We start from the raw sequence: 112,144 nt of genomic DNA, 5'->3' as shown, positions 1-112,144 counted from the left end.
GCCATGCACACGGCAGTGAGATCCCATTTCCCAAGACCCCAGCGCCTCCAGGGTCCCTGTGCAGGATGGGGGCTCACCCTGCGGTCCCCGCGCAGGGACAGCCCTGGGCAGTCAGTGGCCAAGTTTTTGGAGAAGCCCCATTCTGGGACATCCTTTCTCTCAGCTCCTAAACATGAACCAAACTCTTGAGACACTACAGCCTCCGGCACAGGCTGAACACGGAGCGGCTCCATGCCAACATGCACCTGCAGCCGCCCACGCGCCCCGCTGGCACGGGCACACAGCGTCCCTCACCTCTGCAGCCGGCGACGGCCGAGTCTGTGAGCCCTGGGACGTGTAGATGGACTGAACGTGCCCTGTGCCACCTTCTGCTGGGCAGCTCTGCCAGGGGCTTATGGGCAAGGCAGCCCCCACCGTCGGCAGGGAGGAGCAAGGAAGATTAGCACGGGCGATGCCAGCAGACATCTGCGGCGCGCTGACACATTTACGCACCCTCAGTGGGCAAAGGAGGAGCCAGAGCTCAGGGCAGAGGTCTTGCAACCACCCACCCTCCATGCTGGGGCTCCCAAAATCTCCAAATAGCTGCTTTTTAGCAGAGGGAATACACTTGCACCCAGAAAAGCAGCTGCCTGGGCATGAGCTGATACAGCCCGAGTGTCTGCCCAGGAATGTTCTCCCAGACCCACCTCGGCAGGGATCCCCCAGCTCCCTCCTAGCAGTGGCACCCATTTGTGTCCTGCGGGCATTTTATGGGGCCTGGACACAACAGACCCAACACACAGAACCTCCACCCAAGTCAAACCACCTTTGCTGCAGAGCTCAGGTGGCACCAAAACTCGTGATCGGAAGGTCTGTGCCACGCAGCAACACAGAGTCAGGGAAACTACCACCTTCACCGAGAGCTTGGACAAACTTGCTAAGAGAGCAAGAAATCTTAAAAAAAAAAAATCTGAGTTGGGTTCACGCAATTCCATAACGCTGAATCCACTTTCCTTACCTCTGGTTGAGTGTGCTGGGAGTAGAAGGATTAGTAGGAAAGTCGCCACCAACAGCTGTCTCAAAACTCACTGAAACTCCCCAAGCAACGATCCCATTTGCAGCAGCTCTGTTTGCATCACACCCAGGAAAGCCAGAAACCACCACAAACCCCCACCAGGCACGACTGAAACCCCTGCACCTCACTGCTGGCTCAGGTTGCCTTTTTCTACCAAAATTTGTCATTAGAGCTGATAGCCCGAACCTGGGGAAATTGGCTCGAATGTGCAAATCAGCCCCCCGTCACGGCCCCCTCGCAGGTGTAAACCTCAGCAGAAGGGCAGCTTGGGTCCCAGAGCAGCTCCGTGACCCTGTCGCTGCCGTGCACAGAGGGCAGGTGAGGGTTTGCACTGGGGACCCCCGGCCATGGCCACCCAGGGAGCCCCAGATCCCAGCTGGGGCGAGGCAGCCGTGCCACCCTGCCTTCGTATGGACCCCTCACCGCTGGCACAGGCAATTTCCCACTGACCCATCCGGCACAAAGCGGCACCGAAGGGGCAGCGGCTGGTGCCCCCAGCCCAGCGCTGGGACACTCTTACCTGGTCGCCGGCAAAGGGAGCACCGAGCGCTGCCCTCTCGCAGCTGCCAATCCGGCTCCCGCCCGCGTGCCACGGCCGTCTGGGCACCGCGGAGGCCCCTACACCCGCAGAGTTTCCAACACTTGTCTCATATTTCAGCACTTCAAAGGTGGGTCGGTCGCCACCACAGCAGCCCTCCGCAGCAGCCAGCGGGCGAGCGCCGGGGTGAGCCCGAGGCGGGTGCCCGCGGCTCAGCCAGCTCCCAAAAAGCTCTGAGCGTCACGCGGGGGAGCGGGCGCCAGCTGGCAGGAGGCTGCGCTGGACGAGCTACCTTGAGCCAAGAGCAGGCGAACGCACCTGCCATCCGCGCCGGCGGGGGACGGGGGGACGGGGGACCCTCCCGGGCTGCCTCTAAGGTCGGACACAGAAAATTCCCCGGGCGGCTTCATAAAGAGGCACCAGCTGCTGGTAGAGGGATGCAAAGGCAACTGGCCTCGGCTGCAGCGGGCGCGCGGGGGCTCTGCCCCTGGCATGGGGGCCCAGGAGACCTGCTACGGCATTGAGGGATGATCTGACAGCCCCGACTGGGAAGGCCACAGCTTTCAGAGGGCCCCGGCCACCCCGACATCACTTTCAGCATTTCATAACGTGGCCTCAAACCAGCCCCCTCTGCCCCCCCAGCCCCAACATATGCTCTGCTAATGCCAGGGTGAGGCATGTTATAGGATCAGCACATAAACCATCCGCTGTCAGAGCGAGGATTAGTGTGAGCCAGCCCTCCCAAAGCACTCAGGGCTGTGTGGCGGCTCCTGGCACGGGGACCAGGGCACGCCGGGGGCTCAGACCATCCTCAGACCTCTGGTCTGAGCGCCGCAAACACCCAGGCTGGCTCTTACCCTCAGATACCCCCGGAGACCCACTCAGCCCTGCTCCCACGCGCCGAAGGGCAGTGGGATGTCCTGCAGCACCCTGGGCATGCAGAGGGCATTGCACGGGCACGCCGGTGCTGCTGTGCCTGTCCTCTCGTTTGCACAGAGATCATTAACACCGCAGGGCTGCGTGTCCCCTGATTCAGCAGATGTGAGCCCTGCTCCGAGCAGCGAGGACAGCTAAAACCCCGACGGAAGGGAATGACGGGGAGCGAACAGGGCCGCTTGTCTACAGTGGTGCCAAGAACGTGCCCGTCTGCCCACAGCCCCAAACCTGGGAAGTGCCTTTCAGCTCCCAGCCCGGGGTCCCGCAGTCCCCCCGCTTCTAACACCGCGGTGGGAACAAGTCGATTCCTCGGCTTCAGCAGGGACCCAACGGGCAGAGCTGGGGGTAACGAGAGAGGGCGCAGCGGTGGCAGGGGCTGCCAGGGCATGCGGCTGTGGCGCTTCAGGGTGGTGAACGAGGTGGTGCTGGGTATGGGCATGAGCCCCGGCCAGGTCCTGTTCCTCCACTGGGGAGGGTGAGGGGGGCTGTGGGGGGCTCCTGGCAGCACGACACCAAAATTCGAGGGCACTAAGCCCTGGGGCATCGCCCAGTGCAGGGGGCAGCCAGCAAGGTGGGCACCTGAAGTGTCACGGCAGGAGAAGAACAAAACCGGCAGCTCAGCCGCGCTTCAGGGACAAAGTGGGGATGTGGCCCTGGCACACTGGCACCGCAGGCGGCTGCCGGAGCAGCGTGGCACAGCCGAAGGGATCTGGCAGATGATGGCTCCAGCTGCACCCCCCCTCCGTGCCGCTCGCCTCTTAAAATAGAGCCGGGGAGCGCGGCCCGAAGCAGCCGCGGGGCCGGGCTCGGCCAGGCTGCTCCTCCCCGGCGCTTCCCAGTTGCTACAAACACGGTTTTGTTGTTTTTATCAAATCCCCCTGAAATCAAATCCAGACACCACGTGTGGGATGGCAGCGTCTCCTGCGGGCACAGGGCTGGCCCCCATCCCCTTGGCGGAGCCGCCACCCTCGTGGCAACTCGCGCAGCCCCATGAGCAACGCGGAGATGCTGCGCGTGTTGCCCGAACACACCGTCCCTCCGGGTACCCCGGCCCGGAGCCCGACCCTCACCCGGCCCCTCGCCCAACTCGCTGCAACTATTTCCCAAGGGAAAATAAAACACAGAGAAACGTGCTCGTGCCACAGGGAGGGTCCGAGCCCTGGCGGCGCCTCGTGCCCCTCTCGCTGCTCGCTGAAGGTGCCAGCTCCTGGAGAAGATGATTTGCCACGTGTGCAGGACTCGCAGTGAGGTCATGGCACTAGAAGTCCCAGTTCGGAGGGCACCGGCCAGTGCCACTCCCTCCTCGGAGCCAAACGAAATTTCCTTACAGCCCAGTTTGTGCTCGAGCCACGTAAGGGGAGCAGGCAAAGCTCAGGGCTGTGCCAGGCGAGCTCTGCTCAAAGCTTTTATTCCCAGGTGAGAAAAGACCCTTCCCTGGGGCTGGCATTCCAGCCCACCCACCCAGGCAGGATGCAGCCGCAGCCCAGTGCCCACCAGGCTCTGGCTCTGCCAGCCCAGCCCACGCACGGGCGCCGTGCCAAACTGCCATTGCCACGCGGTGCGGTCCTGACCTCGGCACCCGATACCAGGCAAGGGGCTGCCAGGTCCTGGCGAGCCACCCTCCCTGCCACAGGCATTGCCAGCGGTGGCCACCGCCACAGGCACGAAGCCACGGGCACTGCGGCGGCAGCAGCGGCTGTCGCCTTCCCCCACCCACGCGCACCCGGGAGGGCAGAGGCGGGGGGTGCCCACCACAACGACTCACAGCGACGAGCCGGGGTCCCAGCGCTGACCCCCCGCGGACGTGGGCAAGGTCTTCCCTCTCGGCTCCCCTCACTCCCGCACCTGGGTCAGGAGATTTTCGGGGCAGAAACCGGCTTTTCAGCGTGTTTGTGGGTAGCTGCTGACTACGCAGACCTCCAGCTGAAGTCGGAGCTCTTGCAGGCTACTGTATTACAACCTAAATTAAATATTTCATAGCGCTAAGCAAGTGACATTTGAAATCCAGGCATTGCAGGGGTATCAAATAAAGATATTTGCAACAGGATCTGTTTAAATCCCCGCAGTGCTTTGGATCAGTCCATCAAAACAAGCCCATTGCTTTATTAAAATAAAAGTTATCAAACACCCGATCTGCTGGAGGAGCCCACGCCGTGGAGCCGGTGGCGCGGGGGGACAGTGAATCAACTGAGCCCGCGGGGCCACGAGCCACCGGCTACAGCGCGCCTGGGAAGCCATTGCCATGAAAAAGTGAAGCCTGGCGAGAGACGCCGCGTGGCCCCTGCCTCCTGATTCCCGAACCGTCCATGACCGTGCGGTACGTGGACTTTAACCACCAGGACAGCAGTACCCGTGTCTCGGCAGACGCTCTCCCCTTCCTATACCCCTCCCAAACCCAGCCCGGCTGGGGCTGCCCCTGAGCCCCTGGGACCCACCGCCAGCAGCCAGGGGGGACCCACCATGGTGGGAGAAGGAAAATCGCCTCTGCCAGAAATGGAACCTGTTTTCGGCCCCGCTCTCAGACGTGTGTGTCGTGGGAATTACCGTGGGGTTGGTCGGTTCTGACAAACGCAATGTACTCGCTGTATAAAAACACACTTTAAAGATGAAACTTTGTCAAAACGCAACAAAAGCACTTTCATTAACTTCCCTAAAAAAGTGCTTGGAAAGGTAAAGGCGGGAGCAGGATTTTCTGCACCAGTCCCAACAGATGTGGCACAGTCTGGGCAGCAGGATCAGGCATGACAATGATGAACACGTATTCAAGGTCAAATTTGGGAAAAATTCGCTTACCGGCACATGGTTCAGTCCCATCAGCTCCAGGGGGAACGAACAGCTCCCCCAGTGCTTCGGCACTGGGACAGCCCCATGTCTGCCCTCGATTGCTGGGCCCCGAATCCCGGTGAGGAGGGACCCAGGGAGAAAAACCCAACGGCACCGCAGCCGCGGCACGGGCCCCCCCCTGGCATGTCTGCCCCACATCGCAGCCCCTGCCACGGCCCTGAGGTCCCCAAACCTCCCGCCTGTGGGGAAGAGCTTGAAAAAGTGTCTCTAGCTGAAAGGCAGATGACAAGTGCAAAGAACCCCGAATTTATTGTTTTCTTAGAATTTAGAGTGGGAGGAAAGAAAATGGGACGACCCATGATTTTTTAATGTCTGCAGTTGGCAGTTCCATATTTAATGTGACAGCATCCCTTTAAGAAAAATATGTTCATACACAGGAAAGAAAATAAATTGGCAAAGCAATTTGCTTTCAAGCCCGGCTGACAGTTCTGCACACAAACACTTTGCTGCGGCCTCGGCCGAGCCGCGGCGGCCGGCGCTCTGTGCCGGGCACATGCCATCTCGGAGTTTAGGGATGCTTTGGGGGCTGAGGAGCCCATCTGCCGATACTGGAAGCAGTAATTTATCCCGGAGACGGTGCAAAGAAAGAGTGGAAGAAATAATTCCTTGTGCGTGAGACGAGGAGGAGACGCGTTGTGGCGCTGACAGCCCCGCAGTGCAAACCGAGATGCTCGTTACAGAGCGCGGACCTGGCACCATCAAAAGGGCTTCGGCATTCGGGGTAGGAAGCGGGAGAAAAAAAAGGAAGAAAGGAAAAGGAGAGGTAAATCAAAGCCTGTGCTCATGGTTCTTACGAAAGGAACGCGGGAGGAGTGCTTTCCGCAGAGCAACCAGGATTGGAGGCGATGCCGCGCGGGCAGGACCCTGCCGGACCCACAGCTGCCGTCCCGCTCGACAGCACCAGAACCCCATGGCACAGTGCGGCACTGCCCGGCGCTGCACCGCGGGCACCCCGGGCTCCCTGCTCGCAGCGGCCGCTCTCGGGAGGTCCCACCCCAGCAGGGATCAGGGTGACGGGGGGACTCGGGAGCGCTGGCCTTCGGCCTCAGCTCACGTCCGGAGACGCCGACTTGTCTGTGAACCGCTGGGAGCCACCACGGACAGGCAGGGAAATGAAACTGGACAGATGATAATTAACTGTCCGTGTCTTTCGGCGGCTCCTGGACACGGACTAATGAAGTTGCGCATCACTCGCTGGCTAGAGGACAGAAGGAAGAGGAAGAGAGTTTTACAGCTCGGGTTTAATCGGTTCAGCGATAAGCGTGGCCTGAATTAGTCACCTCCTCTCCGCACGCCGGGGCTCCCGCGTGCCGCCTGGGCTTTGGCAGCGCCGGGACGAGCCGCAGGACCCCGGTCGCTGCAGCGCGAGCAGCAGTGTCAGGTCGCCGGTGCCAGGAGAGAAGCACGTATGTCCAAATAAACCGAGAAACCTTTGCTCCGAGAAGGCCAGAAGGTGGCAAGTGTCGGCAGCCGCGCAGGTGGCAGCGCTGGTATTTATCTGGGCAGCACCATTAACGTTATTTAATGAGCTCTGGTGGGTCAGCTTTCCTGTTTGAAAGGAATTCGTAAATGGACTCATGAAAAGCGACTTGTCTCCCTGCCATGGAAAACACGTGGAGATGGGCTGCAAGCTGCCGGCCCCGGGCACGCGGAGCCGCTCGCGCTACGTGCTGCAGGCGGCTCGACGGGGAGGGGAGGCTCTGGGCAGGTTTGTAAGAGCACAGCGCTCAGGTCCCATCTCAGGCCCGGCTGGCACAGGAGGAGCTGCTGGTGGGACTGGGACCCCCAGCACTTAGTGGAATTTCTCACCTGTTTCCTTTCCCCCTCCAGCCGCGGGGTCCCTGCGGCCACAGCTCCGCACCCCCCTGCACCCTGCGCCAAAGGGGGCAGAAGCCCATCAGCACCCGTGGCCAGGACAGAGCTCAAGCGGTTACAGGGTCCCGCAGGGTGCTGGGTGCCCACAGGAGCCTTGCTCAGCCCCATGCAGTACATGGCACCTGATGCCCGCTGCCCTCCCGTGCATCGACACCGAGCGGGAGTGATCTCACCTGCCTCCCATGCTGCCCAGCACGCGTGATGCTGTGACCGCGGCAGCGCCGGCACCGCAGGGGTGCCCGACGTGGGGAGATGGCAGGGCTGGGCACGGCGGGCAGCTCACGTCAACCCCCAAGCATGGCCAATGGGCAGCACCGGAGCCACAGCCGGAGGAGAGGCCGGGTCTTCCACAGGGACATTCCCAGGCGAAGCTCAGGAGCTGCCATCCCTCCAGCTGGGTGCCAGATGCAGCCCCGCGCTCGGTGCTGCCCGCCAGTGGATTCCAGGCGACGGGAAGCACGGTGGTGAGGTGGCCTGGGCAGAGGTGCTGGCAAGTCCACTGCTTGGGACGCGTGGCCGCCAGACAGTGCAGCCTGTCCCTGCCAAGGGTCCGGGTGTGTCCGTGAGCGGGCGCAGTGCCACCCTCGCAGATGGGATCGGGGGAGGCAGCCAAGGCACGGCCATGCAGGCTGCCTCAGGGTGGGTGCTGGAGCTGGCATCCCGACGGGAACCCCAGCAGCCAGCCAGCCTATCCAGCCCATTGCCGGAGCTCAGCGCTCCGGGCAGATAGGAGGGCCGGCGGGGTGGCACGTGCTCCAAACAGGGATGCGCAGGAGGGTGGCAGAGAGGCCCCTTGTTTTGGCCCGGGCACACGTGCCCCCACGCTGGCAGCCGCTCTGCGCTCACCGGACGCTCTCTAACCAGGGAGGGCAGCCGGAGCATCACCGAGCGGCGGGTGTGCAGCATGCCAGCCCTGTGCCAGGCAGCGAGCGCCCGTGCCCCACAGAGCCCGGCGCTGCCCCGGCACCGAGCACAGTCACCCAGAGCCCCGGGCACGCGGGGACGCGAGCGGGGCCAGCGGCGAAGCGCCCGTCGCTGCTGGCAGCCGGGGAGCGGCGGAGGCGTGGTGTTATGAAAACACAGGAGGGCTGCGGCTGCCCGCGCCGCGCGGAGCCGGCTCCATAAATAGGCCCTTTATGGCTCCTTCCTGCTCGGAGACGGGCCCTTTCCGGCACGCTTGGCTCCGGCTCGGCACCGACACTCCCTAAAACAGCTCTTCGTGCTGGGCGCGGGGGCACACCGGGAGGCACCGGTGGCCGGAGAGGCTGAAAGCCACGGCCCAGCCCAGTGCCGCCACGCCAGCACCCACCGGGGTGGGGGGAAAGCTGGTTTGGGGTGGGTGGGAGGACAGCAGCAACGGGGATGGCCAGGTCCAGAGCCGAGTGAGCCAGATGGGCATCAGGAATGGCCTGTCCAGGAGCATCCTGTGCCTGCCCCGGGGCATCCCTTGCAGTGAGGCCGGGTGCCAGGACAGGACACCCCCTGTGCCAGCTGGTCCCCATCCCGCAGCACCCGTTCCCGAGCAGGGGGTGCTCCCACCAGCCCAGCATCCCACAGGAAAGCAGCTCATGTCCCCAGGTGGGAGCTGCGATGCCCACAGAGAGGGGCAGGGACCAGGATGCAGTGACCCGCACTGGCATGGGGCACAGGCAGCAGCTGCTCTGCTGCCACCACCTCCGCAGGGAACGCGCCTCGGCGCCGCAGCACGTGGGCGCTATTAATCAACGGGTTCATTAGGGAGTCGTCATTAATTGAGCACCTCCGGTGGCCGTGGAGCCCGAGGATCCATCCGGTGTCGGAAGCCACGTGCCCAGCAGCGGCACTTGGTTTCTTTCGGCCACATCTCTCCGATGCAATCACCGTTCGGTTTGTGCCCCCTCAGCTGCCAACATCCCCCTGGCGCGGGGAAGCTGGTGACTAAAGCCGCGGGTGAATGATTAGTGACTCAGCGGATCATTTTGCTCATCTCGTGGCTTTTTTTAGCACGGGGCGGTCAGAGCTCGCACGGCAAACCCTCGCCCACCACCGCCACCGCTCCCACTCCCCTGGGCATCCCAGCACTGCGCTGCCCACCTGGGGCCAGGGACTTTGTGCAGACAAGAGCCCGCTTGGCATGGCTCTGCTGTGGCAAACAGGGTTTGCCAGAAGGAACCAGACAGCGCTGCCCTTTTCCTTTTATGACCTGGGAACAGAAAGGGCAGCGCTCAGTGCCAGGCAGCCGGGAGGTGCGGGCAGCGCGGGCAGCGCGGTTCACGCCGCGCTGGAGCTGACCCAGCAGCGGCTTCTGTCAAGAGCAAAGCACTAAGCCCTCGTCTTCGTGGTAACCGATGTCCGAACACGCCAGGTGCCAGCTCGAATTAACAAGCTCTTTGAGCTGCGAAACAAGGCAGTGCCAGGCCAGCGCTGCCGGAGGTAACCTCTGCCCGTGCCATCTGCAACTGGCACGGCGGCACTGGCCCTGACCAAACTGCACTGACAGCCCAAAGACCACGCGAACGGCCGCGTCCTGGCAGGCTGGGGATGGTGACAGGGACGTGTCATGAATTTCTTCTCATCCTTGCAGACAGGGCAGCTGCAGCTCATCAACTGCCCGAGCGCTGATGCCCGACGCAGTGAGAGCTGGGTACAGCCCTGGGTGGCTCCGTGCCCAGCGGCACTGACCCAGCTGCTGGCATTTCCAGACCTCTGGGTGACCAGTGCAGGAGCAGAGGTCGAGGTCCACGTCCTTGGCACCACCACCACGCCTGCTCCGATCCCGCTCCATCCCGGCTCAGCCACCCCCAGGTCCCCCGTGCCACCTCCCCGGCACAGGGCCGTTGGCGGGTGGTCCCGGGGAGCTGCTGGTGTTGGTGGCGGACAGTCGCCCAGCGTGGCCGGCGAGGGCCAGGGAATTGCTGCCTTCCAAAGCGGCTCCATTCTCGCTCTCTCTTTAATGATTTCCCCATTTGAGCTGATAACGGGACGTCGCTGGGCTGGGCTGGAGAGCTGCTTGCCTGGTTCAAGCCGAAGAAAATCAATTCCCCTCTCGCTCAAGTCTCTCCAAACAGATGAACTGGAGATCGCGCCTGCCTGAGCAAAATATTTATTCAGACTGGGAACAGATTTACTTTTGAACCTTCTATAAATACAGCTGAGGGCACCGATTTAATCCCTTACCAGAAGTCCTAATTTTGTTTGGTTTATGTTTAAAAAAATCCTCCCTTTTCCAACGCTGTGTCAGCAGGTGAAGAAAGGCAGAAATTTTGGTGCCCACCTCAGCAGCGGGCAGCAGGCTCCAGACCGTGGCCGTGGGTGCCGGGGTGCCCGTGCAGGGTCCCACAGCGGGACGGGGCTCAGTGGTGCTGGAGAAAGGGTGAGACCCCTGTGCTGCCGAGGTCTGGGCTCTCTGGGGAATTCCTGCTCTCAGTCCCTGATTTACACCCCAGCCCTTGGCACAGGCATCCTGCCCTGACATCACTCTGTCACCTCCCGGACGGGGCTGCATAGGCAGTGGGCTCCGCGCAATGGACACGAGAAGAAAAAGCCCTTTGGCCAGCCGGGTGTGGGTGGGTGGTGGGCAACTGCACCTCACCAGCGCGTGCTCCCGCCTTCCTCGCCAAGGGGAGGATTTGCCCAATGTTCCCGAGGGCAGACTGAAAGGCTTTCCCAGTGCTGGAGCCTGATCTCCTGCTGCTGGAGCCCATCCTGGCATTGCCTGGAGCCCACTGCCCGCCTGGAGCAACGTAGGCACCGCGGCAGCGCTGGTGCCACGCAAGCACCCAGAGGTGCAGGTGGCTGCCGGGTTCCCATAACTCCCTTTGACTCACCCACTGCCCAAACGGGCACCCATCCTGCCCCGCGAGCACCCAGTGCCGCAGCGCTACAAGTCTGCCGGCGGTAACGGAGCAGCACAGACAATCTCCCCTCCGCGTCTGCCCGGGAGGTGAGATACCAGCCGGGATTAAAGGCCGGAGTGCCCATCCCCGGTCCCTCCCCGAGCTCCTCCACGGCTCCAGGCCAGGAGTGAGCTCAACGCAGCCACGGGACCAACAGCCCGACCCCAGCCCGGGCACGGGGGGTGCTGCGTCCCCATCCGAAAGGCCACCTGCCACATCCCACCCCGCGGGAGGCTCCTCTGAAGGCACCGCGTGCCCCACGCCGTGACTGCCTCACTCATCTGGCACTTGCTAAATCGCTGTTATGCCCATGTGCTAATTACCTCCTCTGGCAACCGGAGAGGACAGAAATTCGACATTGAGCTCTGAAAACCTGGAACCCCACAGATGCCACCGGGTGTGGGGTGCCAGTGGGGCTGGAGGGCGAGTGGGGCACTGGAAATGCGGTGGCTGCAGGAGCCTCCCTCCCTGTCTGCCCACCACTGCTGCCGCTCAGCGCCCCGGTGGGACGGGGAGCAGTGACCCCAGGAGCCCTGGCAAACCCCCGTGCCACATCCCCAGGGTGCCAGAGCTGCTCTGCCCGCACCCGCCGCCTCCTGGAGCACCGATTAATCCGGGTGCGCTTTAATCCGCTAAAGCCCTTTCGTAACAGCGCTCAAAAATAAGCCTGGAGAGTTCCTAATACTTCTTGAAAATTTGGAGTCGGGATATTTATAGGCTCTGCCCTTGCGTGCGACGGAGCGCACCCGGCGATGGGCGGGAGGGCACCGCTGCCAAGGAGGACCCGCTGCCGGGCCCCCAGCATCACCCCCCAGCCCTGCCAGCAGCTGCTCTGTGCCGCGCCCCCGGCTCCCGCCGGCTCGGTAACAGGCTGCCCTTGTTTGGGATTTTTATTTTTTTTCCCTAAAAACACTTCAGGGCTCCTGAGCAGGAGCTCCAGCCCCCGGCGCACAGTCGGGCTCTGTGCCGCGGTGCCTCCGGCACTTCCAACGAACGCAAAGCCGCGGCGCCTCGACCGAAGGAGACACGGCGGGTGCACCGCCTGTGGCACGTGTCCCTGGGGAGGGCAAGGGCAGGGGGAGGGGGGTAGGTGGCAAACAGCAGCGGGAAAAGGATGCTTTGAAGAGCCAGAATAGTCCTGGAGAAGCGATTCCTGAAGCAGCCCCGTTGTGCCACAACGTCCTCGTGCCCCAGGGATGCGCCGCGCAGGGCAGAGCCGCGTTGCTCGTGCTCTGCGCCAGCGGAGCTGCCGCCGCCTCCCCTTGGGAAGCAGAGGCCACGCAATGCCAGTCGGCGGGATGGCGATGGGGCAGCTCCCCCACGCGCATCCCTCCTGTGCGGGTCGGACCCAGCTACGCACGGAGCCTCCGGCTCCGCTCGCCAGCGGGACTTTCCGTCCACGCTGCGGGCAGTGAGCAAGACGGGGCACGGGCTGGCAGCGGAGCCATGAAGGACATTGGCAAAGGACCGTCTGCCCCTCAGGGCTGCACATGGTGGAGCTCAGCAGCCCCCATCCCACGGAAGCCTCCCCTCCGTGGGGCAAACGCATCTCTGCAGGGCAGCCCAGAGCCCGCGGAGGGGGAAACGACAGCCCGGCCTCAGTGCCAAACCCCGCAAATCCCAGACTGGCTCAATTCCTCCAGGATCAAACCCATGGGCCAAAAGAGCCCAGAGCCTGCCCTGGGAGGCGGCACGGATGCTCTGCCTCCTCGGCACCCCAGCACCGTGGCACCCTGGCACCCCGGCTGCTGCAGCCCTCACGAGGGTTCGCGCAGCCGGAGCAGCTCCCGTGCTCGGGCGGATACAGGCACGAATTAGGACGTAACCTCAAAATGTTTCCCTTGCAATTTCCAAGTGATCTTTCTTATCAACTAATTAAAAAATTTCCATAATTAGGCCAGGGAAAATCACGACTCGGGAACGTTCCCATTTCAAAGCAGCATGGAGCCGTTCCGCACCGAGGGCTCGGAGCCCCCGCCGGAGCCGGAGCCGGAGCTGGGCTGCCCCCCCCGCCCCCCCACCCCCTGCACCGGGGCTCAGCCCGGGCTCGCCACGTTCGGCCCCGCAGCCTCCAGCACTCCAGACCCGCAGGGAGGGGCCCGGCCACTCGCTCGGCCCCGCAGAGCCGGGGGTCCCCACGCCGCTCCGCTGCCTTCTCCCCTGCCCTCGTGCCGCTGTGGCCCATGCGTGCAGCTGGCACCTGCCTGGGGCTCACAGCCACCACCAGCCCCTCTCCCTGGCACACGCCGGGCGTTCATTCTGGGGAAAAGGCTGTTTACATTGCAGGGGGGAAAAGTGGGGGGGGTTAAAACAGCCCAACCACCCCTGGCCCTCTGGCAGCACGGGGTAGGAGCACCCACACTGATGCCCCGGCCAGGCTGGGCACGCCAGTGGTTTGGCCACAGGAGAACACGGTAATGCCTCCTAAAGACCTGCACCCACGGCATCCCCGGGCAGCACCGGGTGAGATTCCCACGAGAAGCCAGGACCCTCCCCAGGTACGTCCCGTGCCGGCCGCTCGCCTGCGGAGCCGCTCCAGGCTCCGTGAGTACCCAGGTTCCCTTTTACACCCCGCAAGTAAATTGTGGGTCTAATAAAAACGCGCACTCGCTACATGCAGCCTGGATTTCCTGGAGAGCACAGACATAATTCTTGACAGGGGCTTCCTGACATGTAAATTATGACACTATTTTGGAGGCAATCTCAGAACATCAGACGAAGAAACAGCCTTTGTACATCACAATATTGTTTCTAAATTGACAAATAGACCCTCACGGGCTTCATTACTCTGCTCTGCGAGCACAATTCTGCATTTTTATCTTCCCTAGGAATGATTAAGGGGCTGCAGAACTGTAGGCTCTGGGTTCACAAAATCCAAACACCAGCCCCGATCGAGCTGAGAAATGCAAAAAGCAGTCTGATGGGCTGCGGAGCTCGGAGAGGGGCTCTCTGTTCCCGTCACGGCCGAGTCCAGCGGATGTTGGAGGCGGCCTTGTGCTTCCAGGACAGGTTTGCTTCCACTCCTGGAAACTCAACAGTGTCAACCAACTCGGTTGACACGGTCAGTACCCGACTGAGAGCATCTGTGCAAAGCTCCCTGTTTATTCAGTAGCAAACCTGCCCTATGGAGATCTCCCCAGAAGTGCCAGATAAAAGCCAAAACAAGGGGACATCTCCAGACATCTACCAAGCAACAGTGCCAGCACCAGGGTGCCTTTACTGGCCACCAGCTGCCGTTCAGGGACACTGGGGCAATGCTCGAGGAGTATTTTTGGGTCGGAATGGCTGTGGGTGGCTACAGCTGGGCGAGCTCCCGGTGCCTCTCTGCTGGGGCTGTGGCATCGCTCCAGGCTCTGTGCGGGAACACCGGCCCCGCTGGGATAAACAGCAGGAGAGTGCAGGTGGGAAGGGCTGGGGCAGCTCTGCCCCGTCCCTGTCCCCAGCAGCGCATGGACAGGAGCCTCATCCCGTGCCACAGCAGCCAAGTATGCCGGGCAGCCAACACCAACCACAAACAAACGGCACAGAGAGCGAACCAGCCTGGAAACGCGGCCCGGGGGGGGCACTGCCAGCAGGAGGGGAAATCCTGTGGGTTTGGGTGCGACGTTGCTGTGCAGCCGGTTCGGTTCTGCGCCCCAGGTTCAGCGGTGTTCGCGCTCCCGCCCGCCAGCGAAAATAGACTCGGCACGTCTGAGGTGGGTGTCTCGCCTCTCTGTGCTGGAAGAGACGGGAGCAGCCAGGCAGAGGGAGGGGTGGAACGGCAGCCCCCATCCAGCCGGCAGCGCCTGCCGGAGCGGAACGGCATCTCCTTGCACGGGTCCACCGCTGGGCTTCACCGAGCGCCTGGGCCCTGGCGCTCACCTGCTGTGGCTGGGACACGCGTCCTGCACGGTCCAGCGACGGGGACGAGGCCCCAAGGTCAGTGAGCCACCGGCCCCCACAAATATTTCTTATTCTTGGGATTATTAAACCAACCTCCGGATGTTCCGTCAGGGCAGAACATCAGCCGAGCAGGCAGCAGCGAGAGCCGCCCGCTCCGAGACCGAGCCACGCGGAGCGCCATGCGAGGGCTCAGGGATGCTCGTGCACAAGACGCACCGCGGGAAGTCACAGCGCGGTGTGACGTCACCAGTCACCACCGGATAACACCCTGTACGTTCACATGCAGAGCTCTGCGCTCAGCATTACATCAGCCTTTTTTTAACGCACGTGGCAGATTACGGACCAAGCAAGAAACCCCCAGCACCCGCTCCCGCCAGCCCGGCTCTGAGCTTGGCATACGGCGGGAGAGCTCCACAGCAGCAAAGTCACACCAGCAGCTACCAAGGGACTGGAGTGGTTCCTCCCATCCCCACGGAGCCCTTCCAGCCAAGTGACACCTGTCACTGCAAGGAGCCGACGCTGGGCTGGATGCTCCATTGGAAAACACCTGCAGCCACTTAAAAAAAAAAAAAGTCAATGATTTGAGTTGATGCTGTTTTCAGGCACTGTGCCCCACGTGCAGAGACAGCAGCTGACACAAAACCCCTCGGCCCCCCGCTCAGACCCCCCGGCTCATCGCAGAGATGAAGACAGTTTTTGCGCAGCGCGGAGCAGCGACAGCTCCTGCCTCACGTTTTCACTGAAAACCACTGCTGTGCTCCGCACCGGGCAGAGCGTGCTGCCAGCTGCCACGGGACCCACGGGCACGTCCAGCCCTTGCGGGAGCAGGCGGACCAAGCAGCAAAGTGGTGCTGATCCCCTTCACACCACTGAATTAACCTGGAGGCCCCTTAAACCTCCAGGAGAGCAAAGCTGGGCCCCCTCACCTTCAGGCAGGGTCATCTCCTCTGTTTAAAATACACTTTCAAGTTTTGCTCTGAAAATAGGAAGCAGCCACACGTGCCGAGGAGAGCTGGGAGTTCAGATTCCCTGCAAGAGGCTGTTCTCCCGCACGCACATCCAGCGTGATGGGCACTAACAGCTCCGCCGCTGCGCGGACAAGGGCAGCCACGGCCACGTCCCTGTGCTCTCCGGGATCTGCAGCGTTTGCTCTCGGGCAGAGCAGAGCTCCAGCCCTACCCCACCCGCTGCACAACTCATCAACGGCTTCAGCGATAACTCGCTGCTGCTTCACGTGAACAGCAAAGTGTATCGATAAAAGCTACGAGACAGCGGGTGATCTTCCAGAGGATGCTCCTGTATCCCAGTTCACCCCAGCTCGGCGGTTACTCTGCAGACGCGTGCCTGGTCAGCAGGACCATGTCCTGCCCCGGGCTGCAGCCACCCCAAGACACAGCGCTCTGCGCCCGACCCGCTCACAGAAAGCGCTTTTGTAAGGCTTCAGTAAAAGTCCTTTCCTTCAAAGCCAAGTACCCTGTGGAGACAGCCAGACCGCGGCTCCGTTTCCAACACAAACCTCTCCGTGCCTCAGTCACAGCAGGGCTGCGAGCAGCCCGGGCGTCCTGCGGCCGAGCTGTGGGGCACGAGGCCGTGGGGCACGTGGGGTGTACTGCACACCCCACCCCGACCAGCACAGTGGGACCCAGGTGGTGCCCACAGACACGGCCCCACCGCCCAGGTCATGCCGCACACGCCGCTGCGGGTGGACACCTTGGTGAATATCGCCTGGGCCCAGGTGCCACCGGCAGACCCAAGCCCACCCGAGATCCGTGGGGATCGCACACCACACGCCCCAACGACGCGGACACCTCGGCAGAGAGGAGCCCGGGGGCACCAGCACCCACCGCGCACCCACGCGGGTCCCGCTCGGCATGGGAAAGGCAGCCCTGCGCAGGGAGAAGGGGCTGCAAGCGGGGCTTCGGCAAAGTTCTCCGAAGAAGTTTCCCTCCTGACCTGACACCTCTCGAGGGGGAGGTCAGCGGGACGGGGGGCTCTGCCGCCCCCCGCCGCCCTCGCCCCGGTGCACGGCGCTGCGCAGCCGGGCTTCCCGTTTCCAGGCGCCGCAGGCGAGAGCCGGGACGCAGCGGGGGGCCCGGGGCACCCCCCCGGGCGGACATCCATCCCTTCTCCCGGCTCCGCGGTGCCTCCCCGGCGCATCCCCCCCACCTCCGACAACTTCGCGACGGCCGCAACTCTCCCGGGCCCGCAGCGCAGCCGCCGCGGGCCGAGCGGCCGCCGAGGAGCGGCGGTGCCGAGGGAGCCCGGGCCGCCCCGGGCCGCCCGCCCGCCCTACCTGCCCAGCCGCCCGGCTCCGCCGCCGTTTGCAGCATCCTCCCGCCGGCTGCTCGCTCCCGGCTGGGCGAGCGCGCTCCCGGAGGAGGAGGAGGAAAAGGAGGAGGAAGGGGGGGATGAAGGCAGCGCGCGCGCCGCCGCGGTTCCCCCCCCTCCCCCCCCCCGGCGCCGTGCGCCCGTACGGGGTGGGAGGGGGGAACGGCGGCGGCGCATCCCGGTGCTGCATCCCGCAGCGGGGCCCGGGGGGGCCGCCGCGAACCCTGCGGTCCGGGGCGCCCCGGGCTGGGACGGGGCTGCAGAGAGCCGGGGCGGGCGGCTGAGCGGGGAGACCCCCCCGGGACCCCCTGCCCGGCTCTGCTGTCACAGGGAGCGCGGGGGCTCCCCCGGCCCTTTCCGGGGGCTTGGGGGGTCGGTAAGGTGCTGTGGCCGGGCAGGTGGGGGAGGGCACCCCGTGTCACCGATGGCCGGTGCCCCCCGCACCACGGAGGGTCCGGTCCCAGTGCCCCTTCATCTCCGCGTCCTGGGACAAGGGTCCCCGGTCCCACCGCCCCGAGCGGCAGCGCACAGCCCGGCTCTCCGGGGCCTCTCGGGGGGGACAGGGGACGCGGCCCCGCAGGGCTGTGCTGGCGGCAGAGCCCCCTCTCTGACCTAGCCCGGCCCCCCAAAAGCGCTGGAGGGGCCCAACTGCTCCAGGAGGATGAAAAGGGAGGGGATGAGGAGAAGGGACCCGCAGGGAGATGCTGTTTGCTCTGAAGCCATCACAGCTGGAGCTCAGGGCACCTGCCCAAAGGCTCCTCTGCGTCCGTACAGCCGCGTGTGCCACGGTCAGCGTTTTTTGGAGGGCAAAGCCATGTGTTGTCATCGTCGTCGTCGTCATTAATATTTTAGTGGCTCCCAGAACCTTTCAGCAGGGCCACGCAGTGTTAACATAGAAGAGCAGATATAAAAAAGACCCGCTCCCCGCCCCACGGAATATACTGTCTAGACACGTTATATAATCACGTTTTGCCCTCCGCCAGGACACTTCACAGAGGATCTCAAAGCACTTTGCTAAACTGCTAATTAAGCCTTGCAGCCCGGCCGTGGGGGAATCGCTCTGCCCTGCCGGGCTCTCTGGCCAAGAGCACTCCGCTCCGCAGCAGAGGCGCTCAGGCACTCTCGTCTCCGGGAGCTCTCGCCCGCTCGCTGCTTCGCCTCCACTAAAAAGTGGAACTGATGCCAAGATGAAGTCGTCCAATCGGCCCCGTGAAGTCGCTGGCAGAGGGGGGAGGCTGCTGGAAGTGAGGATAGGCCACGCGCCGCTCCGAGCCCATGAAGGACCACGGCTGCAGGAGGGCTTGAGGGTCCCCACCACCGGGGAGGTGGAACCCAGGAGCAGAGAGCGCCCGCTCCGAGCCGCTCTCCAGGTCTGTTCCAGGTCTGCAGATCTTGGGCCAAAGCGGACAGCCCCACAGCGCTGGGTCACACCTGCCCACACCAAGAGCCGCCCTCCTCGCTGCCCCAGAGCCGCGGTCCGTCCCAAGGGTCAGGGGTGCAGCACCACTGAGCCTCAGCGTGGTGATCGTTGTGAATGACTTTGGGTTTTAAGAATCCTTCCTCCAAAGCTTGGTGCATTTATTTGCTGTGCCATCTGATTTTCACGTTGTAGGGTGGTTTTTTTCCTCCCTATAAATAATTACAGGCGCTCTAATGGATCTCAAACCTTGCATTACCTTAGCTGTCAGGAGCTTGACGATTACGGTGTAGCCTTCCTCTCCAAGGAGCAGAGACAGGGCCACAGCTCCTCCACGGGCTTTTTTCATTCCCATTACCCCTCACAGCCTCCTCCTGCCTCCACCACACCGTGAGGGCAGGCGCCGTGCTCCCCCGTCCAGCCCAGGGAACTGGGAAGCACAGGGATGAAGCCTCTCACGCAGCCCACATCTCCCAGTGTTCCAGCACTGGGAGCACGGATGAGTCGCTTCCCCCTCCCGAGGCAGCCGTTCGCATCGCTCGCAGTGTAACGCGATATTCCTCTTGTCGTCTTCCCCATCTCCTGAAGTTTTCGGGGTATATTTATCAAACCTGCACACAGAGATTTTTTTAAATCAAACTAAACTTTCCTGACCATCGTGGCCTCCGAAGGGACGGAGCTGGTGACGCTTTGCTGTGCCAAAAAGATGAGTGCGAACGCCGGCGGCAGGGAGGGGGCGGCTGTTCCCAGCCGGAGAGTCAGGTCGGATCTGATCGGCTCCTGCAAAGCGGGACCCCCCGGGTCCGCACCCGCCGAGAGGAGCGCAGCTCCGCCAGGTGCTGGCCCCACCACACCAATGGGCTTTGCCGATTAAATTCCTCATGAAAACGTTCCCACTAACGCTAATTCACGACCTGTTCTTTATTTCCCACAGCACCAGCTCTGCCTCGCTCCCGTCTCCTGCCCGCACGGACCCACCCTGCGCTGGCTCCAGACCAGCCCGTCACGGGCTGCACGAGAACTTGTTCCACATCCAGAAACATGGCACAACGCACTGGTGTGCCACGCACCTCGGCAGTGCCCGCTGATCCTCCAGACACCTCTTTTCTTGTGTTCAGTTCAGCTTCTCCCCAGGATACGGTTTGTGCCTCTTCGCTTGCCACAGATATTTCTGAAAACAACAACAAACCTCGAAACCAAGAGAAGGTCATCTCCAGCTGCACCGCGCCGAAACGCTGTGGGACAGATGAGCAGAAGGAACAGAACATCCAGACCCTCCAGCTCTCGGTGCAGTCGCTCACAAAGTTTCTCCCAGCCCGGGCTCCTTTCTTTACACCAGCTTTTTGCATGGCAGAGAGAAGAAACGAGCCCGGGAGGGAGCAGGCACTGCCAGGGCTGGCACTGCCCCTTTCCTCCTGTTTTTGGGGTTCAGCAGCTCCACGTCTGGTAAATGAGGATTTTTACAAGGAGCAGCAGCCTGGGAAGGTCGGTGAGGGGCAGCTCAGTCCCACCATCACTTTCCAGGAAGCCTCGCTGGCTCCTCGGCACCATGCTGAGCCATGCCAAGCTGCTCCGGCAGCTGCTGCGGCCATTCAGCAGCTGTTAAGCCTATAATTGCTCATTGAGTCATAATTTTTTTTTTTTTTTATGAAAGCAGCACTGTCAGGGAATTAAAATCTTTTCAAAAGCCCATAAAGATTTCATAAATGTTTCAGATCCAGATCGATGGGGATTAGCGTCTTCGCAGCCAGGAGAAGGGGGCAGCGATGGGGAGACCGACAGCAGAACATCCTCAACAGCCGTAACCGGTTGGTGAAATAACGCCCGTGGGTGGCCCCAGCCCACAAGAAGTTGTCCTCACCTTTGTGCCAAGGCTGTGCTGACCCTGTCCGTGGCCCCGGCACGGGGCAGGATGGGTCCCCAGTCGATAGCCCGGGTGCAAGGGCTTGTCTTTGGTGGGGATGGCAGCAGGAGCAAGGCTGCAGGCACCACCAGCCTCTGGGAAAGTGGGAAGCCAACATGGGGTGAGCACAGCCACGCCAGCCCCAAGCAATAGCAGCATCTCGGCTCTCACGCCCGTGCTGTGCCCGTCAGCTGAATGAGCAGCTGAGCTGGCTCTGGCCAGGTGTGGTGACCAGACCCCGTGGGCAGCATGGGCAGTGCCAGCATGGACCAGCAAACACCCGCATGATGTGGATTCAGAGGAGCCCACAGTCCTCAGGGGCAAAGGTTTGCACTGTAAGAGTAGTTGTAAAAATGGGATAAGCTTTTCCATCTATATGGCCCTTTCCACAGGAGCACTTTGCAAAGTGCTCGTTAATCAAGCCTCGGGCTCTCCTGCAGGTCCGGCCGTCGCCAGCAGCACCCGGGGTGCGCGGTGTGAAGATCCACGTCTGGTCCCACAGCACCTGCCTGTTGCTTTTAAGGATGAGGCAACGCCGGGAGTCGGAGTCGGTCCCTCGGTCCTGGGGAGCTGGTTTATGCGTTTGGAATGGTCGCAGCAGCTGATGCTCCACAGCTCTGCTGATCCTGCACCGGGCACGCGGGGTCAGATCCGGTGGGAGCCCGGCCAACCCAGCGCTGCAGCTGCGCTCGACACCGGGGCCCCAGTCCCACAGAGTGGTTTGGGGGCTGCCCCACGGCAGGGATGCTCCAGCCCCATGGCAGGACGGAGCCAGCAGCCATGCACGGGGCGCCCGTGGCAGCTGGGAGGAGCAGGGGCTGTTGCATTACTGCAGGAACAAGCAACAGGGATGACTGAGCCCCGACGGGGCGGCTGTGGGCGACGCTCGGTGTTTGCAGGTTACCGAGGCACCGCACACTCCTGCGGCAGCCCCCGCTCCACCCCGGGCACCCGTTATTTTTAGCACGAGCACGGAGCCGCCTTTGATCGTCCCTCCGTCAGCTCTGAAATATCCAGGCCAGGGGAGCGCGTCGTGCAGCCGCCGCGGCGCAGCCCCACGGAACGCGCTTTGCAGGGAAGCACTTGGGAACGCCGGGTGCTGCCGACGGGGGAACCTGGCGTCTGGGGGGGTCAGGGACCCAGCTGCCTCCAGAGGCTGAACACACGTGGGGTATTGGTGTCCCCATGGCCTGGCACGGCCGGACTGTTGGACAGCCTGGTTTGCACCCCAGGATCCACACAGCCACCCTCAGCCTGACGCTGCACCCATGGGTGCTGCAGGCACAACGGGCCCTGTTTTTAACTGGGGCGCAGAAGTGAGAGCACAAAGGGGTCCGAGCCGGTGCTGCCGGGAGTTCGGCACGAGACGGGCTTTCTGCCAAGCTGAGCACCCATTCAGGCACCCATGGGTGCAGGACACCTCTCACCGAGTGCAGGGGTAACAGAGGGACCCCAGCACCAGCCCCGCTCCCTGCCAGCCACCCCCGTTACCACTCACCCTTGTGGCCCCGTGCCAGCGTCGGGCATCGCTTCCTCGGCCGCGGCCCCGGGAGCGCCGCCTGAGTGCGAGAGGCACCGATAACTCATAGTTAGTGGAGAGATTCCTATTATTTTATGGCAGTTGTTCTTTCCTTCCCGTTGTAACTTTTAATTAAAATCTACAAAAGGGAGATAACTGGTCCCTCTGCATAATTGCGGGAGTAAATTTTATTGTATAGAAAAGTGGTTTTAATTTTTAATGGACTTATTTTTAAGGAAGAGCAACACTTTGAAGGGAGCTGTGAGCCCTGGTAACATTATCAAAGGCGAGAAGAGGAACAAAGATGGGTTTATTACACATTCCCTATAACACTTATTTTGGGGGAGTTTTGTGCTTCCTCCTAACGAGAGATGAATTGCACCGGCTTCGTTTGCTGTAGGAGGAAAATTAAAATGAAACTGATAAGAGGCCCAGCCTCTAGCTGCTGACTTACCTCCCAATTATAACTGAAAGCTCACAGGCATTCCAGAGATGGGACTTGATGTCTACATTAATTATAAATAAATTATCTACACTTAATGTTTAAATGAAATTCCAGATAAAGCTTTATATTTAGAAGAGCACCACATCAGTGCATAAATATTTATGCCAGGAGTCTGGATCAGCTGCGGCTGCTTCAGCACGACGTGGGAGCGAAGCTGGAGCAGGGAGCCCTGGCCGGGGTCTCAGGGGGAGCCGAGCCCACCGGGGCCAGGATGGCCAAAGCCCAAGGCACAGCCAGCCTTTGGAAAGGGGCAGCGGCAGGACACGTTGTGGCTGTGCCAGCCCGACAACAGCCACGTGCAGAGCAGCAGCAGCATCCACTGCATGCAGCCGGGGCAGCGACAACAGCGGTTTCCCCCACCTTGCGTGTGTCTCCAGCCCATGCCAGAGCCAGGGAAGCCTCATCCCCATGCCATGGAGCCAGGGAACGTGCTGTAGCCCCAGAGGAGCAGCACCAGCCCCAGGCAGTACCTCAGGTCATCGCAACAGGAACCAGCACCGTAAGCCCCGTGGTCCCCACACAGGCAGGGGCTCCATGCCAGCAGCATGGGCAGCCCCCGTGGGTCTCCAGCTGGTGGGTCATGGCCACTTTCACTGGGGACAGTGGGACAGGTTGGGCAGGAGCAGGCTCATGGCAAGAAGCCTGGGTCCGTGCCAGGGGGATGGCTGCTCCCTGAGCCCCACAGCCCCCCAGGCCCCTCGCTGCCACACGCACCTGCTGCTTCCTGAAGGCTTCTGCTTCCAGAGCTCAGGAATGTCACCAAGGCCAACTCCATCCCAGTGCAGAAACAGCCACTTACCCACAGAATAAACCCAGTTCCACCCCCAGGGACCACCACCCTCCCCTCCATCACCCTGCTCGCCTTTAAAGCCTCAGCCCCAGGGCGGGGAGAGGCTGAATGGCCACACCTGGGTGCGAGGGCTCACCTGCCCTGCCCACCCCCTGCCCACCCCCTGCCCGCCCCCCTGCCCACCCCCCTGCACAGAGCATCCTTCCCAGGGCAGAGCATCCCTCCCAGGGCACAGCATCCAGCCAGTGTACAACATCCCTCCCAGGGCAGGGCATCCCTCCTTTCCAGGGAAGAGCATCCACGTGTGACCCCTCGGCGAGCGCCGGGCAGCCGAGCCTGGCACAGTCGGCCCGGGAGTTGCAGCAGGGTCACCTTTGGTATCACAGCGCTGCACAGTCCCTGCTCTGCAATGGGAGCTGTATCTCATTTCTTCCTCAATTAGCTCCTGATTATCAGCGTCCCAGGGCCCCTTCCCAGTCTCCGTTTAATGCACCATTAATAATTCATTTCTCAGATAGCAAGAACGCCGCGCGGGGTTAGGGCTTCGTGACGAACAAGTGCCAGAGCGACCCTCATCTCCAAGGGACAAATGAAGGGAAGAAGAATAAAGCGAGAGGATCAAAGATAACATGTTCTGTGGCCTTTAATCAAACACTGGAGAAAAGGTTTGATTACTCAGGTGAGGAGCACACGGGCACACTCCTCCTTGGTGGCTCAGGCTGCCAGGCTCCCACGCCTCGCCGACACCGCCGCAGCCTCCCCAGCATCAGCACTGGCACCATCGCACTGCCCTCCCCAGTGGCAGAGAGGGAAACTGAGGCACCTCGAGGCAAAACTCAGCAGTCACCAAGCCGAAGCAGGGGCTGGCCCGCACTGTCCCGCTCCCAGGTGCCGTCTGGATCTTTCCTGAAGCTGGAAAATCCCAGGCAGCCACATTTCCCCAGTGCCCGTCCCCAGCGGCTGGTCCCAGGATCAGAGAGAGAAACCAGAAATCCCAATCTTTTCCTGAAAAATCCTGGACATGTCCTCAGAAGCCCTGAACACCCCAGCCCCTCAGTGGGGGCTCCAGGGACGGGTGGGAGGCACAGGTGACCAAGGGGCCACGATGTCCCATTGCCCAGCCCTGTGCCAGGGAGGGTAAATGACACGGAAGAACTTCCAGGAACACACACGTGGTCCTGCATGGGACGGGAAGGAAAAGTGGCTTCTTGCTCTCTCCCACCACCACCGCCCCGCCGAGCCCCGTTCTGAGCAACGGCAGAGAAACCATGGGAGGGAAGCGAAGTACCGACCAAAAGCCACCTGCCAAAATGACCACGGCCGCAGGAGGAGGAGCAGCCGGGCGGCGTGTGACGGGCCGGGAGCGACCACCGCGCCGATGGCAACAGCGCGGCACGTGGGCACAAAAGCTCCTGCCTCTCTGTACAGGAACCCGCAACCGCGGCATCACTGGTGTGGGACAGGAGACTGGGTATTCCCAGTCCGCCTCTCTGGATGGGAGGGGAGAGCTCTTGGCACACTGAGTGTCGAGGGGTCAGTGTCTGGAATGGGTGCGATGAGCAGCATTCCCATGGTGGCAATGCCCAACGCCAGGCCTGGCAGCAGCGGTTGGGATGTTTCTGCAGCGGGTTGGGCGATGGGCACGTCGGAAGAAGGCTTTCCCAGCCGGGCAGCACAGCGGGGCTAGGGAGCCCGCTCTGCCAGTGGGGCCCTGCCCGCCGAGGGCAGGGAGAGTGGCAGAGCCAGCGCTGGCCGCCGAGCGTGGCGAGGAGCCGCATGGCGCGTTGGCAGCTGCATGTTGAGTGCGACGGTTTCTGACAGATCCAATTACAAAGCCGCGTCTCAGCAGAATCGCAGCCCTGAGATTTAGTGCATGAAATTTTGTTTGGGAATTTTCCGATATCGCAGCTCGTGCCGCGGGTCCCTGCGGGCCCCAGGCTGTGCCAGCACCCGCCGAGCCGTGCCCAGGTGTCACCCACACATGCTGCATCCCTTCTCCGCATCCTGCCGATGCACGGCCCAAGTGCAGAGTCACCTAAAAAACTGGCAAGAATAAGATGGGCAACCCCTGGCAGCACTGAAGGATGGTACCCGTGGCATCCCGCCGGAGACGTGCCCTGGCCTCGGCCCCGCGGGCCACGTGCTGGGATCATCCCTGCTCCTGCGCAGCCCCAGGGACAGCGGGGCCGGGATCACGCCCGGGCTACGGGCTGTAAATCACTCGGCCTTCCAGGAGCTGAGCATCCGCCCGTTCTTTCGCCGCCCAGCCCCAGGGCGGTATTTTTAGCCCGGTTTCCTAGAAAAGCGCGGTGCGCGCGCACGGGGCAGCGTCTGCCGGGGCACTGCCGCCTGCCCGGGACCTTGCAGGCAGTTTCAGCTGATTGACCGCTCTTAGGGCGAGGAGGTTCCCATGAGTTTCCCTAAATGCTCCCCCTCCTCGCAGCCCCCCACCAGCCCACCTGCTGCTGCTGGGCCACCCCAGGCACCCACCCCCCTGCCACCCACGTCCAGCCACTGCCTCATCTCCGGCCCCATCCTCCTCGGCTGAGCAGGGACTTGGCTGCCCTGGAAATGCTCCTCGGATGAAAGCGGCCAAGTGACCTCCAGGGATCAAGGAGATTTGGGCCAAAGAGGACAGGGGAACGTGCAGCTGCTCCCCCGCGGTGCTTTGGTCCAAAGAGACGTCGGGTCTCTGCGCGGAGCGCGGGGCTGAGTGCCCTGCCCCTGCCCGCGCCCGGGGCTGCGCGAGTTCTGCTCATCAAACACACCCCCGGATTAGAGGGTTTGCTTTACTTTTTATATAGTGGCTGAGGGCAGCGCTGTGCCCCGGCGCTGACAGCGGATCCTCTGATCGCAGGTGGGCAGGAAGCTTGGGATGAAAGCTGGCAAGTCTGCAACACTGCAGCCGCCGGATCAGAGCTGCGTCACCGTCCCCTGGCTCTGGAACCTGGGAGTTGTCGGGAAGACAGATTTGCTTTCACACCTGCGAGGCTGTTCCATCCTCTGCCGCCCGCAGCTGAGCCCAGGCTGGCAGCAGCAGCGGGGAGGAAGGTGCTGGGGCTGCTCCGTTGCTGCCTGGGGGCTGGGAACCCCCCGCAGCCCCAGCTGGGGTGCCCTCCTCAGGGGAGGAACACGTCCCCGAGCCCCCCGGGATGAGCAGCCCTTGGTCTCAGCATCCCTGTCATGGTGCCGGTGGGGACCCGTCGTGGCAGTGGCAGTGCTGCCCCTCCAGCACCATTGGCACGTGCCTCCCTGTGCTCCAGGCACGGCTGGCATCGCCCGGACACATGCCAGGGAGCTTTTTCAGCCTAAGCAGAATAAAACCACAGTGATTATATTTCCTGCCTCCCCGCTTGGGGCGGGAGGGAAATTGTTTGATGCTAATCCCCTTGTTTAATCCACCAGCAACCTGACATGCCAACAGCCCAGATTAACTCCTGGCGGGGCAGCGTCAGACGTGCAGCCATCGGTCGTGGCGACAGCGGAGCGGAGCAAGACCGGGACATCCCCGCGTGCTTCGTGGGCTCCCGCGCGCTCCTGGCAGCGGAGGAGGGGAGGTACGAGCTGCATGGAGAGAGGGCTTTTGGCTTTCAGGATCGAGTTCCTCCACGATGGGCAGTTTTCACCAGGTGGAATTTCCCCTGGTACAGAAAGGGCGGCTCCAGCTGTCCCGGGAAAGGTCACTTCAGGGGCCGACACGCTCCTGGGCTCTGGCAGAGGTACTGTGTGACAGCAAGATTTTCAGATGTGCCTGGGAAGCAAAATTCAGTCCTCCTTCGCACACGGTGCCACTGGACTCATCCTGCTGCTGCCCACACCCGCGTCCATGCGGGACCAGAGCTGCAGGGGCAGGACAGAGGCATCCCCCTGGGGCAGGACCCCCAGCCTCGAGCACCCGTGGCCCAGCCAGGGTGTTGCTTTGGGAAAGGTGCCCAGGGATCCTGCTCCAGCTGCTCTCACCCTCCTCGCTGCAGACCTGCGCCTGACTCGGAGTTTCAATTTGTCCGACTTTATCTCCAAGCCCCCAGTTCTCACCGTTCCTCTCTCAGCTTGGTGGAAGAGCCCTGTAATACCTGGCAGTTTCCTCCCGGGGAAGGTACTCGCACACTGTAATCAAGCCACATCTCGGGCTACTTTTTGATAAGCTGAACAGATTGAGCTCTAAGTCTCTGCTAACACCAGCCTCAGGAAAGGGCCAATCCGAGGCGCTGCCAAGCAGAGCGGAGCCGGAGCTTTTTCAGCGGGTGCATTGAAAGGTGAATTGTTGCTCTCTGATGCGCTGATGATAAATGAAATGGGCTCTATAAAAATGAGTTGTTGCGTCGCCCTCGCTCTGGTCTGTGACCCCACACGGCTGCCGGAGGCCGGAGGGGTGCTGGGGCAGGAGGATGCAGGTGCCTCGGGGCTGTGCCCATTCCCACGCCCGCCCTGGCCTGGCAGCCTGCAGAAAGCTCACCCGCAGAAGAGCAGGTGGGAAACCCCTTTGCCTGAGTCCCTGTGGCTCCGAAGCTGATTTCTCAGAGCGCTCCAGACCCGACTGATGCAGGAGTGACCTGAATGGCTGATCAGAGGGAGCAGCCGCTGTTCCTGCCCCGGGCTGGGGGACGCAGGGGCAGCACAGTCGGAGGAGGCTGCCCGTGACAGCCAGGGCGGATTAACAGGGTCACAGGGATGTGCGTCCCCGCAGCCGCAGGCAGCCTGGGTCTCAGTCATGCAAGGCCAGCTCTGAAGGACACCAGATCCAAAGAATGCTGGCTCTGAAGGATGCCGGCTCGGAAGGACACTGGCCAAGGTCGCAGCACCGATCACTGCAGCTCAGCTGCTCCCTGCCGCCAGGCCCAAGGTGACCGAGCCCCCGGAGAAGAAGCCAGATGGGGCTGGCGTTAAAGCAGGGATGCACAGGGAGGAACGAGCAGAGGCTGGATGCAGACCCACTTGCAAAAGCCACAGAGTCCCACAGAGCAATGCTGTCCTGGCCCTATATCCCGCGGGGCCAGATACACCCCCTTAAAAATGGACGTTTGTATCAATGTTGCAGAAATTCTGGTTTTGGGCACCAAAATAGACAACAGATCCATCTGGGCTGGTGAGAGGTCCTGCCACCCGGTGCTGCAGGCACCCATCAGGTTAACTCACAGCCTGGATTCTCCGAGCACAAATCAGGGCAATTTGAGCTTAGCAAAACGATGTGGGGTCCCTGCAGGAGGGATTCTGCCTGGGGAGACGTAGGAGAGGCCATTCCAGCCCACGGAGAGCTACAAATAACTCAAACGGCCTCATTACCCAGTTTCTGATGAACAGGAGTTCGGTTTCATGTTTCCCCCGGGGCTAACTCCACCTGAAACTGGGCTATGCCTCATTACGGCAGAAGCCGAGGCCTTCAAAGTCAGGCGGGACCCCCCGCTCGCCCCGAGCACCCCGTCCTTGCTGGAGGTAACCGCCGGCGAGGAGCCCCGACGGCTGCAGCGCGGGGTCCCGCGTTCCCGGGGGTGGCCGCCCGGAGAGGGGCCGGGTTTCGGGCCGAGATCCCCCTCGGGCATCCAGGTGCCCCCGCCTGCGCCCACAGCCATCGGTGCCCGGTGGAAAAGCCTCGTGCCCAGCAGGACCGGGCTGGGAGCACGGACGGACCGCGGCCCCCCCGCCGCCCCCCGCATCCCTCGGGGCGTCCGGAGCGACCCGTCACCCGCCGAGCGACCGCGCTGCTTACCGGAGCGGGACGTCCCCGGGCCGGCACGGCCACGCGTGGCCGGATTCCGCGGGCAAGGGGCACGCACGGAGCGGCGGGTGCGAGCGCCGCAGCCCCCCCGCCGCCCGCCGGGCACCGGCCCGGGGCCCCGGGCCTCCCCGCGCATCGCCCTCATCCCGCGGCCGGGCCGGGCCGGCGCTTCCCTCTAGCGACCGTCGTCGGGAGAGCAGCCGGGAGGGACCCGGGATGCTGCAGCATCCCGGCCCGGCCGCGGGGACCCCGAGCGCCCGGCACCGAACCCCCCCCGCCCAGGATTTGTCCTGCTGCAAGCCCCTGCGGCTCCCTCAGCCTCCCCGGCCCGGCCAGGCCGGCTGCCCGGGGAGACCCCCGCTGGGACCGCAGAGCCCCGCGGGGACAGCCGGAGCTGGCGGGGCCGGGGCCGGGACACAGGACCCCCATCCCGAGGCAGCGCCGCTCCCGCCGCACCGTGCGGGACGCCCCGGTTCAGCCTCCGCAGCTCTTTCCTTTCTGCCAGGAGGTTAAATCCACCCGCAGCCCCGGCTGCGTTCCCGGGGGGCTGAGCTGCCCTGGAGGGGCTGAAGCTCCTTCTGGTCTCGGGCGAGTGGATGAGGTGGGTCGCTCAGGCCCCTGTCCGCGGGGAGGGGTACGACTGGGGCAGCCCCACACAAACAACTCGCTCTGGCCATTCGGGGGTTCCTCCGTAGGGGTCCCTGCGCAGCCAGCGTGGCCCGTGCTGGGGTCTGACTCTCCAGCAGGTCACAGAGTGGTCCGGCTCCAGTGCGAGGGCTGCCCGGCATCGATCCTGCCCGCGCGCAGCGAGCCCTCGTGATGAATGAAACTGCCAACACTTCCCTCGTTCCCGGCGCACACGCACGTTTTTATGGAGGACAATCACCTTCACAAAGCAGAACGGAGGCTGCCAGAGGAACACTGGGCCATGTCCTGGGCCCATGTGAAACAGCTGGTTCAGCTGGCAGGGCGGTGGACTGGCCATGGAAATGGCAGTGCTGGGGGACAGGAGGTGCAGCTGTGGACAGGGAAGCGCTTTCCCATCCCAGTGTCTTGTCCCTTCTGCGCGGGCACAGCAAAGCCTCCTCCTGCAGTCATGGGCTCTGGCAAGGGATGTGCTGCAGCAGCTCCGTCCAGCGAGGAGAAAAGGAGCAAGCTGTGGCTCTCTGTCCACGTGGGCCTACAGGGAGGGTCCCATGCCAAGTTTGATGGGAAGGCTCCCATTGCCCCAGCAGAGGGCCTGGGAATAGTCTGTTCCGAGCAGAGCCGACGCTAGAAGGACTGGCTGTGGGTGCTGGAGCAGTACTCCAGGTAGTCAAACTCCTTGACTGGGAACGTCACGGCGCTCCACTTCTTGTACCTCCTCTTCTCAGCCGGCGTCTGCACTATGAAGTTTTTGATGCAGAGGATAGGCAGCTTCACCTGCCGGTAGATCATCTCCATTCCCCAGTCCTGATGTGGGCAGGGAGGCGACAGTCACGCACCCCATAGCGCAGCATCCCCGGCTGCAGGGCTGCGCACACCTGGCATGGAGGCAGCTCCTTGCTCCCAGGGTATGTCCCCCTTTGGAGAGAGCTGCCCACGTCCATGTCGCGCATGTGCAGCACACACGTCCCACGGGCATGTGCTGAAGGGAGGTATGGCTCCGTCCCTCAGCCAGGAGCTGGGGCACGAGGCCCGGGCCGTCCCGCGCTCACCTGGCTGCACTCGCTGCACGCTATGCGGCAGCCGGGCTCCCAGTCCTTGAACATCCGCTGGAACTGTATTTTCCCGGAGGAAACTCTGTAGTACAACCTGCAAGGAAGGGGCCGAAGGACGCTGTAAGGACGATGGTCCAGCGACAGGAACTGGGGTGTGTGACCATCGTCGCCCAGTCCCACAGAGCCCCCACCACCTCCCTGAACCTGTGTGCGCAAGAAAGGGCCGGCAGCTGCCACCCCCTGCCCGTCCTGGGCAGAGAGCGTGGCAGCTCGTGCAAGCAAAGCCTGGTAGCCGGGCTCTGCCCGCGCACCCCTGCCAGCGCCCAGCTCCTACCCGAAGTTGGGGTTGATGTTGACGTGGTGCATGCCCTCCACGGTGCGGATGTCGCTGCCGCGGCACACTGCCGTGTTGCAGTTGACGCAGTAGAGATAAACAGCATCCGGGTCGTGCAGCTGCCGCCTCTCGCTGATCCTGGCCTCCTTCATGAGCCAGCTGGCAACGGCCACGCGCTGCAGCTCCGCGATCTGCGGAGGGCAGGGGGAGGCAGGGCAGCAGGGACGATGGGGGTCAGCACAGGGCAACGGGCACAGACAGACAGCACACGTGGCGAGACACACGGCCTTGGAGAGGTGCACTGTGCCAGAGAGCAGGATGCGCACAGCAGGGTGGGCAGGGCAGGATGGGCATGCACTGCCCCGTGCACCTGATGCTGCCCCCTCCCAGGAGCCGGTGCTGCCCACGGGGAGAGCAGGCAGCCAAAGCCAGGACACAGAGGGCTGTGCCCAAGCAGCAGACACAGGCAGGAGCTGCCTGGCCCTCCTGGTGCTCAGGGCAGCGCCCAGCGCTCACCTTGAGGCGGTACTCCCGCTCTGGCATGGCTTGCACCGCTCTGATCGCCCTCTCCATGAGCTCCACCAGGTCCTCGTTGAGCAGCTCACGGGAGACCTCTCTGCTGTTGGCTTTGGCGAGGACGGAGTAGACACTGTTCTTGGCACGGGCACGGCCCCGAGCCTGCAGCAGGAGGGCCAAACACTGCGGTCAGCAGAGGAGGGACATGGCTGACCCCCCCCTGCCTCCCCGTGCCACCCCACCAGGATGGATCCACTGTCTGCACTCCTCTGTGCCTCACCAAGGAGATGCTCTGCCAGGGGCTGGGCTCATCCCCAGGGAGCTGCCAGTGGGCATGGGATGCGAGAGTCCCGTGTCCCACCCCCGTGGCTTTGGGGTGTCCTGGCAGGTGGCCTCCCCCAGGCAGAGCAGCCAGAGGGAGCCTGGGCATCTACCTGCATCATGGCGATCTCGTTGGTCATCAGCCCGTAGCGGACCACGATGTTGCACTCGGGGATATCCAGGCCCTCCTCGGCCACGCTGGTGGAGAAGAGCAGGTTGAGGGCTCCCTCGCGGAACAGCTTGATCACATCCTGCTGCTCGTTCTGGAGGGAGAGGGGGGTGACGCTTCCGCAGCTGCGTAGGGCTCCGAGCCCCGGGCAGCACCCTCAGCACCCGCCAAGTGTGCGGAGAGGGATAGTCCAGCTCCTTCCCACCCTCCATCACCTGCGTCATGTGCCTGGTCTGGTTGCTGTAGCCGGCGCCGGTGAGGACGGCAGCCCTGACGTGCTGCCCGCAGAGCGTGGCCGTGCCCTGCAGCCAGCCGAGCAGGCTGTGGGCGCTCTGCCGGGTCTTGGTGAAGACGATGCCGCGAGAAGCACCCAGGGGCTGGAAGTGCTCCCGCAGGATCTCCTCCAGCTTTTCCAGCCTGGGGTTCTCGTAGCGTTGGTCCCCAGCCAGCGCCTGCAAGCTCGTCCTGTTCTCTGCGCAGGTGAGCGGGGTGTCACGGGGGGTCCCCACCTGCCAAATGCAGCCAGCACCACCCCCCCTCCAGGCCCCTCCATTACCCTCAAACGTGGCGGTGAGGAACTGCTCGGTGGGGTCCCTCGTGTCCCTCTCAGTGGTGTAGAACTGCTGGAGGCACTGGAAGGCGTCGATCATCCGCACCGTGTCGTTGATCAGCAAAGCATCGTTGTACTTGCGCAGATGCAGCGCGCACACCCGCGTCTTGCGACAAAAGGTCTCTGCCGCTGGCGAGAGCCGGGGCACGCCACGGTCACAGCCTGGCCCCACGGCTGCCAGCTGTGCCCGCCGCACCTGCCCCGCTGCCTCCTCACCTCTCTTCTCCAGCTCCATGATGCGCTGCTCGTAAATCTGGGTGCCGAAGTTCTGCGGCAGGCTGGGCATCTCCATGTACTGCTGGATCCGCTCCATCACCTTCTTCAGCCGCTCACCAAAGGGGTCCTGGGAGCAGAGAGGGGCTCAGGACCCGAGGAGTTGGGGTCACCGTTCCGGACAGCCTCGGTGGCAGAGCCCGCAGTGCCTGGCCCAGAACTAGGGGCTGTTTGTAGGGCAGGACCGGGACGGTTGTGGGATCCCCCTGCACCAAAGCTCTGAGCCAACCGATTCCTCGCTCTGGACTGCGCCAAGCGGATGGAGGGACACGGACCCCCCCTCAGCCGGGCCCGGGGGTCTCACCTTCCACCCAGCCCACAGCCGTGTGGCTCCGACCGGCTGCCCCTCACCTGCGCTCTCTCCTGGCACAGGTCGTACTGCTTCCGGGGCTGGGGGACGTGGCTCTGCAGGTGCTGCAGCTCCTCCTGCGCCGACGTGATCTTCTCGGTGTCCAGGTTGGCACAGATCTGAGAAGGCAAGACCGTGCTTCCAGCCCTGAGCCCGGCAGACCAGGGTGACGTGGTGCGTGGTGCTCGCTGGCACCCTGGTGACTTTGGGGATGTCTCCCCCAAGCCGCCCAGCTGCCCAGCACCTGCACAGAGGGGTAGCAATGCCCACCCCAAGGGACACCCTGCCACGGCCCAAAGGAAGCTGCTCTGGGGCCAGTCTCAGTGCAGGACGGGTGGCACAGGACCCACCTGCAGGATGTGCTCCACAGCCCCTTCAAAGGATGTTGCCCCCCCAGTGCCAGGGGACGCCGTCAGGCCCAGGACCTGTGGCAGGTGCTGCTGCCCGCTGAGCTTGCGCTGGAGGTAACTCAGCATGATTTTGTTGTAGACGGCTTCCTTGTGCGTGTGGTGGCACTCGTCTATCACCAGCAGCGAGAAATCTGCGCCGGGCAAGGGAGGGGAGCGGAGTGAGCCGCGCTGGCGGGGGCTTGGCCGAGGCCATCCCACCCCAGCCCAGCCGTGGGGAGAGCGGTGCTGGGGGTCCCGCACCCACCCGTCAGCTCCACGTGCATGTTGTCCTCCTCGCTGACCAGCGCGTTCTGCAGGATCTGGGCCGTGCAGATGACGACGTCGCTCCGCTTCACCAGGTCGGCGAAGAAGGACTTGAGGCTGCTGTCGCCGCTGATGGCCGTCACTCTGAAGTCCTGCTGCAGCACGTGGAACTCCTTCTTGGCATGCTGCTCCACCAAGTGCACCTGTGCCCGCGAGACCCTGCTCAGCCCCTGCCCAGGACCACCACCCCGCAGCCCGCGCGTGCCCCGTTACACCGGGCAGGACACGGGGGGCACCTTGTTGACCAGCACGGCCACCCTGCCGCCCCGCCGGCTCTCCAGGTGCTGCCGGCAGACGTGCACGGCGGCGCGGGTCTTGCCGGCACCCGTGGGCAGCCAGACGATGCTGTTGTAGCCGCGCAGGGCCGGGGCCACCGCCTCGCGCTGGTACCCCCGCAGCTCCATCCCGCTCCGCCGCCGCCGCCGGTCTCAGCCGGGAAACGAAACAAAACTCGGGGCGGCGCGTCCTGCTGGAGCCCCAGCAAGGGGGGGCCCCGCCGGCCGTGCTGCCGGGACCGGGTGGGCAGCGGGGCCGGGCTGAGCCAGGCTGGGGGTGAACCGAGTGGGGCTGAGCCGGGCTGAGCCGTGCTGCCCGCACCCCCGCCGCCGTCCTTCGCCTGTGGCACGTGCCCGGCCCGCAGTGCCCTGGGACCCCCCCCAGGGAGCCCCAGCCAGGGACAGAAACCGAAACTGAGCGAGCTCCTGCAGCCGCCCCAGCACAGGTCCCCCATACCCCAACCGGCCCCCACTCCTCGGCCCTGGGCTGCTCCTGTCCCTCCTGCCCCCAAATACCCGCCCCGAGCACCCCAGGCTGCCAAACCCCCTGGTCGCGCTGCAGGGCCAGACTGAAGGATGCAGCTGAGTCTGCACAAGGACATTTATTTTAAAAAAAAAAAAACAACAACAAACAAACTAACGTTCAGGTGGAATGGGTGGCAAGAAAGGGCTGGTCCCATCCCAGCAAGGCCAGTGAGCCACGGAGCATCACCAGCACGGAGGGGAAGGCTGCAGGCAACCAAGCAAGGCAGGGCACAAGCCAATGCTGGGTCAGACCCAGGGCCAAGGAGGTGGCGGGGGAACAGGGCCGGCGAGGAGCAAGGAGGGGGCTGCAAGGGGGAATGCAGGCAGGAGCCAACCCCCAGACCCAGGGGCAGAGGCTCCCAGGTGGCACAAAGCAGTGGGAGCAGACACCAGTACAGTACCAGGCATTCCCCCCTTGCCCTGGGAGCTGGTGGGGCAGCCAGGGCAGCCCAGTGCCCACTGCTCCCGGCCAAGCGAGGGGCAGCCGGGGCAGGCAGGAACACAGGGGGGGACGGTGGCTGTGCCCCTGCCCAGGCAGAGGTAGGGCTGGGGGCAGACCTGTCCACCCCAGGAGGGAAGAGCTGGCAGAGGCAGGCGGAGCTGGGGGGTGCAGGGGCAGAGCACCCCTCGCAGCAGGACCCTGTGCCAGGAGCAGCACCCCTGCGCGCAGCCCGGGCAGCAGGGCTGAGCCCGGCCGTACATTCAAGTAGACGGGCAGGGGCTGCCCGAGCGTGGACGGAAGCAGAAAACCAAAGCACTTGTGTGTCCCTGCCCTGTGGCGGCACCGGGGCACAAGGCACGACCCTGGGGAGGAGGGAAGAGGTGGTGCCGGGGTGGGGGGGGGCTCCCAGCCCCCAGGGAGGGGCAGGAACTCAGCACTGCCCCTGCCCCTGGCACATCCCAAGGCAGCGGCTCCAGCCTCCCTGCTCCCCTCGCCCCCCCAGGGGAAGACCCAGCTCCCCCAGACTGCTCAGCACAACAAACCCTCCCGCAGCCCCTGCCCACGGAGCGGGGCCAAGTCCCACGGGCAGCCCTGTCCCTCCCGGGGGGGCCGGTGGCCAAGGTGGGCCCAGGCCGGCTCCCCTACTTGTCGATGAGCCCCCCCTCCTTGAGCTTGAAGTAGAAGAACTTCTCCAGGGTGTTGGCGCACTTGCAGTAGTCGCTGTCGGGCGGGTTGTACTCGCGGCAGTTGGTGATGATGCGCTGCAGGTCGGCGATGAACAGCTTCTTGGTGACGTAGTAGCGGTTCTTCAGGCGCTCGGTCATGGTCTTCAGGTCTGAGGATGGGGAAGGGTCAGGTCCCCCCAGACCTCTGCGCCCCCCAGCCATGGAGCCGGACACCAACCAAGGGTCCCAACTCGTCCCTCTCTTCTGGACTGTCGCAGGGCTCCCAGCACCCCATCACCCCCATCCATGACACCCACTCCCCAGCACAGAGCCTCTGGACAGGGGTCTGCGGCCCACCGTCCACCATCCTGCCCCAAGCGCAGACACCTACCGATGGGGAAGCGGATGATTTCGTAGTAGTCTGGCGCCTCCGACTTCTTCACGGGCTCCATGAAGGGCCACGCACTGGGGTGGGTCTGGGGGAGGATGGGGGGCAGGTTACAGCAGTGAGTAAGGGCAGCAGGACACCCCACCTGCCCCCGCGGGCAGAGCCCAGGCCAGCCTGCCCCAGGAGAGGCAGCTGCGAGGGCTGTCAGGGGGACGGGCACCCCGGAGCGGAGGGTCCCCTCCTGCCCACACCTTGATCTGGGCCAGGAGGTTCTTCAGGGTGTTGTAGAGCTGGTCCGGATCCTTCAGCTCTTTTCTGCAGGACAAAACCAGTGCCCGTCAGCCCAGGGCGGGCAGCCCCTCCCCAGCCCAGCACTCCCCCCGGCCCCAGCCCAGCCCAGCACTCACCCCTTCTCCTTCCCCAGTGGTTTCCACCCCGTTTCTCCTGGAAATTAAGGGTCAACGTCACCACACCTGCCCCACACCCATGGGTGAAGGAGGATAGAACCCTCCTGCCACACAGCCCCTCTCTGCCCGGCAGACGCTGGCGGGACTCACGGATGCCGGGGACGCTCTCGATGGGGATCTGCCGCACGCCCTCCTTGAAGCAGGTCAGGCCAGGGTAGACCTTGCGGATCTGCGCCTGCTTCCGCTCGATCAGCTTCTTGATGATCTGCAATGGGAAGTGGGGTGGAAGGGAGGAGGTGAACTGGGACCACAGGATGCTCCAGGGACCCAAACAGTGACACAGGACCCCACCGGCCCAGAGCACCGGCTGCACCCACCACCTAGAGCTGGAGCTGACCCCAACCACCATAAACACTGTGGCAGAGTCTGATCTCCATCCCACGAGTCTGCTCCCAGGGGAGGGCCAGGGGACACTTCCCAAGGGCTGACACCTCCCCACATCCCTCCCCTGCCTTCCAGAGCAGCTGGCAAGGGCCTGAGCAGGCAGCGCCTGGCAGTGCCCGCGGACACACCTCCTTCTGCTTCTTGATGATGTGGGAGAGCTCAGTGTAGGGGATGCGGGGGTTCAGCTCACACTCCATCAGGGTCGCCCCCTCGTAGTCCTTGATGTAGCCCAGGTAGCGGCTCTTGGGCACCTTGATGTCCTTGGAAAAGCCCTAGGAGGGAGGGGGCAGGTGGCAGGGGGTGGGGGCAGGAGGGCCGAGGGGAGCCACCCCGGGGGAAGGAGCCCACCTGCTTCTTGAAGTAGCCGATGGCGTACTCGTCCGCGTAGGTGAGGAAGTAGAGGATGTTGTGCTTGATGTGGTACTCCTTCAGGTGGTTCATCAGGTGCGTCCCATAGCCCTGGGGAGCTGCCATGAGAGCGGGACCCCCCCGTGCCCCCCTGGCAGCCCGAGTCGCACAGGACGCGCGGCTGCCTCCCACCCACGGACACAGACGTCCCAGAGCAACCATTGCCACCCAGGGCAGGCCAGTGCCCAGCGGGTCTGGAGACCCCAGGGGCTGGGACACTCCCACGCTGTGCCAGCTACAGCAAGACCATCCTGCCCCTGCGGCCCTCACCCACCACCCCGCTCCTCCCCACCCTGTAGCCACCATGCTGGGCTGCTGGGGACCCCCGTGCTGTGCCGTGCCCACCACCCGCCTCCCCGCTCTCACCTTCACTTGCTCGTTGGACGTGACGGCGCAGAAAACGATCTCCGTGAAGCCCTGGGTGGGGAACATGCGGAAGCAGATCCCCCCGATCACACGGCCGTCCTTGATCAGCGCCAAGGTCTTGTGCTTCCTGTGGGCAGCACGGCCGAGGATGAGATGGGACCCCCCCCATGCCAACCCCCCCTGCGCCCCCCAGCCACGCACGGGTCGAAGACGAGGCGAGTGATGTACTCCTTGGGCATGCGGGGCAGCTGGTGCGAGAAGACGTTCTGCAACCCCACCAGCCACATCAGGATCTTCTTGTTGGACTTCTGCGAGAGCGAGTTGCCGATGACGTGGAACTCGATGATGCCGCGGCGCTCCTCCAGCCGCGCCGTCTCATCCCGCGCCGCGTTTGCCGACAGCAGGCTGGTCTGGGGGGCACGGGGGTGTCACTGGCCCCAGCACACCCTCTGTGGGGGGCACTCCCGCACACCAGGAAAGCAGCTCTGCGGGCCCTGGAGAGCACCAGTGCCACCTCAGTGCCCCCCGCCCCGTACCTCGGGGCCCAGCATGGCAGCGGGGTCCGTGATGGTCAGCATGACCTCATTCACCAGCTCCATGGGGATGTCTCCCATGACGCGGATCCGCTTGGCATCTTCCAGCGTCAGGCTCTCGGGCAGCTTCCGCTTCTCCCCTGGGGAGCGGCGCGGAGCAGAGCAGCTCACCCAGAGCCGGGAGGGACCAAGGAAGGTCCCAGCTCCCCCGGCGCTGGGCTCACGCCGGCCCTACCTGGCAGAGGCTCTGGGGTGCCGGCGTCCATGCTCGTGGCAGAGCTGCTGTTGCTGAGCTTCTTGCTGAAGAGCGGAGTGGTGGGCACAGCGACAGTGCTGACCGCGGCTGGAAAAGACCAATGATGCCCGTGACTGCCAGAAAGCAGCCCACCACGCTGCGGCAGCCCAGCCACCACCACGGGCCAAGGATCACCCGCATCTCGGTCCTTTATCCTACAGCCCCTGAGATACCTGGGCGAGACACCAGCTGGGCACCCTCTGCAGCTGGCACGGTGAAATCAGCCTCCCAGATCGGAGAGTTCTCACCATAGATCTCCTCCTCCAGCATGGACAGGAACCTGGCAGGGAGCGGCACGTCGGATGGCGGGCACACACAGCCCCACACACCATGGGGAGCACAAGCAGCCACGCTGGTGTGCTGGTGCCCTGCGGGACGAGAGCCTCTGTGGCAGCACAGCAGCCATCCCCGCATCGGGCACCTACTTGGGGAAGTGGGTGAGGATCAGCGTCCGCTTCTCCGGCACCAGCTTGTCCTTCTCCACCCGGAACTTCTCCAGCAGCTGCCGGCGGGTGACTGTGAAGATGGACTTGAGGAGGCTGCGCCCGAAGACATGGGTGGTCTCGTAGCGGGGAAGGCTGTCGCAGCTCTGCGGCACGTGGCAGTAGCACAGCCACCTGGGAGACAACAACATGCTGTGGTGACCCCAGAGCATCGCACCCCCCTGGGACAAGGGTGCTGGAAGCAGGGACGAGGAGAGCAGGTGGCTCTCCTTGCACGGAGGCTGCGATTTGGAAGCAGTGTCCCCACTGGATGCCAGCTCTCCCAACGGACCAACAACGCGGGCTCAGAGGCCAGGAGCCGGGGTCAGCCCCACGCAGGGGCGGCAGCAGCGGGCAGACCCCCGGGCTGGCCGGCTCGGACCCCTCCCGCCCTCACCTGGTGTAGTTGACCTTGTACGTGGCCACGTCGTCGTTCTGCGAGCGCTGCCGGAACTGGGACGGCGTCTCCAGCTTCCAGTAGTTGAGGCAGAGCAGGAACATCTTGGAGAGCTCGTACATGGTCTGCCGCTCCTTGGGCGGCAAGTGGCTGAACTTGTACTGGACGAAGTTCAGGACTCCCTGGGGAATGGACGGGGCGGTGGAGGGGCACCGGGTGCTGCACCAGACCCTGAGTGCTGCCCCGAAGAGGGGGGTGACCGCACAAGAGCAGCAAACACAGGGCAAGTCACCAGTGCAACGCGTGAGCCTGGCAGCAGCCTCACCTGCTCAATGTTTGGCTTCTCAAAGGGGGGGCTGCCCAGGGACCCCTCGACCACAGGCTGGCTCATCTGCAGGATGCACTTCCGCAGGAGCTGCGAAGACACCGTCGGACGCGGTCACTGAGGCCCCGAGAGCCAGGCACGCCACGAGCGGGGCTGCACCGATTCACATGGGCACAAAGGTGCCAGGGTCCACCGCAGAGCACACCTGCCTCTTCCCTGGAAAACGCCCTCCCAGGGGAGTTCAAGGCCAGGGTCGGCGTTTCAGGTCCCCGGCTGGGCTGGTGGGACGGCTCCCAGCCCGGCAGACCGCGGCTCCCAGCGGAGCGGGCAGAGGAGCAGCAGCAGGACAGCAGCCCCGGGTCCCCGTGGTGCCGACGGACCCCTGCGCGACCCCCGCCGTGTGCAAGGCAATGAGACGGGCCCGACCCAGACACACCTTGAACAGGTAGAAATACACCTGCTTGGTGTCCGTGTCCTCCTCCTTGTGCACCGACATGAAGAGGTTTTCCACGTCCACCACCATGCCCAGCAGCCGGTTGATCTCCTCCTCCGAGACGTTCTCCAGGTGGGACACGTGGTCCGCTGTGGTGGAGACAAAGCCGCAGTGAGGCCGGGGGGGTCAGCACCGCTCCCCCTCCCCGGGGGGTCCCGGCACCCCGTGGGGGCCGTTACCGAGAGCGTGGCTGCAGCTCCGGCAGGGCTCGCTCAGGTTGGTCACCGGCTGCTGCAGGTCCATGCGGGGGGCGGTGGGAGGGTTGGGGTTCTTCCAGCCGTTGCACTTGCAGGCGTCGTTGGCCTGGGACGAGGGACAGGCGGGGCCGTCGCGCAGCAGCCCAAGCGCTGCCTCGTGCCAAGGCTGCTGCAGCTCCGGCCAAACGACTCCCCCACCAACAGAGCCTCCCCCACCTGTCCCACCCACCCCACTTTACCCACCCCAGCACCCACTCTGCATGACCCAGCACCCCAACACTTTCTTACGCATCCCAGGATCCTGCACCCCCTGCCCACGGATGTCCTTGCCTTGCTCAGCACCCTCTTCCTGCACCCCCCAACCACGCACAGCCCAACATCTCCTTCCTGCACCCCATGTGCAGCCCAGCACCCCCCTCCTGCGCCCCCTGCCCGTGCACATCCTTGCACCTTCCCTCCTGCATCCCCCCCATCCATGTACGTCCTTGCACCCCTCTCCTGCACCCACGCACAGCCGAGCACCCCCCTCCTACAACCCGTGCACACCCTTACACCCTCCCTCCGGCATTCCCGCACCCATGTACGTCCTTGCACCCCCCTCCTGCACCCATGCACAGCCGAGCACCCCCCTCCTACAACCCGTGCACATCCTTGCACCCTCCCTCCGGCATTCCCGCACCCATGCACGGCCGAGCACTCCCCTCCTGCATCCCCTGGCCATGCGCATCCTTGCACCCTCCTCCTGCACCCATGCACGTCCTTGCAGCCCCCTCCTGCACCCACGCACCGCCCCTCCCGTGCCGCCTCCGCTCCAGCCCACCTTGCAGGCCGAGAAGACCCCCAGTTTCTCCAGTTTCTTGCCGCGGGGGAACCCCCGCACCTGCGCCTTGCGCTGACTCGCCCGCTGCTGCTGGCTCAACCCGGGCCGCGCCGGATCGCTGGATCCGGTTCCTCCCGCAACCGTTCCGCTTCCCGACCCACCGCTCCCCGCCGTCGCTCCCGGGCCCGGCGGGGGCCGCCCCGGTTGCGCGGCCTCCGGCTCCGCCATGCCGGCCCCGGCGTGCGCTCCGCGCTCACTGCGCCTGCGCGACAGGCACGCCGGGATCGGTAGTCCGTTGCGGTGGGGGGGGGGGATGTCCGGTGCTCCCGGGGCCGGTTCATCCCGCCCGCAGCCCCGGGCGGGAGCTCCGCTCCCGCCCGGGGCTGCGGGCGGGGTGAACCGGCCAGCGATGGTCGAGGTCCGGGCCCGATAAGGACCGACCGCACAGAGACCCCCCTCCCGGGGCGATCCCGGCGGCTCGGAACCATCCCTACCCGTGGGAACTCCCCTTTCGGTAACCGGTACCGTGCCCGGTTCGGCGGTGCTCGGCGCTGCACAGCGCGCGCCGCAGCCGCCTCCAAATATGGAGCGTTGGCCCCGCCTTCGCCGCCAAATATGGCGAGAGACCACGCCCCCTCCCCGCTCCGTACCCGCCTCCCCGAGGGGCATCGATGAGTGGCTCCGCCCCCGTCTGCCCATTTATGGCGCTGAGGGGCGTGGCTTGGTCGCAGGCGGGGTCGGGAAGGAGCGGGCAGCGCCTGGAAGTTGCCAGCAACGATATGGGGGGTGGCACGGTTCGGCTGGGCACGGCTTGGCACGGCTCGGCTTGGCACGGCTTGGCTGGGCACGGCTTGGCACGGCACGTCTCGGCTGGGCACGGCTCGGCTCGGCACGGCTCGGCTGGGCACGGCACGGAGGAGGATGCTGGCACGGCTCATGGCCGAGAGCTGGTACCATCCCAGAGATGGAGTTCGGGCACTCAAAGGCTGCGGGGGGCGATGCTCAGCACCGTGCGGGTGCTGGAGCCCCGCAGCCAACCTGGTGCAGGGCAGGGGGGGGTGCCGGGATGTGCCCTGTGCCAGCACGGCCCGGATCGCCAGGCTGCCACCCGCTGCATGGGCACAGCCAGGAGTGTTGCAAAGCATGGGGCCGGGCAAGACCAGCAAACACAGAAGCCAGGCAAATAAAAGTCAGGAATATTTATTACATATTAAAAAAGCTACATGTTTTGGGCAGGGAACCCCCGCCGGGCCATCGCGCAGTGCCCAGCGCGGTCCCGCTCTGCAGTCGGCAGCTGCCCTGGCAAGCCGGGCTCAGCCCGGCCCCGTCCCGCTCCCCATCACGCCTTGGCACGCTCAGCCCCGTCGTCGGTGCTGGCTGTTGGCTGTGCCACCGCTGGCCCCATCTGGATGGGCACGTTGCGCTCCGGGGCGGCAGGCAGTGCCAGCCTGGGGGCCTCGATGCGCAGCTGCCCCTCCTTGGACAGGGAGCACGTCAGCGCCTCCGCATCCACCTCCTCGGGCACGTCCCACTCCCGCTTCAGCACCTCGTACTTGTAGGAGAAGGAGCCCTTCTCATCCGTGCTCTGCGTCTCCTTCTGCCCCACCAGCACCACCTTCCTGCCCACCACCTTCACCGACAGCTGCTCAGGGGCGAAGTCCTTCACGTCCTGGCAGACGGAGAAGCCGTCCCCGGAGCCCTGGGTCAGGGCGGTGCTGGTGCTCGGTGCTCGCTCCGCGGCGATGCCGATCCGGCTGGGGCTGCTCCCGCTGCTGATGAACTGCTCGAAGCTGCTCATGAACTCCCGAGCCCTCTCCATCTCCAGCCGCAGCTCTCGCTCCAGCTCAGCAAAGAGGGTGCCTGGATGTGGCCAGAGGGTGCGGACGGGTCCCAGCCACGGGAACAGCGAGCTGGATGCGGGCGGCATGAAGTGCAGGCGGCAAAGCATCTCTGCTCCCAGTGCGTGCTCCTGGTGTGTGCTCCCGGTGCGTGCTCCCAGTGCGTGCTCCCGGTGCGTGCTCCCGGTGCGTGCTCCCAGTGCTGCAGCTCAGCTCTGCGCAGGGGCTGGAGCGGTGCTGGGCTGGGGCCGGGGAGCAGCGGGTTTTATCCTCCCCTGCCCAGGGGTGTGCCCCTTCCAGAACGCTCTCTCCCCACGCACCTTCCCAGAGCCATCGCCTATTTTTGAGAGGCTGCTTATCCACCGACCGAAATAGCAGCGCCTGCTTCTGGGGACGAGTCACACGCCGCAAATAGGGAGCTGCAGTCAGGGCCGGGAGCTCGGGTTTCTGCAGAGCCCCCGTCATGCAGCACCAGCCGCGGGAGCACGGGCTGGGGGGCGAGCGAAGCCCTTCCCGCAGCCCCCGCACTGGGGGCTCGGCAGAGCCGGGTTGTGCCACACCGGGAGCGCGTCACTTTGGCAGCCGCGGGGACGGTCCCACCCCTAAAGCAACGTGTTCCTACGTCACCTGCTGCCAGACGCCTCTCGCACTTTCTAGGACCCCTCCTTCCCGGGGGCCGCCCATCGTCCTGTCCCAGCCCCCCCAGCACCTGTCCTGTGCACCCCACCTGGGGAGGGGCCCAGGGACGGGTTTTGGGACTCACCTTCGAGTCCCCCCTTGGGCAGCTGAGGGTCCTGCAAACAGGGAGGGGGGCAGGGGGGCTCCTGCCTGGAGGTGGGGGCAAAAATGGGCCACAGGCGAGGTGGGGTAAAGGCAGGGAGGATGGGAACCCGGCCCCACTCCCTGCCCGGAAAGTAGAAAGGCCACAGATTTTTGGCAGGGGTGGCTCAGGCGCCCCGTTCCGAGGCTGAGGTGATGCTGCTAATTATAAGCCGGGAGCGCAAAGCTGCGAGACTCAGGGCGAAGGTATGCCGGGCACGGGGAGCGGTGCCGCTCCTCGCGGATGAGTAACAAGAATGAGCTGGAACAGGCTGGAAAGAGCTGAGCTCTTCTCTGGAGCATGACGTGATGTGCAGGATGAGGCCACACCTCCCCGGGAAGGGAAATAAAAGCCGCGGGCAGCAGCACTGGGGCAGATCGCTCCCAGTCCACTGGAGAGGGGACAGACAGAGCCACCAGCAGCACCAGCAGCACCAGCAGCAGCAGCACCAGCAGCAGCAATGCTTTGCCGAATGCACCTCGCACCATTCGCCTCCAGCTCCCTGGCCACCCGGCTGGGCACGGTGCGGACCCTCTGGCCACACGCAGAGACCATCTTCACCGAGCTGCAGCAGGAGATGGAGAAAGCTCGCCAGTTCATGAGCAGCTTCGAGCAGCTCCTGAGCAGCCAAGGAGCCACCACCATGGAGCAAGCGCCGAGCACCAGCACCACCCTGACCCAGGGCTCCGGGGATGGCTTCTCCGTCTGCCAGGATGTCAAGAACTTCACCCCTGAGCAGCTGTCAGTAAAGGTGGTGGGCAGGAAGGTGGTGCTGGTGGGGCAGAAGGAGACGCAGAGCACGGATGAGAAGGGCTCCTTCTCCTACAAGTACGAGGTGCTGAAGCGGGAGTGGGACGTGCCCGAGGAGGTGGATGCGGAGGCGCTGACGTGCTCCCTGTCCAAGGAGGGGCAGCTGCGCATCGAGGCCCCCAGGCTGGCACTGCCTGCCGCCCCGGAGCGCAACGTGCCCATCCAGGTCAGCCCTGCAGCCCCACAGCCTGGACCAGCCCCCAAGGATGGAGCCACCAACAAAGCCCAGGCGTAACGGGAGGGGAAGCGATGGCCCACGGCAGGACCGGAGGAGACAGCAGCAAGTCTTGGGCTTTAGCCCAGACAAGCTCCATCAACAATGATGTCATTTTTTTCACTATACTGGAATGTTTTTGTATCCAATAAAAATACTTTTCCATAGAACCTGCTTGTGCTCTCTTGGTGTTGATTGATGGGGAGGGTGGGCCCTGGTCTCAGCTCCTGATGCCGGAGGAGCTGGATGCACACAGAGGGAAGAACCTCTCTTGGTGCTTCACGGGGCTGACACTGACCCAGAGGGAGGGAAGGGATCTGCGAGTGGGTGTTGGGCGTGAGGTGGAAGGGGCAGCCCCGCTCACCTGTACTGGAGCAGAGGCAGCTCTCCCAGCGCACAGGCACGCTGCCTTCACTCCCTCCTCATGCCACTGTCAGCATCTGCATCAGCCTCGCAGCCCCTCACTTCCTGGCCGATGCCACTGAAGGGGAAGACAACCATGCTGGGGGCCTGGCTGGGTGTAGGGTGCCCCCGTTGCAGCCACACTTTCCCCACACGCAGCTTGGAAAGGGGCTGCTGGAGCCCTCGCGGGGATCCCAGCAGCAGGGAGGGGAAGCCCATCTCCAGGCACTGCGTAACCACCATAAACACCCATGCTCAGGCCCGGGCAGGCAGCGGGCACATGGGCAGGCAGCAGGTACTTGGGCAGGCAGTGGGTGCGCGGGCAGGCACACCTGCTCGTGCCAAAGCTGCTCCAGGCTCGGACAGCCCTTCTCCATGGCTGGCAGCGAGGAGGCCTGGGTCCGGGCAGCGCTGCCGCTCACCTCTGCAGCCGGCAGCAGGTGCCAGCCCCGCCACTGGGTCCCTCGCAGCCCACCAGCAGATGCTCCAGCGGCGAGACCCCCTCAGGGCACCACAGGCTCCTCCGCAGAGTCCCAGAGCCCTGGAAGGAGCCAGAAATGAAGCCCCGTCAGCCAGGAACCAGGTAGAAGAAGCCAGCAGATGGCAACAGCACCTCGCGTTGTGTCCACGGGATGGTTCAGAGTCGGGATTGGGGAAGCCCTTCTCCAACAGGTCCCTCTGGCTGCCTGGGAAAGGCGCAGCACCAGCCCGCGCCACCTGGGCACCAGCGAGAGCGCAGCCGCGATCCCTCGCAGGGGATGGAAACCAGTAGCACCCACAGCACCCGGTGAGCGAAGCCCACGCACCACGGGCAGCCCCTGCTCCAGCCCGACACCAGGAACTCGGTCACTGAGCCACCCCAGACCCTTCCCGATGGAAACCTTAGGATGGAGGATGAAGCCCACGAGCCGAGGCTGTTGCACCATTTTACATGCAGACCCCAGCAGGGCTTCCAGAGCCGCAGCACCGCAAGCCCAGCGCAGGGACGGTCCCAGCTGACTGTAGCGGTGCCTCTCGCGGGGCCGCAGCAGCTGCAGGGCTGAGGAGAGGCAGCAGGTTCAACCACGGCACGTCCCCATCTTCCCGCTCTCCCAAGCGCACACGTGCTGGCCCAGCAGCAGAGCTGCAAACGGATGCTCCATTTTCCATATTGACTCCAGGTCTCACCCAAGGGCGTGAGGATGTCGCAGTCCCTGCAGCATCTTTCAAGGCCATCACCCTCCAGGGACAGAGCCCTTCTGTTCATTAATACTTGAGCACAGTATTCCAAAGCCTGTCCAGACATCAAGCTGAGCTCCTCGGCATACTGTTCCCCCACCTCTTCCCAGCTCCAGCTGCAGATTCAGTTTCCCTGGAAGCATTAGACAATTCAAAAGCCCCACTGTTCACTTCAAACTTCATGTGCAGCTGCACAAGCTTACTGAACCACCTGCAACCACGTTGTAAGGAATTCCTGCCTCTCCAGGGAGCTGGGTGCTGCAGGAACAGTGGCACAGCCTGGACCAGGGCAGCACACAGCAGCCTGGGGGCAAACATCCCAGTCTCTCCCTGCCCAGGGAAGGGAGCCCACACATCCCTACAGAAGAGGCAGGTGCTGTGCACACCACAAGCAGCCCCAGCGTATCTCAGCCTCCAGCACAACAGTTACCTTCTGGTCTGCGCTGATTAAGAAACATGAACATTGTTGATTATGATAGGTTTATAAAAATTTTTGTTTTAATCACACAAAACTGAAGTTTGTGATGAAGACTAAGTTGACAGTTCCTCTTAAATACCAGTATGCATAAGACATTGCATTAGGCACTAGGCAGCAGCCAACATCAGTTAGAGTCTGGCAACAGAAGCCATTTTAATACCTCCCTTCATACTTTGTGGAATTACAGGCTTTTGCAATACATATTGTTTCCACCAACAAGTCATCCAAAGTTTCCCCCACCCCACCTCTGTACATCAGTAAACCATGTGTATTCACACTGAAGTAGGGTTAACAACATTAGTGGCATCACAACCATCAAAAAAAGGACAATTTTTATACAAGATTTTTGCGAAAGTTGCAACAGGATTAGTGCATTACGACAGAACCAAGATAGAAAAAAAAATAAAGAGTTGGCATGCTAGAGTCCAACACAAATAAAGACAACAGGCAACTAGTTGTATGTACTATATTGACAAGATACTGATTGGTTACATGAAGAAACGTACAATACAAAATACAGAAGAAACCAGTTTTGCTTCCCTCTGCCCCACCCCAGAATACTCATCATCGATTTGGTCAATAAGTGGCTGAGAAGCCGGAGTTTGTCACCATAATGCTACAGTTTAGTGGTTGTTCTAGGCATGTCGGACTGGTATCAGCCTCAGCTTCTACCTACGGGTGATTTTACACAAGGTTCCCTACTCTCGATATCCCTTTGTTTCCAATAGTGAACTACAGTACTGTGGGACCCGGGTGCCGGGACCCTCTCCCGCGGGAGGGCACGAGCCGGCCGGGCAGACACCAGGTCATGCATCCACCACCACCAGGAAGGGGGAAGAGCAGAAGTTCATATATTAAAAAAGTGACTTAAGACTTAGAATTGAATTAGTATTTGTACAGAAAGGTGCAGGTGGAAGAACTCCCTCCAGCCTATGATCAGAAAGGGATGGAGAAATCACAGCAGCCACCGGCAGCAGCCGCTCTACGGTAAGTGCGATTGTTAGCGTGGATTCCAGTCACGTCATTCGAGGGCTCCGTCAGGTGGGACCGGCTGCTCAATTGCTGCAGCACTGGCTCCTGCTGGGCTGGCTGCTCTCCTGAAGGTCAACCACCCGATTCCTGCCCGGGCCACCAGGAGCGTTCTGGGGTTCGTTTTTTGGCAGTTTCTTGGCTAGAAAGAAACAAGACGTTAGTGGGCTCCTCTCCAGAGGCCAGCCTCCTCCCACTGCAGCCCTCCAGCTGGGCTCAGCCCTGCTCCGGCCCAAGCCCTCGCCTCTTACGGAGTAGTGGGATTGGACACCACTACCAGCACAAGCACAACAAACCAACCCACTTCTAGTTCTGGCTGCCATCAGTCCTCCTTCCTTACTCACCACCCCAGGCAAAGGGAGAGCAGGAACAGGCTTTGCAAGGCAAAGGCTCCAAACACTCAGGGAGCAACTGTTCACAAAAGTCTAGCAACCTGGTTGTCTGCTCCAGCAAGAGCCTGCAGACCCTGGCTGACATGGAAGCTCCCAGTTTCCAGCGGGCCACGCTGCCAGTGCTCAGAGCTACTCCAGCCATCCTTCTGCACACGAGCTGTTACCTATTGCCATGAAGATTTCGTTCACATTCATCGCTGTCTTTGCCGACGTCTCCATGAACAGCAAGCTGTTGTCATCTGCATATGTTTGTGCATCCTACAAACAATCACATCAGAGTGGTAAAGGCGTGCTGCCAAAGGGAGCAGGTCCAAGCAGGCTTCACACACTTCACTCGTCGGGAAACTAAACACTGAAGAAACACTGTCCCACCCCAGACCAGACAGTCCACCCCAGTCCCCTGACCCTGCCTGGCCAGGACAGCTGGGAGACACGCACCACTGGCAGTGCTGCAGGGCTGGTGTCCCAGCAGCCGAGCAGGAGTACAGCAGCACAGACTGTTTGTGAGCCAAAAGCAGACACAGCATGTCCCGAGCAGCACAACACCTTGTACTTTGGTTATACACACTGTAAGTGCGCCACAAGCAATCCTGTGCAGAGGTCTGAGATAAGAGCTTCTCCTTGGAAGCCTGCCTTAGACAAGGTAAGAGCTGTGAAGAGCAGAGAGCAAGCTGGGAATGATTCTTCACGTCTTGTATCTACAAGATGCTGTTTCATGCCCTGCTGAAGACAGCCCCAGGTGAGTAAGGCACCAGAAAAGTCTGAAGACAGAAGCCTGCGCTCTGTGGGCCTTGTTCTCCACATCCATCATAACTGTTACCAACCAGAGCAACAAGAGCTGTGAAAGGAGCCCATGGGAAAGGCAGGCTAAAATTCCCTTTGAGTGGCACCCCGGGCTCCTCAGCAGCATAAATCTTGACTTCCACTCTCCCTCAAAGCATTTTGCACACAGCCACCATCTCCCCCACTTAATCAAAAAGCTGCTTTTCTAACCTGCTCAGGTAACAACTGATCTGGATTCCCACTCACCTGGAAGTCCACAGCTCTCTTGGTAGCAAGGTCTGCCTTGTTTCCTGCTAGTGCAATTACAATATTGGGGCTAGCCTGCCTCTGCAACTCTTTCACCCAGTTCTTGGCTCGTACAAATGTGTCCTGGAAGCAAACAGGAGGCAGCAGTCAGGAAGGGCAGCCTCTTATTAATCCACAGTGAAGATATGATTAGAACAAGTCTTTCCTGTAAGAAGTTTTCTGCCTCTACAGCGCTTTGTAGCGGGATCCTTTATCAGCTTAGACAGCCTTGGTCAGAATTGAGGAAGAGGCCACTGGCAGTTTTCAGGAAAGTCAGTACCTGCAGGCAGGCATCTGCAGGGACTCCGAACCCAGACACTCTCCCAGGGAGCGGAGAAGCATCCGCTGCAAGCACGGACACCTCCTCCCCAGTAACTGCTCGCAGCCCTGCGCAGTACTCACTGTGTTAGTGATGTCGTAGACAACGATGGCTGCCTGGGCGCCTCGGTAATACATGGGTGCCAGGCTGTGATACCGCTCCTGTCCCGCCGTATCCCATATTTCAAACTTCACCGTTGTGTCATCCAGGCAGACTGTCTGTGTTAAGAAGGCAGCTGAAAGAGAAGGTGCATGTTTGCCTCACCTCCAGCTGGAGAGCCCCTGCAGCAAGAGCCGGGAGCTTCGAGCAGTTCTGCCTTTGCACGGGAGCAGAAGCCCCGGACAGAGGCCAGCGCGATGCCCCTTGTCGTGGAAGTTGCAGCTCTGCTGCATCCCCCAGCTCCTTGTGCACAGGAGCCCCGGAGCCAGCAGGCAGCCGCTGGGAAGGCGGCTCCGAGAGCCGGGGCAGCCGCCGTGCAGCCAGGCCCTCCCCGGGCCTCCGCTCACAGCCCACATGGCACAGCTGCCATGGCCAGGATTAGCTCTGGAGAGCACCACCGTGCCCAAGGTCTGAGGCCAGCCCAGCAGCACAGCACTCCCCAGCTTATTAACTCATTGATTGTTCCACCAAGCACAGTGCCACGCGTTACAACCGGATACAGGCAGCCAGCCTTGGGCACAGAGCAGCACGTGCCCACACGGCCCCCTGCAGCAGAGCACTGAGCCCTGCGTGCCCATAAGCTCCACGGACAGCCAGACTCAACCCTGCACGGGTCACTACAGGGACAAACAAGGCCTCTCCTCAGTGCCCACCTCCTGGTGTCACTGCAAGAGACCAGAGCACCGACCAGCCTTTGTGTGGTGACACTGGGCTACTGATTTCAAGCTAAAGGATGACTAGACTTGAAAGGGGTGTGGAAGGAGTTAACAGTATCGGGCTATGAAACAGCCCCAAAATACCAGGTCAAGGTCTGAAAAGATAATTAGGGGCTATCAACCAAGCTGAAGGCCCCGGTCCTAATTAGGAGCAGGAATTCAAGCAGTAGAAGTGAAGACGTCTTGGAGGCAGCGCGCGGTTGCCATAGCATTATTCTCTGCTGCGCGGATCTTCACACCAACAAACAGGCTGTGAACCAGGAGGTGAAGCGTTAGCTGCGTGACTATTTATAGCCAAAGCCCAGACCGAGGGAAACAGCCATTACCATGTCTGATACCCCGACTGCACCAAAGCCAGCACCTTCTAGCCACAGCCATCTGGAGCTGGCACTCACCTCCAATCGTGCTCTCCTGGTACTCGTGGAACTGCCCCTTCACGAAGCGCAGGACGAGGCTGGACTTCCCCACTGCCGACTCTCCCAAGAGAACAAGTTTAAACTGGCAGATTTTGTTTCCAGCAGCCGGTCCATTCGGTCGAGCAGCTCCACCTCGACCTGCCATTGTGGCCTAAGTGCAGGAGTGCCAAGAGTTAAGGATGCTGCAGGTTCTGCACTAGGATCCACCTGGAGGCAGGTTGCAACTGGAAGAGGAGGTCAGAGTTAGTGACACACTCATGGACCAGCCGTACAGGTTCTAGAGGGTGGGTTTGACCTGCAACCAGCATCGGCACAGGCAGGTGGTGGTTACTCCTTCCCACACTGGAAGGTTATCCACTGCCCATCGCAGCACTATCAGGCAGTTTCTGTCAGTCAGCAGCTCCCTGAGCAGGATCTTAAGTCTTCTGAGCCTCCTTGGAGAAGGGCTATTGGTAACACAAGCTCACCTCCCACCAGTGGGCCCTCCAGCACTTCCATTATGTGTAGATGTTACACACACCTTGCTAGGGTGAGGCAAGTAAAGACCAGCCAGCACATCAGCTGGTGTTATTAGAGCTTCATCTATTAAAACAATTACTCAGTTCATGGAGTTCACTGGGGTTGACCTTTAGCTCCTTCCTCCTCTCCCAAGCTCACAAGGTGGCCACTTCAGGCTCCCAGTGCAATACAGAGACATCCAAGTGCCTCTTTAAGCCCTGACAGGAAGCAGGTCGATGCCAGTCCAGATCACAAAGGGATCAGACAGAGGGAGGTTGTGCTCAGTCTGTTAGTTTAGAGGCTCTCCCACCAAAGCCATCAAGCAGCCCTGAAGGCCTCTGAAGCACCACGCATGCAGCCTGCCACTGGAAGCTCCACTGGCAGCAGCTGCTCTGGACACAGACTGGGCATTCAGGGACTGGAGGCGACTCCTCCTATCACTGCTGCAGATGGGTACCAAGCACCCAACAGAAGCTTCAATGGCTTGATCCAAACACAGTGGCAACACCCAATGCTCACCGCTTCCCACACCCTGTTCCAGCTGCCTTATTGCCCTTATCCCACACCATTCCAGGTCACCAGGCTACTGGCCACGTTCCTCCCAAAAAGCCCGTTCAAATCCAGCTACACTGAACATCGCCGGTGGTCAGAACTGCCATCCCATCCCCCAGCACCACATCTCTGGAGCTGTGCAGAAGCACGAAGCCATAGCAGGAGCAGCTGGCACCCCGAGTTAAGCACGAGAGGAATCTCAGTCCTTCCTGGCCATTTCTCTGCTGCAGGCAGCAGAGAACAGGAGCACTTTCAAAGTGCGGATACTCAGATTTTATTTCCTGTTCCCATCACAACTCCCACCGCCTGTCAGTGACACATGCTACAACTGATTGCATCTGCTCTGTATCGCCACTTTCCCTTCAACTCTCCTAACTTGAGCTGCTTGTCGACAGAGACAACTGCCAAAAAAAATTCCCCCAGCAGCCAGTTTCTCCTTGTGCCAAGTTCTGAGAGTACTCCCGAGGAAACTCTGGGAATGCTCAGAGCACATGTAGCATCTACCCAGCAAACACCAGATCCCTGTGAATTAGGAGCTCGAAGCAAGTTAAACTGGGTCCGAAGTAGAGCAGTGTCCTGCAAACAAGGCTGAGGACTGCCCCAGTACAGGGGTTACCAAAGGAGAGGTCCAGATGTTCATCCAGATGTTTGCCTGGCAGAGCAAAGCCTTCTCTGCTGTGACCGCTGCCAGGCTACTCCAGTTTAAATTCAATTCCATTGCTTGGCAGGAAACCGACAGCCTGAGAGCGCATCCAGAGGGAGAGCCCATCAGCATCGTCGGCTGGAGAAGCCCTTCAGCTCCAAAACCCAAAGGCACCCGAGCATGCTCTGACCTACAGAGACGTTCAGCCTCCAGTTGTTCAGACTGGGAGCACGTCAGAAGCCTGCGGTTGAGCCGGTCCGTTCCTGAAGCGAGCAGGTAGAACGGAAACCAGGAGTAACTGCTCAGTGCAGTGACGTGTCTCAGGGGTCTGAGCTGCGAAGAAGCCACAGATCTGAGAGATCTTGGGGTAAGTCAGTGGAGAAACTGGAGTTCAGAGCTGGGCCCCTGAGAAGGCTGGTGCCACTGCCCGTCCCCCACCTCTCCTGAGAGGCCAGACACTGTTTTGACAGGATGATAGGAAGCAAATCAGCAACTCGTTTTGCTGGCCACAAGGAAGTAACGTTCTGCAGCTCTGGCCGGGAGCAGCTGGGTGACCACCAGGTTTGAAGGCACACCAGCAGCTCTACACCTCTAGCAGCCCAAAAAAGTTTCCACCTTTTAGAGTCTCTCCTCTATCCAGAGTTTGCAAGGGAATGGCTTTTGCTTGTTTAACCTTGTATCCACTGACCAGAGCAGTCTATCACAACACGTAAGCTCTGCCGCTGTTTCACACTGACGTTCTGCACGTTAAACGCCACGTGAATCGCGTCTCTACTGAGTTATGACCTCCTGAAACGTGAGAGGGGTGATTCCCAGAGCAAAACAAGGAAACAAGCCTGTCAACATCCTCAAGTCTTGGTGTGACCTGTATTTCACAGATCTCAATTCATTTTGCCATCTGGTTGTGCCAGGTGAACTCAAACAGAATTAAGCAAGCACATCTGCATGCCCACCTCATCGCAGGGAGCTGCGGACCAGAGCAGCAGGCGAGCAGCCAGAGCCTTTGACCACTTCATTATGGTGGTTTGGCTGCAGGATTACATGACTTCACGTCCACCTGAGAAGCTGCCAGATCTTTAGGACGCCTGGGTGGAGTTTATGCACTTCTGATGCCCCCAAGTGCAGCCACCTCACTGAGGGTCTTGGGCTGAGAACATGCAAAGATGAGAACGGCCAGCTCAGCATTTCTGCTGATGTTCACAAGATGACCAAGTAATTGAAGTGACTACCAAAGCTGCAGACACCAAGAACTGTCCATTGCAGAAGGACCAGTTTAACACTTTTTGCTAGTGCCAGTATCTCTGAGGACTTCTGTCAGAAACAGGACTCCATGCAGCCAGGTAAACTGCACGGCCTGGATCCACGTACATCAGCCCACACCTCCCAGAGAAACAGGGAGTGCTTCCCGCTGAACGAAGCCATTTCTGATGCCCAGGGAGCAAGGCTGTTCTCCAGAGCGGCCAGGATGCTCGGGAACAGCACAAGAGCTCATTTCAGACAAGCCAGCCCAGTACGAGAACCCCAGTCTCCACAGGGCAACTACTATCAGATGCCCACACTAACCCTGGCATGAGAAGTGCTTTCTTTACAAGACTCCCCATCGCGGGGAAGCTGCTGGTTTAAGGTGTCAGAAGTTACAGAATCTGGTATTTCTGCCCTGTGCTCACCCAGTAGTGAGGACTACTCGAAGCTGGTGATATTTAGAAACCCAGTCCTGAAGACTTGGTTACCCAAGACGACTGCTTCTGCTCTCAGCTATGCAAGAAACATTTCACTGGGGATTCATTGGCTTCGAGTCAAAATACTGAAGACAAAAGCCCCAGTGAAGTACTTATCTTGTTAAACAGCTGACAGCGTTACATGCATTTCTTGGCAAAGCCACCCCTGAAGTTACCGAGTGGTTCTGCTTCACCTACCACTGAACAGGCAGCTGGCCACCGCTAGCAACAAGCTCGTGCTACCTTGCTCCCACCCAGAACTGGCAGGGCAGCTTTGGGACCCAGATTTACAAGCACCTTGCAGAAGCAGGACCAGCAGCAAGTGCAGGACCCACCAGAGCAACACGCAGGCTCCGCTAGCCCCGATCAGCCCAGCACAGCGTGACAACCCGATTTTCCAACACATTAGTATGATGAATAAGAACAAACTTCAAAAGCCTTACTGCAGCGGGGTCCACGCTGCAGAGGAAGCAGTAACGGATCCAGCTCTTACTGGTGAGATGAACCAGGAAACAGACTTGCAAGTACAGACCTCAGTCCCTCAGCCTCCAAGTCCGGTCAGTTTTAACACTTCATCTTTCTACAGACAAGACGCACTTCCCTCCGCAAACAGTCTCTTGATCAGCCAGGCTGTGATCTGGGGCTTCAGAAACAGCTCCAAATTGAGGAGCTCATCACTGCAGTTGTCAAGATCTGTGTTACCGCCTTAAAATGCAGATTCAGAGACCCAAGTCAGCCCAGACAGCAGTTTCAGAGGCACTCATACGGTTTTTACACCATCGTACGTTACAGACACAACCTGTAGAGTCCATGCCCAAGCCTGCTGAAGACCTGGGCACACTCCGTTTAATTTACGGGTAAGCAGGATTTACATCAGCGAAAAGCTCAGTTACCTTCTGCTGGCAGCTACGGTCCTGAGCAAGCGTAGCGGAACCTGTAACACCAGCTCCCACACGTTTAGTACTGGTCTCTGCTTCCCGACCCCTGCAGAGTCACGGCCTCCGGAGCAGCCCCAGCAGCCTGCCGTTTCTCCAAGCAGCTTTTCAAAAACGATTCCACCAAGACTTCAAGGCCCCTGCCCCACAGTTACCACTCAGCCCAGTGCAGCCACGCTGGAAGGCCAGCACAACGCGCAGCCACCCCCAGCTGGGCCACGCCAGCAGAAGAGGCCGTTCCGTGGCTCCACGATGCCGGAGCCTGCTCTTCGGAAGGACAGCTGCCAAGAACACCGAGGTGGAGCCATCTTCCCTCAGTCATCCCAAGCAAGATCAACAAAGCCTTTAAGGCAAGATAAACGCAGGAGAAGACATCCTGAAGGCCGAGTTTCTGCTACATGAGGTCTTTCTGACAGGCTGCTGTAGTTCAACCAGATCATCCAAAGTTCAGACCAACACACTGTTACACAGAAAGCTACTGCTCATCTGAGACTACACCTCATCTGGTAGATGCCATCTCCTGGAACTAGGCCGGGCAGCTCTAAACTGCTGGGAAGCTGCGAAGCCAGGAACACCCATGTGTCCTGCAAAGCTGATGTGACTCTGGAAGACGAGGCAGAGATGACGGCTGGCGTGGCTGGGTCAGGACGTGCAGCACTTCAGTCAAAGCTCCTGCAAGCTGCCTTCTAGCCAGTTAACCCCACACACATCCCCTCAGAAGGTCTTCCCAGGTTTAGCAGTTGTCCTTTACCAGGAATTCTTGGAAATGCCTCATGAGGTAAAGAGACATCCCACTCACTGATGCTACCTTGGAGCTACTGGTGTTATAGTACTCAGACAGTTGACAAGCTCGCAGCAACAAGAGTTACCACCACGCTGGTCCCACTGGCAGCACAAGGAAGTTCCGTGCCCAGTCCAGGGGGGGTCAATTCCGCAGAACAGTATGAGTAATTGCTTTTACAACAGCAGTTTGTGTCCTGCTCGATCACCATAAGGGAACAGACACAGGCAGGGAGGGCAGGCAGAGGTGCAGCGCTCCTGCCCAGTGCCTCTGTACCAGGGCAGCAACAGGGTCACACCAGAACTCACGCTCTAACCGGGGCCACCAAGCCCTCAGCTCTGTTGACAGGACAGCACGTGAACTCCCACCAGATCCGAGCGAGGGAGGATCTGGGAACATGAGCTTTCACACCGCTCCTGGTCACGCTGCACTGAGCAATTGGGACAACACACTTGCAAAGGTCACTTGGACAAGAGTGGAATGAGAAGTGGCATGAGAAGGCACAAACTGCATCACAGGACTTTTGTGGAAGAGCTTTGCATCACTTTCATTTTACACAAGCACCTCACTATTTGTAGGGAGCAAAGGCTCTGTACTCCCACACGAACTCCCTCTTGGAGGCCTTACCTACTTCTAGCTACCCTTGATACTGCAGGAACTCAGTCCTGTTCCACGACCAGGCTGAAGGAGCAACTCGTGAGCGCAGTCTGGACCAACAACAAACTGAACAAAAGCACCAAGTTTTCAATTCTGCAGGCAAGGTTCTTCTAGCTCCTGGGTTTGGTATTGTCCACTCTTCAGCACACCCTCAAGAGACTCACTCCATTTTGACCAGGAGCCCAGCAACACGTGTCTTTAGACAGCACCTACTGCCCGGTGAACACGAAGGCAAGACCAGCAACAATGCAAAGCAGAAAACTGCCATCTTCGCCGTTTCAAAAGGAGTCAGTGACCTTCACAATATCTTTCCCAGACGGCACAAAGACCTCTTGCCTCTAGCAGCTACTTGTTTGGAGCTCTACCAAATAAAAGCAAACACACAACCCAGCGTTTTCTTATCTGTTTATGTAGAACTACCCCAGCAGTTGCTCCTGTGCCCCAGGGGAGGAAAGTGTTCCTCTCAGGATTTAGATGAAGCTCTATTCTTCGCCGACACTGTCACTGCCAAGAAGGCTCATCGTTTCTGGCCAGCATTTGGCGTGGTTTCCTCATGTCACTCTGACCACTTAACAGAACTTGCACAAGAAGACTTCAAACTTCACACCCCAAGGGGAGAGAAGCGCTGACTCCAACATTTCTACATTCTGCCCTCTTTTAAGTATGCTGACCAAAACACTCTGGGCTACACCCACTTCATTAGAAGCGTTCCCATTTCATTTCCTGTGTCTGGAAGTACTTGGCACTCTTTCCCCCTCTATTTTCATATTACCACCTATCCGCTAAATATGCGGAGGTTTAAGAAGGTAGGATCAAGCGCTGAGGAATAGCAGGGCCTAGAGCAACCCCGGAGCTGATCCCTCTTCAGATGCAGAAGAGCTTTGCTGTGATGGAGGCAACTCCACTTATCACCACAATTAAGTCTGGCCGAGCACACGAAGTACAAGCACATCAGGAGACAGTTTTGTTTCATACACTGCCCAGTCCATTACTGGTTGAGCCTAAACCCGACCCTGTTCATCGGAAAGCAAGACAAATGTTTTGTGATATCCATAGCTACACACCAAGCTAGCCTTCCCCCCACTGCCCTCTAGTACTCCAAACCCATCTTCGGGAGTCCCATTTCATCTCCCGTGTTGCTCCCTCACCTGAAGGGGTATCAGCACCTCCTTAACCAGCCCCAGGGGACCTGCACTGCCTGGCACTATCTTAAAACAAATGCAGCCTAAGTCAGCCTCTAGCACCTCCGAGGGAAAGATTGCCTCTAGAGGTGGATTTCTGCTATGGAAGCAGTTGGCTGGTCGGGCAGACTGTTGCAACTCCAGAGAAGTCTGAGATGATTCCAGCACAGAGACCTAGCCACTGAACCCAGGCGTTGCTGCCCTTAACCTTACAGGCCCACACAGACTTGTGCCCCACCTGCTCTCCTCACTCCAAGGATGCAGTAAGACCAACACGGTCTTGTAGCTGCCTACACGTGCTATTGGAATTCTTCACCCTCTTCCATCACAGTTCTCTCACCTTGTTACCCAGTTAAGCTGAAAACCTTAAGGCTTTTAGAGTCAAGACAGTGGTGAATACTAATGGGATATTCCAAAACAGTCCACTCAGAGAGCATGGCATGTCAAGCCAACATGAATCAGAAGTATTTTTCTTTCTTTGGTCTCAACCAAGCTTCTGCATAGGCTCACGAGTCCTACCTTAGCGCAACATGGGACTGATGTCACGCTATAAACAGGGCAGCTCAAGTGTGTTGCCCACCACACAAAAAGCTAAGAATAGTAGATGCAAGTTGTTCCACACAAGACTTAAAATAGCACCTTGGCACTCTCTTCCCTCCGATTTCCTTACGTGCTTGGAAAGAGCCAAGGTCAGAACTCCGACAGCCACAAAAGCAACAAGCTAAAGGTCAGCAGAGATCGGGTCAGTGCTGCGTTTGCTCTTGCTGGCAGACCAGTTTGCAATGAGAGTCACAGTCAGAGAGCAGCTACAACCGCCACAGCTCCCACACACCCCCAGTTTTAGCAGCACCTTGAGCACCACCAGGTCTGAGCTGCCTTCACAGGGTCGGCAACACAAACCTGTTGCTCACGCCCCCATCTGCACCAGTAACCTCTGCCGATCACACACCCGCTGTCCTCTCTGCTTACACGCCGTGATCTCTCCTGCTGCGCCAAAGATCTGAGGATACAGCCGAGTGCTGCTAGGTTTCCTTCCAGACAAGCTCCAAAACGTTCTTACAGACCTGCTGCCTCACTCGAGAGCCTGCAGCACCACGTATTTCACTTCTCAGACGCCCCTGGGGAGCGCAGGGGCTGTTTGTCACCAGCAGCCATCCAGAACAGCCTCCGTTCCACTAGAACCCATCTTCCATGGATAAAGTCGCATCCTTCCTTCAGGTACTTCTCTACTCAGGAGCGTGGCTGGGCTGTTGGACTTCTGGACTTTCCCTCCCCACCTCCGGGGTCGGCTAGCTGCAACAAAGCGCCATGCCAGTGCTGAACACTGGCACACGCACCTTCTCCGAGCTGCCTTGAACGCCCCCAGTCACCACCACAGGAGAGCCCCGTTAGAGGGACAGGGGAGCTGGGCACGGCGGCCGGGCAGCCCCCGCAAAGCCGCTCGCCCCTCCTGCTCGTGCGGGGACCAGCCCGGCGGGCAGCAGGCCTGGCACCGCACGGACACGGCGCCTCCTCGAGCCCGAGATCACCGCCGCTCCCCTCGCCGGTAACGGCTCAGCGCAGGGCCGAGGCTGCCGGTGCCCCGCGGCGGCGCCGCTCCCCCGCCTCGCCAGGACGCGCGGCGGGCCCGGCTCGCCCGGCTCCCGGAGGTTCGTTTCGCGAAGCCCCGAAGGCCGCGGCCCCCGCCCCGCTGGCGGCGGCGCCGGCGCGCTCCGACCCCGACCGCGACTCGCGCAACGCGACAGCCCGGCCGGGACGCGGCGGCCTCACCCCGCCCGGCACAGCGGCCCCCGGCCGGGCGGGCTCCCGGGGAGCCGGGTCTGCGCCGCACGGGCCCGCTGGAGACGGGCCCCCCGGCCGGGCACCGCCCGCGGCAGCGCTCGGCGCCGGGCACCGCCTGCCCGAAGCCCCCGCGGAGCGCGTCGCAGCCGAGCCCCCGGCCCCGGCCCCGGCCCCGGCCCCGGCCCCGGCCCCGGCCCCGGCCCCGGCCCCGGCCCCGGCCCCACTCACCGCCCGCAGCGCCGCTCCCCCCCGCCGCAGGTGAGTCTCGCAGGCCCCGGCCCTCACTTCCGCCTTTACCCGTTCCGCTTCCGGATCCGCCCACCCCTTCCGCTCCCAGCCCGCCGGCCACAGGAAGCGGCACCTGCCAATCAACGGCGCCCCGCCCCGCAGGCTCTCCGCCCCCTCCCGGGCGCACCGCCTCACGTGAGCCGGACGGCGTGACGCCAGGGCGCGCCAGTCGCGGGGGGTGATGGGAACTGTAGTCCGGAGGGGCCGGCCGTTCCCCGGGGTGGTTCCGGGAACGGGAGTCCCGGCGCGGGCGGAGCGCGGCGCGCAGACACTGGCGCGGAGCCGCGGCTGGAAAAATAGAGCCTTTATTTCCCGTCGGGGCGGGTGGCGACGGCATCAACCGCGGCCGCCGGAGCGGCGCCGCGTCCCGCGGGGCACCCCCGGAGACCCCCCCGAGCCTCCGGACCGGCGCCCCGCACGAAATGCCGCGGCAGCCGCTCCCGGCGCCGCGGGTCCCCGGAGGGCAGCGCCGCGCAGCCCCGTGCCACGGCCCCGGGCACGGCGGGTGCGGGGGGGGCGGCCGGGCTGTAAAAAAGCCCCCGCGGGCAGAGAGTATAAAAGCGTATCAAAATCCCCGCTGGTGTCGGGGCTGCACCGGGAGCGCTCCGGCGGGAGCGGCTTTGCCCCGTGGCCCCGCTCCGGCCGCCGCCTCCCGGGGGGTTCGCGCCGGCGGAGCCGGTGAGCGGCGCGGGGCCGGAGCTGGCGCGTCCCGGGCAGCCGGGAGGGCGGAGCGGGGCGGCGGGCGCGGGTGCCCCAGGGCGAAGGTGCCCCGCAGCCCCCCCCGGTGCCCGCGGGGTCAGTGGGAGCTGGCGGAGCTAGAGCGGGGCTGCGGGTGGGCGCGGGGCCGGCCGCCGGCCGAGCAGCCGGGGAAGGAGTGGGCAGAGCGGGGTGGCAGCGAGAGGGGCTGCGAGTCCAGGGCCCGGGGGGAGTCAGGGCTGGGGGTGTCCCCCCGCGGCGGGCACGGCCCCTCGGCGCGCACCCAGGGGTGCACGGAGGGGCTGGCAGTGGCGTGGGCCGAGCGGCTGCGGACGGGGCAGCGTCTGGCCCGAGGGCTGGCGGAGGGGGAGCTATGGGAGCTGGGGGGCACGGGTGGGGGCGAGGGGGGCACGGCGGCGGAGGGTGGCGAAGGCTGGGGGGGTGTGGAGGCGGCTGCAGGCAGGCGGTAGGGGCAGGCGGGGGGCGGCGGGGTGCCCAGGCGGCCCTGGAGCAGCTCCATCATGCGCTGCAGCTCCCGGCTGAGGTGGGAAACCTCCTGGTTGAGGTGGTTGATCTGGAAGGGGAGGGTGGTGGTGAGCACCGGCGGACACCCCCGGCCAGGTGTCCCCAGTGCCTCTGGGGATGTACCCCCGGCCCCCGCCGCACCTCCTGGTTCAGCCTCCTGATGTTCTGCTTTATCTCCTCTGCCTCCATCGCCAGGGCTGGGCCACCCGCATCGGTCCCTGCTGGAGAAGACACGGCTGGTGGTGGAGGGCTCCCCGAGCCCCCCGGCCGTGCCCGGCAGCTGCCGGAGGTACCTGACGTGGGGGAGTCCCTCGCTGTGCTCTGCAGCACGGGGTCCACGTTGAAGCAGAAGGTCTGTGGCTCTGATGTTCCCCCATTGTCTTCAATCCCGTCCACAACTCTAGGGCAGAGGAGGGGGTGAGGGCTGGCATTCGTCACCCCCTCTCCTCTGCCACCATTCCCAGTGCCCTCCTGGGTGCCCAGCGCAGCCTGGCTGGCACAAACCTGCAGCAGCAGCACGAGCCACTGGCACATCTCAGGCATACCTGGGGCTGAGGTCCGGGGGGCCGGAGGTGTGCAGGGAAGGGATGAGGAGCTTGGCTGGCCTCCTGCCCGCGCCGCCCTCCCGCTCCGGGAGCTGGGAGTCCTTCCGGCACTGCAGAGAGGGGCTGCGGCCCTGGCTGCAGCGGGCTGGGGAGCGGCAGTTGCGCCGCAGGGCTGAGATCTGGCACAGCTCATCACCCAGGAGGCTGCTCAGGGACCCGCGGCCCGCTGGGCTGCTCAGCTGGGGCAGCAGCAGCTTGCGGCGGGTGATGGTGGTGGGCGAGTGCTGGAAGACCTCGTCGGGCTCCTCCTCGTCTTCCAGGATGGAGGGAAGGGGCTTCTCCGGCGCGGCACCACTCTCCAGACGAGACTGCAGGCAGGTACAGGGAGGAGGTCAGGGCTGGCCCCAGTGCAGGTGCCAAGGCTGGGCACGGCCACCCCTGCCCCGTCCTCCCCCTGCCCACCCCCAGCACGGCACAAACCTGCGGTGCCTGTGACAGCCGCGGGGACCGGGAGTAGCGGCAGAACCCCTGTGGGGAGAGCAGACGGCGTCGGCTCAGCGGCATGTGGGACCCCCGCATGGCTCCGCGGGGACTGGCTGCAGCAGACGCAGTGCTGGGCCTGTGCCCAGCCGCTCCCCACCTTGGTACACAGCCCTCCCCGCCTTTTGGTGCCCCCCTGGGCAGCCAAACCGCCTCCAGCACCATGCGTCAGCCCCAGCACTGGCCTCTGCAGCCCCTCGCCCGCGCTCCTTCCTCTGCCGCTGTCATGACACCGATGAGCTGCCCGAGCTCGCCCTGCGTGTCCCAGAACCGCGGCTGCGCCCCGATTCCCAGCCCCGGCTCAGCCGTCAGAGCATCAGCTCCCCTGGGAGCATCAGCTCCCCTGGGAGCGTGCCGCCGGCCAGGGAACGGTGCACGGGGCTTCCGCAGGGCCTGGCAAGCTCCATTTGCATCCGTCCACCCTTGGTTTACTTGTACCTCTCCCAGGCGATGGGCAGGCTGGGGTTTTTGTAGGGCTATCTGGGATCTAGAGAGCGACCTCCTGCCCCACCACAGGGCCTGGGCGCGGTGGGTGCCCGGGGTGGATGCACCGAAGGAGCCCCCAGGCTGTTGGGTGCCAGCGCAGAGCCAGCAGAAGAGCCGGGGGAGGAAAAGCGCCGCAGAGCTATTTCTGCAGCAGAACAACCCCCCGGCTGCTGGAGCCGACGATGTGACTAAACCCGGCAGCCCCCAGCGCTGCCTCCTGCGCACCGGGGGGCTGTGCCCTGGCTGGCTGTCCCGCGGTGCCCCCCTAGTCCCCTCCATTTCCAAGCCCTCCATCTGCCTCAACCTCTTGCATTGCAAATGCTCTTGCTTCCAAATCCCAGTGTTGCGCGGAGCCGAGAGGAGCCGGGACGGGACATACCTGCACAGCTGGGGTGGCACAGCCACAGCCCCCGCTGGGGACAGCGGGCAGGGAGTGAACAAACTGCCTTTCCATGGCCATGCGGAGCCCCAGCCCCGCTCCGGTCCGGGGCCGCGAGGATGGGAAGGGGCCTGTGAGGGAGGACACGCACCCACCTCCATCTCGCTGCCCTCCCGCAGGTTGAAGGTCAGGTCCTGGTGGATGTCGGCCGTGAACTTGCTGGCGTACTCGGGGTAGAGCTGCAGCACCTCGCAGAGCCCCCGCAACCCGACGTACTGCAGGTCGCAGTAGGTCAGCGCCTTCACGTCCGCGTTGGTCTTGATCACTCGGTCCGTGCTGCACAGGTCGGCCCCGATCAAATCCCCTTTGCCTGCAGGAGGGCAGCGGGGTGGGCTAGCGGCGCGAGCCCTGGGCCCCTCGCCCGACCAGGTGGCAGAAGGGGCTGGGGGAGAGAGCCCACGCCGGCTGCCCTCACCGAGGATGGCCAGAACCACGTTGTCCTTCAGCACCTCGAGGGAGCCGGAGCAGACGAAGTAGTTGGCCTGCAGCGCGTCGCCCTGGCGCAGCAGGTACTCCCCCGGGGCACAGAACGAGGTCTTGATGTGGAGCGAGAGGGAGCGGAGGCAGCCCCGGCTGGCCGTCTCGAAGACGGGCAGCTGCAGGATGTCCTTGTTGAGGTGCATGGCCACGTCCGCGCGCAGCTCGTCCGGGAAGTCATGCAGCAGCTGAGGGGAGCGGGGCTGGGTGCTGGGGTGTGGGCGGCACGGAGCAGCCTTCCCCGCAGCCCCAGGGGACGAATCTCCCGCCAGAGTGGAGCATCTCACTGCTCAGCTGCCCTGGCTGCCTCGGCACAGCCCGGCAGTCCCAGTTGCCAAACACAGGACAGCTCTGGCCACGATGAATGCCCATGCGCCTGCTCCACATGCCCATCCCGCTCCCCATGCAGGCAGGAATCTGCCCCAGACCTGGCACCCAGCCCTGGTCCCTCCAGCAACAGAGCGTGGGCATGCGCCATCTGCACACGCGCACACATACACGCACACACACAATTGCACTCTCATCGCTGCCCTGCCAGCCCTGTCACCCCCACGCTGGGTGCAGGACCGGGGGCTGGCCCAGCCCAGCCAACACCTCCTACCTCATTAGCGTCGATGCCGTTGTTCACCGACCAGGTGGTCTGGAAGTACTCCAGCATCCTCTGCTTGAGCTGCTGGGGCAGGCGGTGGACGCGGATGAAGTCCTTGAGGTCCTTCATGCGGGTGTGGTAGAGCGAGCGGCGGGAGTACATGCGCTGGATGATGGCCGTGACGTTGCCGAAGACGACGGCGTGCATCAGCGCTGGGGGCCGGGAGGGCAGCGTCAGCCCCAGCGAGGGGCCGGGGGGGTGGGGGCTGCGGCACACGGGGGCCCAGGCGAGGGCTGGGCTCTGCCCCCGCCAGCAATGCAAGGCCAAGGGGGGGCGGCATGGGGGGCTTCTCCCCTGACCCCAGCCCCAGGGCTGTCCCCCAGCGCCCTGCCCCACTCCCCGCCTCACCCCCGATGAGCATGGTGCAGATGGAGAAGATCTTCTCGGCGTCGGTGTTGGCGCAGACGTTGCCGAAGCCCACGCTGGTCAGGCTGCTGAGGGTGAAGTAGAGGGAGGCGATGTAGGCGCTGCGGATGGAGGGGCCCCCCACTGAGTTGTTGATGTAGGGAGCCTCCAGCCTCTTGCCCAGCTCGTGCAGCCATCCTGCCAAGCACAGCCGGGGGTTAGCGCTCGCCGAGGGCCCCGCTGCTCTCAGCACGGCTCCTGTCCCTGCCCCGGCCTCGCCGTGTCCCGCAGGGCTCCCTCCTGCCAGCGGAACGCGGCGGCACGCGGTGGCACAGGGTGGGACCCAGGCGCCCTGAGTGTGCCCCCACCCCGTGCAGCCCCCGCCGGCGGGCAGCCCCGCTCACCGATGTCCCAGGTGTGGGGGTCGTTGCTCTCCATCTCCGTGCGGCCGATGACGTACCAGATGCATGCCATCCAGTGGGCCAGCAGCGCGAACATGGACATGAGCAGGGTGAGCACCATGGCGCTGTACTGCGAGTAGCGGTCCAGCTTCTGCAGCAGCCGCAGCAGCCGCAGCAGCCGCACCGTCTTCAGCAGGTGAACCAGTGAGGTCTGGGGAGTGGGGCAGGTGGGTGAACCCGGTGGAGCTGCAGGCAGGAGCGGAAGGGAACCCCCCTCCTCACCTCCCCCCCGGGGCAGGGACCCTTCACCCCCCGCCACAGCTGCCTGGAGGGTCGCGGGCTGCGGGGCTGGCTGGGAAGAGCTGGTCCCCAAGCAGCCTTCCGCCAGCGCCCAGCGCCAAGCAGGCAGCGGGGTTGCAGCTCGTCAGGGCACCGAATCGCCCCGGGGGGGTTGGGGTGCTGGGGAGGGGCAGGGAGGCGACTGGCGGGAGCGGGAAGCGGGCAGCAGCGGCTTTGCTGTCAGAGGCTGTTCGGTGGGGCTGTGCTGGCAGAAAGCTGATCTAATCTGTTCGGGAGGGGAAGTCTCCGCAGGATGCTGTGCCTCGCCTGCAGAGAGCCGGGCAAAGGGAGCCAGAAGTGCCCTGGCTTAGGCAGGTGGGCTTGGGCACGCAGAGATGCCGAGTCCCCAGGGCCCCCCACCTCACACAAAACTCCTGTCTCATCCTTCTGCCTCCTGCCAGCGCTGCACCGGGCGCGTCGCAGGAGCCCAGGGCCACAGGCCAGGCTGGCACTGGGCAGGGGCTGTGCTGGAGCAGGCGCTGTGGTCAGACCCCGCTGAGACAGGTCAGAATGGACCCGCTCCCTGGGTGGCTCCGCTCTGCTCCCTGCTGCCAGGGCTGCCCATCCCGGCAGCTGCAGCCCCAAGACCTCGGTCCCTTGGCAGCATTTTGCAGGATAGCGCAGCATGTGTCCTCGCACTGCGGTCTGCCCTCCCAGGACATCACTGTCTGTGCACCCTGGCTTGCCCGGCCCTGGCAGAGGCAGCAGCGGTGATGGCACCTGCCACAGCCGCCGTTGTTTTCCTGCCAGCAGCACCGCTGGGACATGAGCGGAGCTGGGTTTGGCTCAGGGGAGCGGTTCCAGCCCCAAGCGCCCTCATCCTCCCTGCCTTCATCACCGGCACATGCCCTGTGTGCCTGCACGCGTGGTCACCCCCTGCCACAGCGGGCAATGGTCACGAGCCCCTTGCTGCGACGGGGGTGCACAAGGTATTTGCACGTGGATGTGGAGCTGCTCGGAGCTGCTCTGTACCCTGGGCAGAGCTCAGGCGTGCGGGGTGCGGGGTACAGGGTGCTGGGTATGAGGTGCTGGGTGCTGGGTGCGGGATGTTGGATGCAGGGCGGGCACCTGCGTGCAGCTCCTGGCACGGTGCCATGGCAGTTCCTGTCATTTGTGGCAGGTTCTGGTTAAACGAAGGCGCGTGGGAGGCTTCCCGCTGCAGCTGCCGTCACGGCTTCCCCGCGCTGCCCGCGCCGCTCCCAGGCAGGCGTGCGGGGAGCGGGCCCCTGCGAAAGGAGCCCCCGCCCGCGGCGCTCGCGGTGCTCACCACGGTCACGTTGAAGACATAGAGCAGATCGAAGGGCAGAGCGGCGATCAGGTCCACGAAGAACCAGGTGGCCACGTAATGGATGCAGATGGAGCGGGGGTCGTACACCACCTGGCCCGACTGGCTCACGTACGTCGTCCGGAAATTCAGGATGATGTCTGCCCGGGAGAGCAGGACCAGCCCTCGCCGCGCCCGCTGCGGCCAGGGGAGCCGGGCCAGCGTCTGCGGCCAACGCAGGTCCCGCTGCCGGGGGGCTTGGCACCAGCGGCAGGGGCAAAGTGACGCCCGCTTCCCCCTCCATCACTCCTCAGATCCGACCCTCTGGCCGCATCCCTGCCCCTCCCAGCCACACCACCCGTCCCATGCCGACCTACCCAGGATGAAGAGCATCTCTACAGCGATGTCGCTGACGATGGTGCTGCGGGCGGCCGAGAGGCTCTCCTCCGTGCCCGTGAAGCAGACGTTGTAGGGGACGGTGACGGCCACGTAGAAGGTGGCCAGCAGGATCAGCCAGTCCCACAGCGCCTTGAAGATGCTGTAGTGGAGCAGGATGAAGCGGGACTTCTGCACCGAGGCCACTTTGTACTCGGGGATGGACGGCTTGTTCTCAAACACGTTCTGGGGGAGCAAGCGGCTGGGTGGCACACGGATGGCGCAGCGGCCATCCCACAGCCCGCCCCCCCCTGCCCTAAGTCCTGCCAGCCTGGCTGACACTCTCTGATGCCAGGGCGATGGACACACATGTCCATCGAGGCATGGGCTGTGCTGAGGTCACCCTCAGAGACGGGCACAGAATGCCCAATTATGGAACATAAATTAACGCTACGCTAATGCTATTAACAATAATCCATGGGCACTGCCAGCTGCCACCCAGAACAGTCTCAGGTGCTAATTCGCGTGCAGGGGCAGAGCCACCCCCACCCCACCCACTGCAGGGACACGGTGCTGCTGGGGGGCAGCTGGAGCCCAGCCCGGGCAAGGGGATGACCAGGTCCGTCCCTGCCCCCAGCACCCCCAGCCCCCACAATTCAGGATGGGCACACTCAGACTCCTCGACTGCTTTCCAGCTCTGGGCCCCCGGCCGTTCTCGGCCAGTGACAGACCCCCGCCCCGGCCCCACGTGTGCCAGCGATGCCCATTGCTGTGGCCATGCCTGGGGACCCTGCACTGGAGCACCACAGCCGCACCAACAGGCTGGCACAGAGCTGGCACAGGGCCCTGCTGCTGCTGAAGCCCCACCGATCATGCACCCGCGGCTGCCGCAGCCTGGTAACGGGGCTCCCCAGGGCCGGCACGGCTGTGCCGCGAGCCAGCGGCTGGGTTTCCCTGACAGCAAACGTGTGAGGAGAGCCGCAGCCATGCCAGAGCTGCCAGAGCTGCCAGAGCTGCTTTCCCCACGGCAAGCTCTGGGCTCCAGCTGCGCTCTCTGCTGCTGCCAACGAGCCACGATTGCACCCTGGACCACGGTGCAGCTGCCGGGGATGCAGGAGGGCATTTCGGTGCCTGGGGAGGCCAGTGAGGGGCACACATGGGAACTGCATCCCGGCGAGACCCGGATTTGCTGTGCGGCTGGTCCCGGGAGAGCTGCAGCCCCAGCCCGGGAGGCAGCGGGTGAAGCCGAGGGCTCCCCCAGGTCCTTACGCGGTTGATTTTCATCTCGCTGCGGTCCCTCCGGGCAAACTGGCTGCTGAGCCGGTGCAGCACCGTGCGGCCCTGCCTCTGCGCTGCCCGCAGGTGTGAGCTCCCGGGCTTCTTGCTCCTCGGCTTCTCTGCAGCGGACAAGACACACCGGGTTAGTGGGAGCGCTGTGCCGCTGCTGGTGCGAGAGCGGGGCTGCTTCGGGGACCCCTCCTCGCACAGGTGCTCAAAGGCAGGCAGGACCCAGCGGGGCACTGGGAGCCCCTTTGCCACGTGCCCACTGCGCTCCCCGAATTGTGTCCCCATCCCACAGCCACGGCTCACCCTCCTTTTTGTCACCCGGGTGGCTCCTGCCCCGGCTCTCTGTGATGTCCTTGAAGAAGAAGAGGAAGAGCACCACCTCCCCCTTCTCATTCTTAATGGGCATGATGTCCAGCAGGCACCAGAATGCGGTTCCTGGGTGGAGGAGAGGGGCAGTGAAGGCAGGATGACCCCCTGCCATGCAGCAGCTTCACCCAGGGCTGGCACGGGCCGACTCAGCCAGAGCTGCAGGCAGGTCCCAGCCCCGTGCACCACTCACCACCCTTCTTGTAGAAGCAGACCTCGGTCTGGTACTCCTGCCGCCCATCCAGCACCTTCTCGATGCGCTGCAGGACGGGCTCGCTGGTCTCAGCCCCGTAGAGAAAGCGGCAGCTGCAGTTCTTCTGCATGACCTCGGTGCGGGCGAAGCCAGTGAGGTCGCAGAAGCCGTCGGAGCAGTAGACGATGGGGAAGCCGCGGCGGACCTGCGCGTTGGCCAGGATGAAGTTGCTGTCTGAAAGGAGATGCAGCCGCCCTGAGAGCTCGGGGCCACCCTGGGTGGCACAAAGGAGAGCCCAGCCCTCCTGGCCGCCTCGCGCCCCTCTGGGACGAGGATCCAGGTCTCCATCTGGCTGTCAGCTGCCCACAGCCGATCTCAGAGCCCACTCATCCCCTGCCCCACTGCCCCAGCTCCAGCGGGACCCCAGCCCCATGCGCTGGAAGGGGCAGGAGCCCCGATCCAGCTCCGGCTCCCATTGCCAGCGACGCCATCCCGAGCGAGGCGATTCACACCTCCCCCTCGCCATCTGCTGCACCCGGATCCCGCTAGGGCTCAGGCAGCTTAGCGGGAGCAGCGGCAAACCCGGCCCGGTGCTGCCAGCCCAGAGGTGCCACGCTGCAGAGCTGGGACCTCCAGCCCCAGGCACAGCACTGCGGCACCACGGCGACACCTGCAGAGAGGGTGGGAGAAAAGCCCCGAGGCTGGGTGAGAGTGAGTGGGGACCCCATGCCGAGCCAGCGCAGGACGGAGGCGCAGGGGAAATACGGCATCCTTGGTCTGTCACAGCACCATGGAGCCTCCACGGTATCACCCCTGCCCCGGCAGGGAGCTGGCACCGGGCAGAGGAAGGCTCTTGCCAGCCCTGTGCCCTGCTCAGCCGCAAAGCGGCTGCCTTCCCCCCACAGCCCCCCAGCTGCTGGCTGCACAGGGGCTGTGCCCCCAGGACCGCAGCAGCTCCTTGCTGCAGGCTCTGTGCCAGTGGGACAGATGGCATCATGCTAAAAGAGTGCCAAGGAAGCAGGGTGTGTGGCTGGCGCAGGCCATGTTTGCACCCGGTGAGGGCAGACCGGGGTGTCCCCAGCCCCGACACCGTCTCCAGCCCGTGGGTCCCCACCCCCCCCGCACCCCCATGGCCCAGGCACTGGGAACAGGCAGACGTGGTCGCCTCGCACAGCGGAGCACCGACAGCAGAGCCATGCAGGGCAGCGCGGGCAGGGCGAGGGCAGAGGAGGTTGCGGGAAGGAGGCGATGGCAGCCATGGGCAGCCCTGGTGCGACGGGGGTGCAGCGGGGCCACCACAGCACAGCTCAGCCCGGGATTAGCCTGGAGAAGCAAAAATAGCTTGAAGCTGTTGACTAAGGCCAGATTTTGGCTCTGGGGATCCAGGATTACTGTGTTGTCCAGGATGTGTTATTAGAAAAAAAAAAAAAGGGCTTGCATTTGGGAGCAGCTCTGCCAGGCAGGGGGATGAGGCCCTGGGGGGCTCAGCAGCCCCCTGCCACAGTGGTCACGCTGCCTGGACGGGCACCCTCGGGCCCAGTGGGCAGCAGCTCCATGGGAGAGGCAGAGTTAACTCGCACGGCGTATCACTGCGGCTAAAGCCCCTCTCCATGGCAGATAAAGCCGATAAGAGACACATCAAACCCTCAAAGCCGGACACTGTTTAAAAGTGCCTGGAAGGTGGGTTGGCACAGGATGCAGCCAGGGAGCTGTGGGGCAAATCTCGTCTCCTTGGGGCAAATTCCCAGGGCTTTGTGTCCTCGGGGCGTTGCAGGCGGCTCCCATGGGACCGTTCTCCTCGGAGACCCAGATCCAGCCCTGGGGAGCCTCTGCCCCTGCGGAGGGACAGTTGTGGGATGCACGAGGCACACGCGGCTCTGCCCTGGCACCTCGTGGCACAGCTTGTTCTGAGCTAGGGGAGGCCTGGGGGGCTGACTGCCTCGTTACACACTCCAGTCTCGAAGGTGACATCCCAAATGAGAGTCAGGATGCTCCACATCACACCAGACCAGGAGCCTGCCCAGCGTTGCAGCCAAGACGTGCCCCAGGGGAGCTCCTGGTGCCCCGATGGTGCCGTGGGAGGTTGCTGCAGGCTCCCAGTGCTGTTTTCATGCTGGTCCCTCCCAGCAAGGTGACAGAGGTCCAGCCCCACAAGCAGCTGGCCTGGGAGGCTCCCGCTCCATGTGATTTTGGGAGGGCCTGGGGCCAGCCCCGAACACAGCCCGTCCCCAGGTGGGTGCATGGTGCCAGCAGTGCCAGCAGCTGGCACGTGGCACCCCGGCATGATTCCCCTCCCCAATGTGCCAGCGCTCTAATCCATCCAGGCCCCAGCACATGGACACGGACGCGGAGGGGAGCTCAGGTCCCGGGGACACACCAGCAGCACCTCCGGTCCTGGGAAGCGGCCCCAAAACGGACGGTGCTGGGACAGCACAGGCCCCGCTCCTGCCAAAACACGCCGGTACCGGTACCCACCTTTCCCGGGACGGAGCCCCGAGCAAGCGGGCGCTTTGCGAACCGGGGGTGCGGGTGGGCTGTGCAGCACCGGCGCTTCCCGCGGGCCCCGCCGTGTCCGTCGCCGGGCCAGGCACGACCCGCACGCCCCCCCCGGGACCGGCCACCGCTCCGAGCACGGGACGGGGCGAAGCTGGGCCCGTGGGGGCTCCCGGGGCAGGTGAGCCCGGCCGGGCCCCCCCTCCCCGGGCCCGGCGGCCCCTCCCGCCGCCCGGGCTCTGTCCCTGGTGCTGAGCGCGGCCGCGCCGGCACCGAGCGCGGAGCGGGGACCGGCAGCGCGGGGCGCGTCCCCGCCGCACCGCGGGGGCCGCCCGGGACACGGGGGGTCCCGGAGCACCGAGCCGGGCCACGGCCACGGGGCGGGGGGGGTCCCGGGACAGCGCAGCGCGCGCGGATGGTCGCGTCCTGCCGAGCCGCGGGGGTGCGGTGCCGGGCCGAGCCCCGGGCCCTCCCCGCCGCTTCCCGGGGGGGCAGCGCCTCCCCCCGCCCGGGCCCCGCCGCGCCCAGCGCCGACCCTCCCCGCTCCCCGCCGGCCCCGGCCCTACGTGTGCCATCGAAGCGGGTGGCGATGGTGTCCAGGAAGGTGTTCTGCGGCGCCAGCAGCCCCTTCATCACCGGCATGGTCCCGCCGGGCTGGGCTCCGCCGCTCCCGGGCTCCTCCGCAGGTGCGGCCCCGGCGCCGTGGGCTGATCCCGGCTCGGCTCGGCCCGGCCCGGCCCGCCCGGGGCTGCCGCCCCGCCCCCGCCCCGCCCCGGGCCCTGCGTGCCGCCGGCACCGGGAGGGGCCTCGGCACCGGCGGGGACCGGCACCCGCCGCTTGGGGCTCAGCCCGGGGGCTGCGGGACCCCGAGGGGCACCCAGGGGTGAGAGGGCCCAGTTGCAGCCCTCCCCAGGACCCTGCGAGGCGACAGGGTGGTGGGGTGGCCACAAGAGGGTCCCCAGAGCTCGCTGGTGCTTCAGTGGGGGATGCTCTGAGCCCCTTACAGGGGCTTCACAACCCCCCCCTGCCCCCTTGCAGCCTGGTCGGAGCTCGGTTCGCCCCATTTCTGGTCCTACATCCACCCATCTGGGCCAGCGCACACCCCCGGTGTGGGCACCGCAGATAAGCCCACGTCCAGGTGCCACAGAGGAAGGCACCAGCCTCGCTGGCTGCCACAGAGCAGAGCTGTGCCCCCCCGGCCCCTCCCCAGAGAGAAGGCAGAGCTGGGTAACATCGGGCTACCATTTATTGTAAAAGGCCAGCGGTGCCTGCGCTGTCCCGAGCAGGCTCGGCCGGGCCAGCAGGAGGTATGTAAAAGTGCCCTTTACACCGAGCTCCGGGCATGTGTCCCCGGAGTCCGGCCCCCTGGGAACCCCCCTCTGCTCCCGCTGCCCCCACCCCTCTCAGTAAATGCTTTTTGCAGCTCCCTGGGCCTGGCTCTTGGTCAGGTCCTTCCTCGAGTGTCCCTGGCACTCCCTGGGGCTGGCATCAGTGCCCCGCAGAGCTGGCCTCAGCTGGGCATCCGAGCCCGTGGGGCAGCCCAACACATCGTGGCAGGCAATGCCAGGGTGCTCCCCGCGCTTGCCCATGGTGAGGATGCCTGCAGCGTGGTTGCCGGAACCGTGCAGCAGGCGGTAGAGCCGACTCTGGAAGGCTGGCGGGATGCTCTTCCTCTTGCCTAGCGTGAGGATGCCGGCCGCATGGTTGCCCATGCCGTGCAGGAGGTCGTACACGCGGCAGGAGCAGGTCTTCTGCCGGCAGCACTCGGGCAGACTCTGCTGGGCAGCGCCCAGGGAGCAGAGCAGGAGCAGGAGCAGGAGGCAGGCAGCTCGCTGGAGCTGCCGGAGCAACGGGCAGCATTAGTGCAGGGCAGCGGCAGTGCCAGAGAGGGGGGGCTGCCCAGCCCCAGGGCTGCCCCCCAGTCCTGCCATGCCCACCAGTGTCTCAGCTCCTGCCTGCCCCAGTCGCTGCAGCGCTGCCCGCTTGTCCCCACTGCCGCAGGGGCCCAGCCTCACACTCAAGGTGTACCCAGAGCATCACCTTTGGTGCCCTGAGGCATGGCCAGCTCCCCAGTCCAGGGGAGCTGGGAGTGCCGCTCCCTGTGCCCCCCCCAGCCCCAGTGACCACGGCCCCCACTGACTCTCTGATCAGCAGCCAGATGTGGGTGCCCTCACCGGCGAACCTGCCCTGCCCTGGCACAAGGCAGTTACGGCAAACACCCTCCTGTTGCCACTGAGTGCCTCGGGATGAGCAGCGTGAGCACCCACGCTCAACGCCGCTGGCACCATGCGCCCAGCTCCTTCTAAGGAGCCCACGTGGGGCTGAGCCCCCCCGGTCGGCTGATGGCCACAGCTGGGAGCTGTGGGGAGGAGCTGCGTGCTCAGGGCTTCCTGAAAAACCAGCCAGGCCCCCCCAGAGCCCCGGCCCCACATCCCAACCTCCCCAGTTGTTGCCCTCCCAGCCTCACAGGCCGTGGTGCCCCAGCCCCACCTTGACGTTGGGTACCTCCATCCTTCCAGGGTCTTCAGGCAGTCAAGAGGCGCTGGGGCATGTCCCGCCAGGCAGCCAAGAGCACAGCACCCTGTGCCACCCGCCGCAGCTGCCGCTTTATAGGGCCTGGCACAATAGCACTGCCAAAAATACCATCAGGGCCAGGTGGGAGCCACCGGTGTCTGGGAGACGCGGGCACGCTGTGGCCGGTAGCTCGGAGACCGGCCAGGCCTTTCCCCTCATTTGCGGCTCCTCATTGTGTGGGTGCTCACTGACCGGGTGCAGCAGCCAGGGCACGTGGCACTAATGAGGCCGTAATTGCCCACGGGCCCCGCAGCCGGGCTGGCACAAAGGGGCTGAAGGTCAGCGCTAGGGAGGCACTGGCCAGCTCCCGACAGCGGCAGCGTGAAGGTCCGCTCCTCGCGGCCCCATTAGGCTAATTACCTCCCTGAACAAAGGGGTGCCAGGCAGCCGCACGGCTCTTTGACGTGGGGAGCCGTCGCCCCGCACTAGGTTGGTGCCAGGGAAAGGATGGTGCTGCCAAGGTGCCTGTACCCAGTGCCACCCTCCGTCCCCTTTGGTGACCCCCTCCCACCTTGGCCCTGCACCAGGCACGCGGAGGGAGCAGCAGGGCGCCGGGGTGGGTCTTGCACTCTTTATAACGCTCCACAGCCCCGGTCCGACCCCAGACCACCCCTCGCCCATGGCTCGTGCCAGGACCCCCTTGCCCTGGCGTTCAAGCCCCGACGTTTCCCTGATGCCAGAATTCACATCTGCTGCGCAGGCCAGTCTGCAGCAGCCCCCCAGCCCTGGCCACTGCACCCCAGAGCCTCTCAGCCCCTGCGATGCCAGAGAGGCGAAGGGACCCGCTGCCACACAGAGGGGATGTGGACCAGCCAGGACCCTTCCTGCCAGGCAGTTTTCCCCAGGGCTGGCGAAGGCAAAACCTGCAGCCCTGGACGGAGAGACAGGAGTCTGGCACAGTGGGCTGGGGGTACACGCACCCAGGCACCGGGGTGCCAGCATCCCCGCCAGCCCCGCAGCACAGCGCTTGCTCCAGAAGCAGATGTGGGGGACGGATGAGGCCCTGGGAGCTCGGGGTCGGGGGCAAGCGGGAGCGGGGACATCTCTCCCCAGCCTCCCCGTCGCTCGGCACGGCAGAGCGCCGGCACCCAGCCCCGCACACGTCCCTCCACGCACACCGAGCCCGTGGGCAGGCAGCTGCCCGTCCATGGGCAGGCTGGGGCTCCCTGGTCCCAGTCCCTGCGGCCAGGGGGTGCTCAGTCCGGGCCCCCAAGCCCCAGGCCGGGGTCAGCAGGACGCCGTGTCACCACCTCCTTCCGTCTCGGGGATGGGCTCCAGCGGGGCGCGCAGCCGGGAGGGCTCCGGCGAGGCTGAGCCGTTCCTGCCGATGCCGCAGGACTGTCCCGCGTTGTGGATCTGCCACAGGTTGTCCAGCGCCTCCGCCTTGGCATGCTTGAGGAGGTCAGCCTGGCCCTGCGGGAGGAGGGGGCGTCAGGGGCCGCCCCCGGGGCTCTGCGGCTCGGGCTGCCCAGACCCTCGGGGGCTCGCCGGGCGCGGGCACCACCTGGACCCCTGAGCGGATCCATGCCATCCCCTATGCTCCCGGAGCACCCCTGGGTGCGCGGCGGCACGGCGGCGGTGGCATGGTGGGGCGGGGGTCGCGCAGCCCCGGCCCCTCACCTTCAGGACGGTGATGTTCCAGGCGAAGCTCTCCAGCGCTTTCTGCAGCTTGCGGCCCCGCAGCCCCTCCTTGGCCTCGATGCGGTGCAGCTCCTTGTGGAAGTCCATGCCTGCGTGGACCGGAGCGGCGCTCAGCGGGCACGGGGGCACGTGCACGGGGACGGCCACTGCCCACCACCGACGGGGACCGAGGAGGGACACCCTTCACCCGGCACGAGGGGGCAAGTTGGTGGGCTCCCCACCACCCCAGCAGCCCCGAGCCCGCTCCATGCTGGGAAGGACGGGCTGACGGAGCCCCCACCACCCCAGCACCGTGCTCAGCCCCAGCCCTTGGCACTTTGGGGTCCCGGAGGCTGCGGGGTGCGGAAGGGCAGTGACTACCCGGGCAGAGACATGGCTCTTGCACACCACAGCCCACCTGGGGGGCTCAGAGCGGGGCTGCCGGGCCCCCCCACCGGAGCGCAGGCCCCCGCGCCGCGCACCGCGTGACGTCCTCGTGAGCGGGTGCTATATTTACCCCTCCTGACGCAGCACCGGCTCCGGGCCCACACGAGGGCTCCCACGCAAGCCTGCTCGCCCACGCGCCGTCAATCAGCACGCCCCCAGCTCCGCACCCCCACCCGCAGCTGGCACCCTCCCCAACCCCGCAGCACCCGCCAGCCGGGCACGGGCCAGGCTGGCATGGCAGGGGCTCATCCGCAATGCAGCCAGGGTGAAAGCAGGGATGGGCAGCACCCAGGGACGGGCAGCACCCAGGGCTCGAGGGGTCGGGCAGAGGCAGCAGCGGTGGCCGCACACCCCAGAGCCTCCTTGCCCCACGACACTCCCCCAGCACAGCAGCAGGACTCCAGCTGCCAGAGTGGCACAGGAGGGTGCAGAGCCCACCCGTGCCCCACACCCCAGCCCCACAGCCCGTGCCCCCCCCTCTGCTCCCTCCAGCGCTGGCAGCAGCAGCGGAGCTGAAAGCTCAGGGAGATTTCCGGGCTGCGGCGCGGGCAGGGAACAAACAGGGCTGCTGGCAGCAAGGCTGGCACCAGGCTGGGGTGGCAGAGCAGGGCCCCCTCCTTCCTCCCCGGTCCCTCCAGCTCCTGGCAGCCCTCCCAGCCCCGCGGTGAGCCCACACGAGCAGCCAGGGGTGGCCAGGGCTGCCCCCTGGCCCCGCTCCAGGCACTGACAACCACTCAGTGGGTCGGGGTCCTGGGCAGCCGTCGGGGCGGGGGCAGGCGGAGGGGGTCCGGGGCAGGCAGCTGGCAGCACCTGCCCGCGTGGGTTCAGCCGTGTGTCTCGGGAGTTGTAACATTCAGTTGCCACTTCTACCATCAGTCCGTCTGTTATTTCTGGTGCTAATTATATTCTGGCGTTTGGCAGCTAATGACTCTTCCCCGCTTCCTCATCAGCCTCCTCCGCTCCCCTCCCTCTCTCCCCCTGCTCCCGCACTGCCCCTGCAGCCCACCCGCCCAGCACCTTGCCCTGGCACAGGCAGCCTGGCACCACAGCACCCTGGCAGCACCTGGCACCGGGCAGCTTCCGCGCCCACCCCGTGCCGCCAGGACATGGGGAAAGTGCAGCGCCGGGCTCGGGGCTGCCCCAGCGGAAATCGTTCCCGTGGTCGGCCGGTCCCGGCTGCTCTGCGGCTAAACTCTGGCCGGGCACACACCCACCTGGGGTGCAGAGACGCACCCCTTGTCCTCCGCCAAGCGCCGTGGGTGTGCAAGTGCACGGTGAAAAATGCCAGTATGCTCGGCCGTGCTTGTGCCCATGTCCAGAGCCTGGTGCAAGAGCCCTGTGGGGACACGTGCCCCCAGCCCAGCACTGGGGCACGACACCCCCCGTGCCCAGGTCTGTGGCATGGAGCAGTGCCAGGGCTGGGCCTGCCCTCCCCGGACCCACCTGCCTGCTGTGCCTGGATGAGCTTTCCGTACACCGTGTCGGCGGACTCGATCAGTGTCCGGCTGGTCTGGATCATCTGGGGAGAGGGGGTGGCGTGAGGAGCTGGGCAGCCCCCGGCCCTGGGTAGCCCCCGGCAGAGCGGACAGGGAGAAGGGGCTCGGGCAGGGGCTGCCCCTCGCCCCAGCGTGGCAGCCGGGGTCTGGCGCTCATTGCCCCACCACGTGCAGCCAGGTGCAGTGTGACCAGCGCCTGGCCGGCGCCCAGGTCCCCCTCCAACACAAAGGAAGGAAGCGGCTCCAGCTGCAGCTATTAATGGGATTTCTCCCGCCAGGCAGGACTGCAGGATGCCCAGGACGCAGGCAGGGGACAGGGGCTGCGGCGTCCCAGGGCTCGTACCGAGCCGGGCAAGCCTGCGCCTCGACAATACTCCTTCCCGGGCAGTCCCCCACGCAGCCCCCCCCAACCTCCCCCTGCACTGGGATGGGCGCAGCAAGTTCGGGGTTCCCCGTCCTGGGCTGGGCAGTGATCCCGGTGCCGCCGGCCCCACGGAGCATCCCCGTGAGGAGCTGAGTCCCGGCGGGACGGCGCTTACCGTCTCGTAGGCGGTGAGGACCTTGCGCAGCAGGTCTGGGATGGGGCCCTGGGCCTCCATGGGGGGGTACCGCTCTGCCAGGTTGAGGGTGACGCTGGGCGCACTGTCGCTGTGCAGCAGCCATGCGGCCACTGTCAGGATGCACTGCTTCATGTTGGCGGCGGGCGTCAGCCCGCACAGCTCCTTGAAGGAGACCAGCGCGTTCTGCGGGCAGAGACCGGTGTCAGGGGCTCAGCCTGGGAGGGCTCCCGAGAGCCCCCAGGCTGGGAATGTCCCCGTTTCCCCCGGCTCCCTGCTCCGGATGAGGCTCCTCGCCTGCATTCCCCATGGAAGAGGGGGGACGCCCGGGCACCTCTCATGGTCTGGCCCCGTCCTCCCCTGCAGAAACCAGCAGCCCCCGGTGCCTCCGCGGGGTCCGTACCTGCACGTTCTCCCGCAGGTCGGTGGCCTCCCGCAGCGGCTGGGTGGCCGTCCGGAAGACCTCATCAATGGCCTTGATGCCGGTGGCCTTGGTGGAGGTGTACTCCCGCACCCGGCGGCCCCGGCGCCCCGCCAGACCCCGGCGGTGCCCCTTGCCACCGCCGCGGCGGTCAGTGATGGCCACATGCACAAAGAGGGTGGCGTGGGGCAGGGGCTCCCCAGCCAGGGACTGGAGAGGGACGTGGCGGTAGCCGGGCTGCAGGCACTCGAAGGGGATGGTGTACTGGGCGATGAACTCGTCCCCAATGTAGTCGTCGTCCAGCACGACGAAGCGCAGGACGGCCAGCTCTGGCAGGTTGATCTGGAACTCCAGGCTCTCATCGAAGACAGGGTTGTCCCCGCTCTGCAGGGCTGTCTTGGTGCGGTGCTCGGCGCAGTCGGCTGGGATGCCGTGGATCTCGGCACAGACGTAGGGCTCCACCACCTCCCCCTTGGCCCCTGAGCCCTTGGGCTTGGGCAGGTTCTGCCCACTGATGACCTTGAGGTGCAGGAGCTGGGCGGGCACCCCGGGCAGGGAGTCCTTGGCATTGGCACTGAAGTAGGAGACCTCTTCCCGCATGATGGCGGGGCGGAGGACGTAGCCGCAAGCCCCGTTCTGCCGGAACCAGCCTGCGTTCAGGTCCATCATGAGCCCTGGTGTCTGGTAGTTCATGGCCACCATCTGGCAGCCGCACTTCCAGAAGTCCTGGGGGTTCATGTTGCTGGCGTCGATGCGCATGGGGCTGGGGTAGACACGGGAGAGGAATCGCTTGTTGTAGCTCACCAGCTCGGCCGGGCACTCGTTGGCGAAGCGTCCCGCCTCCACCTCGCTGAAGGAGCACATCTCCCAGTAGCGCTGCCCCCGCCGCGAGCTCTCGAAGTCCTGGAAGGGGACAGCCTGGCAGAGGCTCACCAGCTCCGAGAGCTCGCGGCTGAGGCGCACCCGCCGCGGGCCACCTCCCTCCGGTGCCTCCTGCTCCTCCTGGCCCAGCCGCCGTGCCAGCTCCCAGCCTTCCTCCTCGTCCGACACCTCCCCCTCGCTGTCCTCGCAGCCGGGCGGCAGCTTCTTGCCCTTGATGAGGATGCGGCCCTTGAGCTGCTCCGGGGAGGGCAGGTAGGACGCGGCGGGGTTGGGGGGCTCCAGGTACAGCTTCTCCCCCAGCGTCTTGCGCAGGCACTGGGCGGCGAGACGCTGCTGGGGGGCCGAGCAGCGCACCACCAGGCAGAGGATGAGGGGGTAGGCGGAGGCAGCGAAGGCGTGCTGGTCGATCAGCCCCACCACGGTGCGGAAGGGCACGCAGGAGGCGGCCGAGGGGCTGGTGTAGACCACGGGCTCGCCCTCGGGGCCGTCCCACAGCACCAGCTCGATGCTGCGGCAGCCCAGGCCCAGGGCGCTGATGTAGCCGCTGATGTCCGAGCGGCCCCAGAAGTTGTCCTCCAGCAGGCAGGCGCTGTGGGCAGAGCTGATGTAGTAGTGGGAGAGGGGCTGCGCCATGTCCTGGCACACCCTGCGGTGCTGCGGGTCGAAGATGGAGCAGTCGGCGGAGAGCAGGTAGCGCGTGAAGCCATCGATGGCCAGGTAGCCCTTCTCCCGGCCCTCCTTGGAGGGCTCGTACTTGCTGACAATCTCCAAACACTTCTCCTCCGTCACCCCCTCCATGCCCTGCTCCACCTCCAGGAACATCAGCAGGTCCTTCAGGCCCAGGTATTCCTTGTTGCTGGAGAACTGCACCAGCAGGAAGAAGATCTCGGGGCGGGTGCAGAGCTCGCAGTACGCCTCCACGAAGAGATCGCAGGCGACCTCCACACCAGGACGCTCGCTGGCCTTCTGCAGCTCCTTGAACTTCAGCTCAATGGTGGAGGTCTTCATGCCTGGGTTGAGCGCTTTGATCAGCTGCACGGCCCGGGACACGGGGATGCGGCCAGACTTCTCCAGGTCAGCGAGGTCAAAGACGGAGGAGATCCAGGATGTCCGGAGGCTGGGGTGGCCGGTCCCGGGTGCCTCAGGAGTGTGTTTCCCATAGGACACCAGGTACCGGAGCCCCATCACCCAGGCACTCACCACGTCGGCCGAGCTGGCCACCAGGTCCAGGGACTCATAGTTGTCTCCATAGATGATGGAGAAGGCGCACTCGTCCGGGAACTGGTCGGAGAGGCCATTGCTGCGCAGGACAGGCGTCTTCTTGCCCACACGCACCTCTTTGACTGACTTGATCTCGATCTTGGCCTTCTCCGAGTCCTTCTTGGAGGGCTCCCAGCGCACGGAGCGCATGTCGGCGTCCAGCACGAAGAAGCGGCTGTACATGCGGGAGTTGGAGCGCACCTTCTTCAGCTCGCAGCCCTCCAGCATGAAGGAGATGCAGGCGGCCGTGCTGTTGATCTTGCGGTCATTGGGCATCGTGCTGAACGACACCGTCTTCTTCTTCTGCGGCGGCCGCTGCCGGGAGCCATCCTGCCAGGGTGGGAGAAAGAGGCAGAGCCGTCAGGGATGGGGCAGGCAGCACATGCCCCAGCAGCTCGCGGTGCCCTCCTGCCGCCCGCTCTCCCCACCCCAGCCCCAATGCACAGCGCAGCACCCCAGGGTGCCCCAGCGCTACGTGAAGCCCAGTCCACCCCAGTCCAACCCTCTCCCTGGTGGCCGAGAGCCGGCTCCAGCCCGGGCCTCCCCCACGGCTCACTGCTGGGCTTATTTTAACTCCGCTTTCCTTCCTTCCTTCCTGCTCCCGGCCCTGAGCCGGATCCTTCCCCACTGCTCACTCACCCTCGGAGGCACGGCCATGCACAGGCAGCCCAGCATGGTCCCCGTCTCCTCAACCTGGGGATGATGGAGGAAAACAGGTGCCCAGCAAGACCAGCCTGTGCCACAGCAGCCCCATCCCTGCAGAGTGGCACACGCCACGGCCCCTCATGCCTTCCCCTGCGCCGACCCCAGGCACTGACCCTGGGCACCATGGCAGCAGGGTGCGAGGACGCCTGGGGCGACCCAAACGGTGCACAGGCAGAGCTGCTCCTGGGGAGCACCTGCAAGTGCCAGGCACTGGGGACAAGGGCGGCCCACGGCCCCATCCGGCAGAGCCTGCGGCTGCTGCTGCCCGTATGGGGTCACGGGGGTATGGGCTGCCTGCACCCCGTGCCACGGTCTGTCCATACCCCTGTGCCAACCCTGCCCCTCAGCGGGGAAGGGGACCCTGTTGCCAAGGGGCTGGAGGGGGTGGGGGATGAGGGAGAACAGCAGGGCCGGGAGCATATTATGGGATGGATTTCATTAAGTAGTGCAGCAGGAGGAGATTTAATCCACTTCAAGATTATGGTGAGTCACCTCTAATCTGGTGGTGGCTCTGGCACAGGCAGGTCCAGCCCAGCTGCCCGGATTAGGGGCAAGGGGTGTCCCCCTCCAGCCCCCCGAGAGCTTCCCCACCTCCTGCGCAGGGCAGCTGCAGAACAGCTGGTAGCCTGGGCGAGCACATCCCTGTGCCTTGCCCTGGAGGGTCTGGATCTGCCCCCCCGGGCTGCCCGGGACACCACGTCCCGGGTAAGGGGGAACCATCCCCAGCCCTCGGCCCTGCATTAGAGCCAACTGGATCCTGCTGCCTTCCCGGGCAGGGGCAGTCAGCGGGCAGTGGCACTGTTCCTCTGCAGCCTCGCTGCCTGCTGGCTAAGGCAGACCCCCCCTCAGCCTGGCGGGGGGCTGCTTCCCCAGCTCGGATCCAGGAGCTGTTGGCGTCCTCTCGCTGCCAGATTGCTCCGGGGAGCCGGCCGAGCGCCAGCACCCGACTTTTGTGCCAGCCGGCTCCCGGGGGTGCCCCCTGCCCAGCCGGCTCCCGGGTCCCCCGGCCAGCGGCCGCTGCCCCCTCCGCTGCGGGGGAGAGGGGCAGAGGGCAGGGCTGGGGCGGGGGGCGATGCACGGCATCCCCCGGAGCCGCACTGCCCACCGGGCACGATCACCCTCAGGGCCGAGGCAGGGTCCCGGCTGCCGGGGGCTGCCATGCCGAGGTGCGGGACCCCGGCCAGCCCCGGTCGGCGGGGGCTCAGCCGCAGGTCACGCCGAGGACCAGCCCCACCAGCAAGGACTCGTCGAGCCGCCGGATGCTGCCTGCGAGCCGCAATCTGAGCGCCGCACTGACGGGCAGCCCCGGCCCTCGCCCCCCCGCGGGGTGATGGCTGGCACCGGGAAGCGGCCCTCTCCCGCCCCGGGCAGGACCCCCGCATCTCTGCGGACCCGCTCCCCGCCCTGCGCACCCCACCCCGGGCGGCTCCGCACCGGGCCCCACAGCCGAAAACAGGAAATCCATCCGGAAAGGAAACACGGGCGGGGGGCCCGCCTGCACCCAGCGCCCGGGGACCTGCCACCAGCTGCGCCCACCGCGGGCAGGCAGACCCTCCCCTCCGTGTCAGCCTCGCCAGGCCCCGTGCCACCCCCGGCTAAGGGCAAAAACTCAAACGCCCTCCCCGCAGCCCCCCATGCCCCCAGGTGTGGGAAGGGCAGGGGGTGCCTGCTGCTGCACTTTGGGGTGCAGACGTGTGGCACAGATCCGAGAGTGCCCTGTGGCACACAGGCTCTGCGCTCCTCATCTGCGCAGGCGACCCTCAGTGGGCGCCGCTGCCGCCCCGCTCCAGGAGCACCCAGCGCCTGCTGCCGCCGAACGCGTTTGTGGCCGGCGAGCGGGTGGCAGCAGCTGCGTGAGGCCTCCTGCCCGCAGCCACCTGCCAGCTTCTCACCCCGGCCTGGGCACCTGCAGGGAAAAGCCGCTGCTCCGCAGTAGCCCCTTACACAGGCGCTTCCCAGGCGCCCTTCGACCCTGAGGACACCCTACTACGCGCTCACGAGGTGCGGGCAGGAGCGGTGCAGGCAGGAGTAGCGCAGGCAGCTGGGCTGCAGAGCTCCATCAGGCTGGCAGCGGAGGCAGGAGGATGCGGTGCCCACGGCCGCGGGAGCACAGAGCATCCCTGGTCACGGCGCAGGGCTCCGGCACGAGCAGGGCGTCCCAGACACGGTGCCGCCCAGCTGGCAGCGAGCAGGCAGGGCTTTTGCCAGCGCTGCCACACAGATCACACCCACATAGCCTGGTTCCGCGGAGGGAAGACGTGACCATGATGCCGATGCCAACCATGATGCCAATGGCGAGCGTGGGCATCTGGCTGGGCATGGAGGGCACGTCTGAACCCAGCTGCCCATGCCCTGCCCGGCTCTGTAGCACGTGCTAAGCACCTCTTCAGTCAATTACCTCCCGCGATCAGTGCCCTGGCAAGCATGGCAGCCCTAATCTCGGCCGCCACGTGACTACCACCGTTACTGGCCAAACAACCTCTCTCAAGCACAGGGATGGGGAAGGGCCCGTCAGCCGCCCCTCCCTTCCCGTTATCCCCCGAGGCCCGGCCAGGGGTGTCCCCGCTGTGCAGCAGCTTGTGACAGCAGGAGACAGAGGAACCGAAAGCCTCTGGGGCTGAGGCGCTGCCTGACCGCAGCTCTGCTGCCCAGCCAGGGGAGCACGACCACCATCGCCCCTGCTGGCAGCAGGACCCCCCTCCCGGCCACGGGGTGTGTGGTGGGGCCGCATTTCACCCATGGGACAGGTGACGTGACTCATCTGCAGACGGTTTGTCCAGGTCCCCGTTTCTCCCACTGCCCCCATCCTGGGCTGGGCAGCGCGAGCAGGGGTGCAGGCAGGCGGCAACAGCCGGCAGCGCCGGAGCGGAGGCAGTGGGAGGCCAGGCACAGCCAGGGCTTTCCTACCGGTGTTTGTTCCCTGCCAAGAAGAGAGCGAGTGACACATCCACTCCCCACAGCACCAGCTGCCGCTACCCAGCGAGGGCCGTGGAGCAGAGCCCCGTGCAGGGGCATCGCACAGCTCCTGGGGCTGGCACGGGATGGGGAGGGGGCCCACGCAGGGGACAGGACAGAGGGGTGCTGGGAAGGGTCACCTCCTGCAGCAGAGAGGAACAGACCGAATAGTCCCGCAGTCCCTCTCCAGCATCCTCCCAGCACACCGGACTCCAGCCCCCTCCGCTCCCAGCCTGGGAAGAAAGCAGGGAGCAGGTTCTCTAGCCAGGGCACGGGGATGCTGTACGGGGCCAGCTCTGCTGCTGACCGGGCTCCCCCTGCCCCAGCACAGCTGTCGATTCTCACTTTCAGATTCACTCCTCCAGCCTTTTCTGGAAATCCCGAAAAATAACAGAGCCGGCAGCTCTTCCCACATGTGCCTCCACTTCATCAGCAGCCAGTCCCTGCCCGGCTGCTGCCCCATTGCCCACGGCTCGTTTGTACCCCTCCTCCAAGCTGCAGCCGGGCTCGCGGTGCTGGGCCCCCTCCCTGCCCTGCAGCCCCCACACGGGCACTGCGGCTGAGCTGCGGGTGCAGCCCCTGACTCCCACCCACCACCGTGCAGGGGAGCAGCAAATCTGCCACAGACCTGACAGCACGGGAATGGCCTCAGCATCTCCCAGGGATTCGGGATCGGGCAGCTGCTCCCCAGGTCTTGCTGGGGCTGGTTGGGGCCCAGACCTGCTGGGGGTCCCCATAGACCCTTCCAGCCACCACCATTCTCTCTCCAGCCGCTGTGCAGAGCTGCTCCAGGCCACCGCTCCCAGCCAGGGAGAGCCCAGGCACAGAGGGGTCTCAGGTGCCGGCGGCTGGCCGAGCCTCGCAGCAGAGGCGCTGGAGGGGAGGACACGCTCTGTCCCTCATCTCCACTCAGGGACAGGATTGCTGCTTCCGAACAGGCAAGGGCAGGAGGAGCATGGCATGGCACAGCCAGTGCCTGCGTGGTCCCACGGGCAGCGTATCTGCCCACTGTCCCCTGCCCGCCTGCCTCAGCCCAAGGAGGGGCTCAGCACAGTCGGGATCCTGGGGCACAAACAGGCTCAGCCTGGGGAACTCACGGCTGCAGGATTTGGGAACCGCAGCCCTCCAGTGCCAGGGCAGGATCAGGCCCCAGATGGACTCGGAGATGCATGAAGGACCAGCACACCCTGGGGACTCTGGCCAGGTCTGACCTGCTCCAGCACCAGAGCCCTCCCCCACCAGTGCTGGCCCTTGGCCACCTGACCTTCACGTGAGGCCAAATCCCTCAGTGACGCACGATGGTGACGGGGGGATGCGTCCAGCCCGGGGTCAAGCGAGGAGTTCCCCTCCCGCCCGCGGTGCCCGTGGCCGGCCCTGGGCGGGCAGCAGCAGGGAGGCACGCTGCCCAGCCCCGTGAAGAGCACCAGACCCCAGCGAGGTCCCCGAGGAAACTGGGCACAGCCGGTGTCGGGCCGGCCCTTGGCTGTACCGGAGCACTGGGAGGGCTCCTGGCTGTCACCACACGGGCACAGCCTGGCTGCTCCCGCAACAGTTTGCAGTGGGAGCCTGGGCGGGCGTGGGGTCCCCTGGGGAGGGGCCGATGCCTCTGGGGAACTGAGTCCCAGGGGCAGGAGACCGGGGCCGGGCTGGCACCACGGGACCAGTCCCCACGCAGGGTATTAATAGCACCGGAGCAAGCCCGGCTTAAAATAGGCTGCCAGGAGCGGGGAGGCAGGTCCCGGGCGGACGCGACCTATTGTGTCAGCAAGCAACGCCGGCGTAAGTGCAATTAGGGAGGGTCATTTAGCAAAGCATGCGTGTGACCCGCTGCCCACCCGCGTGGGAGCCCGCCCCAAAACCTTCCCTGGCCCACGGCCCCGCCGGTGCCCCTGCCAGGCCATGGCACCGGCTCCGGGGAGGTGTCGGGAGCAGGTCGGGAGCTGGCCAGGCCCGGCCCAAGGCTCAGCACCTTCGCAGGAGGGAGCACGGGAGAGGGGAAGGTGCTGGGGAGCCAGGAACAGGCGTCTCCTCACCGGCACCCATGGGTGCCCCGAGCAGGACAGGGCGATGCTGCGGCACTGCACCTGCGGCGGGAGCGGCGTGGCCGTGCAGGGGGCCCGCAGGAACGGGCCCGCACGGCTTCGCACGGCCGCGCCAGGGGCACAGGCGTGGCCCGGTAGCGCCCGGAGCCCGAGCTGGGCTTTGCCCTTGGGGACCCGCGGTGCTGGGCAGGGCGAGGGGCTGCCGTGCCAGCCCCGGCGAGAGTGGCCCCGGCGAGCCCGGTGCCGCGGGCAGGGGGCAAACCCCGTGCCCGGCTGGGCGGGCGACCCCAGGGGCACCCATCCGGGACTGCAGCTGCCCCGCGGCTCTGCCAGCCCGGCCCGCCGGTGCAGGCAGTGCCCGGCTGGGCACGGCGGGAACTCAGGGGGGCGGCGGGCACGGCGGGCTGGCATGGCCAGTGCCCGCTGGCTCCGGGTCCGGGGGACGCGCAGCGCAGTTCGGCACGGTTCGGCCCCCCGAGCCCTGCGCAGGTGCCGGGCGGCGCCGGTCCCGGGGGGCGCCGGAGCCCGCTCCGGGGGCGGGGATGGCGGGAGGGGCCGGGGCCGGGGCCGGTGCGGGGCTCTCACCTTCATGATGCTGGCCCGGGGCGCGGGGGGCGCGGGGCTCCGCTCCGCCGAGTCCTCGCGGCTGCTGCTGCCCGAGCCCGAGCCGGGGCTGCCGCCGCCGCCGCGGGGCCCGTTGGGCAGCGGCGCGGCGGGGCGGGGCGAGCCCGGCGGCGGGGCGCCCCGGGGCCCCTCCGCCATCCCCCGCGGCCTCAGGGCAGCGGCCGCCGCGGGGCCCCGGGCGCCCCCGGAGCCTGCGCCCGCCGCCGCTGCGGGCTCAGTGGCGGATCGGGCGGGAGGCGGCGCGGCCGGGAGGAGGGGACGGGCCGGGCCGGGGGCGGGGACGCGGACGGGGACGGCGCGGCCCCCCCGCCCCGGGCTGCAGCGGCGGGGAGGGAGGACAGGCACCGGGCACCGGGCACCGGCACCTCCCGCTGCCGGGGCACCCCCACGGCCTCCACCCAGCGCCGCAGCGCCCGGGCCCGGCGGCTGCCCCATGCCGGTGGGACCTCGGCCAAGCCCGTATCCTGCAGCCGAGCACCCCCACCCAGCCCACGCCCTGCATCCTGGTACCCGAAATGAGCCTGCACCCTGCAGCCTGGCACTCAAACCCGGCCCACACCCTGCAGCCTTGGCACCCGCAGCCTGGCACCCAAAACAAGACTGCACCCTGCAGCCTGGCCCTCGAATTGACCTTGCACCCCGCAGCCTGGCCCCGGGGCTGGTGTGTGCTGCACATCCCGCTCCACCCGCACTCTGCACCCAGCACCCAAACCCAGCCTGCACCCTGCAACCTGGCACCCCCTGCCCCACAGCCTGGCCAAGCCAGGTCACTGCAGGGCCCCCAGGAAGGGCTAGGCTTGCCCCAGGTGCAGGCACCCGTGGGGTGTGCATGGCACAGGCAGCGGGACCAGCAGCCCCATGGGCAGTGGATCCTGTTGTGCAAGTCTCTGCCAGAGCACGGCTGCCTAGGAGCCCCCCTCAGATCGCCCCAGAGCCCGGCGTCACCACCTCGGTCTTTATCCAGCCCCACACCCACCCTACTCCCCACTAAACCCCAGCTTGTACCCTGCCAGTGCCTGGCACACCAATGCTGGCCAACCCAGCACCAGTGACCCCACCGTGCCATCAGCAATCCAGGTTCACAGCCCCTCCCAGGCAGTCCCCCCTCCAGTTGCAGGTATCCCCCAGCCACAGCTTCTCCCCTACTTGCAGCAGGAATTTCGCTTGAGGCTTTTTTTCCAGCAGGGATGGAGGGAAGGGGCCTTGGCCTGGTCTCCATCCCTGGCCGAGGTTTCCGCTGTGCCAGGGCAATGCTTTGTGTGGACCTTGTTCAAGACATTGTCCTCTGCCAGCGGCCTGGCTTGTGCCCACCCCGACAGCAGCTGCCTGCACAGCAGGGTCCCCAAGCACCCGGCTCTCCAGCCCTTAAAGCACACCTTAACGAGCAGGAGGGGACAGGACCCATCCCTCCCGCCTGGTATCTGTGCCTCACAGGCACGAGGAGCCAGCTGCCCCCAGAGCCCCAGCCAGCCGCTCAACTGGTGAAATATTCATGCCTGCCCCTTCCCCAGGAGCCCCGAGGAAACAACAGCAACTTCGCAACCACCGGAGCAGTCAGGGCTGTCATCACGCAATCTCTTTAATGAGGATTAAAAATAATAGTATAAAAAAATCAGTCCCAGAGTGCTGGCCTTTATTTATTTTTGACAGATAATCCTCCTTTATTTTGCTTCTGTTTTTTTAAACGCTAAAATCAGCCCTTGCTGGAGCTCATTGTTTCCTTAACCAGCAGACATGAGCTGGAGCCCTGTGGAGGGGCTGCTCTGTGGCAGCTGGCACCTGCCACCACCGGCCATCCTGTGCCCTGCCCATGGTGTCCCTGCCCACAGTGTCCCTGCCAGGGAACACAATGCCACAGGGCCCTGGAGCTCAGCACAGGGATGAGCCGCGCTCCCGCAAGGGCCCACGGCTCCGCTGCTCCTCCTGCTCCCAGGGAGGTCACCGCTGTCCACCCTGCACCAGCTGTGGGGTGTGATGGCCGAGGCGTCCCTCGGGAAAGGCACAGGCGCCCGCTCCGCTGTGGCTGCCTGCGGGTGCTGCCAAGGCACTGAGCAGAGTGGGGCAAGCCATGCCCATTGGCACCAGGACCCCACTGCCCCGTGATGCTCCCAAGCACCCGGGGTCCCACCCTGTGCCCAAACAGCCCAGCCAAGGGCCAGGTCTGTTGGCGAGAGGCCCGGGCTGGCCCTGGGGCTGGAATGTGCTGCGTGTCCCGCTCCATCCCTGCAGGCAGCACCGAGGGAGGTGCCCACCAGCACCCGCTGACACAGTGGAGCAGGGACACAGTCGATCTCATTGGCTGCATCTGCTCCACTTAGCCAAACCCTCCAGGGCTGGGCACCCTGCGCCCCCCATCAGGGACCTGGCCCTGCTCCCTTCCTGGAGGGCACATCCCAAGTGAACCCCAGGGGCGGGAGGGCTGCTGGACCCCCGGGCTGCCCTAGGAGATGACGGTGCCCTGGATGAGCTGCAGCAGCCGCTCCTCCCGCAGGACCCTGGGCATGGGGATGGGGGAGCCCAGTGCCTCCCGCAACCGGGCGAAGGCCCCGGCCCCCACCAGGTGCAGGCGCAGGGGCCCGATGCTGCCCTTGAAGCGGAAGGATTTATAGACGGGGAAATCCTCCTGGAGACACTGGTCCAGCTGCAGAGAGAGGGCAGGCTGCCTGCATGGCTCCAACACTGGCCGTCCCAGCAGAGTGGCTGTCACGTCCCCCAGTGCCCAGGGCCTTGCCAGTGGCTGTAGCCCCCCAAGAAGGGCTGGGCTGTGCCCGTGTCCCCAGCCAGCCCCGGGCTGTGCCCATGCCCCCCAGCCAGTCCCATAGCGAAGCATCTCTGTGGCACAGAGGCTGCTGGGTCAGCACCGCCACTGCGTGGCTGCGGCCACCCCACCGCCTTGCCCGCCCCGCGGGCAGCATGCGGGCAGGGTGCAGGCAGGGTGTGGGCAGCGGTACCCGCCCCAGAGCTGAGCCCACATCCCCCTCACCTTGTAGCGCTGCCCCTCCGACAGGTCCCGCAGGCCCCGCAGCTCCACAAACACCTGGTAGTGGGGAGCATAAGCCCCCGAAGAAGCGCCTGCAGCAGCACGACAAGCATGTTAAAGCTGCTGGGCACAGGCGAGCCAGAGCCAAGCAGGGCACAGGAGGGCCAGCAGAGCCCTGGGCAACACCAACCGTGCTTTTGAGGGCACTGAGGCAGCTCTCAGGGGAACTCACCCAGCAGGGAACTCTCCACGCAGACATAGTCGACCAGGCGAGCGCCCGGCCACATGCCCACGGCGCGGCACAGGCTCTGGCAGAACCGCTCCTCAGGGATGCTCTCTCCCCGCACGCTCAGTGCCTGACTCTCCCTGCGGCACAGGGGCCGGAGGTGGGTGCCCCACTCTGGGGGTGCTGGCAGCACCATCCCACCCAGACCCTGCCCATCACAGAGCTCCCCGAGATGAGGGCAGAGGCTGGGGTGTCCTCACCTGCGCACGGGCTCCACCATGGGACACTGCTTGTGGAAGCCGGTCACCCTCAGCACTTCCCTGGCACAGCACCTGCATGGGCAAGGGGATTGTGAAGGGGGCCGGTGCCAGGCACTCGGGGCTGGGGCAGACAGCCCCCTGGACCACCGCGGCAGGGAGGAGGCACCTGTACTCTCCAGGTCGGGCCGTCAGGACCAGCCCGTACTCGCGTCCCTCCCAGAGCTCGTCCAGCAGCACCGTCTGTGGCTCCTCCTCAGCTGGGCAGGGCAGGAACTCGTAGAAAGCCCAGTCGGGGCACAGCAGGAATCGGGGCATTGGCTCCTCTGGCCACAGGTTCACACCGAGCAGGGCTGGGCAGAGTGCAGCACGGGTCAGTGTGAGCCCCCCAAACCCCCTGTCCCTGCCCACACAGCCTCACTCCCCTCGAAGGGAGAACCTCTTGGCTGGTGCCAGGACAGAGCTGTTTTCAGGGAGCAGCAGGTTTCTCCAGGGAGGGACATCACACAGAGATGCACCCGTGTCTGCGGGGGCAGAGGGGTTCGTGCTGCCATACAGCAGCAGTTCCCCCACGCACCCAGGGCAGGCTCAGGGACAGCCCTGCGTGCCCGACACTCACCTCCTGCCGCCTGGTAGAAGGGGCAGTAGAAGGGCAGCCCCTTGCAGTCGGCCTGGCGGAGGGTGTCGCAGTAGAGCTGTTCCGCACCATGTGCCGTCCCCACCACCACCACCTCCAGCTGTGGCCACAGGCGTTGCACGATGCCCTCGAAGCCGCGGGCGCACTCAGCCCGGACCTCAGCTGCCCGGCTGGAATCGGGGGCCAGCAGCGCCTGCAGCCGTCCCCGCGCACCCTCAGGCAGCCCAGGCTGGGGGCTCAGTGTGCCCAGCGCCAGGTCCTGGGCCAGCCCGGGCCAGCCACTATGCAGGGCCGCCAGCGCGTCGTGCAGCTCGGCTGCCAGCCCGGCCTCCAGCACACGCAGGGCGCGCACCCCGCAGGGCGAAGAGCAGCTGCACCCTCAGAGTGGCAGCCCGCGAGGGCAGGGTGCCCGCCTCGGCCGGGGTGCAATACAGAGTGGGCAGGGGCCAGCCCGCCGGGGCGCAGGGGCCACTGGGCGCCCAGGAGAGCAGGGCTGTGCCCCAGCGGTCCAGCGCCTTCGGGAAGGCGGCACGGAGGGCATCCAGGTAGAGCAGGGACCCCTGCGCAGGGAGAGGCGGGGGTCAGGCGGGGCAGCCTGTGCAGGGTGCCCACGCTGCCCTCCCTGCCCCGCGGCCCCGTACCTGCAGCGAGGGGTCGGTGCCCCAGCAGCTGCGGAGCAGGGCCCAGGGGCGCAGCGGGGGGACCTGCCCCCCGGGCGCCCCGTCAGGGCAGCTCTGCCCCAGGGGGTGCCGCTCCCGGAAAGCCTCCGAGTCTGCCGAGAGAGAGGTGGCGTGAGGAGGGACGACCCCCGGCGGACCCCCCCGCCCGCCCCGCCGCCCGCCCCGCCGCCCCGCTCTCACCGCGGGCCGTGCCGACGGGCAGCAGCCGCCGCAGCCGCCGCTCCTGGCCGAGCCGCACCTCGCTGCCCAGCCGCTCCAGCCGCCGCCGGTACCAGCCCGCGGCCCGGTGCAGCGCGGAGCGGGCCAGGCGGTGCCGCAGCGCGGGGGCGACGGGCAGCCCCACGGCCACGGCCACCGCCACGGCTACAGCCACGGCCACCGCCACCGCGGGCAGCATCCCGGGGCGCGCACCGCCGCTACCGGCACAGCGCGCCCGCCGCCCCCGAGCAGGGACGCGGGCACCGGGCCGCCCCTGGCCCCGCTGCCCCGCGGCTATTCCGCCTCCGGCAGAAATGACGGCGAACGGCCGCGACCGGCGCCGCCCCCGCCCTCAGCTCCGCCTTGGGTTTTGTTTCGTTTTCTTCTTTCTACAAAACACCCGACGCGGCCACGGCCGCCCCGTCCAGCGGGGACTTAAATCGCAATTAAAACCCCAGAGCAAAGCCCCCCCGTTCTCCGCGCCTTGGCGAGAGAAAGAGCCTTCTTTCAAAGAAATGGTGGAATTTGTCTCGTGCGCTTTGCTTTTTCCTCCAGGAAACGTCCCCAGACCCACCTCTTCCCCAGCGCCAGCCCCCCCGGGCATGCCGGGGAGCTGCCCCGCTGCTCTCGGGGAGTTGGGGACACGGACCCCAACTGCGCCTGGTCCCGGGGCATCACTTACCTGCTGCGCATCGTCCAGAAATTGAGGAGCATGGAGCCACCCACACACCCCCACGGCCCCTGGCCCCAGCCCACGGCACACCGGTGAGGGTCTCCTCTCCTGTCCCCCTTCACCAGGGCAGGGACCTGCCCCCTCCCCAACACACGTGAAACCCAGAGCTTTTGTGTTACAAAAATATTCCGTGCTTTATTTACTCTGTGGTAGAAAAATAACATGGCCAGGGCCCCGGAGCTTCTCCATCAGGGCGAGGGGAGAGGCAGGAGGGGACAGAGGGCTCCGCTCCCCCCAAACCAGCCACGCTGCCCAGGTGCCCGTGCTGGATGCCCCCACACCCTGCCTCCCTCGTGCTGCACTGGCTCCGGAGCGGGATGTTGAGGCCAGGAGCCAGCGAGGCTCCCACATCCTTGAGGAGGAGATGAGGTCCAGGTGCGGACCCTACTGCTGTGGAGCAGAGCGCCAGCACAGAGCAGTGGGGAGCCCCAGCTGACCCCCCCTGCGCCCAGCGTGCCCACAGCCCCTGGGAATGGAGCCACAGGGCAGGACTAGAAGGCGACACGTACGTTCTTAGTGACGACTGCGAAAGCGAAGGCGAGGCCGGATGCCCGGCCCCCGCCCCAAGCAGCCCCTCGGCGGGCAGCGGGGCAGCTCCGGGGCCGGCGCTTGCAGAAGCGGAAAGCCGAAGCTGGGCCTCTTAAAAGGAACATACAGGAAAACCATGCGACAAATCCGCTGCCGTTTATACAAGGGCATAAACACCAAAGAGCCGGACGTCAGCCTGCGTTTCGGGGCAGCACAGAGCAAATCTCCGGGGCAGGGCCCACCCGCCGCCCCCCTGGCACAGAGACACGAACACAGCACAGTCCCGCAGCGCCGGGGCTGGGGGGGGGGGGGGAGCCGGGCAGCCGCCCGTCACGACTGGGCGTGGGGGATCCACTGACTGTCCATGGGGCGCCGCAGGAGCAGCTCCTCCACGTGCCTCGCCACGTCCATGGTGTCGTCCAGGTCAAAGTCACCTTCGGGGTCCAGGACGGTGTCAGGGCTGTGGGAGGCAGCGGGTGAGAGCGGGGAGGGGGGAAGCAGCCGCGGTGGGACAGGGACAGGGGATGCAATACCTACTTCTGGGTGTACATGTTGTAATGGGGCTGGGAGCAGACGGCGGGCGAGGGAGCCTGGTCCATGTAGGTGGCCCCTCCAGGGGCAGAATCACCTGATGCACTGACAAACCTGGGGGGACGGGGGGCTCATGAGCACTGACACAGGATGCGATGGGCTCCCGCGGAGTGAAGTCATGCTCCGGGAATTCCCACTGCTTCCAACGGGCATCTTCTGAGGCTGGAGGGGTGCAGGCAGGAGACCCAAACCCCACACCCACGACAGCGATGATCTGTGAGGTCCCCAGCCCCCTGGGCGGCAGCACGGCGAGGGGGGGCATTCACCCTTCCGAGGACACACCACGGGCTCCTTGACCCCTAGCACCAGCTCAGCAACGATGTGGCCTTTGGCAGTGCCAGAGCCAGTGAGCCATGGGACGATGGGACACTAGGGATGCCACCGTGGGACAACACAGGGTCTGCGTTCAAGGTCAGACTTACTCTGGCACCACTTGCTTGATCTGTGGCTTCACGTATCCATCCACGGCTTTAGCTAGAGGAAAGCAGGCAGCACTAAGGCCCGGAGCTGCTGGCACGTGCCACAAGCCTGCGGTGGGGCTGGGGGCTCACGCACGGCCGGCTGCAGAGCCCCACGGGGCTGGAGCGGTCCCGGGGCGGAGGGGTGCTGTGAGCCCGGGCTCCACCCTGGTCGGATGCATGAAGGAGAGGGACGCGCGTGGGGTGAAGGGGCAGCACTACCTGGCGTGGACTCACAGAGAACCGGCGTGTAGTACTTGGAGAAGACCTCGTCCTTGGGCCGGTCAGGGAACACGTAGATGAGGTAACTGAGGTCCCCGAGGCGGTCGGCCAGGGAGCGGATGGAGAAGTCCCTGGTGGTGAAAGGCATCAGGTTCCAGAACATCCTCTCAGCTGGAAGACAAGAGCAAGGACTGCGGTGACGCCCGGAGCTGGCAGCAGCTCCTGGCCCTGCTCCGCGAGATCACGTGGGAGGTGATGGTGTTCCCCACGCTGCATCCCTCCCCTGGCAACGTTTTGGGACAAAATGCAAGTGGCCAGAAAACAGGATCAGGCAGGAGGGACCGCGAACCTGAGGCAGGTCTGTCCTCACCAGGCACACGGGGGTAGGTCCCCCCCGGCGAGGACAGACCGCGGGGTCCAGGTGCGACAGGAGGTGCCGGAGGAGCAGCACGAACCCCGCGGGCAGGAGAACCGAGTCCCAGGGGGTGCCAGCCCCTGGCACACACTCACAGGAGTCAAACTTCCACGCGATGGTGATGCCGCCGATCTCCGAGTCGCTGAATCGCAGGAGGAAGGTCCCGTCGGGCTTGTTGATGAGCAGGTCGTGGGCCTGCTGCTTGTTGACGAAGCCCAGGATGGCCCTAGGGCAGAGCAGGGGGGTGAGGGGCAGGGGGCTGGGGGGGCAGGGGGTCCAGGGGGGGCAGGGGAGGCTTTTACCCATCATTCCAGTGCGGCTTCAGATGCTTCTTCAGCACCTCCATGACCCCGTCAAACCACTGCCAGAAGGTGTAATTCCTCCCGGGCAGGTTTTCCTGTTAAATCTCCAGAAAATGAGCACTCCAGCCCCACGGCCGCTGTTAAACAACGCGAGCGTTCGGCGCCGCCACGGAGACTCAGGGACTGGGATGGCAGGACGGCTGCCAGCACTGCCAGGCCAGGCACGGGTCAGCATGGCACAGCCACGGGGCAGCACCAGCGGTGCCTGTCCGAGGACGCAGACCCCGTTTGTGGGCCCCGTGTCTCCCCACGTCCCCCCAGGCAAAGGCGACGACTCCTCCCGCCCTGCCGCGGCCAACGGCCATCTCGTTTTCGTGCCACTCCAGCGAGAAACAGCTCCGTGCCTCATCCAGCCCCCCGGCACGGGCACTGGCACCGCAGGCGTAGCCAAGCCCCTGTCCTAGAGCACAGTGGGACCCCGGGGTGCCGCAACTGCCCTGGCACAGAGCCCAGCACAGAGTCCGGTGCACTCACCCGGTTGAACTGGGACCAAGACACCGTGGTGCTGCTGTAGTCCTCCAGGTGGGAGCTGGTGCTGTTGAAGAGCTTCTGTGCCAGGAACACCAAGTTCTCCTTGGTCAGCCCGCGGCTGCTCTGCACCTCCGCCTTGAACTTCATGTTGAGCGCCTCGCAGAGCTGCGGCCACTGCACCTTGTCGGGCACAGCGAAGGGCACGCGGCCCTGGAGGGGCACGGAGCAGGGTCAGCACTGAGCTCTGCCTGCCACCTCCCAGCACTTCCCCAGAGACGGTGCCCAACTCCCGCAGCCCCCCAGGGCGGATGGGGCCCATTGTGCCCCACCGTGGCACTGGCACTCACAGGCTCGGCGAAGGCATTGTCCCAGAGCACGGTGGCCGTGGCGTTGTTGTCCTGGCTCCCGTGCACGATCACCACCACAGGCAGGGACAGGGTCTGCCAGGGGGAAGGAGACCCGGATGGGATGTGGGACACTGCAGAAGCATCGTCCACAGGCACCCCTGGGCCACCCAGTCCAGCCCTACATCTGTGGGCACGGTGCCCATGGCTCGCCCAGGCCCTGCAGGGAGGATGTGGCCAGTGGCTTTACCTTCACCTGGAAGACCAGCTCGTTGCCACCGACACTGAACTGTGACTCGAAGAGGATGGTGAACTTCTCCTCCGTCACGGACTCGGCCCCGCGGCGGTCTGAGCGCTTGATCCGCTTCAGGGACTGCGGGGACGTGAGGGGTGAGCATGGGGGGACAGGTGGGGACGTGGGGGAACACCGGGGTGAACACAGGGGGGATGCAACACAGTGGGGACAGGAGGGGTGAACACAGCAGGACAAGAGGGGGGGCACGAGGGGGGGGCCAGCAGAGCTCACCATGTTGCGGAAGTGTGCGCTGAGCGTCCCAGTGGCCTGGTGATACTCCATCACGCAGCAGTTGTTGAGGATCTCCCCACTGCTCTCGCTGCCGCGGAATGAACAGGGTTGGGGGACCACGAGGGCTGGGCGCCTGTGCAGGGCACAGCCCCCCCCGCACCCCCCACTCCAGCTCCTCCTCCCCACCGCCCTGGCAGCCCCAGCCCCCCGGGCATTACTTGCGGGTGCTCTCGTTCTTCAGCAGGGCCTTGGCTTGCTGCTCGCTGATGATGGTGGCCTTCACCTGGGGGGGGTTCATGTGCACGTTCAGCTTCCCCCCCACCAGGAGCCGCACGGTGGCTGCGAACTTGGTCTGTGTCTTCAGCACCTGGGGGGGCTGCTTCTCGATGATGAAGGTGCTGGGGGGAGCATGGGGATCAGGGGCGGGCAGGACAAACAGCCCCAGCCCGGCCCCCCGCCCCACCAGTGCCTCAGCTGACCCGGACCCCCACCTCTACCTGGTCACCAGGGCAGAGATGATGTCGGTGATGGTGCTGTTCAGCTCCGACAGCATCTCCTCCACCGGGCCCGGGATTGGCAGCTGCTGGCACAGGTGCTCAGCCCGGCGGATCTGCTGCCGGTTCTGCCAGATGATCTCCGCCAGCTTCTCACACCTGGGGAGAGCAGGGCTCAGCGCCGTGCCCGGGCTCTGCGTCCCGTCCCACCCGGCACGGCCAGTGCCCGCACCCACCAGGTCTGCAGAACGTCCAGGGTGCCCTCGGGGGGACCCCCGTTCCCCGCCAGCTGCTGCCGACGCTTCCACTGGATCAGCTCATCGTCCAGGATGGTCGTTTGCTGCTTGCGCAGCAGCTGCAGCGTCTTCTGGTGCTTCTCGGCCAGGTCCTGCGAGGCGGGACGGCGTCACGGGGCGTGGGGCCGGCGGCGCAGCCGGCACGGGGCCGGGGCAGCGGCACTCACCACGCGGTACTGCTGTAGTGTCTGAGCTTCCCGGTGCAGCCAGGCCTCCAGCGACGCCTTCTTCTGCTGCAGCGTCGTCTCCCGCGACAGGCGCTCCTGGGGACCCAGCTGGGAGAGCTGGGAGAACTGGGCTGGAGGACAGGGCATGGCATTAGGGCCAGCACTGCCAGCACCCCAGCCCCGTCACCCCCCAGCCCCCCACCCACCTTGGAGGCGCATGTTCTCCTGGTACTGGATGATGAAGTACTCCTGCGTCTGCTGCAGCTTCTTCAGCTCGTTCTCCGAGTCCTGCGTGATGAGCCGCAGCTCCTCGAAGGTCTGGTTGATCTGCAGGTGCTTCTGGGACATGGCGTCCACCAGGGAGCCGGCAGGTGACGGGCTCTGTAGGGGCACGGGGAGCGCTCAGCACGGCAAGGGGACCCTTCCTGTCCCCCTGGGTGCTGGGGGCAGTGGGGACCCAGAGCACCCGCCGCCTCAGGGCTGTTCCCACGACCCCTGCGCTGGAGACCCTGAGCATCACCGCCTCGGCGGGACCCGCTCCCTCGCCCCGCACAAGGTGGACGCCCCGTGGCCCCCGCTCACGTTGTTGGCCTCCTGCACCAGCCGCTGCTCGTGGTAGAGGATGTGCCGGATGCAGCGCACCAGCTCCATGGGGCACCGGTCGTACGTGTTCTGCAGGGAGAGCACAGCCTGAGCCAGGCATGGGGCAGGGACCCCCCGCGGCACCACAGCCCCTGCCCGTGGCCCCCCACTCGCCTGCAGCTGCGTGGCATAGTGCCCCAGCTTGATCTTCAGCAGGAACCCATCTTCGCCCACTTGGTGGTCGGCCTTTTTCTGCAGCTCCTGGATCAGCCCCTCCAGCAGCTGCGTCGCCTTCACGTTCTCCTGGGGGTTGTCGAGGTCGATGGAGTCCCTGTGAGTGCAGAGCAGTTGGCGGCGTCACAGCGGCATCACGGTGGCCCCAGCCCCACGCAGGGGCTCCTGGCAGAGGGGGGGCACCTGCTGGCACCGGGGAACCCGCTGACCTACCACGCCTGGCTCTCGATCCACTGCGACAGGTAGTGCCGCACCTCGATGGGGAAGTGCTGCCCGTAGAGCGCCTGCATCTGCCGCAGGGCTTCGCCCTGGAGCTGCTGCGCCTGGATCCACACCGCCATGGCTCACCACCTGCACCAAGACGGGCACGTCAGGGCACCGCCGCCGGGCACGGCGCGGCACCGCGCGCGGGGATCTGGCCCCGGCTGCCCCCGCCAGCCCTTTGCGGGAGCCTCCGGGTTCTCCGGTGCTGCCGAAGCCGCCTCCGGCTGCCAAAGGAAGGGGTGTGCAGGGGCGGGCAACCCCAGCTCTGAGTCACCCCCTCTTTTCTGGGAAGAGCCCTGGGAGGGTGCAGGGCCGTGAACGCGCCTCCGTGCCGCCTCTCCACATGGTACTCATTTCCCCTCGCTGCGCCGCGGGATCGCGGCCATCGCCGGCCACGCAGATGAGGAAACGGGGCCGGGGGGAGGGCCGGTGAGAAATCCAGGGTGACGCAGAGCGGAGGCCCCCTCTGTGCTCGCCCCGGCTCCTGCCCACACCCTGGCAGCACCGATGGGCAGAGCAGCCCCGGCGGCACTGCAGGCCCCGGTGGGTCCCCAGCGCCATGGCCACCGCGTGCCCCGTGCACCAGCGCTGCAGAGGAGACGCCGGCCAGAGCGCGGAGCTTCCCAAAGCAAGTTTTGGGGCGGCTCTGGCTCCTCGCAGGAGCGTCGCCAGATCCCACTCGCCATGCGACTCCGGCGCCGTGGCTCACACGGGGCAGCCACGGCGGGCGGGGAGAAAGGACAGCCGGGGATGGCACCTATAAAAAGCCAGAGTGTCCCCTGCCGCGGTGACATCTGCGGCGTGGTGGGGCCTGGAAAAACACCCCGATGGTTGCGGCTTTGGGGATGACGTGGGAGGGCCTGGGGGGCTTGTGGCCGCGCCGAGCCGAGGGCACAGCAATAAACAGCATTTACACACACTCACACCCGAACGCCTGGCACTCGTTTTGTGCAGAGGTGCCGGGCAGAGGCGCGACGCCTCGGGCTGCGTCCCCGGGCCGGGTGCCCGGGACAGGATCCAGCTACGGCACTGGCCGGTGAAAAGCAAAGGGAGGCAGGGACCGTGCCGGCGGGGGCCGTGCCTGCCTCCCACCCAACGCTTTGGTCAGCCTCAGAAAAGCCCGGTGGCCCACAGGGCTCCGTAAGCAGCCGGTGCCATCCCGCGGGCAGGGGCACACGCGGGGGCAGCGCACCGGGGGACAACGGCAGCAGCAGGTCCAAGTGGAGCAGCCGCAGCCGGAGCCCCGCGGGAAGAGGAACAATAACTGAAAGTTGGCTAAAAATGATTTTTTCCCCTATAAAAAGGGAGGAACGTTTCCACATTCACAGAAATCACCGAGTTGGAAGTCCTGCCAGCAAGGAGGGGCCTAAGGACCCGTAAAAACGCAGGCACGGAGGGGAAGGGAAGGCAGGACGGCCAACGCAGGACGCGCGGTTAGAAACCACGGACACCCGGTAAGGGGCATCGGTGAGAAGCGCTGCCCCAGCAAAGCCGAGGAGAGTGGCCACGGCCGTGCCGGTGCCACCATGCCAGAGTTCCCAGAGCAGCGGGGACGTCTGCGCAGACACAGAGCAAACAGCCGCTGCCCTGGCGATCAAGAAAATGGTGATCTCTTCCCATCTCGCGGTGACAAAACACTTCCTATTCCACTCCAGCGTGTTGTTAAGCAACGAGTCTGGGGCTGCTGCTGCGGTGAGCCGGCAGACACCGTGCTCAGCCGGTGATGGCCTGGGAGCAGGAGCGCGAGCGTCGCTGCCGGGGTGCCCGGCAGGTGAGCCGGCGTCACATCAGCCTTTGCGAGGGCACCGACAGTGGCGTGGCTCACCTAGCCGGTGCCCCGACCGAAGGCAGGGCAGTCCCCGGGGCCGTGCCACCCCGGCAGATCAGTCCGCCCCAAAAAAAACACTCATGCCAGGCTTGGACACGACCTCCATGGGCATCATCAATGCTACGGCGGGCGTTTCTCCAAGCAACTCATTTTCTGTGTCTCACCCATGGTCTGACAAACCAAACCTCCCCAAGCGTCTCGGCACAAGTCACCGGTGCCGCCTGCCATGAGCAGATGAGGCCTTCTGGCCATGAGACCCGGCAAGGCTGTGGCAACAGCTCCACTTTGGCACGTGGTACAGCAGCACAGTCCCACCACGCAGCCAGAGCTGCTGGTCCTTCCCGGTAACCCTGTGCTCCTGCACCTGGCCAGCTGCTGGCAGCCAGTGCCCTGGCTTGGCCGGTGCCCAGCACCACACTCCTCACGGCACTGCCAGCTGCCCTGGGTGATGCCCGCAGGGACCTGCTCGGAGCCTTGGGACAGTTTTGCCCCCACACCCAGGGACCAACTCCCTCCTCGCACTCCCCCCGCCAGCGCATCGCCCCAGTCTCACAGCCGCCTGGCTCAGGAAACCTCGGCATGTTCGGGTGGCCACGACCCGCTCCGACCCACCGGCGTTCACCCACCCCCCGCACCATCCCCAGCCCACCCACCACGGCTCTCGCTGCGGCTCCCACGCCCCGGCAGGGACGGGCAGCACTGCTGCAGCGCCACGCATTGCCACGGGTCAGCCGTGCCGCAGCCGCCGGCCACGCGCTCCAACAACTGCAAGAGACGGATAATTGCAGTGGTTTAAGCTACTTTGCATTTACTCGCTGGCAGCGAGCTACAACCCACCCGCTACCGCAGCTCGGTTAACCAGCAGCAACTCAACAAGCCACAGCAACGCGCTCACCGGTGACTTCTCGCCTGCGAAGCGGCGCACGCGGCAGCTTCCCAGAGGTAGGACAAGAACATGGAGAGGGACCCCGGCCTCGTGGGGACAGCGCGGGCAGGAGGGGGAAGACGCCGGCGGTCATTGCTTCTGCATCCGACAGCCCCGCTCCTGGCTGCTGGTGGGGTGGCACCACCGAACCGGCAGCAAAATGGGTGAAATCCACCCAAAAGGGGCTCTCAGAGGGCCAGAGGCAGCGGGAGGGGAGAGGATGGGCAGGGGGCAGCTGGCAGCACCGCTGAGGCCATGGGCACAGGGGATCCCCACACCCACACTGGGGATGAGCCACAGCGGCAGCCCTGGGGGCAGGAGTGGTGGCACCTCCCGGCAGCCGGCCGGTGCCAGTGACCGGTGATGAGCAGCAGGAAAGCCAGAGCACGTCCGCGGGAAGACAAAAGGAGGGAAATGCCTCACAGGGCGAGGCCGGCAGTGGCGCCTTCCCATGTGCCGCGGGCACGGCAAAGCCCAAACATGGGCAGCACCAGCCCGGGCACCGGCGCACGCACCGCTGCAGGATGCTCACCGCACGCAGCCACCCCGGTGACCTCCTCATGGGTAGGACACCCCAGCCTTGGTGCTGGCACCTGACTGCAGCCCTTCGCCCAGTCCCATGCCCAGCAGGGGCCGAGAGCCAGGCAACACCCTGGGGGGGCCACGGCAAAGGGCTCCGGCCGTAACCCCCCAGCTCCCGCGCGCCTGCCCCACGCGGCCTCAACACTGCCCTTGGCCCGTCGCTCTCCTGGCCCGGGGGTCTCGGCGGCAGCGTCCTCCCCTGGGCAGGGGCATGGCGCTGCAGGCAGCAATGCTGCGCCTGCTGCAGCTGCCGCCTCCCGCCGCGGTAAACACACGGACACGTGGTTCCTCGGCACCTCCGGGAGCCCGTGATCACTTCCAGGTCAGAGCCAGCCTCGCTCGCGGCTGCAGGGCTGGAACCCCCATGCCTCGCAGCGGGTGCTGCCAGGGGGTCCGGCCCTGCCCTGGCCAGTGCCGCTCATGCCCCCTGCGGTCCCAGCAGGAGGGCATCCTGCGTCCCCCAAAGAGACCCAGCCACTGCGCCCCACATCCTGACCCGCAGCTGGGGGCACAGAGGGCTCCGCACCCCCCGAGGGGGCCCACAGTCCTGTCCCAGCCAGGGGCTCCCACATGCGCAGGCTTGGCCGGGCCAGCAGAGCCCCATGCTTGGCACAGCCCCGGCTCCTGCAGGGCACAGGAACCGCAGCCCTGGCTCGGTGCAGGGTGCCTCGTCCCACAGCCACACTCACCCAGGGTCGGGCACCACTGCCCCACGCACCGCTCCGGCGTCCTGGCCCAGGGCAGCCCGGCTGCGGCTCTGGGCAGGCGCTGCCAGCACAGCCGGGCTCCCGGGGCGCCGTTCCGCAGGCTGTGTGCTACAGGAAGGAGCGGAGAGCAGCTATTTCCTTCCAAAATGTCAGCTGCTGCGCAGGGCAGCCAGCCCCGGGCTGCCGGTGGCTTCCTCCGCCACCACTGCACGCGTGTGCCCACCGAGGGAGTGGGGCTGGCACCCCCTCCGCGCTCAGCCCTGCGCTCCTCCCCAGAGCCAGAGCCGGGCACAGACTCTGCCCTCAGTGGGTCAGTGGGTCTGAGCCCCCCTGAGCCCCCAGGGATGGGACCCCAGGGACTGAGGCAGGAGCTCTGCATGGGGGGAGACGGGACAGGCTCACCTGCACCCCCCGTCTCCGCTCACATGCCCCTGGCACACAGCACTGGGGCAGCGACCGCACCAGTAACACCAGCGTGCCAGTGAGCAGCCCACAGACACCCAGCCCTGCTCGGAGCTGCCAGCCAGGGCTGGTGGGCACCGGGATGCAGTGGAGCCAGCGCAGAGGGTGCTGGTGCTGGGCATGGAGCGACTCACCCGCTTCACGCCCGCCTGTGGTTTCCAGCTCTCGGCTGGGAGGCGGCAGTGCCCGCCGGGCGCGGGAGGTGAGCTCCTTCTAGAAGCACAGTGCTTTGATGGGTTTTGTTTGCCTCCTGCAGAAGAGCAGCGGCAGCCGACAGCTTCGCCCCAGCGGCAGCCAACCGCCCCAGCCCGCCGGAGCCCCCAGCCCACGCTGGAAAGTGCCGGGGCCCGGCGAGTGGGGCCACGAGCCGTGGGGCTCACGGAAGAGGCACGGCCAGCTCTGGAAACACAATGTGCCCCTCACTGCGGGCAGGGGCGACCGGCCCCACAGCCGGCAGACAGAGCCCAAACTGGCAGTGCCGGGACCAGCCGGGCTTCCTGGCAGCTTTGGGAGCCAAAAATGGAGAACTCGCACCATTACAGGAACAAGGAAACCCCACGCGTGGCCTGACACTGTCCGGGGAGAAACCAGACCCACGGGCTGGTGGAGATGGCCCCGCCGGGGACTGGCACTGCCACACAGGTGCCAGGGAAACTGGGTGCTGGGGGCTGCCTGCAGCTCAGCTCCCGCCGTGGGCCTGGGGCTGTACCTGCCCGCTGGCGTCTGTCACCCTCGGGAAAGGTTTTTCTCCCTTCTTCAGATTTTCCCTTCTGACCACAGAGGCCCAGAAACCTGCGTCAAACCAAAACCACCAAAATACCCACCAAAATCCCAGCAAAATCCCTCAAATCCAGGGGCTGCAACCAAGAGAGAAAACCAGCCCAGTGCACCAACAGCTGCCCCGGTGCCGCTCTGGCCAGATACAGGCGCTGCCGCTGTGCCAGGGGGATTCCCTCGAATGCCGAGCACGGGGCAGGACTGGCACCAGCAGGACCTGGGTCCTCACGGCAGAGCGGGGGGGCCACGGTTACACTGCACCCCCCCCAGCTGAGCTCACCCCAGCCCCCCCTGGCCCCATCCCTCAGGGTCTCCCCAGCGAGACGAGCCTGCCCTGCCGTACAGGGCACTGGGCGCCCAGGACCCCCAGCCCAGCCCCAGCACAACGAGCTGGCTGTGCCGGACCCCGTGCGGGCTGCGCCGAAGGCTGCGGCTGCTCGGGAACACCAGGGGCCTGTCTCGGGACCGGGCAGAGCGTGGCAGCGCAGCACAGGCAGCCTGCCCTCTCGGACAGATCTGGGCAGCCAGCGCTGGAGCAGGAGCCACGTGCTGGTGGGCAGGATGCACCATGCAGCCTCACCGGCAGAGCCAAGTGCCCACCCAGCCCCTGTGGGCACGAGTCCGGTGTGGATCCTGCGAGACGCTGGCTGCGGGGAGCTCAGTCTCCGCCAGCGCCAGTGCCACCCCTGCCGTGAGCCCACAGACAGGATTAGGGAGGCTGGGGCAGAGCTTTAATTACTGCCAGCTCCCTGGGGCCAAGCAGCCGAATTAACTGGCTGCGGCGCTGGTGTGGCAGGGAGCTGCCGGCTCCATCACTCCAGGGTCCTGGGGCTTCCCCCAGGCTCACTGGGGGGATCCCGGAGCAGCTGCCCACCGTAGCATCGTGGCTCCAGGCACCAGCCCTCGCCCGGGTGGGGATGCACAGCTGCCACGTGCCAGGTATTTTTGCTCCACAACACTACCAACCCACCCCAACCCGCTGTGACCCCGCGGAGGGTGCAGCCCCCAGGGACTCACACTCCACCCTCGTGCCCGCTCCAGCACAGCAGGGAGGGTCCAGCTCCGGTCCCCGTCCTCCATCCCAGGAGGGAAGAGGCATCGCCCCAGACATGGCACCAGGGAAGGGCACGGAGGTGACAGGATCCTGCGACCCCCAAGAACGGGGCGGCAGCTTCAGGCGTAGGATCCAGCCAGGCAGATCGGAGACAAGGGAGAAGTCCCCGCGCCCAGGGAGAAGCCAGACAGTTCATCCTTGTGCTGCCCCTTCCAACAAACCAGTCACCTCCCAGGGACCCCGCAGGCGCCCTGGGATCCCGTGCCAGCCCCCAGCACCGAGGCTGCCTCCAGCACAGCCCTGGGCTCGCTGCTAATCCCCGCTCAGACCAGCACCAGCCCAGGAGGGACGGGCCGGTCAGAAGGACCTGAGGATTAAGCTCATTTCAGCGTCGAATTAGTCCCGATTGGGGTCTGGAGACACAATTTCATTTTATCTGCCGCGCTCCAGCGAGTGCACACAATCGCGCTAATCCAGCCGCCGGCCAGGCTGGATTTGCAGAGCAGGACCCAGGCAGGCCGGGGGCGACGCGGGCAGCACAGGCACCGGCTGCACCGCTCCAGCCGCATCCATCCCCCTCTGGCGCGCGAGTTCTCCGCGGGTGCAGGGGAGATGGTGCAGGAGCCTTCCCGCTGCCAGCACGGCCATCCCAGGGGAGCAGCCCAGCCTGCACGCCATGGCACGGGCACCTGGGGCAGGACAGGGACAGATGGTGAGCAGGGACAGGCAGAGGGACACTGGCACAGCGAGGGCACCCACTGCCCTGTCCGACCATGCTGTGAGCACAGGGTACGTGCCGGACCAACCGCGCAGCCGCTGCCGGGAGGGCAAGCCCTCACACCTTGGTCTTCAAGAGCAAACACCGAGCACGGGCTCCGATCCCCCGGAGCTGCCCCTGCACCCCTCGTGCCCTTCGCTGGGTTCGCCCCCCAGCAGCCGCAGCAGCCCCATGCAGGGAGATGCTCTTGCACCAAGTCAGCAGAGCAGAAGGGAAAGAGGGTAAAGCTTTGCCTTCGGAAGAGGGGGCATGGAAACACCCCCGCGATGCCGGCAGGAACGGGACTAGTCAGAATGGGAATAAGAAACACAAAACACCGACGGTTTATGCAACAAAATTCTCATCCAGAGCGGGTTAACCTCACAGTCAAACCTGGCAGGGGTTAGACGCGGTGTTCATCCCCAATGCACACAAACGTGCCCAGGGAGGAGAGCTGGATTTCAGCTTTCCTCACCGGGGACAGGCTCCGCAGCCCCAGGAGCAGCGGCAGCTGCGGGCGATGCCAGGGCAGAGCAGAGCCCAGCACCCCACCGAAGGGTTTCCAAAAGGCTTGGGTGACTAACAGGCTATAAACGGCGTGTGCCGGGCCAGGGCAGCTATGCCACCCAGAGCTGCAGCCCGAGCGCGCCAGGGCCGCACGCTAACACCACCAAATAGGACAGAGATCACTTTACAGTTGTTTCAGCCAGTGCGAGGGGCTCGGATACGCCGCAAGCAAGAGCTGTCTCTTTCCCTGATAGAAGTTCTGCAGCCAGCCATCGAGCGAAAGGGACAAAGAGCCAGACAGAGCCCGCACCTGGCACTCAGCCGCTTGGCGGCCACGGCTGTGCCGATGCCACGCCGGCTCTTTGAGCTCTGCCCCAGCACCAGGCTTTTCCCTGATTCCCTCCCTGGCAGAGCTGCACTATAAACCAGCATTTACATCTCATAACAACAGGAAGACATGAAGTTGCACCAAAAATAGAGATTGCAAAACTCACCAGTGACTGAACAGGGAGCGAGTCGTGACCATGTTACGGTTCGGCTCTACCACCGTGGCCACCCAAGCCTGGCAAGAAGCTGCACGGCAGCACGTCGCACCCCGGCTTGGTGGGAAGCATGAGCTGGCACCAGGGGAAACGCTGGGCAAGACGCTGTGAGCAGCCAGCGCTCCCGGCCCCTCTGGTGCAGCCAGATGGGTGGATTCTGCTTTATCAGCAACTCAGCTCAGCCCTATCGGCCAGGAAGCCGTGTTCGCATGTGTGCCTCCCCCTCGACGTTTCCCAACGCGGCAGGAGAAGCGGTTCACGGCAGCCTACCTTTTATCAGCCAGCAGATGTTGCTAGAACTGTTGCTGCATGTAAAATTCAGGCATGCCCAGCGCTGCTTGGATCCCTGCACCCGCCACGCGGTGCCAGGGTAAACACCCCCGCCCCCTTCCTCTCGGGATCAAAACACTTGGGGGTTGCAAAATAGACACCCCATGAAAGGAAAGGCATGCCACAGAAACATTACAGCTGTCGAGGCTACTTCTCCCGGAGCATGCCGGAGCCCCAGAGCCAGCAGGCGGCAAAGTCTCCCAGGCCAGAGCTGCCTGTGTGGCCACAGAGCCAAACCCTGACCCGTCCTGGTGAGGCAGGGACCGGTGAGCCCCCAGCACACACCGCCCCACACCGGCTCCCCTGCCACAGGCACCACCACAGTGCGTTTGGCCCCATTACATGGAGGCTGCTCCAAGGACAGCACCCATGGCTGCGCGGTAGGAAGCCAGCAGCCACCGCAGCCCCACCGGGCAGCGAGACTGTGGCCCCCTGCACAGGCATCCAAGGGATGCCAATGGGAGGGAGGTCCTGCTCCACCCACATGTCGTCCTGCTGTGCCCAGGCTCCTGCTGGCTGCCCAGGGCTGCCGCAAAGCCAGTTGAGTGCAGCCTGGCTTACAGTAATTCCTTGCAAACCAGAAAGTCATTTCCCAGCTGACGGGCTGCTTTACTGTACTCAGCGCAGCACAGTCACCGCTCGCCGCCCCACCGCCCACGCCGTGGAGGGGTACAAGGAGCAGGGATTTTTTGCAAGCAGAGTGTCGGGGTTTTGCTATCACTTGAGAGAGCGCTGGGAAACCCCACGGTGGAGATCTCACAGCCACTCTGGAGCCAGCACTTCCCCTGCAGTGAGAGGGGAAGGTCCCTCCTGAGGCTCCGTGCAACCCTTGCCGAGCATCCCTGGTTGCAGCTCCCTGTCCCCAGAGCCAGTGCCAGCATCTCTCATCCTGCCCCAAAGCATCGGCCTCAGGACAAGGCAGGTGCACCAAAGCTGGTGAGGTGGCTCCAATGACAACTGCCAGGGGGGCAAACACCCCCTGAGGGAGGACGCAGAGTGGGTGACGGCCACCCATTGCGCCGTGTTCCCAGCCCAGCTCTCCCACATCCCCAGGTACAGCCTTTTGGCACCTCTTGACCTGCACTGGAGCTCCCTCCTCCACGTGGCTGCACACGTGGCATGCCATGGCCCTCCCTGGCCCCGGGGACAAGCCCCACTCTCCAGGGACAGTTATAAAACCCAAGGAGATGGTCTTCACCCCGCTGTGCAGCACCTCGGGGACCTGGAGCCACAACAGGTTGGGCTGCGATCCTGACAGCTTCAGGAGAACCAGGGATTGCTGCAGCCATCCGTGGGCAGGTGACCCCGACAGCCCCAATGCCTCCCCCTCTCCCAGAGCCACACAGATGGGGCACAGCCAGGCTCGTTGCGGGGCCACAAGCAAACCACTCTCCAGCACAGGATCGCTGCGCTGCTGCAAACGCGTCAAAGCACGATGGCAAACCTCAGCTCGAAATCACCGAGAGCGCCGCAATGGCATCCAGCCCTTCTGCACCAGCGCAGGGCTGTGCTCCCCACGATGGGCACAGAGCCTTCCTCCCAAAGACGGGGTGCGAGGGAGAGAGGGGCAAAGCTCCTGCAGTGCAGGGTTGGTTCCCTGGTACCCACAGTGGTGAACAGGCTCTCCAGGTCATCCCACGGTGCATGTGCCAACTGCCTCCGTGGACGCTGGCGGCCTCGGCTCGCGCAGCTCCGACCGCAGCCACGAGTGCCGCTAGGGCCACTGGGCTGGCCACAGGAAACTGGCAGGGTGAGCCAGCCCGGGGCCAGGAGCGTCCTGCTGCAACAAGGCGACCCACGCTGCAGGGACTTCGTGTGCTGCATCCCTGTCACGGGCGAGCCACGTGGCCCTGCCCCACGCTGCAGCTCTGCCACGGCAGCGCCAAGCCCCACGTCCCTTGGCCACGCACCCCAACAACCACGGACAAACCGCCCCTTGTCACCGCCTGCCCCCTGCCCTGTGCCACGGGACCCCCGAGCACCGCCGGGTCACACCAGCAAACGGTCCCGGCTCCGCGCTGCAGCTGACACCGGAGCCGTCCCCGCCGTCGGTGGCTCAGGCGAAGGCAGCGCCGGGAGCCCCCGGCACCGCCCGCACCCACCGCCCGCGCGAACTGGGCCCCGGAGCCACTCGGCATCGCGGTGCGGAGCTGGCGGGACGCGGCCCGGCAGGAGCCCGGTGGCGGCGGCGCAGAGCCCCGACAGCCCCGTACCCCGGCGGGCAGGTGGCCGCCGCTCCCCGGGCTCGCAGCCACCCGGCCGCGCGCCCCGGCCAACGCGCGAGCTGGGTGAAAGGACACCGGGCGCTGCAGCGTGTCCCCCCCCCCGCCCGGGTGTCACCGCTCCCGCCTCGCACCGGGGAACGTTTTCCATCCGCTGCCCGGCAGCGCAGAGCCGCCGCCGAGCGACATCCCCGCTCCCGCCGCGCTGCCCCGGCCCGGTGCGCTGCCGGCGGCGGGACCCCCGCCTGCCCGGGGCTGGGGCTCGGGCCCGTTTCGACGGTTCCCCCGCGGCCGCCGCTCAGGCGGGGCCCGGCCCAGGGCGGCGACGGGAACCGGCCCCGCTCCGCCGGGCGACGAGCGCCCCCGTCCCGGGCACCGGGACGGCCCCGCCGCCCGCCCCGGCCCGCGCAGCTGCTGCGCAAAGTCCGCCCCTCCGGGAAGCGCCGCGCCGGGGGGCGGCCCCGCTCGCTGCCCGTGCCCCTGCCCGGCCCCTCCGCCCGCACCGAGGCCGCGGGCCCGGCCGGCGCCACCGCAGCGCCCCGCGCCCGGCCCCGCCGACGAGCTGCGCCCGCCCGGGAGTTACGAAACACTCAAAATATTTACCGACGGGCGGAGGACGGAGCAGTGGCGCGCCCCAGGCCCCGGCCGCCTCCGCCGCAGGTGCCCCCGGCCCCGCCGCCCCCTTGCCTGCCTACGGCCGCGGAAAGCGAAAGCGGTCCCGGTCGCGGTCCCGGTCCCGGTGGCGATGGCGGCCCCGCGCCCGCTCCTACCTGCGGCCGCGGCGGCGGCTGCGGCTCCGCTGCTCCGGCGGCTCTCGGCGCTCGGCTCCGCCGCCGCTCTGCCCCCTCCGGCCCCCGCCGCCGCCGCCGCCCGGCCTGGCCCGCGCGGCAACCGCCCCCCCGCGGCACCGCCCCCCGCCCGCCCCCGCCGTGCCACCGGCACCGGGTAACGGCACCGGGCACCGGGCACGGGCAGAGCCCGAAGCAGTTGCAGGCTTCAGCACGGGCTATGGCAGGGCACAAACTGGCACCGGATTTTGACTCCAGGTACCGGGGAAGCCCAAAGCAGCACCGGGCGTTGGTGCTGGGCACGGGGGTGCCTAAACCGCTACCGGGCGTTGGCACCAGCCGGAGCCTGCACCGGTACCAGGAACTGGCACAGGACCCTCGCACCTGGGGGATCCCACACTGGCACTGGCACTGGGAGGAGCTCACTGCAGCACTGGCACCAGGATTGCAACCCACGCACCAGGCATGGCCAGGATCCCCCATGGGCACCGAGACGCCGTCTGCACCTCTCCCTTCTCCCTCATCCTCCCCGGTCCCCCAGGTCTCTGGCCATTTCCCCATTGCCACCATCGCTGCCCACGGGACAGGCTCTTGCCCCGCAGCCGCCCACCCACCCGCTGTGTGCCAGCCTCTGCGGCACATCGCGGACAGCCGCTGGGCTGCGGCGAAGGTGTGAACGCTGCCTGTTGTACCTACTAATGGTTCCTTTGTGCCGCGCTGCCTGCAGGCCTCGGCGGCCTCCCGCTCGTGCTGAGCCTCTCCGGGCAGAGCCTGCGCACGCTCCCACTCCCGGGTAGAACGGGTTTCCCGTGGGAGCCATGTGGGCCCTGCCAGGGGTTGCACGTGAGTACGAGGAGACAAAGGAAATCCCATCCCAAGCACGGGATGAGTAATGCCGCTGCCCTGGCTCCCTCCGGCTCCGCAGGCTTCGTCCCTTCCTGTAACAGCCACGGGCACGTGGGGACGTGCCGCCCCAGGGCTGCTCCAGTGGCTCAGGCTGGGCGCCCCGGGAAAGGCTCCCCTCGGCTGGGGGGCACCAGTGCAGCAGCCACGAGCCACCTCCCGACGAGAGGGTCCCGTCAGGTTTCCTTAATCGGGGTGCAGCACCGGGCCACCGGCCCTGGCAGGATTTGGGTGGTGCCGCAGCCAAAGACAGAGGCCGTTGTGGGATGGGAGCACCGGCCTGGCATCACAGGGTCCATGGGGTTTATCAGCTCTCGCCAAGCACCTGCTGTGCCAGACCTGGGCTCCCCACGTGCGCCTGTGGGGTTCCCCAGACCCCGGTGGCTGCCTGGGAGGTGTTTGGTGTTGGGGGGGCAGCTGTGCAAGAGCCCCTTGGGCTGGTTTTCTCATGGCTGCTGTCACCTTTCCCTGTTTGGGGGACGCCTTGGTTCTCCTTACAGCTTGTGGGGGACGTGGCACCGTGCGCCTGTGGGGTTCCCTCACCGCTAC

General features: G+C 64.9%; 10 protein-coding genes across 15 annotated transcripts; 1 reads left to right on the top strand and 9 right to left on the bottom strand.

The window, feature by feature from the left end:
* Positions 1-30,039: 30,039 nt before the first annotated feature.
* Positions 30,040-34,571, bottom strand: DHX58 (DExH-box helicase 58). 2 transcript variants are annotated; one of them, XM_086626386.1, is made up of 12 exons: positions 34,404-34,571; positions 34,109-34,310; positions 33,805-33,995; positions 33,457-33,573; positions 33,049-33,175; positions 32,779-32,961; positions 32,438-32,694; positions 32,167-32,316; positions 31,733-31,894; positions 31,217-31,407; positions 30,880-30,976; positions 30,040-30,634 (listed from the first exon to the last, which is right to left on the bottom strand). In XM_086626386.1, the coding sequence occupies exons 1-12, from the start codon at positions 34,569-34,571 to the stop codon at positions 30,455-30,457; spliced, it is 2,025 nt and encodes a 674-aa protein (XP_086482512.1). In that variant the 3' UTR covers positions 30,040-30,454. The 2 variants fall into 2 exon arrangements, with proteins under 2 accessions (XP_086482512.1, XP_086482511.1); XM_086626385.1 differs by having other exon boundaries at positions 32,438-32,961.
* A 1,434-nt stretch (positions 34,572-36,005) lies between these two features.
* On the bottom strand, positions 36,006-41,857 carry KAT2A (lysine acetyltransferase 2A). The gene is made up of 18 exons (XM_086626435.1): positions 41,630-41,857; positions 40,792-40,915; positions 40,556-40,701; positions 40,120-40,209; positions 39,795-39,976; positions 39,341-39,532; positions 39,089-39,195; positions 38,856-38,963; positions 38,624-38,760; positions 38,289-38,497; positions 38,088-38,214; positions 37,662-37,772; positions 37,442-37,585; positions 37,020-37,134; positions 36,870-36,906; positions 36,714-36,777; positions 36,466-36,550; positions 36,006-36,244 (listed from the first exon to the last, which is right to left on the bottom strand). The coding sequence occupies exons 1-18, from the start codon at positions 41,855-41,857 to the stop codon at positions 36,051-36,053; spliced, it is 2,400 nt and encodes a 799-aa protein (XP_086482561.1). The 3' UTR covers positions 36,006-36,050.
* Positions 41,858-42,968: 1,111 nt separating this feature from the next.
* On the bottom strand, positions 42,969-43,945 carry LOC147526901 (heat shock protein 30C-like). Its single transcript, XM_086626642.1, has 2 exons — positions 43,632-43,945; positions 42,969-43,579 (listed from the first exon to the last, which is right to left on the bottom strand). The coding sequence occupies exons 1-2, from the start codon at positions 43,930-43,932 to the stop codon at positions 42,969-42,971; spliced, it is 912 nt and encodes a 303-aa protein (XP_086482768.1). The 5' UTR covers positions 43,933-43,945.
* Positions 43,946-44,706: 761 nt separating this feature from the next.
* HSPB9 (heat shock protein family B (small) member 9) lies at positions 44,707-45,362 on the top strand. Its single transcript, XM_009978977.2, has one exon. It carries the CDS (start codon positions 44,748-44,750, stop codon positions 45,330-45,332), a length of 585 nt encoding a protein of 194 aa, XP_009977279.1. The 5' UTR covers positions 44,707-44,747; the 3' UTR covers positions 45,333-45,362.
* Positions 45,363-47,539: 2,177 nt separating this feature from the next.
* On the bottom strand, positions 47,540-60,523 carry RAB5C (RAB5C, member RAS oncogene family). 2 transcript variants are annotated; one of them, XM_086626434.1, is made up of 6 exons: positions 60,484-60,523; positions 51,488-51,732; positions 50,301-50,452; positions 49,860-49,982; positions 48,995-49,088; positions 47,540-48,580 (listed from the first exon to the last, which is right to left on the bottom strand). In XM_086626434.1, the coding sequence occupies exons 2-6, from the start codon at positions 51,651-51,653 to the stop codon at positions 48,465-48,467; spliced, it is 651 nt and encodes a 216-aa protein (XP_086482560.1). In that variant the 5' UTR covers positions 51,654-51,732; positions 60,484-60,523; the 3' UTR covers positions 47,540-48,464. The 2 variants fall into 2 exon arrangements, 1 of the variants encoding a protein (XP_086482560.1); XR_015222869.1 differs by having other exon boundaries at positions 48,549-48,580; positions 48,783-49,088.
* An 816-nt stretch (positions 60,524-61,339) lies between these two features.
* On the bottom strand, positions 61,340-72,605 carry KCNH4 (potassium voltage-gated channel subfamily H member 4). 2 transcript variants are annotated; one of them, XM_086626359.1, is made up of 16 exons: positions 72,530-72,605; positions 69,471-69,704; positions 69,215-69,346; positions 68,894-69,021; positions 67,627-67,870; positions 67,253-67,410; positions 65,650-65,857; positions 65,249-65,443; positions 64,853-65,052; positions 64,190-64,439; positions 63,870-64,084; positions 62,790-62,837; positions 62,310-62,677; positions 62,058-62,164; positions 61,906-61,985; positions 61,340-61,813 (listed from the first exon to the last, which is right to left on the bottom strand). In XM_086626359.1, exons 1-16 carry the CDS (start codon positions 72,603-72,605, stop codon positions 61,340-61,342), a joined length of 3,117 nt encoding a protein of 1,038 aa, XP_086482485.1. The 2 variants fall into 2 exon arrangements, with proteins under 2 accessions (XP_086482485.1, XP_086482486.1); XM_086626360.1 differs by having other exon boundaries at positions 61,906-61,982.
* A 761-nt stretch (positions 72,606-73,366) lies between these two features.
* On the bottom strand, positions 73,367-74,474 carry HCRT (hypocretin neuropeptide precursor). The gene is made up of 2 exons (XM_086626711.1): positions 74,454-74,474; positions 73,367-73,801 (listed from the first exon to the last, which is right to left on the bottom strand). The coding sequence occupies exons 1-2, from the start codon at positions 74,472-74,474 to the stop codon at positions 73,367-73,369; spliced, it is 456 nt and encodes a 151-aa protein (XP_086482837.1).
* A 1,290-nt stretch (positions 74,475-75,764) lies between these two features.
* On the bottom strand, positions 75,765-87,684 carry LOC104381852 (inactive phospholipase C-like protein 2). Its single transcript, XM_086626549.1, has 6 exons — positions 87,508-87,684; positions 79,061-81,550; positions 78,640-78,843; positions 78,048-78,123; positions 76,158-76,267; positions 75,765-75,950 (listed from the first exon to the last, which is right to left on the bottom strand). Exons 1-6 carry the CDS (start codon positions 87,682-87,684, stop codon positions 75,765-75,767), a joined length of 3,243 nt encoding a protein of 1,080 aa, XP_086482675.1.
* A 1,975-nt stretch (positions 87,685-89,659) lies between these two features.
* On the bottom strand, positions 89,660-92,723 carry GHDC (GH3 domain containing). The gene is given in 9 exon segments (XM_086626672.1): positions 89,660-90,187; positions 90,530-90,618; positions 90,759-90,892; positions 91,013-91,084; positions 91,179-91,362; positions 91,629-91,998; positions 92,000-92,206; positions 92,288-92,503; positions 92,505-92,723. Coding segments are annotated over 9 exon segments (1,692 nt in total). The 3' UTR covers positions 89,660-89,986.
* A 1,371-nt stretch (positions 92,724-94,094) lies between these two features.
* LOC147526897 (signal transducer and activator of transcription 5B) lies at positions 94,095-110,699 on the bottom strand. Of its 3 annotated transcripts, none has more exons than XM_086626395.1 (19): positions 110,675-110,699; positions 99,161-99,298; positions 98,888-99,044; positions 98,714-98,803; positions 98,338-98,512; positions 98,132-98,262; positions 97,905-98,056; positions 97,672-97,827; positions 97,393-97,572; positions 97,175-97,262; positions 96,899-97,021; positions 96,652-96,744; positions 96,308-96,514; positions 95,774-95,868; positions 95,567-95,697; positions 95,057-95,227; positions 94,799-94,850; positions 94,323-94,430; positions 94,095-94,245 (listed from the first exon to the last, which is right to left on the bottom strand). In XM_086626395.1, the coding sequence occupies exons 2-19, from the start codon at positions 99,286-99,288 to the stop codon at positions 94,116-94,118; spliced, it is 2,367 nt and encodes a 788-aa protein (XP_086482521.1). In that variant the 5' UTR covers positions 99,289-99,298; positions 110,675-110,699; the 3' UTR covers positions 94,095-94,115. The 3 variants fall into 3 exon arrangements, with proteins under 3 accessions (XP_086482521.1, XP_086482520.1, XP_086482522.1); XM_086626394.1 differs by lacking the exon at positions 110,675-110,699 and adding an exon at positions 107,305-107,461; XM_086626396.1 differs by lacking the exon at positions 110,675-110,699 and adding an exon at positions 107,305-107,461 and having other exon boundaries at positions 95,072-95,227.
* Positions 110,700-112,144: the final 1,445 nt, after the last annotated feature.

The sequence above is a fragment of the Tauraco erythrolophus genome, chromosome 25 (genome assembly GCF_009769465.1).
Source record: "Tauraco erythrolophus isolate bTauEry1 chromosome 25, bTauEry1.pri, whole genome shotgun sequence".
In the NCBI taxonomy this organism is placed as follows: domain Eukaryota; kingdom Metazoa; phylum Chordata; class Aves; order Musophagiformes; family Musophagidae; genus Tauraco; species Tauraco erythrolophus.
The sequence above is the reverse complement of the archived record's forward strand: the minus strand, read 5'-3'. Positions and strand labels throughout refer to the sequence as shown.

What these genes read in the sequence shown, in the direction of transcription:
- LOC104381852 (XM_086626549.1), bottom strand. Translation starts at nt 87,684, where the DNA reads ATGGCGGAGGGGCCCCGGGGCGCCCCGCCGCCGGGCTCGCCCCGCCCC. An exon ending in CCCGGGCCAGCATCATGAAG is followed by an intron (nt 81,551 to 87,507) that starts GTGAGAGCCCCG and finishes CCACCCTGGCAG; the next exon opens with GATGGCTCCCGGCAGCGGCC. An exon ending in TCCTCACCGCCTACGAGACG is followed by an intron (nt 78,124 to 78,639) that starts GTAAGCGCCGTC and finishes CCCTCTCCCCAG; the next exon opens with ATGATCCAGACCAGCCGGAC.
- HCRT (XM_086626711.1), bottom strand. Translation starts at nt 74,474, where the DNA reads ATGGAGGTACCCAACGTCAAG. An exon ending in TGGAGGTACCCAACGTCAAG is followed by an intron (nt 73,802 to 74,453) that starts GTGGGGCTGGGG and finishes TTGCTCCGGCAG; the next exon opens with CTCCAGCGAGCTGCCTGCCT.
- LOC147526897 (XM_086626395.1), bottom strand. Translation starts at nt 99,288, where the DNA reads ATGGCGGTGTGGATCCAGGCGCAGCAGCTCCAGGGCGAAGCCCTGCGG. An exon ending in AGCTGGTCTTCCAGGTGAAG is followed by an intron (nt 96,745 to 96,898) that starts GTAAAGCCACTG and finishes TCCCCCTGGCAG; the next exon opens with ACCCTGTCCCTGCCTGTGGT. An exon ending in ACAATGCCTTCGCCGAGCCT is followed by an intron (nt 96,515 to 96,651) that starts GTGAGTGCCAGT and finishes GTGCCCCTCCAG; the next exon opens with GGCCGCGTGCCCTTCGCTGT.
- KAT2A (XM_086626435.1), bottom strand. Translation starts at nt 41,857, where the DNA reads ATGGCGGAGCCGGAGGCCGCGCAACCGGGGCGGCCCCCGCCGGGCCCG. An exon ending in CACCCCAGAGCCTCTGCCAG is followed by an intron (nt 38,761 to 38,855) that starts GTAGGGCCGGCG and finishes GCCGCTCCCCAG; the next exon opens with GGGAGAAGCGGAAGCTGCCC. An exon ending in AATCATCCGCTTCCCCATCG is followed by an intron (nt 36,245 to 36,465) that starts GTAGGTGTCTGC and finishes CCCCATCCTCAG; the next exon opens with ACCTGAAGACCATGACCGAG.
- DHX58 (XM_086626385.1), bottom strand. Translation starts at nt 34,571, where the DNA reads ATGGAGCTGCGGGGGTACCAGCGCGAGGCGGTGGCCCCGGCCCTGCGC. An exon ending in CATGCACGTGGAGCTGACGG is followed by an intron (nt 33,996 to 34,108) that starts GTGGGTGCGGGA and finishes TGCCCGGCGCAG; the next exon opens with ATTTCTCGCTGCTGGTGATA. An exon ending in CGTGCAGCGAGTGCAGCCAG is followed by an intron (nt 30,635 to 30,879) that starts GTGAGCGCGGGA and finishes TGCCCACATCAG; the next exon opens with GACTGGGGAATGGAGATGAT.
- LOC147526901 (XM_086626642.1), bottom strand. Translation starts at nt 43,932, where the DNA reads ATGACGGGGGCTCTGCAGAAACCCGAGCTCCCGGCCCTGACTGCAGCT. An exon ending in GGAGCACGCACCGGGAGCAC is followed by an intron (nt 43,580 to 43,631) that starts GCACTGGGAGCA and finishes CACTGGGAGCAG; the next exon opens with AGATGCTTTGCCGCCTGCAC.
- RAB5C (XM_086626434.1), bottom strand. Translation starts at nt 51,653, where the DNA reads ATGGCAGGTCGAGGTGGAGCTGCTCGACCGAATGGACCGGCTGCTGGA. An exon ending in CCAGGAGAGCACGATTGGAG is followed by an intron (nt 50,453 to 51,487) that starts GTGAGTGCCAGC and finishes CTTCTCTTTCAG; the next exon opens with CTGCCTTCTTAACACAGACA. An exon ending in CGAAATCTTCATGGCAATAG is followed by an intron (nt 48,581 to 48,994) that starts GTAACAGCTCGT and finishes GTTTCTTTCTAG; the next exon opens with CCAAGAAACTGCCAAAAAAC.
- KCNH4 (XM_086626359.1), bottom strand. Translation starts at nt 72,605, where the DNA reads ATGCCGGTGATGAAGGGGCTGCTGGCGCCGCAGAACACCTTCCTGGAC. An exon ending in CACCCGCTTCGATGGCACAC is followed by an intron (nt 69,705 to 72,529) that starts GTAGGGCCGGGG and finishes ATCTCCTTTCAG; the next exon opens with ACAGCAACTTCATCCTGGCC. An exon ending in GCGAGATGAAAATCAACCGC is followed by an intron (nt 67,871 to 68,893) that starts GTAAGGACCTGG and finishes TTGCTCCCCCAG; the next exon opens with AACGTGTTTGAGAACAAGCC.
- HSPB9 (XM_009978977.2), top strand. Translation starts at nt 44,748, where the DNA reads ATGCTTTGCCGAATGCACCTCGCACCATTCGCCTCCAGCTCCCTGGCC.